General features: G+C 42.8%; 1 protein-coding gene across 2 annotated transcripts; it reads left to right on the plus strand.

The window, feature by feature from the left end:
* The first annotated feature begins 28,451 nt into the window (after nucleotides 1–28,451).
* Nucleotides 28,452–82,491, plus strand: LOC148044609 (uncharacterized). Of its 2 annotated transcripts, none has more exons than XM_087720799.1 (3): nucleotides 28,452–28,675; nucleotides 29,008–29,807; nucleotides 81,920–82,491. In XM_087720799.1, the coding sequence occupies exons 2-3, from the start codon at nucleotides 29,417–29,419 to the stop codon at nucleotides 82,096–82,098; spliced, it is 570 nt and encodes a 189-aa protein (XP_087576925.1). In that variant the 5' UTR covers nucleotides 28,452–28,675; nucleotides 29,008–29,416; the 3' UTR covers nucleotides 82,099–82,491. The 2 variants fall into 2 exon arrangements, with proteins under 2 accessions (XP_087576925.1, XP_087576926.1); XM_087720800.1 differs by having other exon boundaries at nucleotides 28,452–28,671.
* The last annotated feature ends 61,688 nt before the right edge of the window (nucleotides 82,492–144,179 follow it).

Raw genomic sequence — 144,179 nt, forward strand, 5'->3', positions numbered from 1 at the left:
TACATTTCAAATGGAACCATTAAATATTGTCTCTGTTGTTGACCTTATCCCATGGAGGAGAATCCTTGGAGATTCAAATGGTCCTAACCCTGATGGCCTTTTGCAAGGTGTGAAAGGTTAGGTTTAGGTTCCCCAAAAGCACGAAACCAACTCCTCATCCTGTTTTCTGAAGAGCAAACAAAACCACACTTCACATAATTGCCTTCTTTCTCCATATCCCTTCTTTGCACTGATGGGGAAAGAAGACTAAAACAGTTTCAACTGATCTGAAATATTTTCATATCTAAGACAAAGGACAAGATAGTGATTCCCATCCCACATCTATCATTCCATGTAGGGGATTTAAAAAGCCTGGAGAGCTAACCTGATTTCTATTCTGACTATGACATGATTTCCAAGACCAGCGGAGTGGCATAGAGAGCAATGGCTAGAACATATAGCAAACACAGCCTAGTTCACCAACATCTTGCTGCTATTCCTAAGTGATTTCTGATGGCAGCTTCAGTCTGCCAAACATTAGGGCTTGACTTGCTAATCTTTTTAGATAGATACAATGCCTGAGATGTGCCTGTATTGAAGACAGAAGATTTTGGGATTAATTCTCTCCTTCAGTCTCATTCCCTGATCCTCTTCATTCATTAGTCGTAGACGCTCTACAGAAGAGTCAGAGTGGGAAAATAATGCAAAATTTGTACATCTATGCCTCACTTGTTTATACTCTTATTCATTATGAGTACAAGGAAATGAATGTTTGTTTTCTATTTGTTTGACTTTTGACTAAATGCCTAACATGTTATTAATTTGGCTGGTTTCTTGACTCACTAAATAGCTTTTGGAAAAGGCACTATATTGTGGCAACTAATTTCCTTGAAAAAAAGTGACTTTCCTTTGACATTGGCCTCTCCCGTACACAGTCAACAGCAAACTGGTTCAACAGATTCTGACTTGCTTTTCATGAAAGTCACCTATTTTCTCACTCTGAGCTGATCTTTGATGTGCAAATATGCACAATAATATAAGCTCTTACATTAGTGGAGTCACCTCAAGCTATGAGCAAGTGAAGGAGATCATAGCACAATTTATTTCAAAATATTTCTAATCTTGCTCTACAGCCAAGAAACACTCCTAAGGCAGATGACAAAGGCCTAAAGTTGTTCCTGTTGCCAGTTGACTTTGCGTCCAACTGAAACTCTGTTTTTTTTTTTAAAAAAAACTCTCAGCAAAGGATAGGTCAGAAAATGTTTTTTTACCCTTCTCTGAGTTTTGACCGTTCTTTTCAGTAGTTAGTCCATATGGCACTATTATCACCATCCATTTTCTTAATGTAAGCCTTCAAGAATTCTGTCATACTCCTTTAAAAAAATACACCCTGGAGACATATGTTATTTATGACACAATCAAGGTCAGTTTCGGCACATCCCAAAGCTGATAAAAAAGTAGAAAACAATATGGTTTTTAGGTTTAACATTTATTTATTTAAACAGCGTCAGCATCCAATCATTGCTGGGTATAGTGAAATTCACTTTATCATAATATAACCCTGATTCAATCTTCTATAAATAAGATGTTTAAGCAAATGTGTCAAATTCCTTGTACTTTTAAATATTCAAATAGAGTTGCAGATTTTAATGCTAAACACACACAATAGGTCCCATGAAACATCATTATGTTTAGGTAATCATGCTCTGGTAAATATCAACCTTAAAGTTGGTTAACATATATTTTATATTTGTATACAGGATAATAATTGTGTCAGAATATCTGTTCATGCTGATTACATTTACACTCTTGGCACTCTTGGGAGGAGGTTCAGTTTTGTTTGTAGCATTTTACATCATGCCTCTGAAATTGTCCTTGTTTTATTATGTGAAGTTATACCATTATTTTACTGTTTTGTATTTCAGGTATATTGCTCTAAAACCTTGGATTGTTAGGCTAAAAGATGGCTGGATGGCTGGATGAATGAGCTGTGAAATAACCCACACAACCATTTAGTGCAATGCCCATATCTTGGTACATAGGAATGGACCTATGTAAATTAAACTGAAACATGAGAATTAGTGGATCAGAACTCAATGGCTCATTAAGCTTTAGCTTACGCCCATCTTTGCTATGGTGAAAGTTAAATGAGCTTGAAAGTAACACTAAAATTAACAAGCCTCCTGAGATTCAGATCAAATTTGAAATGGTAAATTCAAATAATTCAACTTAATCATGTATTTTGCAGGTTAGACTCAAATGTTGTAAGATATAATGAATTCATACAGATGAGTCAGACCAGGAATGTGAGCCTGAATGAGGCCTTCTATCTTAGAATTTTGTAACAATTCCCCAACACCAGACATGTTATTCCTCCAGAGATCAGAGTAACACAATCCCCATTAGGATTTTTAGGGTTTTTTAAAAACAGAAATAGCATATGTGGGATATAGTATATTATATTTTGATAATTCTGAGTTTTAACCCAACTACTGTATACAGACATAAGCAGCTCTGAATCACTTGTGATTAGATTGGCATGTAAACCTTAGTCTATACAAGACAGCCCACACTTAGCAACCTAATTGGGACCTGCAACTCTGCTACTAAGGGCCACAGAAGCTAAGCAGAAGATCATGTGACTACAATGGGCATACAACCTCACTTCCCTTTCAGTTTTTAAGTGAAACCCTACAGTTGCTAAGCCAACCACACAACCATGACTTAAGATTTGAGTTCCTTTTTCACTATTAACTCTGCTTGTTGCAAGCATCTTACAAATAACTGCAGGATGCTGCAACAGTCATAAATGTGAGGACTGGTCACAAAGTTTTTTTATATCTCATCATATCTTCCAAGGACTACCTGTAGGTAAAATAAATAAATAATATAAGAACAAAAGCAAAAGGTCTGAAAGTATTTGCCGAAGATGATTGTTAAAGTGTTCTTTATCACTTAACGATCTGCCACCTAAGACTATTATTATAGGAATTCTGGATACCACTCTGTGTACTTTAACATAATTATGATATCCTATACTTCAAAAGGTAAATGTGCTGTTGTACTTTTACATGTGATTTTACTCATCCCCCAGATGGCCTTTGGTAAAACCACATTGTTTCTTTTAGCACTTGGCTCCATAAACTCACATTTATGCAGTAATCAAAATGTGTCCTTCCTGCACTAAGAGTTCTCTCTGATTAGCCTTGATTAGCTGTTAGGTGTCTTACAATTTCGGCAAAGCCTGATTGAGAAATATTGTTTGTTCCTTTTGTTCTTCAGCATTTTCTTCCTTTTATCTGGACTGAAAAGTGAAGCTGATGTTCACTGTTGAAGAATTGAACTACAGCTTAGGGATGTGTGTGTGTGTGTGTGTATGTATGTATGTATGTATGTATGTATGTATGTATGTATGTATGTATATGTATAGATATAGATATCTCAAAGGGACTGTGTGAGACTGTGCTACACTGAAATTTGATTTAGCTTCTTCTCCAGAACTTCCATCAGTCTGCTTCTATTGGTTTCTTTGATACATTCTGTTTACCCATCTAATGTTATAACTGATATAACAGAATAACAGAGTTGGAAGGGACCTTGGAAGTCTTCTTGTCCCTCCTCAAGCAGGAAACTCTATATCATTTCAGACAAATGGTTGTCCAATCTCTTCTTTAAAACTTCCAGTGTTGGAACTTTCACAACTTCTGGAGGCAAGTTGTTGCATTGATTAATTGTTCTACCTGTCAGGAAATTTCTCCTTAGTTCTAAGTTGCTTCTCTCCTTGATTAGTTTCCACACATTGCTTCTTGTCCTACGCTCAGGTGCTTTGGAGAATAGTTTGACTCCCTCTTCTTTGTGGCAGCCCCTGATATATTGGAACACTGCTATCATGTCTCCCCTAGTCCTTCTGTTCATTAAACTAAACATACCCAATTCTGGTAAAACCATTTTTCATGTTTTTTAGCCTTCAGACCCCTAATCATCTCTGTTGCTCTTTTCTGCTCTCTTTCAAGAGTCTCAACATCCTGTGACCAAAACTTTATCAATATTAGGCTGTTGGTTTGAGCTCCCAGCTTGGCAGATATCGTCAGTGTGTTTTGAGTTGTGGGTTGAGTTGTATCATTATTTTATTTGTGTGGTTATCTAGAAACTTCCCTGTTAGATCCAGGGCTATCTTCTCCCTAATATAATAGTATTGGACTAAGCATTGAAGATACAGAACTTTTTTTCTCCCTAATCCAGTAGTATCTTCTTGCACTAAGCATTAATACACCTGACGTATCACAACCCATCTGCATTTGCAGGCTTCCTTTTCACCATATTTTTCCAGTGCCTGTTTCTTTTAATAATGGTGCACATGGAAGTGTAAAACTGAATGTTTCTAAATTTTATACACACACACACACACTCAGGATGATTTATAAAGGCAACAAACTGAATAGTGAACAATCTGACAGGAAGAAAATGAAGTCAAATGTCATCATCAAGCAATCTTTCATTTCAGATTAATTTTCTTTCAAATGAAAATAACAAATATCTTTAGGGTTTATGGAAATGAAGTCATCAGTGATGCAGATTGTTTTTAATTAACTGGAACACCAATAAAGCCCAGAGGGGTGCAGTTAATCTTTGCAGTAATGATGTTCTGTTGTATGGATGGTCAACTGCAAAAATTTAGAATTTCTTTAAATGTTGTGGAGGGGGAGGGAGGATTTCAACACATACAGTGTCTGTTGGATCAATTCTAACAGTTCTGTATAACTGCATAATTCTACCTAAATGCAGTTGACTGAATGCGTTTCTGACTGTATTTGAGCCCTGAAATAATTATATTGTAATTATAATACAATATCCTTTGTATTCTTACAAAGATAAAAAGGAGGAAATCATTTGCACTTGAAATCACATAACTGTTTTAAAAAAGACATTTAAATAGGCTTTCATCAACTGATGGAATCAGTTGGATTATTGTGATGTATATGGGGCTGTTTTTGAAAATAGCCCAAAAATTTCATTAGGTTCAAAACAGAGTAGCTATTGCTCATAGGAACCTGCCAGTACAAACACATTATGTCAGTACTTCACCATCTTCCTGGCTGCCAGTCCATTTCTGAGCCCAATTTAAAGAGCTGGTTTTAAGGCATCTAATGGCTTGAAGCTAAGTTATGTGGAAAAGCACTTTCTACCATACATTACATACCTCGCCAGATCACAGGATCTGCTATTCAGGCCCTCCTTCAAGTTCCCTAGTCAAAGAAGGTGAGGGCCTTTTTTTGTGGCAATACATTTATAAAATATCTTTTCCAAAGGAGATCACCTGGGACTCACATTATCATAATTTTGGCACTAGATGAAGACTTTTAATATTAAATCTTCTTGATAAGAAGATTTATTTAGATGTTCCATATTTTAATCATATTTATATTGTGTGTGTGTGTGTGTGTGTGTGTGTGTATGCCTAATTTATGTGGTGGTTTTATTTTCTATTTTATTTAATTAATTGTATTATATTAGTAATACAATATTAATTATTGTGAATGCTTTAACCTGGGAATATTTTACTCCAAACCTAGAGACTTTTTGCAATTTGGGCAGTTTCATTTCAAAAAAACTAATTAAAAAAACCAATAAATTAGTGTAGAGCAAATCTGTGTTTAAAGTACTATATGCAATTCTCAGGAAAGTTTGTCTTAAGGTAAAAGCTTATTAAAATCTAAAAGGGGAATAGTTTAACCGATTTATTTTTAAAAAATCAAAATGTTAAAGTGCTAATAATCAACAAGCTTATTTTTCTTGCAATTCTAAATGTACAATTTAATATTGCTTCATTACTATTTTTTCCACATAATTTATGAAGCGAAGATTAAGCTATGACCATTGCCTGTTTCAATTATCCCTCACAATGATTCCTCAAATGTACACCAAGACAACTTTATTACAAAATCTAGATTAATATTCCTGAGGGAAGGCTACTGAATCATACTAGAGTGTTCCATACTTCTTTCAGTTTTGTTATGTCAATTATACAGTTAACACAGTCATCTTTCTGCTACTGCATTGTAGTTAAGCTGTATATCCACTGATCCTGTACTGCCTTCACAAAGAGAGAGGGATAATCGTGTCCTTTCCTCTGAAGATAAAAAAACTCATTCTGTGTCACTTCCAGCGGGGAAATTGTTTTGAAACCTATAGTTCGGTTCCAGCTCAGCAGATAAAGAAGTTTTGAATTATGTATCATATTTTATACAGAACTCATTCCTTTCAACAACCCTCTTATCTTTTCGTAAGGCTAAAGATGTGACTGTGCCAGTTGGCTTGGGGCTCTAGTGCTGGATCAGGACAATGGAGTTGGTTGATTATGTAATAACAGACCCCACTTCCCCCCCTCTCCCTCCCTCCATATGTATCTTTGGTTGTAAGGTTTGATTTTAATATTTTATGTTTTAATTAAGATGTAACTGTAATTACATTATGGAATTACCTTATGGAAAGATGGGTGGCCAATAAATTTTATTTATGAACAAACAAATAAATCTATGTGCAGTGTAAAAAGCACTACTTTCCTACACCACTTTCTGCATCTGACTATTTTATGCAGCCCCTAGATCAGTGTTTCTCAACCTTGGTAATCTTTAAGATGTGTAGACTTCAACTCCCAGAATGCTGGCTGGGGAATTCTGAGAGTTGAAGTCCACACATCTTAAAGCTGTCAAGGTAGAGAAACATGGCCCTGGCTTGAATTCTCCCTTTAAAAGCAGAGCATTATTCCATGGCTGAAATAATGAAATATCAAGGAGGTAGGAGGGAGCACTCATTATAGACAATAGGAAATTCAAGACAACGTGGGAATGCATCAACAGTAAATAAGCAGCAGATGAAGAGATTTATAGTTGGCATCATTCTCCTATGTCCTATACTTTATTTATTCTCCTATAAAGATTTATTCTCCTATAAAGTTCCCAGACATAGAAAGTGTCTTGCAGCAGTTCAGTTTTTGATCTGGTCATCAGATCAGACTCTTTACTCTCAATGTAAAGAGGGATGGTAGAAGATTTTAAGCTGGCGTGAATGACTAGTCATTATACACCAAATCCAACACATCTGCAAAATCCTTGAGTAAGGCATCTTAAAGGATGATTATTAGATTATCACTGTCCTATCCTACCCTAACTTTGCCCTCCAAATGTGATAGGGCCATAAGTATCTTTTCAAAGGAGAGGCTTCACCCATATCTAGTTTTAATAATCCTAATAGGGAAATGATGAAGGATGACATTTTTTTCTAGCCACTGGCGGTAGAAGAATTCAAGCAGATAGGATGTGAAAGAAGGAAGGTGAGACTACAGAAGAAACTCAGACATTGTGGAGAACAACTAAAAATATGAAAAAAGTGAAAAATTAATGGTGAGTATAAAAATAAATCCCAACTATCTGGGGTTAGTGTAAAATTGGATTTTTGAAGATGCACTGTAAACATTTTTTACAAAATCGCTGCCAGTGGGAACACAGTTTCCTGTTTGCAAAAGACTTCCTATTATAGATGTGGCAAGTCACATAGCATCTGTAGTTTGGGGATGTTATTACTATTCAGAAAACATTAGGTAACAGTGAGAAAAAGAGAACTTTCCTGTATAGATCCCCAGTTCATCTGAATGCTTACTATCAATATGGCCACCATGTCCTCCTGTGTATGTGTGGGTTGTTTTTTTTTTTTGCTGATAACTCAATTCAAATACCTTGATGCTAGTAACCATAGACTAATTCTGCACCTGCTAAAGAAAAATTGGAAGGAGGCTGGGTTAGTCACAATTTTCGATTTAGGTTTTTCTTAGTCTTGATGGATTCTTAACTTATCCTCACCAGAATGCAGGAGTATCCATGTTATTTCATTTATAACAAAAAAAACACCAAACAAATAAAGTTTGGGGCATGAATTTACGTTAGAGTACACATGCATTTTCTACTGATGTATTTAAAATGCCTAATTATTTCCTTTTTCTTATCTTCCTTTATTAATTCTAGTGAGAAGCTGAAGTACTGGTGTGCACTCCAGAAGTTACTGTATCTGATGTTTCAAATAAATCCCATTCCACTCATTAACACAGGTGGAGCTTCTGATGAATACAGAGTTGATTAGTATATAATTTATGGCATTCATCAGCATATGATTTTTATTTTTTTAAACAAAAAAGTGTGTGAATTTAGATTGCATATAAGCATGGAAGGTTGTCTGTGTCTGTTATGTATCTCCATTTCACATGCATAATTGCCCCATAATTTCTATTCTGTCCATAGAAGGGAAAGAATACTTCAAGTTATTTTTTTTAATTGACTAGAATTACAATACTGAATGTTTTGCTAATGCTTTCGAAGTTGCTGTTAACACATGTGAGATAAACACAAATATATGCACTATTACATTGTATAGTTTTTTTCCCCACTGAATAAGAGTATTAAAAATATTGACTGAATCAGACAATGATACTATTATGAAATCATCACAATTTTAAATCTAAACTGGTCTCTCTATTTTTTTAAAAAAAGAAACCCAAATGTTTACTCATTGGAGTCTCGGCATTAAAAATCAAGATTACATTTCTTAGGTTCAAGAAATAAACCACTGGATAGAGAGAGCTCTATTAAGTTCTAGTACAAACAAAAATCTCTGAACTAAGATTGCCCACCAAAAAATCTAATATTTATTTAAATAATAGGCATATTGATTTGTTAAAAGAAATTTAAGAGAAACTTTTTAACCTGTTCCATATCAGCCATGGTGGTTAAAGTGCAGTACTGCAGGCTACTTCTGATGACTGCCAGCTGCCTGCAATTTGGCAGTTCAAATCTCACCAGGCTTAAGGTTGACTCAACCTTCCTTCCTTCTGTGGTGGGTAAAATGAGGACCCGGATTGTTGGGGGCAATATATTGACTCTGTAAACTGCTTAGAGAGAGCTGTAAAGCACCCTGAAGTCCAAGCGCTATTACTATAACAGAGCTAATTTATGGGATATTGAGGAGCAGCTTACTTGGTAAAAGTCTCAAGAAGAGGTTGGTAAATCAACTCTTATAGGGATTATGAATCTCCTGAGATGAGAATTGGCCAATATCCCTTCAAGCCTTATAAAAAAGTAATTTGTATCGTTGGGCATTGAAATATTCAGGGATTCTTCTTAACTTAAATTTAAAAAGTAAGAATATGTAGTAAGTCTGAAGCCTATCATTCTACAATTACTAAAAATCTTTACTAATCTGTAGTTTTTTGTTGTCCCTACATCAAAATTAAGTCACTAAGCTAACAGATGTCAGTAGAAGAAGAATGTCAAAACTGCAAGAGCATAGTCTTTTTGAATATGGTGAATGAGCACCTCATAACCTGTGTGAACCTGTAGCCAAACCTTTCCGACCTGGCTACTTTGATCTTCCTTACAGCCCCTTCCCATTCTCTTTGGTAGCATCTCCAGCATCGTTTGGCTGGGACTATGTTTGTACATATGGAGGTCACATCTAAATTTGTCTTCATTAACCTATGATGCTACTTTCTTTCATACATTCATAGCATTCAGTATTTTTTCAAAGGATCTATTTTTCAAAGCATTAATTTTTACATATGCGATGTGGCCCGGCAGGAGCCGTTGGAGCTGCCACCAGACTCCGACAGCGAGGGGCCTTATGTGTCGGCACTGGAGGATGTGGAGGACCCTGGACAGGGTTCCGACTCCGAGCAGGGCGCAGAGACACTGGTTGGCCACCAGATGGCACCTGAGCCTTGGATCAGTGGGGAGGAGACAAGAGAGAGTGATCAAGAAAACAACTGTGAGTTGTTCCGGGATGCACGCCGTCTTGATCTACTCAACATCCTGGAAGGGTCATCAACGTCATTTGCGTCTGGTCTTGCAGCGACTCCGAGAACATCTGTCAGGTGTGACTTCATTTAATAATCAGGAAAGAAACCACTCAACTCCATTTGTTTGAAATCAAGTGTACTTTTACTAATTATAAACGAACAGTAGCAAAGCTAAGCTGAATCTGGTTAATTAGGCGCGAAAGCAAAGAATATCATGTATAATTCAATCCCCTCCCCTTGGCACCCCAGTACATAGTCCAATTATAATGCACCCAACTGTCAGGTGGGAGATATCTTCAAAAACCATCACCAGGATGGAATGCCGGACAGTTAACGTTGGCGGGAAACTCCCTTCCTCAACATGGGCAGCAAGATGGTCAGGTCAGCGTCTAGAATCTTCCTCCAGCACATCATGATTCCCCTCCCAAATACCATGCCCCCCCTCCCTGTTGCAATGGCAGCCAAAGCAGCAGCAAAGCAGAGGCTGACATCTGGCCCTCCTCCAGAAAAGGGCGGTCAGACCTGCAGAAATGAAAAGAACACAAACAAATGGACACACAACAAGACACAAAAGAGAGAAAGGGTAAGGGAGAGAAAAAAACAAAAGAAAGGAAAAAATAGGAGATTGTCTGACAATCAGGGCTTGTCAGGATAGGCAGAGTAGAACTTGCGGAGCAGACGAGGCACTCGAACATGGGACCCGTCCACCCATTCAGTGTGAGATGGGGGAAAATGCTTCCAAGCCACCAGGTACTGAACACGGTTTCGCCGTTTACGAGAGTCCAGAATCTCACGGATCTCGAAATGTTGCTCACCCTCAACCAAAAGCGGAGCGGGTGGAGGAGGGAGAGGTGTTCTCAAAGAAGAAGTGCAGAGAGGCTTCAGGAGATTAACATGAAAAACAGGGTAAACTCGGTTGAGATGCTTAGGCAACTGGAGTCGGACAGAAACAGGGTTGATGATCTTAACAATGGGAAACGGGCCAACATATTTGGGGCCCAATTTCTTTGACTTCTGGGGTGTTTGAAGAAATCTAGTGGATAAATAAACTTGATCACCAACCTTGTACTCATAGGGCTTACCGTATTTTCACCCATATAACCCGCGGGTTATATGCATTTTTTTACATGCACAGCACACACACACCCCGCAGGGTATAAAAGTGGGCGGGGTATACGGAAAATATTTTACGCAGATTAACTACGGTAAAGGGAGAGCTTGGGAGTTCGAGGAATTGGGAGGCAGCTTTACTTCGGCTCCCCTTTCTCCATTGGGGGCACGTGCAACCAGACTGGAAAGGGCTGGGGAGACTTGGCTTGGTGGGTTGGGCTGGGGAAGGGTTGGAGGAATGGAGGAGAAGGAAACTGCTGAGATCGGGGGAAGAAACGGAGGAGGAAGCCTGCGCAAGCTGGGGAAGGGGGAAGGAACGGAGGAGAAGGAAACTGCTGAGATCGGGGGAAGAAACGGAGGAGGAAGCCTGCGCAAGCTGGGGAAGGGTTGGAGGAAGGGGAATATCTTCCCGATTCCCCCATCTCCTCGCCCGTAGAACTGAAACGAGAGCTGCCCAAATATCTCCCGGCCCTTCAGGGCTGCCGTAGCATGGAAGAATATACTCCTTCACTTCAGAGCGGGGCTAGGAGAGCTTTTCCTCCCACGGAGTTCAATAAAGTAGATGGAAGGGAGGGAGGAAGGGTCCCTCCCTCTTACTTTCCGCCCATTGAGATGAACCAGAGCCCTTCTCCCCGTAAAATCCCCCTTTTCTCCCACGATCCTTGCAGGCAAAGCGTTGAATTCCCTGGCAAAGAACAAACGGCAGGAAGGGAGAATCCGGCTCATTTATCGTAGGAAACATTTCTGAGGTTTATGGAGCTTAAAGGTTCAAGTGCAAGAAAACGGGAAAGAAAAAATGAAAGAGAGAGGGGGTGTGCCGTTCTTGACTTCCGCAGGACTTCTTCTTGTCGTCCTCCCCCCCAGCTGTAATACACATGCTCGTTCAAACACACACACACACACAAGCACGCGCACACACACACACACAAAACACACAGGCGTGCGCGCTGCCCGTCTGCCTTGCTAGCGAAGGGCAACGCCGCGGAGCGCTCTCGTTTAGCAGGCGTGGGCAGGGGGTTTTTGGGGGCGAGAGAGGGGTGGTTGAGAGGTGAAGAAGCGGAGGGTGAGGCGTTGGGCTCCGGTTGGTATGGAGAAGGGTGAGCAATTGTCTTTTGGGGTCTTTTTTGGGGGGGGGAGATTGGCACGGTTGGGCTCTCCTTCTTCCTTCTGATCTGGAAATGTGTAAAGGGGCCTGATGGGGAGGAGGGGGAAAGGTCCAGCATATAATTTTTCCCTTTTGAGCTGCCAACCTGAGCAGCTAAGGAGTTTTACTTCTCCGTGGGAAGTAGGAAGAATGAGGCAAAAAGCTTGACAATTGGAAAGGGCCAGGAATGAAAACGAAGGGAGAAGAAAAACCAACCAACCCCCCAAAACAGAAACCTACGCTTCCAAAGGGGCAACGTCTCTTCCCCTCGCTCTTTGCCCAACCTTGTTGAGGAGCCCGCTCCTCAACAATTTGCCCGCTCTTCCCTTATACCTGGCGACACGCTTTAAGAAGCAGGTGGCTTGCGGAGACCCCCACTCCCTTATTTACATTTTCTCTGACCTCACGACCTCCCCGGCCCCCGGAGACTGACTGGATCGTCTCCAGGGCAATGCGCGGGGTCGCTAGTGGGAGCCGCTTCTGTGTGACTCGCAGCGACTCACTCGTCGCTCCTGCGTGAGACAAAGCGCTGAGCGGGGACGCGGGTCGAGTGCCTCAAGATATCCCCACCTAGCAGCCTTTTCAGGGGAGGGAGTGGGGGGGATCGGGACGGGAAATACCAAGTGGGACAGTTAAGGAGTTTTCATTCCTGGCCCTTTCCAATTGTCAAGCTTTTTGCCTCATTCTTCCTACTTCCCACGGAGAAGTAAAACTCCTTAACTGCTCAGGTTGGCAGCTCAAAAGGGAAAAATTATATGCTGGACCTTTCCCCTTCCTCCCCATCAGGCCCCTTTACACATTTCCCCTTCTGTTTATGGAGCTATTGCCAGCTTAGGGACCTTGAAGCTTCCCCAGAAAAAATCTGCTTTCTATATTAGAGTACTTCAATGTTATAATGTGTTTCTATATCCGCCAAATAGGTCACTATCTCAGCAGTCTTGTTGAGAGAGCAATAACCCGAAAGATCTGAGGGATATTACAAAGGATTCCCATTCCTTTTGGTAATTACCTTATGGTTTCGATTTCTAGGGTATACAAAAAAAAGCTATTGTTTCAACAAGCTCTTGTTACATCATAAAACTTTGTGTGCATGCATGTGTACCGTATATTTTTTCTCCCCAAAGAACGTTTTTAAAAATTTCTAAAAGTATTCGGTGTGGGTTAAACATATATCAATTCATTTTCAATCCTTCTGTTTAATCACATGAAGTGATTAATGACTTCTGCATATATTTTTTGACAAATTGCTCTGAAAATATCAAACAAAAATGATGATGGCGAGAGTGTGCGGGAGGAGGCAAAAGGGGATCCCTCTCGGTCCCTCCCGCTCTGCGTTCTGCTGGGCGGATTTTGCACCGGTGCGTTTTTACGCATACAGCAATTTCTCTCCAGCTTTTGGCAAATGGAATAGATTGAGGGGTGGGAAGGCATAAGGAAAGGGTGCTTGTCAGGATCGGCTTCAGAAGAAGAGGAGGAAGAAGAGGAGGAGGAGGAGGAAGAATCCAGCAGCGAAGAGTCTGAGGAAGAAGAAGAGGAAGAGGAGGAAGAAGAAGAGGAGACAGGAAGCAATTTGGAGGAAATATCCAAACAGTCAGCTGAAGAGGTGCCCTGTTAACTCTAGTTATTGAATATTTTGACCAATAAAGAATGCTTTAGAATTGTCGAGGGTGTCCCGCTTTGCCTTCCTTTCCCCCCCGCCCCCAAACGTGTCTGCTGCTTCAGCTTCACATGCCTCAACTCTGTTCCAGCTGCATAATTTTGGTTTAGGACCCAGGGCTTCTTCTTCTTTTTTTTTTAAGGAGAGGTGATGTGTGTGTGTGTGTATGAGGGAGGGGAGGAGTTGAAGAGGGCGGGGGCACCTTAAAAGCCTACCCCGGTTGTCTTCAGAAGCACAAACAGATGCAAATGTCTCTGCAAACTGCAAACATCCCTCAATGAGCCGGAGGGAGACTCGAGCCTTTCAGACGGGCTGAATAGGTCTTCAAAGCCAGCCTAATTAGAGATACGTAGAAGTAATAGGTCCCACTTGGTATTTCCCGTCCCGATCCCCCCCACTCCCTCCCCTGAAAAGGCTGCTAGGTGGGGATATCTTGAGGCACTCGACCCGCGTCCCCGCTCAGCGCTTTGTCTCGCGCAGGAGCGACGAGCGAGTCGCTGCGAGTCACACAGAAGCGGCTCCCACTAGCGACCCCACGCATTGCCCCGGAGACGATCCAGTCAGTCTCCGGGGGTCGGGGAGGTCGTGAGGTCGGAGAAAATGTAAATAAGGGAGGGGGGGTCTCCGCAAGCCACCTGCTTCTTAAAGCGTGTCGCCAGGTATAAGGGAAGAGCGGGCAAATTGTTGAGGAGCGGGCTCCTCAACAAGGTTGGGCAAAGAGCGAGGGGAAGAGACGTTGCCCCTTTGGAAGCATAGGTTTCTGTTTTGGGGGGTTGGTTGGTTTTTCTTCTCCGTTCGTTTTCATTCCTGGCCCTTTCCAATTGTCAAGCTTTTTGCCTCATTCTTCCTACTTCCCACGGAGAAGTAAAACTCCTTAACTGCTCAGGTTGGCAGCTCAAAAGGGAAAAATTATATGCTGGACCTTTCCCCCTCCTCCCCATCAGGCCCCTTTACACATTTCCAGATCAGAAGGAAGAAGGAGAGCCCAACCGTGCCAATCTCCCCCCCGCAAAAAAAAGACCCCAAAAGACAATTGCTCACCCTTCTCCATACCAACCGGAGCCCAACGCCTCACCCTCCGCTTCTTCACCTCTCGACCACCCCTCTCTCGCCCCGAAAAACCCCCTGCCCGTGCCTGCTAAACGAGAGCGCTCCGCGGCGTTCGCCCTTCGCTAGCAAGGCAGACGGGCAGCGCGCGCGCCTGTGTGTTTTGTGTGTGTGTGTGCGTGCTTGTGTGTGTGTGTGTGTTTGAACGAGCATGTGTATTACAGCTGGGGGGAGGACGACAAGAAGAAGTCCTGCGGAAGTCAAGAACAGCACCCCCCCCTCTCTTTCATTTTTTCTTTCCCATTTTCTTGCACTTGAACCTTTAAGCTCCATAAACCTCAGAAATGTTTCCTACGATAAAGGAGCCGGATTCTCCCTTCCTGCCATTTGTTCTTTGCCAGGGAATTCAACGCTTTGCCTGCAAGGATCGTGGGAGAAAAGGGAGATTTTACGGGGAGAAGGGCTCTGGTTCATCTCAATGGGCGGAAAGTAAGAGGGAGGGACCCTTCCTCCCTCCCTTCCATCTACTTTATTGAACTCCGTGGGAGGAAAAGCTCTCCTAGCCCCGCTCTGAAGTGAAGGAGTATATTCTTCCACGCTACGGCAGCCCTGAAGGGCCGGGAGATATTTGGGCAGCTCTCGTTTCAGTTCTACGGGCGAGGAGATGGGGGAATCGGGAAGATATTCCCCTTCCTCCAACCCTTCCCCAGCTTGCGCAGGCTTCCTCCTCCGTTTCTTCCCCCGATCTCAGCAGTTTCCTTCTCCTCCGTTCCTTCCCCCTTCCCCAGCTTGCGCAGGCTTCCTCCTCCGTTTCTTCCCCCGATCTCAGCAGTTTCCTTCTCCTCCGTTCCTTCCCCCTTCCCCAGCTTGCGCAGGCTTCCTCCTCCGTTTCTTCCCCCGATCTCAGCAGTTTCCTTCTCCTCCGTTCCTTCCCCCTTCCCCAGCTTGCGCAGGCTTCCTCCTCCGTTTCTTCCCCCGATCTCAGCAGTTTCCTTCTCCTCCGTTCCTTCCCCCTTCCCCAGCTTGCGCAGGCTTCCTCCTCCGTTTCTTCCCCCGATCTCAGCAGTTTCCTTCTCCTCCGTTCCTTCCCCCTTCCCCATCTTGCGCAGGCTTCCTCCTCCGTTTCTTCCGCCGATCTCAGCAGTTTCCTTCTCCTCCGTTCCTTCCCCCTTCCCCAGCTTGCGCAGGCTTCCTCCTCCGTTTCTTCCCCCGATCTCAGCAGTTTCCTTCTCCTCCGTTCCTTCCCCCTTCCCCAGCTTGTGCAGGCTTCCTCCTCTGTTTCTTCCCCCGATCTCAGCAGTTTCCTTCTCCTCCGTTCCATCCCCCTTCCCCAGCTTGCGCAGGCTTCCTCCTCTGTTTTTTCCCCCGATCTCAGCAGTTTCCCTTCTCCCTTACTCATCGCGGGTTATATAAGTGGGCGGGGTATACGGAAAATATTTTACACAATCTTGAAAACCTGCGGGTTATTCGCGTGGGCGGGTTATTTGCGTGGGCGGGTTATATGGGTGAAAATATGGTAATCCGTTTCTTATCATCCTGTTTTTTATGAGTGCGGTGCGCAGCATCCAGAGTCTGGAGAGCCAAAGACCAAATGTCCCAAAGGCAATCACTCCACTCAGACAGCGACAACTTGCGGTTGCTCACGAGGAATTTCAGGAATGGGTACAAAATCCTGGCCGAACACCACATGAAAAGGGGTAAAGCCAGTGCTGCTGTGCACGGAATTATTGTAAGCCACCTCAGCATGAGGCAACAAATCCACCCAATCATCCTGCTGGTAGTTGATGAAATAACGTAAATATTGTTTGAGTACAGAATTAGTCCTTTCACAAGCCCCATTAGTCTGAGGGTGGTGGGAGGAGCTTAGTCCCTGGGCAGAGCCAATCCGCTTCAGAAACTCTTTCCAGAAGAGGGAGGTGAACTGAACACCCCTCTCCGAAATGATGCGGTCGGGCATCCCATGCAAGCGATAAATATGAGAGATGAACATCTTAGCGAGGGATTTAGCAGAGGGGATCTTGGAGCAAAGGATGAAATGGACTTGTTTGGAGAATAAGTCCGTAACAACCCATATAACAGTGTGGCCCTGACTCTCAAGAAGTTCGACAATGAAATCCATGGAGATTTCCTTCCACGGGGCCACTGGGCGAGCCACCGCCTGGAGTAACCCTTGGGGCTTACCCGGAGGGCGTTTAGCAGTGGCACAAATGGGACAACTGGCAACATATGTCTCAATGTCCTTTTTTAAAGAGGGCCACCAAAATTGTCGTTTGACGAGGTGTAAAGTCTTGACGAATCCAAAGTACCCAGCCATCCGGGAGTCATGAGCCCGTTGAAGAACAATGGGTCTAATGGACACAAGAATGTATAATTTCGCCCCAATCCAAGGCAATTCATCCTTTGTAGTGCATTCATTCATGTGCTGTTGGAACCAGTCATCTCCAGTAAGGGCCTTTTTTAGGTTAGAAAGAAAGTCCTGAGTGACCTCCACCTTAGAAGTTGCTTGACTTCTAGTAACAACAGGAGCAGCGAGGCTCTTCGTGGGAATGACAGGCTGGACCACACTGAGCTTAGAACAGTTGTACTGAGGGAGTCTGGACAAAGCATCAGCCATAAAGTTTTTCCCTCCTGGAATGTATTTCAAGGTAAAATTAAATCAATTGAAATGCTGAGCCCAGCGCATCTGCTTAGGAGAAAGTTTTCTGGGGGTTCTCACAGCTTCCAAGTGTTTATGGTCAGTCCACACCTCGAAAGGGTGTTTGGTGCCCTCCAGAAAATGGCGCCATGTGGACAAAGCCCAGCGAACAGTAAAAGCTTCTTTCTCCCAAATGGCCCAACGTCTCTCTGTGTTGGTTAGTTTGCGAGAGGTGTAAGCGCAGGGTTGTAATTTACCTTGGCTATTAGTTTGAAGCAGTACAGCTCCCACTGCCACATCACTGGCGTCAGCTTGGACCACAAAAGGTGCGTCCATGTCCGGGTGTTTGAGGACTGGTTCCTTTGCAAAAAGGCACTTCAACTTCTCGAAAGCAGCTTGACAGTCCATAGTCCAATCCAGCGGCTTGCTAGATTTGGGTTTGACCCCTCCTTTAGACTTAAGGAGATTAGTTATTGGGAGAGCTATCCTAGCAAAGGAGGGAATAAATTGACGATAGAAATTAGCAAAACCCAAAAACTTCTGCAATTGCTTACGTGTACGAGGGGCCTCCCACTCGGCGACCACTTTGACCTTAGCAGGGTCCATTTCAATGCTATTGTGGGAGATGTGATAGCCCAGGTAATCAACCTTCTCCTGATTGAATTCGCACTTGGATAATTTGGCATAGAGTTCAGCCGCCCGGAGTTTTTACAGTACTGTGCGAACAAGCCTCACGTGTTCTTCACGTGTCTCCGTGTAAATAAGGATATCATCTAAATAGACGATAACTCCTTTGTAAAGATGGTCATGTAAAACCTCATTAATTAGCTGCATGAAAACCGCTGGCGCCCCCTGGAGGCCAAATGGCATTACTCGAAATTGGAAACAACCAAGGGGGCAGTTGAAAGCAGTTTTCCAGTCATCCCCCTCTTTAATTCTGACTCTATAGTACGCTTCTCTTAGGTCCAATTTAGTGAAAATACGGCCCTTTCCCAGTTGGGCGAGCATGTCCTTCATCAGTGGTAATGGGTACAGGTTCTGAGCTGAGATGCAGTTCAAGTTTTTGAAATTCACACATAATCTGAGGGAGCCATCTTTCTTTTCTCTGAACAATACTGGCGCTGATACCTTGGGTCTCGCTGGCTCAATGAAACCCTTTTCCAAGTTCTTATCAATGAATTTCCTCATTTCCTCCATCTCTCTAGGGGACATTGAATATATTTGGGGCTTTGGAAACTTTACTCCAGGTAAAATATCAATGGTGCAATCTGTGGGCCTGTGAGGGGGCAATTTATCAGAAGATTTCTCACTAAAAACATCCTTGAGGTCCCAATATTCCTTTGGAATTCTCTCCTCCCCCTCAATTTTCTCCTGCCCCCTGGCTGCCAGTATGGGGGTAGTAGTATCAGAGTTTGGAGCTTCAACTTTCCCCTTAGGGGGTGTGGTTGTTCGAATGCGTAACCAACCTCTCTCCAGTTAATGTGTGAGTTCCATCTACGGAGCCAGGGGAGTCCCAAAATAAGGGGTCGGTCCATCCCTGGCGCCACAATAAAAGTTATTAATTCTTGGTGGGTACCCATCCACATCTCGATGGGTTCAGTGGAAAAATGAGCAGGGCCGCCTCCCGCAATAGAACCATCAATTTGGCAAAAAGCAATAGGGATTTTTAAAGTCTTTAATTTCAAGCCCAGCTTCTCCACCATCTCAGGGCTTATCATACAGCAGGAACACCCAGAATCTAATAGTGCTAGAAGTTTTTCTATTGTGCCAGAAGAGGGCACTCTAAGCTCAATTTGGATAAGCATAGGGCCAGATCGGGAACTTACCCAGCGATGAGAATTCTCATCATCAGATTCGTCAGATGAGCTGGGGCTTCCGTCTCCCTCCTCCTCTGGCTTGAAGTGTCGAGAAATATTCTCAGCAGCGAAGGGAGCCTCCTTCCTCTTGCTTGAAGTCTTCTCGGGTTTCCCCTCCCTCCAGGGGGGTGGAGCGGGTTGAGTCAGTTTGACGCGGCAATTCATAGCCCGATGCCCCTCCTTTCCACAGCGGAAACAAGTGAAAGGCTTGGCTTTGCCTGCAAAACCTCCCCTGCCTTCACTCCTTGGGCGGGGGGGGGGGGTTTAGGAGGTGCTGTGGGGGATTTCTCAACTTCTCCCTCTCTCATGCAACGAAGTCTGACTAAATCCAATTCCACGTCTGCCGCGTTTTCATACCAAACTTCTAAACGACGGGGAAGGCGTCTGTTTATGCATTGCTGGTAAACATCTTTATCCAAGCCATCAGCGAATTGATCCAGCAAGGCCTCTTCCAACCACCCCCTCATATAGGCTGACAATTCCTGAAATTCCTGCACATAGTCAGGCACAGTTTTCTTTCCCTGATTAAGGGCCGTAAATTTCAGCCTAGCGCAACGCTCGGTCAAAGGGTCGTCAAACCTTCTTCTCATGGCTGCCATAAATTCATCAAAATTCCTCAGGAGAGGGGAATTGCATTTATGTAGCCCGACCATCCAGTCGGCTGCTTTCTTCTCCAAGGCCATTAACACCATTCTCACTTTAGTTTCATCTTTCTCTAAATCAGGCCCATATATTTCCATATAATTCCAGACCTGAATAATAAACAACCCGAGACCTCTGGGTTCCCCATCATATTTTACGCTTAAGGGTGGGACCTTAGCCATCAGGCGTCGCCTGGCCCCCCCTGCTCTTGGAATGTCTCTAGCCGCAGGGGGGAGGCTGGTTTTGGGTTTTCTTGCGCATAATCCCCTTCGGCCCCTCCAGTTTCCCTTAAACTATGCATTGAATACCTTTTCTCCAGCTCCTCTGTTGGCTCCTTTTCCACAGCTCTCTCTCAAATTTGACGTTCACTCCATGCCTCTTCGAGGAGCCTCATGGCGTGGGAGATTTTGTAGTCTTCTTCTCCAGTGCCACTCCAGTCAGCCACTGTTTTTATTCTTTGGCCTCCTTCTCGTGACCCTAGCTTGTAATTCCTCAGGTTCCTCTTTCTGTCCCACACCTCAAGTCCATCTGGGACGGACGGCAGGTTCTTCCACTCTCAGTTCAGCTAGTCTTTCTTTTAGAGATGATCCCGCCGCTGCCCCCACTTCTTCCTCCTGGTTGCTTTCATGCAAAGACATTTTCTTTTCTTCTTGTGAGGGCACCCCCCTCGGTAGTTGTTCGCTCCAGGTTGGGTGCGAGGTCGGATTCAGCTTATTGTCAGGTGCGACTTCATTTAATAATCAGGAAAGAAACCACTCAACTCCATTTGTTTGAAATCAAGTGTACTTTTACTAATTATAAACGAACAGTAGCAAAGCTAAGCTGAATCTGGTTGATTAGGCGCGAAAGCAAAGAATATCATGTATAATTCAATCCCCTCCCCTTGGCAGCCCATAGTCCAATTATAATGCACCCAACTGTCAGTTGGGAGATATCTTCAAAAGACATCACCAGGATGGAATGCCAGACAGTTAACCTTGGCGAGAAACTCCCTTCCTCCACATGCGCAGTAAGATGGTCAGGTCAGCGTCTAGAATCTTCCTCCAGCACATCATGATTTTCCTCCCAAATACCATGCCCCCCCTCCCTGTTGCAATGGCAGCCAAAGCAGCAGCAAAGCAGAGGCTGACAACATCGTTTGTTCACAAAGCTGGAGAAGTGTCAGTTTTGGCAGACTACCATCGAGTTCCTGGGGCACCGAATCTCCCCTGAAGGAATTGCGATGGAGCCAGGCAAAGTGGAGGTGATGCGTAGTTTGCAACGTCCTCGACATATGAAGGATGTGCAGAGACTTCTCGGGTTTGCCAACTACTACTGGACCTTCATCCCCAGCTTTGCTTTCTTGACCGTGCCCCTCACTTGGCTCCTGCAAAAGAAAGTGCTGTTTCGCTGGGGTCCCACGGAGCAGCGAGTGTTCGTGGCCCTGAAGCAGGCTTTTATGAAAGAGCCGATCTTGAAGCACCCTGATCGTCAATTTGTTGTGGGTACGGTGTTACTGCAGGCTCACACCCCTGATGGTACCCTTTTCCCTTGCGCTTACTACTCTCGGAAACACAATCCTTCCGAGCCCAATTACACCATATGGGAGAAGGCATTGTTGGCTATCAAGGTGGCGTTCGAGATTGGAGGCATCACCTGGAGAGTGGCAGGCATCAGGTCGAGGTCTGAACGGACCATCAGAATTTGGAGTTTTTGACCACAGCATGTAAGCTGAACCAACGCCAGATCCGGTGGTCTATGTTCTTTGCCCAGTTCAGTTTTAAGGTGATGTACATCCCTAGTGCGTTGAATCAAAGGGCGGATGCCCTGTCTAGGAAACCGGATCCCTCTGACCCTGCGGACTCGCTTCCACCCCGGACTGTTATACCTGTCAAATCCTTCGCTGCAGTTCATGAACCCGTGGACGTACGGTCTCTGATACGGGATGCGCAACGGGGTGACGAGTGGGTGGAGCAACGAAAGGTGGAAGTAGGGTCGGCTTCCCCATGGACCTTTGATGAGGACCTTTTGAGGTATCAGGACCAGCTCTATGTGCCCACAGGGCCCCTCCGTGCACTGGTTCTCTCCCAGTGTCATGATACTCCAGCAGTGGGACATTTTGGTCTTTTCAAGATATTGCACCTGGTCTCCTGTACATTCTGGTGGCCCCGCTTATGAGACGACATGCAGAAGTACGTGACGTCGTGCGTCCGGTGCCGACAGGCCAAGTCAGTGACAGGAGCTCCTCCAGGTTTATTGCAGCCCTTGCCGACCCCGGACAGACCCTGGGGAGCCGTGTCCATGGATTTCTTTCAAGATTAATCTTTTATTACATTTTCATTTTCCTTTATACAATCACTTAAATACTGTGCAGTTAAAAAAAAGAAGCAATAAACAACTCATAACACTTCTATCCTACATACACCCTTCCTTCTACCCCTCCAACTTTCATTTCTCCCTTCCAACAATCCCCTCTTCTACTTCCCCTCCCCCTCAGCCATTCCTTTCTCCCCTTCCCACCATCTCACCCTCCTTACATTCCCTTCTCACTCCCTCTTAATTCCCCCCTCTTCTTTCCCTCTACACCTCGCTTCGGTGTATTTCTAGTATTCATTGGTCTATTTGTTTTGTACTAAAACAAAAGAAAAATAAAAGGAGAAGAAAGAAGAAAAGAAAAAAAAAGAAAAAAAGAAAAAGCAACAGTATCCAAGTGCATTCATTGTTCTGAAAATTGAGTCTATATTTCCACCCTCCCCCCCACCCACCCCCTGAACCCCCCTCCCTGACCCCCTTCCGACTTCCCAGATCCCATTCCCGGCATCGTTCTTTATCAAGCAAAGTCTGGAGTATATTGAAACCAAATAGATTAGAAGTTACAAAATAATAGTAATAAAAAAAATAAAGAACAAAAAAGAAAAGAATAATAAAAAGAAAGAAAAAAAGGGGGGAACCCCCCCCAAGAAAGAGAAGTCAATAAACTCTCTAACATTAAACTCAGCTTCTCATTATTTTTAAAATCTTAAACAATGTCTTTACCCGCTTCCGCATATAAATTTTATACCTCCCATCCTGCCTTTACCCGTGTCCACATATATATTTTATCCTCATCCATTGCTCCTCTCATATTTACTCCACCCTCGTGTAGACTCTCCAGATAATCTTTCTTAACCTTGTATTCAAATAACAATTTATACAAAAATCAGCTTACATTCTGGATCAAGGTAATCTAATTGAACTTTCACTACCCTTCCATCTACCCCACGCCACCCGACTCCATTCATCCCAAACCACAATCCAAGAAAACTACGATCTCCGGTCTCCTCGCCCCAAAGAATAGATCATGCGCAGTTTAAATTAAGATTCAAACAAGTCTTATATAAGTCCCATACAATATATGTCCAAATTCAGCACCGCTTCTTTCAGTCTCAATATCTCTTCATCGGTATACAGCTTTGTCATTTTATACCAGATAGGAGTCCTGAAATTTTATTCAGATTAAAAATTTAACATAGCTGGATCTTTATTCTTTACTCTTCTGCCCTTCCGGAAGGGGAAAACAACACCCTCCGCCTTGTAGCCACGTGTCCCGCTGCTTATCTTCTCCTTCTCCTTGTCTTTCTCCAAGTCCGGGTGAATCAGGAAGTCCCGCCTTCAGAGTTTTGTAGTAAAAATCTCGGGCTTCGCAAACAGAATTGAGACGATATTTTTGGTTCTCAAATGTGACTGTGATACCAGATGGCACTTCCCATTTATATTGTATCTGAGAATCTCTGAGTTTTTCAGTTAAGAAAGTGTAGTCTCTCCTTGCTCTTAATATTTGAGATGGTATTTCTTTAAAAACAATCAAGTCCTGTCCATCGATTCGCAGCCTGTTATTGTAGAACTTCTGTATTATCGCATTTCTGGATTCTCTTGTGGTGAAATATATAATTATGTCCCTCGGAAGCTGTCATTGTTTTGCTACACACGAGTTCTGGCGATAAATTTTTTGAATCTGCCAATCAAAGTTAAATCCCGGACTTCCCACCGAACGTCTGAAAGCCTCAAAAAAGGTCTGTTTCAAATTCTCCTGTTCCTTTTCACGCAATCCTCTGACTCTTATTGCAAACGCAGTCTTATTGTAATTTATCATAACGAGTTGTTTTTGAGCATTTTCAACTTCCTGTTGTAACGTTTGAATTTTAGATGTCATATTAGAATTAGCTTTTTCCAAAAGTTCCAATTTGTCCTCCATTTCAGAAACATAGTCTGTCATAACAGTCATAACTCCGATCATATCTTCCCTTGTTTGAGCAATCTTGGCATCCAGTTTATCATATAAGTCCGATAAAAGTTGTTTAATTTCCTGTCTGAACTCTTTAAGGGTTTCAAAAAGAAATTCTTGCGTTAAGAGATCTCCAGTAGAGGGCGTGGGAGGCAAGGGCAGCGATTTTGTAACAATTTCTTGAGATGTATTATTAAGGAAACGCTTAGACTGCTTCGATTTGGGAGCCATTATAAAAAACGCACAAACAAACAAGCAAACAAACAAAGTCTCTGCTCCCCTCGGTTTTAAATGGGATACTATTTATAGACTTTTAACAGTTAATAAGGAGAAGTCTTCAGGAGAATAGAGCTGATTGAGTGTGTCATATATCAAACGCAGAAGCTATAAAATCGCCATCTTGTAACGCAGCTGGATAAGAAAGCCTTTTACAAAATTGAAGCTGGTATTTTGAATAGTAATAAGAAAAAAATTTATGACTTCAAGTTAATATTTGGTTTTGAAGCCATTTCAAAATTTATCTGCCTGCAGTTAATAAAACTCTATTGCCTGAATATGCAGCTTTAAGTAAAGAGGCTGAGTTCCCCTTTTATTTTGAAGTTTAAGGCTTGGCAAAACTTTCAGTGAGTAAACATTGTAACAAGACCGTTCAGCAGATTCATCACCATTTAACTTCCAGATAAGCAAAGTTAATGAAGGAGTAAAATTCTTGTAGAAATGAAACTAATTAAAAAGCTTCTGCTGGCCTATTGTGAAACCAAAACATATGATAAGCAATCTCTTTTGTTTTGAATTCTTGTGAGAATTAACAAAAAGTGTTCATTATTACCAGAGAAACCAGCCTGCTCGGCGCCATTTTAAAAGCCTCTAAGTAAATAATTTTTTGGAGGAGAAAAAGAAAAGAAGCTAAAATGTTGATAAACAATTATTGTCCACGGAAACGGATTCAGCTCGTGATAAGATTAAATCAAACAAAACTTTGAACTGAGTGGGGGAGACCTACTTTGTCCTGCACAAGGCAGTTTGAAATTCCCAGCACGGACAGCCGTTCTGCCTTGGGCTAGCCCCCCTTTCCCTGCAAGCACAAAAGCTGCAAAAATCGAAGAGCATTTGCCAGCAAAACAATTTCTTCTTTCCTTCTTGCCTGAAGGATAAGAAAACCTGATAAGATGTCAGATGGAAGATCCTCTAAACAGGTACGTAGCCAGGAATTCGGAGGCAGCTGATTTTTTTGCTGCCACCACCAGCAGGCTCCTCCCAGGAAGTCTGTGTCCATGGATTTCTTGACCGAACTGCCTCCATCATCAGGGTTTACCACGGTCCTCGTTGTGGTGGACATGCTCACCAAGATGGCGCATTTCATCCCCTGTCGGAGATTGATGACAGCCCGCGCCATGGCCCACATATTCATCCAACATGTGCCCCTGCCCTGGTGCGAGCCTATCATGCGGACAACCCCTCCTGACCACATCCCAAGCGTCAGACCCGGGGGAAGGGCCCTGCGGTGAGGGATAGTGTTGTGGCCCGGCAGGAGCCGTTGGAGCTGCCACCAGACTCCAACAGTGAGGGGCCTTATAAGTCGGCCCTGGAGGATGTGGAGGACCCTGGACAGGGTTTCGACTCCGAGCAGGGTGCAGAGAGACTGGTTGGCCACCAGGTGGCACCTGAGCCTTGGATCAGTGGGGAGGAGACAAGAGAGAGTGATCCAGAAACCACCTATGAGTTGTTTCGGGATGCACGCCGTCGAAGGGCTACTCGGCGTCAAGAACAACTACGTAATTACAGGAGGTAATTACACTCAGATGATGCTCATTAAGCTCCTCTCCAGATTATAAAAGAGACTGCTTGTGCCATGCCCTTCTGTGATTGTATTAGCTTTTAGAACTTCTTGAATAAAAGTAGAATGGAGGAGAAGACCAAGTTCTGAGGCATCTCATACTGCCTTTTTGAAGGCTTGTCCTCTCCTTCCCATAATCATTGAATAGAATCTCCTGCTTAAGAAGGAATAGAATCACAGTAATACAGTGCTCCTTATTCTCAGACAACAGATGATCAGAATAATAGAATAATAAAGAGAATAACAAATGCTCACGCTGGAAACAGTATATCATTCTGAACAAATATGTTCAATCTCTTCTTAAAAACATCCAGTGATGTAACATACACCATTTCTGAAGTCAAGCTGTCCACTGATAAATTGTTCTCACTGTCAGGAACCTTCTTAGTTGTAGATTGGATCTCTCATTGATAAGTTTCCATCCGTTACTTCTTGTCTTACTTTCAGGTGCTCTGGAGAATAGGTTATCCCCATCTTCTTTGTGTGTCTTCCAATATTGGAAAAGTGCTATTATGTCACCCCTAGTTATCTCTTGGTTAAACTAGTCACTAGACAGACCTAATGTCTAGTACTTATATGTTTTAGCCTCCAGCCCCCCAATCATCTTTGTTGCTCTTCTCTGTACTCTTCTAGAGTCTAAACATATTTTTTTAATCGTGGTGATCAAATCTGGATGCAATATTCCAATAAATCTATAAATGTAATTTGATAAACAGTATTGAGGGATCCAAACAGATTGGTTGTTTTTCCTTCATCTAAGTCCCACTATATGCTATTTGTGTGGGCAACCATTTTATATACACAGGGTGGTAGTTGTAGAACAGTGTGGGGTCCAAACAACACCTTTTGAGTAAGTGATGAACAAACAATGTTTTTCAAACAATAATCATGCTCTTTGCCCTGTTCATGACAACCTGCACCAACAAAGTGGTGAAGCACATATCTGGCATCACAGAGACCCCAATGCATTTCCTCAAATTCTCACATGAGATTACTCCATCAACTCATAAGTTGAAATAGTTTATTGAAAATAGTCTGTCTTTTGAAAAGAAGGAGAAAAAGTCATAACTAATAATAATTCAAATTAAGGTGTGGGAATTATCAGATTACCCACACTGGGAACAGGAGAAAAGGTTTTTTTTTCCATATCAGATTTACTAGTGTCTCAGTTTCTCCCTGTCCACCATAGTGTCTTTTAGGGCCATACAATTTTCTGAGCAAATATTTCTTATGCATTGTCTCCACTCTATTGTTAAAAGTGAGATCCACCACAGGAGGCAGGCAACTTGTTGGGAGGCCTCTCAATAAAACCTCACTATTTTATTGACAGTGAGAGAGAAGCCTCATCCAGATTATAGAAGGTGAAAACAAATAGAAAATAGAATTGACAGGCTCTTTATAGATTACATTCACCTTTATTTTCCTGATTACATGCGTTATTTACCATATTATGGAATATATTTTATGCCCATAACCTTATTGTGATGACCCCAAGTGCCAAATTGCCTTTCTTTTAACCCCTCAATGAAATACAAAATCTGCTGCATAAACTGAGGGCTCAGCCTGATTTTCTAGTACTACTTATTTATTCAGATGTATATAAGGCAAACCACTGATCTATTTCTGATTTAGAAATGATTTGATTTCTGATCAATAAAGTATAGATTTAATTGAGTATTTAGCTCAGAAAAATCAGAGGTAAAATAAAGACTTTATGGATTTCCATTGAATTTCTAATAGGAACGGATGGATTGGAAGTATTGAGCAAGAAGTGTGGATTATTAACCCAAAAGTCATTAGTTCAAGCAACATTGCATCATGAATTTGTTTAATAGACTAGACCATTTTTAAGTCCACTTAATTGGAAGACTAAGAGACATCTGTTTATAGTAAAGAATAATTTAAATTATTGCAAACATTCTTAAGCTAAATTGCTAATAAAAGTGTCTGTGATCATTTGAACTTTTATCTGGGGACAAAAGTGAAGATGTCAGTAGATTTTCTCTCCTAAGTATTTGTAGTTGCAGCCCTATTCCTCCTCCCTGGAACTTAATCTTCCTAGAGGATTGTTTCCTTCTTCTTCTCCCAATAAGAAGGTGGTCTTTCTCCTGTTAGGAGGAAGGAAATCATTTCCATTTTTTCATCTAGGCAATTTGCATTGGCCACCCAAAGACTTCTTTGCTCTCTGCTATCCTATGATCTCTAAGGTAAGTAGTAGGCTCCAACTTCTACCCTGCATTTAGATATACCATGTTGGCATAGAAAGAGTTTATGCAGGATGGAATAGTGAAAAAAGAGAAGAGAAAGAGGAGGCAACTAATCATATGTCGTAGTGTGATTTTTTTTTTAAAAAAAATCCTCGATTTAGTACAATGGCGAGTTTAAATCTGTCGACATCATCAAAGCTCCCTGGGCGGCTAGGTTAACGCGGCGGGGTGAGGGTGAATTCAGCACTCTGGCCAGCTCCTCCACTGTTGAATGCCTGCCGGCTCGAGAAGACACAGAAAGGAAAACCGCTAGTAGAGAGACAACGCCGCTAAACGGATCGATGTTGAGGCGATCTGGGAGGGCAACTACATCAAGGCAGCAGGAACGTGCTTTCTCCGTTCCGAGGAGACCTCGGGATAAAGAAGCTCTGTGGGAAGAGTCTTTTTTCCCTCTCCTTTTCGATCATACCGTAGGTTCGTTGGTTTCTTGTACTGCTGTTCGATCCAAAGAAAGAGAAAGAAAGGAGGGGGAGAGTGGGCAGAGGGGATTCCCCGCTTTCAAGTACTTTATTGAAAAGCTTTCCCTTTCAATAAAGCGAGATGGAAAGGACATATTGGTGCCGATTTCACGAACGGTGCTTTGTCATTTAGTCTTTTTCCTTTTTAAAAACATTTTCATTTAGTAGAGTGTCTCGGATCCTTCTAATTTTTTTTTACCTCAAGCAGGCTAAATTAACCATAAGACAATTGAAAAGGGTGCCAGGTTTGATAGCTCGGTTTATTTGTGCTTGTATATTCTTTTGAAGGTGTGTCCTCAGAAACTGGAGAAAGAGGGATGACATTCTGCATCCAGACGATCACAGCCGTCAACCAACTTTTGTCTCTTTATCTTTTCTTACTTGGCATCATGAAAGGAGACCTGGAGAATACCAGCACCAAATGGGAAAGACGCATCTAATTCCTTTCCTGGAATAGTTCCCTATTGTAGAATTTGGCTGTATTCTCCCTTTGCATCTGGGAACTGAAGTGGGACTCCCCAGGATCAACATCCATCATTATGTAAAAGCAGAATGGCAAATTGCCCTCAGACAGAGTCTTTACGGTTTAAGGTAATGCTGTCCATGCAGATGATTTGTGAAGAACGAAAGTATATACATATTTTATATTTTTAAAATCCCTCAGACCGGTGGAGGGATCCTTTTCCTTCTTTGCACTATGCTCATTTGCAACATCAGTGCAATTAAAGATTGGAGCACTTTTCTCTCCCAGATTTTGCCCAGTGTCAACAAGACTCTCAACCTAGTCCAGCAAGTTGAAGCCACCACCAACTCTGTGGTGAGTGTCCTGCACGATCCCGAGCAAGACAGTTACTTGTCCAATAGCCAATCCATGAATTCCAGTAACTTTACTACTGGCCTGGACCAGCTTTTCCAATATTCAGATTCAGACAACGATCAGCTTTATAAGGAATACAAACCGCCACCTCGGGATGTCATCCCTTTACCCAAGGCAGTGCTTTACCTTCTGATGGCAGCACTTGTGGTGGTGGCTGTGGCTTATGCCATTGTTGGTCATCTCATCAAGGATCTTGTCCATGATTTGATAGGTGAGTGTTAAAAGTACACTATTCTTTTGCACTATGTGCAGAGTTCATACCATCTGTTATTTTTTGCATACTTTAATAGTTTCTGCACTTTTCCAATCCATAATTCCAACATCTTATATTTTTAATTTACCTGGGAGCAAGCCTTATAGGGTTCCGTGATAGTGAGTCTAGTAAAGGTCTAGTAAATATGCATGAGATTCCACTACAAAAATCTGTTGAATGTAGTTGCTCTTGTTGATTATACTACAAACATGAAAGAACCGCAATGTACATCCCCAACATTATGTGAGAAGAGAAAGCAATCTGTCTCAGAGCAAGATCATCCTGCTTCAAGTTTCTTAATTGGTTCTGTTTTGATTTGGACCTTATATGTGCCCTGTTATAAGAAAGTACCAGAGCTTTATTTATCTTAATGGTTTGCTGCTGCTGTTGTTGCTTTTTAAAATGTTATGCCTCACTATCTAATTCAAATAAATTTATAAATTATATCAACATTGTATCTACCTTGAAGAGTTTATATGTACACCTTAAATAATAAGGGAGGCTAAATTACTAAAAAAACATTTGGAAAAGCAAAATGTATTCTTATTTGTAGTGACACAAATGGGGTACCTACCAGTTCTAATCAATGCAAAATTGAATAAAAAGCATTCTGAAATCTTCTTATGTAGCTGATTAAATAAGGTTATTATACTACTATTTATTATGTTAAGGCCAGTGTAATCTTAGACTACAGGCTCTTCGGAATATGTTTTTTAAGTAATTCCAAATATAGGATTATGATCTTCCTAACTCATCTATTAAAGATACATGTAACTACATTCAACATTAAATGGGTGAAATCTATTTGCAGATGGTATTTTCAATCCCTCTTTCTTTTCCAACCCTTTCCTTAAGGGCAGGAGTTAAACGATACCCATTTGCACAATTTAGCACAGCAGTGTATTTCCTGATAGCTAATATGTCAAATATTAATTAACATTAAAAAAATACTGCCCAATATTCTGCTACTGAAAAACACTGAAAACTACAACAATCTTAAACATATGTCCAAAGAAAAATGTTCTATGCCTAACAGAGTTTACTCCATTCAGTAAGTATAGGATTAACACTTAAATAAATAAATAATTTTAAATAACCTTGAGGCAAGCTTTTCTGATCTGAATCCCATTAAATTACTTTCACTCTTGTCTAATAAATAACTTGGCAATGTTGATAAGAAATCCAAATAAAAATTGGATGTTTTTACTTTTTTTAAATGAGGAATTGACCACCTTGTCTTTGTCCCACCAATTTGAGGTACAATCAGAGCACTATATGATGCCTAGAGCAGCTACCCCATTAACTACATCTTCTTTCTCTTCCACTACTCCTTAAGATTCAGTTCATCCAGACCTCCTAAAGGACACATCAACTTTTTCTTCATCTCCTCCTCTTTGTGCTGTTTTTGTATAGTATCAGGTTTGTCCACAATTACATGTACTTTTAACTTGTTCCAAAGTTTAAACTTTAACTTAATCAGGAAGGTAAATAATCAATGGTGTGTGTGTGTGTGTGTGTGTCTGTCTGTCTGTCTGTCTGTCTGTCTGTCTGTCTGTCTGTGTCTGTGTGTGTCTGTGTGTGTTTCTCTCTGTGTGTGTATTCTCTAATATTCTTAGATGTTAGGTAGAACAATAAAATTAAAGAAATCAGCAGTGTGATTGAAGATTGTTTACTCAGAAGCGTGTTTTATTGGAATTAGTAGTCTTTCCCTCAAGTGAGTATGTGAAGATTTCAACTTAAGGATCAAATAGCATGTTATACCCAATCTATGATGTTCTATTATGATTAATTTCTGTATGTATTTAAACCAATTCAGCAGAGAATCCTAATAAGCAGTCAAACTAACCCTTTAGGAAATCTCATTGCTTTACTGCACAGTATGACCTTGGGCAGGTATCTTGGGTTAAATCCATATCTCCTTTCAATTAATTGGAAATATCCTAAATGTTTTGGCACAAAACTATAATAGTGATATTATTAACATAATGCATAAATATAATTTTAATGAAACATTATATTATATGTACACTAAATCCAATGTCCCCATCAATTTCAGTTCATCATTAATGACCATTTTCTGTACTATCCCCTGCCAGAGGCAATTATTTCTATGCTTGGTCTATTTTTCTCTCAATTCCTGGAGATGACAGGCTATCCTTCAAACCTGATTCATTTCACAGCTCTTACAGATATCCTTCATCTTGTCAGAAAGAATAGTTCTGATAAAGAGCAAATGTTGGAACTGATGATCTTTTATTTATATTCAGAACAAAAAACAATGTGTTTTCACCTCATGCAAATGGAAAATGGAAATGAGGGTACCTCAAGATTGCTAGAGTGAAATGAGATCTCCAACTGACATCTTCTTAGCAGGTCATACATGCATACATTCCAAATTATTGAATTCTCATAGGAGAGAAGATGATACTAAGTTTCTTAACTCTTCCAGGTGAGTCATCTTGATAATTTGTTTATAAGCATAAAGCCATTCGACTCCATAATGACTCTAGTTTACATAAAAATTAGATAAAAAAGGAAATAAGAAGCAAAGTCACACTTCCATACAGCCTTTTCCTGCCATATTCTTAATGCTCTAATTGTAAGGAGGAAATAGGGGACTCATTGTGAAATCGAAAAACACCAATTCTGGACTCAGCCTCACTTTAGCCAAGCCATATCTAAGTAGGAAGAAAGGTGCAACAGAATAGCATGCCTGTCAATCAGGGTTAACCTGTGGAGTTCTTGGTGCTCTCTGAGCTTGGATGATGCTAGTTGTATAATGAAACACCTGCAAGAAAACAATCAAACTCAGGGAGCACCAAGAACTCTACAAGAAGCTGCCCTTTCTGGGTTAGGCCATTGGTCAGTCTAATCTAACCCTAGTCTGTAAAGGGTCACCTATTGCCCCCCAAAAGCCATGTTCTTGAAAGCATTCTCTCCAATATTTCATTATGAGTTGAAATTTTCAATCTGACAGAATAGGGAAATTACTCAATATATAGGGAACAGGATTGTGTATCATCTCAGATTCAAAGACCAAAAGGAGCTTCAGGGTGTGAGAGGGATGTAGATAGGACCTGTGTACAACTCTTTGAGCCAAACTTGTTTCTTCCCAGAATTACAGAGCAATTTTGGAGAGCAGCCTCAAAACCCCAGGACAAGAGGTAACTAATTTAAGGAGTTGCAGGCAGATGCTACATGAACATCCCTCACAATGCAGCTTGAAATACCTTTCAATCTTTGAAGCTGAAGTGTTGCTCTTAAATGTAGCATTTCTAGAAAAGAGTATTAGCTTGGGAAAGGTCAGTGATTAAGCTTTGCATATAGGGAGAACTGTGGGGAGAACAAGGATTACAGTTTAAAAATGAATACAAGATAAAAACAATGCCCAATTACAAATTATAAAGCCTCTTGTAAAAAAAAGTATAACAAATGTTTGTTCAATTCAGTTCCCACACAAATCAAATGAAATGCACATGAACAGAATATCTACAAATTCTTAACCCCAGTATTTTTTTACATAAATCTCCTCTATGATTTAGTGCTAAGATTTATATGCTGTTCAGAGGTAGTCAAGAATTGGGATAATCAAAATCTTAGTAACAAATAAACCACACGTGATTCCCCTAGGCCTTTTTTGGAAGGACTATGGATTGAGCCCTGCATTGCACTGGGATCTAATATCAGGCTATTTTTTATTATCAAGATAATCCTGTAAATACTTGCCTTTATATGAATCACACTGTTCAGTAGAGCTCACTCTCTACTTAAATACCACCTTCTATTGCTCTGGTTACATAATGGAATGATATGGCCCCCTGATCAGAGCAGGATTCCTATCTTGGTGTCCTATCCTTGCCAGGGCTCTCAGGAATAATAAGAGAAGAATATTTGTAACTCAGGGTTGACATGAAGGATCCTTGGTGCTCTCTGATCTTGGTTGTTTTCTTGCAGATGTTTCCTTACCCAAATTAGGCAACATCATCAGTGCTAATGATGTTACCTGATTTGGGTAATGGAATGTCTACAAGAAAACAACCAAACTCAGAGAGCACCAAGGACCCCTCATCTCTGGAATACACTTGCTTGTTGCATTATAAAATGACTACATGTTGTGGGGAAAACTATCGCTTTCTAGATTGTTTGTTCTATTTTACCTATGAATGACAGGAATGATGGCGGCCAAATTTAAAACACCAAAAGAAATAAATATTTGAAGCAAGCAAAATGGTGCATAGCAAAGTTGCCCGTTATAGAGATCAGCCTAATAGTCTTTCCAAGCCTATTGCCAAGATGTATTTGACTACATCTCTGATAATTGTCCAGGTCCTTTGATTGATGTAGTCAACACCTCTGAAAGACACCAGCTTCCAGAGCAATATCCTCAGGCTAAACTGCATAGTCCTTTGATAACTATTCACATTTTGAATTATAATTTTCTTCAGTACTTTCAAGGTTTTTTTTTCAGATTTAATGCCTTGGGTTTTCATAGTTTCAAGCTCTCCACAAACTCAGATACACCATTTCCCAAACTTGTACATCTGCCATCTATCTGGTTTGATATGGACTGAAGTTTCACCATTAATTCAAAGCTTATAACATCTTTTCACTGACATAATCATATAGGATTAATATTGCTCTATCTAATCCAGCAATCAGGTGAGGCAGCCATAGGCCCCTCCTCTCCATCTAGGAATTCATCTAAGTTTACCTCCCTTTCTATTATCTGGAGTGAAATTCTTCCCCCATAATGACTGAGGGAGAGCAATCTTCTTCATTTTATGAGTTATATTGTTGAAAAATTATAAAATTGTTAATGTTCATTGCATTGATGGCACTATCTAACCATCTGATCCTCTGCTTTCCCTCCCTCCCTCCCTTCGTTCCTTCCATGGCCTTGGTCAATGATAGCGATCATTGATGTAGACACCAATGAGATCATTTATTTTATTCAGGGAGAGTTGCACAAATTCATTTAATTTTTTAGGCGGTTGTAATATCACACAATTTAAGAACATGTTATATCATGTGTTGTACACACTTAACTACAGCACATCTAATTCCATCACTTATGAATGGGAGCTATGTTGCAATCAAAGTTAAAAAGCAAGCTTATAACAATTTAAAACAGATTATTGTGGCATTCTATTAAATGGGTTAGATGTTACTGTTTTCTTTGTTATTTCACTCATTTGCAAATTCTTCAAATCTGATCCCAGCAACCCTTCCTTATAAAAATCTTCCTTCTCCTTAGCCTTGTGGCCTGTTTGCTAGATTGTTCTTCTTCTGCCTTATCTCCAAATTCCACATTTCAGTCTATTATTTCCATTAAAACAATCCCTTTAAGTAAGAAAAATCTGAGAATGAATGACTTGTGAAAGCTTCTGATACCTTGACACTTAAGAGAAGTGTGAGTCAATGACCTATTGCTGAAAACCTTAGAGTCTGGATTTCCTTGATCCATGAGTACCAGTGGCACTGGATTATACTAAGGGATTCAATATTCTTTTGGAAAACACACTGGACACTTACCTTACCTTTAATTAAAATACAAAATGCTTGAACAAACTGAAACTGGAGGCAACTGTTTCCAAAATATTCCTGTGATAGGAACTTTCTCAGTTAGGATCAAATATATCCATTTTACAGTTAAACTTTTCTTCTGAAGTCCATCAGCTCTGCAAATGTAGAGAATCTACATTTTTTAAAAATGCTCTCTCTATTCAAAAGAAAGCAAAACTCCTCTTGATTACATTCACCTTTAGATGTGAAGATTTTTTTTGTTCTGACCCCAGTTTCATGCAGTTTCTGCCTTTAAACTTGGCTATCCATCTGAAGTTACACTGTGGACCCACCAATGTTAGCTTGTAATCCAAGTTCACACTTTCTCTCAGTGGGTCATTGTTTCCAACCACTGAACAGCACTAAGACTTATATACGGCTTCACAGTGCTTTACAACCCTCTCTAAGTGGTTTACAGAGTCACCTATTGCCCCCAACAATATAGGTCCTCATTTTAACAATCATGGAAGGATGAAAGGCTGAGTCAACCTTGAACCGGTGAGACTTGAACTGCTGAACTGCAGGCAGCCAGCAGTCAGAAGAATTAGCCTGCAGTACTGCATTCTAACCACTTTGCCATCACAGTTTATATGACTAATCTGCCCCTCAGTTCCACTTTATATTATCCTTTTGGACATTTTTTGGACACAGTCATTTATACATCTTTTAATATAGCTATTTATCCTCTAAGCAAGCAGAAAGGTCTGTCATGTTTATTTGCAACTGAGACTGCTAAAGCATTTTCTATCAGAAGCTTCGAGACTGGGGTGTATTTTTAATCTATGTCTCCTGCTGTAATTGTTCTATAAAGAAATTTGAAGTTCACACATGTTGCAAATATGTTATATGTTATATGTTGCAAATATAAATGCATAATGAATCATTCTGAAAGTGACCACTACACACACACAGACACACACACACACACACACACACAAACAAACAACGCAGCAGCATCTATCACTGGCCTATATTTTAGAGTTTGTTGTTATTAATTTCTATTCTAATTTTTTTTTCAAGGAACTTAGCAAGCAAGCACATATGCAGTCTGATCTGCTATCATTTTATCCTCATAAGAACTAATCTGTAAATTGAGCTGACAGATGGTAACTGGCCTAAAGTCACCTAGTGAGCTCTATGATGAAGTGGGACTCAAATCTGGGCATTTCTAATCCCAGCCCAATGTTTTAATTGTATCGTACTAGTTCATGAACAAGTCTAAAAACATTGCAATGTTATTTTAATATCAGTTTAGGAGTCCAACGTGGGATGTAATTGGTAGCATATTTTGCAAATGAATGCCAATTACTTTCAACAATGAAAATGGATATTCAAAATTAGGCACTGAGAGAACGATAAAAATGGGTGGCTAGGAAAAACAATCAGTTTTGGAGCCCTTTGGAGAAGTTTGAGAAATTACCTTAGATTGTCTGTACTTTCCAAGTGTATGGTGATTCTGAGATTCTTTTGCATTGCTATTCTTACTCCCAGAGCCAGCTGTAGATACGAAGAGGCCCAGTCGTGGGATTCAATTTTTTTTTACTATCGGTTCTGTGGATGTGACTTGGTGGACATGGCATGACCTGGTGGGCGTGGCTTTGTGGGCATGGCAGGGGAAGGATACTGTGAAACAGTGACGTGCAGTGAGCTTCATGGCCGGTGAGGCAAGCGTGAAAGCCCCGCTGACTTCAACTCCCAGAATTCCTCCTCCAGTCATGTTGCAATGATGTCATCTGCATGGATCTGCTCCACTTCGCTTTATTCACCGGGGGGGAGGGCTGCCGCTGAAGATGCCAACGAGCCCCAGAATAACTGCTGCTGCCTCCTCCTCCTCCTCCTCCTCCTCCTCCTCCTCCTCCTCCAACAGCACCACCACATTTGCTGTCCGGTGCTGCGGTCTTTTTTCCTGCTCCCGCTTCCTCTCGCGGACGCATGGCTCCTTAAAAGCACGGCGGAGGAGGAGGGGGCAGGGGTAATGCAGAGCCCAGCTCAGGTGCTCCAAGTGAAGCGGGAGACACCACTGCCACGGGCGGGGGCACCGGTGGGACCTTTGCCGGCTTCACCTCAGCTGCAGAGTCGGGGGCAGATCCGGCAGTGCTGTTGGAGGAGGAGGAGATGGCAGCAGATATTCTTGTGGCAGCGGGGGCTTTGGGGCTTCACTTCAGCAGCAGTGCTGGGTGCAAGCGGCTAAGACTGGCCGCCCACAAAGGACATCCCCGGGCTTGCTTTGCTGAACACGGGGCGACTGAGGCTAGTTTGAGTGGGCGCAGCCGGCGCAAACTCATCAAAACAAGTCTGGGGAGGTCCTTTGCGGGTGGCCAGTCTTAGCCACTTGCACCCGGCACTGCAGCTGAAGTGAAGCCCCAAAGCCCCCACTGCCACCGGAATATCTGTTTCCACGTCCTCCTCCTCCAACAGCACTGCCGGATCTGCCACCCGACGCTGCAGCTGAAGTGAAGCCCCAAAGCCCCCTCTGCCACCAGAATATCTGCTGCCACCTCCTCCTCCTCCAACAGCACTGCCGGATTTGCCTCCCGATGCTGCGGCTGAGGTGAACCTGGCAAAGGTCCCACCAGCACCCCCGCACATGGCATCGGAGCACATCAAGCATGTCCCGCTGAATGGCCAGCCCGGAAGGCATGCCGGCACTTTAAAGTGCATGCTGCCTCGGTCCGCCATACAGTGAAACATGTCCTGGTTTGTAGCCGGGAGGCACGCTGGCACTTTAAAGTGCATGCCGTCGCCCCAGCCATACAGCCACAAACCAGGACATGTTTCGCTCTATGGCGGGCTGAAAAATGAAAAATAAAAATAAATGTGCCAGCCCGCGTGCCAGCAGAGGCGGGTAAAACACACACACACACAATAAAAACAAATTGCAATTACTTACATTACAAATAATTTTGAATTCCTCCCCCCTGCCCCCCTCCCTCTGACCTACATACCTTCCAGCTGCGTCAAAAATGCAAGATTTGGTCTAGCCAGGGCCAGGCAGGTTAGGATAGTTGCTGCTAGAGTCACCACGTGGATGACTCTGCTTAAATGTTTTTTAAAAGCCTCTAAGCAAAGTGCCCTCTGCAGGAGGAGGCAAGAGAATCACGTGCCTCATTTGCATAAGGAATTTTTTGCTTTTTAACCCTTGCTTAACTCTTAAAATGCGAAAAAGTCCTTATGCAAAGGAGGCCCATAGTTCTCTCGCCTCCCCCTACAGTTAGCACTAAGCAGACTCAGAGTCACTGTGACTTGGAGTCTGGCAGCAACTACCTTGGCCTTTTTAATTATTTTAAAAATTCTTTCCTTTTCCTCATGAGACAGGTGAGGCCACGCCTCCCCTGCCTCCAGTGACTGCACGTCCCTGCTGTGAAATCTCCATTCTCTTCCTACTCCAGGGAACATTACTGCCATTTCCTTCCAATCAGCTGGGACTCTGGAAGCAGAGAATAGTTAGGGGCAGGGCCAGTCAGAGGTTGTATTTACTGGTTCTCCGAACTATTCAAATTTTCCGCTATCGGTTCTCCAAAACTGGTCAGAACCTGTTGAATACCATCTCTGAAGAGACCCTTCTAAAAAAGACATCAATGGAAACATTCAGTTGGGACCATGATCCAAATTTCATCCAATGTCAGCAGTGTGGATGCATTAGAGATACTGGGGCAAATGTCAGTAGCAAACCTGCGTGGTTGAATTTAATGAGGCAGTTACAAACAAGATCTGACTGGGATATCAGGTTCAATTCCTGTTCATTCCTGCCCTTTTGGATTAAATCCAGAGCAGTATGGAAAATTTAAAGTATTAAACTGAGAAGATCCAGCTTCAAATTCATTCTCAGCCACAGAAATTTATTTTGAAAATTAATCATACCCTCACAGACCAACTTACCTCACATAATTGTTGTGGGTTAAAACTGAAGGAGACAGAACTGTAGGCTACCTTGTTTCCTGGAATTAAAAAGAGATATAAATCTAAATGAACATTTTTAAAAGAAATTCCCTGTTTCTATATTGCTGTTAAAAATGCAGGCACCCTTCTCTTTTTTTCACACAGGACACCCACCAATGAATGTCCTAAATTGGCATTGATTTTCATTTAATCTTTCATGCTAATGTTAAACAGAACAGAAACTGTTCACCATAAATTCTTTAAGCTAATGCCTTTCCTCATCTCCTCCAAGCTTCCAGCAAGACCATTTTCTTAATTTGGCTTTGACAGCCCTTGTAAAAGAAATGGATTATCTTTTTGCCTGTCACTTTGGTACGGTCATTTGTTCAACAGTTATAAGTCTCCTTGCATTACTTCTCTGCAGGACATTTCCCATAATAACTGTCACAGTTAATTTAAAAGGTTTCCTGGCCAAGAGGATAGAGGGCAGCTGCCTTTAGCTTCAAGTCAATAAAAGGAAGACAAATATTGCAACCTGTTACTCCCTTACGGAATTTAAGGAATAATTACAACCAGATTTGACCATTATTGACGTAATCTGAACCTCAGAGGTTTGCAAATGTATAACCAGGAATCTATAAGAATGAATGCAAAAATAAGTGTGAAGATATTTTCCTTGTTTAAAACCCTGTGCATTTAAGCATCTGCAGATTGCCACTCCTTTATGCCACTACGCTCTATAAGCAGCTGGGCATTAGGCAGAACCTCCCCTTCCAAATGGGCTCCAGCCACTAGACTCTAGTGATGAACTGGATTGAGAGATAATGGTGCACTTCAAAGTAGGTTTGGTAGGGGCAGAGAAATCTTACCGTACACATTTTACCGCTTGCACTTAACTATTATAAAGGCTTGCCCTGGTGACATTTTTTTTCTTCTTTCTGAATTCCAATGACTTTGCCTTCATCTCTCCCGCAATCCATAAATGAAATAAAGTTCAGTCATCCTTAGCTATATTAGCATTAGGGTTTTCCTCCTTAATCCGGTAAGATCCAACAAGATGTTTAAAATATGTTAGAGCTTGCTGCCCATCAAGTCAAGGTGAACATCCAAGGTGAGTGTCCAAGATGAGCGCCCATTGGAATATGAACAATGTTAGCCTCATAAGTTCACATTGCTCAGCCTTCTGGACCATTTTCTGCTCTCTACCAAAATAGTGCATGGAACATTGTATATTAGCTGGGATAGGCGATCTTCCTGGATATGGTCAGGGCAGAAATAGAGTAATGGTGTAAGAGTGAAATAGCATTATGTTGTAGGCTGAAACGATATAAAATTGAAATTATAGGACCACCCTCCATCATCACCTCTAGAAAAGAACATGATAGCAAGCTGCCTGCAAGGAAAAAGAAGAGGACTCCTAACAAAAAATGAGACCCAGCTTCATCCTTGGTGAATTAAGCAATGCTTAATTAATTAAAGAGATTTTACTGTCTTTGGAACTGGATGAGGTGGCACTGCCCCCAAAAGACCCACTGCACAATCTGCAGGTCCTTTTGCACTCACAACTCCTGCTCAAGTAGCATGTGGCAGTCATGACAAGGAGAGTCTTTGTGCAATCTCATGTGGTGCACCAGTTTTGCCTGTTCCTGGACTGTAATGATCTGTTTACAGGTACTCATATCCTGGTCACTTTCCAAAAGGACAACTGTAAGTAACACATTCTTCACTGGACTACCCTAGAAGAGTATCCATTCAGCTAGTGTAGAATGCAGCAATACATGCAGTTATGTGTGTCCTTAAAAGGACACATGTTACAATTCTGCTCATGAACTGCATTGGTTAACAGACTGCTATCAGATTCGATTCAAGGTGCTGTTTTTGACCTTTAAAGACCTACATGCATGTGGGAAGGGGGTCTGAGGGACTACTAATTTCATCTACCCATCCCATCAAATCCAGCAGGAGAGAAATATTTCGGGTCCCATTTCCCAAGAAGCTCCATCTAAAGCATGGGTGTCACCACATCACATTGCCGGCACATGATGTTTCACGACATTTTTCCCCTTCACGGAGCTGGGTGTGACCTGCACGTGATACACCCAGCCCGCAGGCCATCAGTTTGACACCCCTGATCTAAAGAGACTTGGAGACAAGCCTTTTCTGCTATTGTAATCACTCTCTGGAACATCATTCCCCTTCCCATGCGAAGTGAACTTTGAAATTTTTTAGTGTAATTGTAAGAATCCATACATTTTGCACTGCATTTCTGAACTCCAACCACCCCTTTGAATCTCACAAATACACAACTGTAAATACACTTAAATACTACTTTATGCATGATTTAAGAATCATAAATACTTAAAAATGCACTGTGTAATATCATTTAAATAAATGAAGTTGGAATCTACTTCAATCACATTTTTCATGATTAAATAATTTGACAAAGCAAGTAATAAAGCTCTTAACAACTTATGGAGCAGCTTTCTTCCTTTTCCTCTCCATTGTGCAAAAAATGTGTCACAAAAGAATTATATAGTTTCATATGCTGACATTCAAGAGTTGTTTGGTTTTCTGGAGATTTGACTGTATGTACTGCAGAAATACATCCACTTCTCTTGCCATCCTTAATCCATCCTTAATCGTCTGAATTTCTCCAGATTTTTGTAGTCACGTTCCTTAATTGGTTTAACTGTATTGATCACACCCCAATTCTAAACTCGATGCAGCCTTTAATTGGCTGCCTTGACAGCCATCACATTGCTCTTGCTCAAGTCTAACAATCAATAGTGTTTCTTGGTCACACTCAATTTCCCTTCAAGCTTCCTGTCATCCCTAGGTATGCATTTATGACTGATAGAACACCTGTGACACTCAAAGTCTCCCACATCACGGTTCATTCTTGCCACTTCCTTTGTGTATTGGAATGATTCAATTTGCAGTTGTACTTCACAGATGACATTGGATGTCACCAAATACTGTACTAGCTGGAAAAATAAGGAGAGGGTTAAAGTAACTTGTCTAAAATTTGGTAGAACTGTCATTGCTACCTCTTTTCTGAACATATCAATGGATGCTTATAACTCTTCTGCCTTCAACTGGTGTCATAATTCACAGCTTTAAGCAACTTAGACTATCCTATCCCCAACCTGATGTTCTCCAGATATGTTGAAATTTTAATTCCCAAATAAATGCAATTTTACTCCATTGACTACTCTGTTGATTCACTTTAATGAGAAAGAAGTAAGTAGGATTCCAAGGCCCACAATACATTCTTCAGCTTACTTCTCAGCCCATCTTCTATCACCCAGCTCCCATCCACCCATAGGTCACATAGGCAGATGCTTCCAATTTCAGCTTCAAAATTCTGCTTTTATAATTGACCAGAGAACTGAAGAGCAATTGCCTTCCCAATACATTTCTTTCTAGGCAATTTCTCCCAACCTGTTTTAGCAGGGAAAGGTAAGGGGAAATAGAGAAGGACAGTATAAAATCTAAGGCATAATGACTGAAATTAATGAAGAACTAGTGAGTCCCAGGCTAGAGAGAACTGTTATGTCAACATATATCAGAAGTTATTTCCCAGGGCCATCAGGAGAAAAACCAATTATTTGTTAATCTGGAAAAATGGGAAAGGCCTACAACATAAATATATATGAGCTCTGACTTTCATGTAATGAAATGAGCAAGGGACAGTTGTGTAAAATGTTTAATTGGGTTCTTTGAATTTCTACTAATCTAGTCAAAAGCTGAATTAAGGGTTCAGTATCTGTAGATCTATGGTTTACTGATGAGCCCTAATCTGAAGATAGCTAATAGGTGGAATGTATCATTGGAGGTTAATCTATTCGCCCAAAAACTGATTTCATAAATTTTGGAACAGTAATTGACTGTTCCATAACTGTACAATTAACTACCAAAGAAGCATGAACACACACACAAATGCCATCCGTAGGGAGCCTATAGTTGAGTTCTTTGCTCCACCCTTCTATAGAACAGTTTGCCCATTCAAATCCAGATATTTCACTCCTTCGTGATGTTCTGAAGAACAGTGAGGGCATGGGTCCTCAGGAAAGCATTTTGGAACAACAAGGATCAATCTCCTTTGTTGGAGAGCAATCATCCTTATCAGGAGGAGGGCTCAAACAGGAAATTAGTCTAGAATTATTATGTAAACACAAGCGAGTTAAGTCTGAATGTCTTTGAGCCTTAGGTTTCTGTGAAACAGGCATAAAACAATAAAGTAGCAATTTAAACTTTACATTCATGACAACCCTAACACCAGGCAGGATGTGCCAATTGAGCAACATATAAAGAGCATTGTAAGTAAATAAATCCCTTATAGATTTAGTTTCTCTTCCCAGCACTTCCACTATCTCATTCCGCATTTCCCCTCCAAAAAGCTATTTTCCAATATACAGGGCGGGGCATAACCTTTTCCTAGGGGGTCACAGCAAGATCGACAGCAGTTTACAACTTCCGCGACACCTCATTTTAAAGCCCATAAAAAACTGAATTGAATGAGCTATTAAATGTTAAATTTGCTTTAAGAATGGCTGGAAAATTCGATTCGGAAGAACAAAGCTCCTTGCATGCGTGCAAATGCGACTCAGCAATTGTTAAAGGAAAACAATGTCGAATTTTGGGGCAATGACGTCTGGCCGGGAAATTCGCCAGATCTCAATCCGGCAGAGAACATTGGGGCCATAATTAAGGATGAAGTGGAAGCTCTGATGATTCAGGAGCAAGGTCAAAATCGATATTCGGTTGAAACTTTGAGAATGAATTTGGAAACTGTGTTGAAAAATCTGGAAAATCGAACGGAACTGTTTGAAGATTTGTTGTGTTCTTATCCACCTCGTTTGAATGCTGTTCGAAGGGCTAATGGTGGTCATACTGACTATTAAATCGTGTCAATAAACTCAGTTTTTGATGGGCTTTCGAATGGTGTATGAATTATTTGTGTTGTTATTACAAGTGTTGCTGTGACCCCCTAGGAAAAGGTTATGCCCCGCCCTGTATTTAAAACTCAGCAAATGTAAAAGGCGAAAAATGGATGTTTAAGTGAATATAAACAACTGTTTACTAGATCTTCATTGTGGAATTCCAGAATTTGGTGGGCCACAATTGGTAGCAAAATGTTTAATTAAATTGACCTATGGTCAGTTTTAATGGGATTCTTTCATTTCATTTTCATTTCATTTATTGAATTTCTATGCCGACCAATCCCGAGGGACTCCGGGCGGCTTACAGAAATGAAAAAATTTAAAAAGAATTTTTAAAAACAATGGGACACAACAAAGTTAAAAAAAAGGAACACAAGAAACACCCAATCGAAAGGGGGCTGGACCTCAATCAATGGGTCAATAGCCCCAGGCCTGCCAGAAAAGCCAGGTTTTAATGGCTTTGCGAAAGGCCATGAGAGTGGGCAGGGCCCGGATCTCTGGGGACAGCTCATTCCATAGGGCCAGAGCGGCAACAGAGAAGGCCCAACTCCTAGGCATCGCCAGCTGGCATTGTCCCGCTGAAGGCACCCGGAGAAGGTCCATCCTGTGCGATCTTATTGGTCTATGGGAGGTATGTGGCAGAAGACGGTCTCGCCATGTAGGGCTTTAAAGGTGATAACCAACACCTTGAATCGTGCTCGGAGACCAATGGGCAGCCAGTGCAGCTCGCGGAGGATAGGTGTGATATGGGTATACCTTGGCACACCCAGTATCATTCACACGGCTGCATTCTGGACTAATTGCAGTCTCCGAACACTTTTCAGGGGCAGCCCCAAGTAGAGCGCATTACAGTAATCCAGTCTTGAGATGATGAGGGCATGAGTGACTGGCTGAAGTGCCTCCCGGTCCAAATAGGGATGCAACTGGTGCACCAGGCAAACCTGGGCAAAGATCCCCCTGGTCACAGCCGACAGGTGGTGTTCCAAAGTCTGCTGCGGGTCCAGGAGGACCCCCAAGTTGCGAACCCTCTCTGAGGGGGGCAATTTTTCTCCCCTCATGGTTAAGGACGGACTGGATGGACTGTCCTTAGGGGACAACATCCACAGCTATTCGGTCTTGTCAGGATTGAGTGTGAGTTTGTTCACTCCCATCCAGACCCTAACAGCTTCCAGGCACTGGCACATCACTTCCACCGCTTCACTGAGTTGGCACGGGGCGGACAGATATAACTGAGTATTGTCCGCATACTGGTGGTATTTAATCCCGTGCCGGCGGATGATCTCGCCCAGTGGCTTCATGTAGATGTTAAATAGGAGGGGGGACAGGACCGACCCCTGCAGCACCCCATAATTGAGGGGCCTAGGAGTCAACCTCTGTCCTCCGACCAACACCGACTGCGACCTGTTGGAGAGGTAAGAGGAAAACCACCATAAAATGGTGCCTCCCACTCCCACCTCTTCCAGCCGTCGCAGAAGGATACCATGGTCGATGGTATCAAAGGCCGCTGAGAGGTCAAGGAGTACAAGGATAGAGGAATGCCCTATGTCCCTGGCCCGTCAGAGATCATTGGTCAGTGCGACCAAAGCGGTTTCGGTGCAGTAACCAGGCCTGAAACCAGACTGAAAAGGGTCTAGATAATCTGCTTCATCCAAGGTCCATCAGAGTTGGAGGGCCACCACCTTCTCAACAACCTTCCCTAAGAAAGGGGGGTTGGAGACTGGACAATAGTTTTTAAAAATAGCTGGGTCCAGAGAAGGCTTCTTGAAGAGGGGTCTCACCACCGCCTCCTTAAGAGGCCGTGGAAAGGATCCCTCCAACAAGGAGGCGTCTGTGATTCTCTGGAGCCAGCCTCGTGTTACCTCCCTGCTGGTCAAAACCAGCCAGGAGGGGCACAGATCCAGTAAACAGGTGGAGGCACTCATCGCTCCCATGGCCTTGTCCACTTCATCAGGGGTGTCAAGCTGGAACTCATTCCAGAAAGTCTGAGCAAGACCCTCCCTCGGCATCTCCGCTGGTTCTGTCCAAATGGAGTCCAGGTCTGTCCGAATCTGAGCGATTTTGTCCGACAGAAACTGAGCAAACTCCTCAGCTCAACCCTGCAAGGCATCCCCCATTTCCCCCCCATTCAGGAGGGAGTGGGTTATCCTAAACAGGGCGGCTGGGGAGATTCTGTGGACGCAATGAGAGGGGGAAAATGTGCACATTTTGCCGCCCATATTGCCACTAGATAAGTCCTAATAAAGGCTCTTAGCAGTGTTTGGTCAGATTTGGAGTTACTAGTCCTCCAGCGTCGCTCTAGGCGTCTCTTTTGGCGCTTCATCTCCCGGAGTTCCTCAGTAAATCAAAGAGCCCTCCTGGATCCACTGCCGTGGAGAGGCCGCAAAGGCGCAATCCGATCCAGGGCCCCAGTCGCTGCCATATTCCAAGCAGCGACCAGGGACTCTGCCAGATTGTGGGCAAGAGAGTCAGGTATCTCCCCAAGCTCCTTCTGAAATCCCAATGGGTCCATCAGGTGTCTGGGGTGGAACCACTTAATCTGTTCCACCTCCCTGCGGTGGGGGAGTAGCTTCAACAGGAAGCTACTCAAGCCTCAACAGGAAGTGATCTGACCATGACAAGGGCAAGATGTCTATTTCCCTTAACTCAAGATCACGTCTCCACTGCCCCGAGAGAAACACTAGGTCGAGCGTGTGTCCCTCTCTGTGAGTAGGACCCTGAATTACTTGGGTCAGGTCCATGGCTGTCATGGAAGCCATGAACTCCTGGGCCCCATCAGAGCGTTCGCCTAAGGATGGTAGATTAAAGTCCCCCAGTATTAACAGTCTGGGGAACTCAATCGCCAACCCGGCTACTGACTCCAGGAGCACAGGCAGGGCTGTTGTGACGCAGCTAGGAGGTAGGTACGCCAACAACAAGCCCACTTGAATCCCTAGGTCCAACTTCAGAAGAAGGGACTCACACCCAACAATCTCCGGAGCAGGGCTCCTGCAAGGCGCTAAAGATTCCCGGATAATAATCGCCACTCCCTCACCCCTTCACTGGTGTCGTGGTTGATGGAGCACCTGAAACCCTTCTGGGCACATTTCAGAGAGGGGGACTCCTCCCTCATGGCCCAGCCAGGTCTTAGTAATACCTGCCAGGTCTGCCCCCTCGTCAAGTATTAAGTCCCGGACGAGGGGAGCTTTCTGGATCACAGACCTGGCATTTAGCAACAGCAACCTGAGACCAGGGCCCTGGCTTCTCCTGCCATCTGGTCCTTGAGTTGAGCTTACAGGACTGGAATGAGGGATCGCTGTGACGTAGCGAGCCCTCCTTCCCCGGTAATGGCTAGCCCTGTAGCCCCCGTCGTACCTGCCCCTCCTCAACATGACCAGAATGCTCCGGCCTGCCCCCATCCCAGAAGGCCCTTCCCCCCTCCCACAGCCCACGCTCCGCCCAGCAGGACACATCTATCACACATTCTAGGATGAGGGGTAGTCCTGGGCCCCCCTACCACTTCTGCTTGAGCACTCAGTGGGGGAGGCACCAGGCCACGCCCTCAATCCTCTTAGATGCACTCTCAATCACTCTCTCATGCATACCTCACTGAAATCCATTAAAACATATAAAAATACAATAGTATAATAAAAATAGTTAAAATTAGGTGGATTCATTCATCCAGCAATCACCCCATACACTCTCCATACACAAAAATTGCGCAGATCTTAACAAAAAGTACCACTCAAGTGGAATAGTGCAGAGATCGCGGTCGGAAACCAATGATAATAAAAAGGAGGGAGAGTTCCACAGTCCTTCTCCCTCTTGTAGGTCGGGAGATGCAAGGAAGGGGGGGGGCAAAGGCCCAGACTCCGAAATGGCTGGAGTGGTTGTAGGGGGGGGTAGACGCCCGTTGAAATCGATGATAAGTTCGCAGTCTCGTTCTCCTCCCCCCATCTTACGATGATGACCCAGCTGACCCGGCCCGGGATGCGGTCGCAAAAGATCTTCTTGAGGAGCAGCAGCTTCTTGAGGAGCAGCAGATGGCGGATAGTAAATAAAAAGAGGGGGAGGAGGGGAGGGGGGAGGCCTAGAAGGGCTGTTGCAACAGCAAAAGCCAGCCGTCCAGTCCTGGCAAACATGATTAGTCCACTCACCGCTCCTCCTCGGGGCGCCACTCCAGAACACCAGATACAAAGGTCTAACAATCTGAGTCTGGAGGTCCAATAGGCCCAGATCAATAAGCTCACTTCCTTCTGACCATGCCACCCAAGCGCTGTCGCCACCGCCACCACCACTCGCAAAACGCCGCCGTCTGGGAGCCGCCCAAGAGCGACACTCTCCAGCAAGCCAGCACACCTAGAAGGTCTAGGAAGCCCAGCGCAAATGGAGGCTTCAATCCCGCACTCAGTGCCCAGCGCAAATGAAGGCTTCAATCCAGCATTCACTCCAGCATTCCCTCCAACAACGTGGTCGGGAGCCACTCACCGTCCCAGCGCTGCCGCCGCCGCCATTCTCAAAACGCCGCCGCCATTATCGCAAGCCAGCATGGGGGTGAAGAAAATTATAGGAGCGTTCAAAGCGCTGTCCAGGGGCTGCGAAAGTGACCCTCTCCCGCCAAATGCTCCCCCAGCCTGCCCGATAGATATCCTCTCACAGGGGACTCCTCCCTACCAAAGCCTGGGAGCTCCATCCCTCGAAATTTCCGTTTTCACTCCTCGCAAGAGCCAGAGCGTTCAGCTCGAGCAGCCATCTTCCATTCCTGCACATTCTTTGTACTCTTAATTTCATTATTTCCTTTTAGTGATCCTTTTGTAACAAAACTCTCAACATGGACACAACTGTATGATTCAGAGGTTCTGTTTTTTGTTTCAGTTGGCTGCATTTTGCAATTATTCCACTGAAGCATTAATGGTTTGGTAAAAAAGGAAAAAGAAGACCAAAACTACAAATAGCAGTAGTTACCAAAGATGAATATAACAGAACAGAACATTCACCACTTTCATTATTACTACTTTTTGTTAGAAGATAAACTTTCTCAAAATCCCATAATAAATACTATGCACAGGGTCTTGGAGCATGGAAAAATCTTAACAGTATATTTGTCATTTTCCTTGGCTAAATAATCTAAATCACATCTCTATATATATTAAGTAGCAACATGCTAATTACAACTTCCTTCAGATAACTACTTTAATAAATCCAAATCTCAAAATAATCTTTATGGAAAACAGTTTGTGGATTAGCCTAGAAAGATATAAGCCATTCTGTTATTTACTTTGGAATTAGATGAAGCTTCGGTTATATAACTTCTCTCTGTGCCATTATGATGCAGCAATTTCTCAAACCAGACACCATTTCAGCTGCAGCTACAAAATTTGCCCAGCTACAAAAGCTTTAAATAATGTCTCTGTTAATGATTAAAGGGGAACAGTGTATGTGTGAAGTTCTTGATAGTAACCCAGAACTGATCAGCATACATATCTATAGAAATGAGACAAAAAAATTCTGCTGAAGGCGATCATAATAAAAACAATTTATATTCAGTTTTTACAATCAGTTGCCAATCATCATTCTGGGCAGATTACATTTGACATATTTAATAGCTGCTGTACAGCATATTATTTCAGAAGAGTCCAGTCTGAATCTTAGAAATGTGATCATTTTCAATTATGCAAGGATTTGTTTTTGTTTTTTGTTTGTAGTAGGTGTGGTTGTGATCATTTTGGGTCTGGTGGCTTTGGCTACAGATAATTTAGCTCAACTATATCCTTAATTTGAAAGTCACCCCAAATGCTGTCACTTTTTAGCCCTTTTTTCAAATACTTTAATATCATACCATTTGAGATCACACTTTTCTATTATATTGACTTAAAGAAATTATTCAGTGTGCATTTGTGACCTCAGATTGCTTTACAAGAGACTAAATTTCAATGTGATTCAAATTCAAGGATGGTTCAAAAATGTTCAGGTCCAAATTTACATCTTGAAAAAGATTTCAATTCTCTCATGACTCAGACTTTCCTGCTGCTGACAATTATTATCTTAAAAATTAAACCTAGAGAATTTAATGCAGGTAGTCCTCGACATACAACCACAATTGAGCTCAGAATTTAAGTTGCTAAGCAACCTAAACTAAGCAAGAAAGTTAAGTAAATTTTGCCCCTTTTTATGACCTTCCTTGCCACAGTTGTTAAGTGAATTACTGAAGTCGTCAAGTTAATCATACGGTTGTTAGCCAAATCTGGCTTCCCCATTGATTTTGCTTGTCGGAAGGTCACAAAAGGTGATCATATGACCCCGGGACACTGCAACTGTCATAAATACATGCCTGTTGTTAAGTGTCCAAATTCTCATCACATGACCATGGGGATGTTGCAATGGTCATGTGTGAAAAAGTGTGAAAATGGTCATAAATCACTTTTTTCAGTCCCATCGTCACTTTGAAAGATCACTAAATGAATGGTTATGTTGGAGACTAACTGTATTATACTGATTCCCATCAGCTCCATCCATGTTTCAGAATCAATGAGAATCATAGCTGTAGTTCTTTGGAAGTCTCAGTGCTACTTAAGTATTTCTGAGTGAATTGTAACTGCTGTTTAGTTAACAGGCTAACTCTGCTTCCAAGGTTTTGGGTACCCATAACCATGTAATCTCCCTCTTGAAATTCCTGACTTTTGCTTTCATGGCAACATAAACTGATGTTTTTGTTTAATACATATTTTTGTTCATGTTATGTAAGAGGGGACCAATGGAAGTGGTCAGAAATCTAAGAAGATGGGATGCACCATTTGGCATTATATTTACATTTGATAAGCAAAGATATCGCCTCAACTCTGTATGGAAAGCCCAAGATTTTTATTATAATATATTGAAGGCCGGATACCCTGCACCATCTGGACCTGGAGAAAGACCACAAGAAGGGCAGGATAGACAGCAAACTACACAACCACCAGACAAGATGGAGCATCTCTCTCTTCTAGAAGTGCAAGGTGTTATGGAACAAAGACCTAGCCGCATGACTACTAGACGAATGGAGAAACAAGCTAAAAAGCAACAGCATCAACAATCACCGGCCATCGATCAAGGAACTACAATAACAAGTCTGGAAGCAGTGGGAGGAGCTAGACCTAAGGTTAAACAGGCCATGCAGGAAGCTCTAAAAATGCTTCAGCCAACCAAAGATGACAACTAAGATTTTAACATGGAATGTCAATGGACTGAATTCTCCACAGAAGAGGAAGAAAATATTTCATTATCTCAAACAGTTTAAGAATGATGTAATTTGTTTGCAAGAAACTCATATCAAGTAACTGATCAAAAATATTTGATCAACTCAAAACTTGGTCAACATTTTGCAGCTTCCGCTATGGAAAAGAAGAATGGTATAGTTGTATACTTAAGAAAAGATATGAAAGCTGAATTAATAGAAGCAGATCCCTTCGGAAGATATATTGCTTTAGACTTAATCCTAGAAGGGAAAAAGACATTACTTTGGGGAATTTATGCTCCCAATCAACAGCAAGATAGATTCTATAGAAATCTTCATGCTAAATTAGTACAGTGGGACTATAGTTCCGGTATACTATTGGGTGACTGGAATGGAGTGATAGACACTAAGAGAGATAAGAAGACTTCCCGCCTAAATACTAAGATGCGAGCAAAGTTACCCAAACCTTTCTTTGACATCATGGATGACTTTGAATTGAGAGATATTTGGCGAGAAAGAAATGCAGAGGAATATGACTTCACTTTCTTCTCGGACAGGCATCAATCCCTTTCAAGGATTGATTTTATACTAACCACTAATGATTTGCTTTCTAGGGTCAAGAAGACAAAGATTGCGGCTAGGGTCCTTTCGGACCATAACCCAGTTTGGATGGAGTTGGGAAGGGTAGTGCAGGCAAGAAGGTCTTGGAGATTGAATGAAAACTTATTTAGATATGAAAAGTATATTAATGATTGTAAAAAATTACTATCTGAATATTTTGTTTTGAATATGAATAAGGGTACATCTATGGAATTCGTATGGGATGCAAGCAAAGCGTATATGAGAGGAGTGCTGATGAATATAAATAAAACACATAGAAATAAACAAGGGTTAAAACGAACAGAACTGGAAGAGGAAATTAAGAGAAAAGAGTTGGAGTTAACAATGAATCCAGACGATACAAAGGTTAAGGAAGCTATTAACATATTAAAATCTCAATTTGACATGTTGATCTCTGACCAGGTAGCCACTAATTTATTATATGCAAAACACAATACTTTTTGTAATGCAAACAAACCTGGCAGATGGTTAGCTTATCAGATTAGGAAAAAAAGGAAAACTCGAAATATATCTAAACTGATTTACAGAGGGAAGGAGGTGTTTCAACAGGAAGAGATTCAAAAGGCCTTTCGGGAATTTTTTACAGAACTGTATAAAGGGGATAAAATTAATGGTTTAGATATAGACAAATATTTAGATAAAGAGAAAATACCTTCAGTTAGAGAAGAGCACAGGCAAAAATTGAATCAACCAATAACCTCGGGGGAAATCTTGCAGGTAATTAAGCAATTAAAGTCAGGGAAAGCACCAGGTACAGATGGCTTGACAGTGGTTTACTATAAAAACTTACTGGCATGTATTACTGAAACATGGCTGGGCATGGAGGGAGGAGTCCCCCTCGTTGAGATGTGCCCAGCCGGATTTCAGGTGCTGCATCAGCCGAGAGCCCAGGGAAGGGGTGGCGGTGTGGCTATTGTAGTCCGGGAGTCTTTAGTACCTCGTAGGATCCCTGCTCCGGAGCTTGTCGGGTGTGAGTCCCTGCTGGTGAAGCTGGACCTCAAGGGTCAAGTGGGTCTGCTGCTTACGTACCTGCCTCCCAACTGCGTTGCAGCAGCCCTCCCCTAGCTCCTCGAGTCAGTAGCCGAGCTAGCAGTTGAGTTCCCTAGACTTATGGTTCTGGTGGACTTCAACTTGCCTTCGCTCGGTGAACACTCTGATGGAGTGCAGGAGTTCATGGCTTCCATGACAGCCATGGGCTTGATTCAAGTAATCCGAGGACCAACTCACTCAGCGGGTCACACGCTTGACCTCGTATTCCTCTCGGAGCAGTGGAGTTACGACCTTGGTCTGAGGGGTAATGAGACCATACCCCTGTCGTGGTCAGACCACTACCTACTGAGGCTAGACTTCCGGAGGCCAAACCCCCACCGTAGGGAGGAGGAACCCACCAGCTGGTTCCGCCCCAAGCGACTGATGGATCCTGTTAGGTTCCAGACGGAGCTTGGGGTTATTCCTGATACCCTCGCCCACAGTTCGGTGGAGACCCTCGTCGCTGCCTGGCACTCGGCAGCTTCGGAGTCTCTAGACCGGATTGCGCCACTACGGCCCCTCCGGGTCAGCGGCCCCCGGAGGCCTCCTTGGTTTACTGAGGAGCTCCGGGAGATAAAGCGCCAGAGGAGACGCCTAGAGCACTCGTGGAGGTCCGATAGGTCCGAGTCGAAACGGGCACTTTTAACAGCATGCACCAAGGAGTATATTCGGACTCTAAGAACAGCAAAAAGAACATACATTGCCTCCTTGGTAGCGTCCGCCGAGTCCCGCCCAGCCGCCCTGTTTAGGATAACCCGCTCCCTCCTAAATAGGAGGGAGACAGGGGACCCCTTACAGGGTAAGGCTGAGGAGTATGTCCAGTTCTTGGCGGACAAAGTTGCCCGGTTTCGAGCGGACCTGGACTCCACCCCAGTAGATCCAGCCGGGACACAAGGGGAAGACTTGGCAAACCATCTCTGGGTTGAGTTTCAGGAAGTTGCCTCTGGGGATGTGGACAAGGCTATGCGAGCTGTGAGTGCCTCCACCTGCATACTGGACCCGTGTCCCTCCTGGCTGGTTGCCAACAGCAGTGAGGTGACACGAGGCTGGATCCAGGCGGTTGTTACCGCCTCTCTTCGGGAGGGGTACTTCCCCACCGCGCTTAAGACAGCGGTGGTGAGACCCCTCCTGAAGAAACCGTCTTTGGATCCAGCTGTCCTTAATAACTATCGTCCAGTCTCCAACCTCCCCTTTGTGGGGAAGGTTGTTGAGAAGGTGGTGGCTCTCCAGCTTCAGCGTACCTTGGAGGAAGCTAACTATCTTGACCCCTTCCAGTCTGGCTTCAGACCCGGCTACAGCACAGAAACCGCTTTGGTCGCATTGACCAATGATCTCTGGAGAGCTAGGGATGGAGGCCATGCTTCCATCCTAGTTCTCCTGGACCTCTCAGCGGCTTTCGATACCATCGACCATGGTATCCTTCTGCGACGACTGCGGGAGATAGGGGTGGGCGGCACTGTTTTACAGTGGTTCTCCTCCTATCTCTCGGACAGGTCGCAGTCGGTGTTGGTGGGGGGGCAGAGATTGTCCCTAAGGCCCCTAACATATGGGGTGCCGCAGGGGTCGGTCCTATCCCCCCTACTATTTAACATTTACATGAAACCGCTGGGCGAGATCATTCGGAGGCACGGGATAAAATACCACCAATATGCGGACGATACACAGCTGTATCTGTCCGCCCCGTGCCAACTCAATGAAGCGGTGGACGTGATGAACCGGGGTCTTGAGGCCGTTAAAGACTGGATGAGAGCAAACAAGCTGATACTCAACCCAGACAAGACCGAGTGGCTGTTGTGTTTTCCTCCCAAAAGTTTGACCAACATACCATCACTCAGGCTGGGGGGACAAAATTTATACCCCTCAGAAAGGGCCCGCAACTTGGGAGTCCTCCTGGACCCACAGCTGACTTTTGACCACCATCTTTCAGCTGTGACCAGGGGGGCATTTGCCCAGGTTCACCTGGTGCGCCAGTTGCGGCCCTACCTGAATCGGGAGGCCCTCACAACAGTCACTCGAGCCCTTGTGATCTCCAGGCTGGAATACTGCAATGTGCTCTACATGGGGCTGCCCTTGAAGAGCATCCGGAGACTTCAGCTAGTCCAGAATGCGGCCGCGCGAGTGATCGTGGGCGCACCTCGGTTCGCCCACATAACACCGATCCTCCGTGAGCTGCACTGGCTACCTGTTGATCTCCGGGTGCACTTCAAGGTCCTACTCACCACCTTTAAAGCGCTCCATGGTAGTGGATCTGGCTATTTGAGAGACCGCCTTCTGCCAATTACCTCCCTGCGTCCCATCAGATCGCATAGAGTGGGCCTCCTCCGTATTCCATCCGCCAGTCAGTGCCGACTGGCGACTACTCGGAGGAGAGCCTTCTCTGTTGCGGCTCCGACACTATGGAACAATCTCCCCGTGGAGATTCGTACCCTCACCACCGTCCAGGCCTTCCGCACAGCCCTCAAGAACTGGCTAGCCCGTCAGGCCTGGGGATAAGTTTACTTTCGCCCCTCCCGAATGCCGAGTGAATGTTGAGTTTTACTGTTTAATTTACTTTTGTTCACATCTCTTTTTGTATTGCCCTACACCCCCTTTCCCTTTGATTGTAAGCCGCCCTGAGTCCCCTCAGGGAAAAGGGCGGCCTATAAATGTGCAATAAATACCAAAAAAAAAAAAAATACCAGTTAGAAATGGTAGAACCTCTTAGAGAATTATTTAATATGATTCAAATGGAAGGTAAAGTGCCTCCATCTTGGAAGACAGCGTTTATATCTTTGATACCCAAAGAAGATCAAGATACTACTCAACCCAAAAATTATAGACCTATTTCATTACTGAATGTAGATTATAAATTTTTTACTAAAATATTAGCAAATAGGTTAATGTTGGTTATTCAACAATTGATACACACGGACCAAACAGGGGAGACAGATGAAAACTAATGTCCGATTAATTATTAATGCATTAGAATATTTGGGAAAGAACAACCAGATCCCTGCTGCATTTATATTTTTGGATGCTGAGAAGGCCTTTGATCGAGTTAACTGGCAATTTCTGCTGAAGATATTGCAAAAAATGCAGATAGGAGATAATTTTTTACAGTCAATTAAAGCAATATATCAACAGCAAACAGCACAAATCATAGTCAATGGAAGTTTAATAGACTCTTTTCAAATTGGAAAAGGTACAAGACAGGGTTGTCCTTTGTCCCCATTATTGTTTATTATAACTTTGGAAGTATTGTTGAATAAAATACGGGGCTTGGATGGTTTAAAAGGGATCAAGATTAGGCAGCAAGAATATAGAGTCCGCGCTTTTGCGGATGATTTGGTCATAATATTGGAACAACCGCAGGAATCCAGTATGGTTTTAATGAATACGATTAATCAATATGGTCAAGTGTCTGGCTTTAAAATAAATTTAGGAAAAACCAAAATATTAGCTATAAATATGAATATTAAACAAAAGGAAGAATTAGGAGTGATGCTAGGATGTGAGGTAGTTAAAAAAGTCAAATATCTTGGAGTTAACATTTTAACTTCAAATGGGAAATTATATAAGCATAATTATGAACCACTTTGGCATAGTATACAGACGGAGATGAAAAAATGGGAGAAATTGCACTTATCTTTGCTGGGTAGGATAGCGGCAGTGAAAACGAACATTTTACCAAAAATTTTATTTCTTTTCCAAATGTTACCTATACTTAAAAAAGATGCGAATCTTTTAGAATGGCAGAAGGGTATCAACAAATTTGTATGGGCAGGAAAGAAGCCGAGGGTAAAGATGAAAATAATGCAAGATGTACGTGAGAGAGGAGGATTGAAACTACCTAATTTAAAACTATATTATGATGCAGTGGTATTATCTGTAATTAGCGATTGGACTCATTTAACCAATGATAGAATATTGAATATTGAGGGACACGATCTGGTATATGGTTGGCATGCTTACCTGTTATTCAACAAAAAATTGGATAAGAATTTTAAAAGTCATATTTTAAGAAATGCTTTACTGCGGATCTGGAAAAAATACCAATATAAATTAAATGACAAGATACCCATGTGGGCAATTCCTAGACACGCAATTGAAAATATGAATATAGCACAAAAACAGGACAGAATTACTTACAGACAGCTTCTTACCTCGGAAAGGGGGGTATTACAATTAAAATCTTTAGAGGTATTAAAAGAGGAGAAGGTAGTTCAAACATGGTTCCAGTATGGGCAATTACAGGCTAGGTGGAAAATAGATCAAAAAATTGGTTTTATCCAAGTTGAGGATAATTTGTTTAAACAAATAAGAGATCAAAGCTTAATGCATATAAAGAGGATATATAATGTATTAATACAGATGGATTCGGAAACAGAATTAGTTAAAGATTGTATGATAAAATGGGTTCAAAATATTGAAGAACCAATAATGTTGGATACATGGGAAAGAATCTGGGTAAGAAATGTGAAATTTACACAAGCTCAAAATCTGAGAGAAAATTTTTACAAGATGTTCTATAGATGGCATTTAGATCCTAAAAAGTTAGCTTCTATGTATCCGAATGTACAGCCTAAATGTTGGAGGTGTGGTTCTCTCGATGCTACATATTATCATATATGGTGGACCTGCCAAAAGGTTAAGGCATTCTGGATAAAAATATGGTGGGTTATGCAAAATATTTTTAAAAGAAGGATAAAGTTTACTCCTCAGTTATTTTTACTAGGTATATGTACTGACTTTACAGTGGTAGAGACTAACTTGATTCTGCACCTAATAACGGCAGCAAGACTGTTGGTGGCGCAATACTGGAAGAAGGAAGACTTGCCTACAATCCAAGAATGGACATTGAAAGTCACAAACTTAGCCGAGATGGCTAAAATATCGGCATATCTTAAAGATCACTCAAATGAGAGATATAAACGAGACTGGAAAAAATGGATTGACTATATACAAAATAAATACGGGACCAAGAAACTCCAGTTAGCCTATGCTTAAGATCAGAAATGATTTAAATTGTTTAAAGTTAGTTCAGCAAGAAGAAGCTAAGGTCAATGTAGAATGTCATTAATTTCTTCATTTCTTTTTTCTCAATAGATTTTAGACTGTGTTAGTTAAAAATCCATACCGTGTACGGGTTCTGGGAAGTCGGGGGGGGAGGAGGAGGGGGGTTGGGGGGGTGGAGGGAGGGAGGGGCATACAAAAAAATTGTACTTCAATGTTTTAATGATTGACGAATGATGAAATATTTGTGTTTTTTTAAAAGAAATAAAACCTTTGGAATAGAAATCTAAGAAGAGAAAGCTTTTAAAAGATCTTTTTCCAAGGTCATAAAGATAGATTAGGCTGCAAGACAGAGATTTACTTGTATTCCACAAATACTTTGGTTGGACTTTGAAGTATCTTTGTGGCAGGTGTTAGACTTTCCATATTAAGACCTTTCCATTTATATGCATAAAGTCAAGATTCTTTTGAGAGTTTTTCATTTTTTTGTCCTGTCTTCCCGGGTCATGAATCGTTTGCTCTCACTGTACGCACTACCTTTTTCCCAGTGGTGTTTAACCACTGACATCAATGACCATTAATAGTATTTGTGATGACTGTCAACTTCCCACATTGCTTCTGGTTCCTACTGGGACAGGGAAGCCAAAGATTAAAATGAAGGCAATATGTTTCAAACTGTAACAAAGAAAGAGAGAGACATATAAACCAATAAGTTAATTGATCAGAGTCAGCTAAAGGTATATCACTACTTTTGACACAGGTTGATAAGAAAAACTGTAACAAAAAAAGACTGAGAATTCAGTAAACAGACCACAAATGTGTGTTCTGTAGACAAACTATCTTGGTCTGATTATCGGTTTGGAGGAGATGAGAAAGGCTTAAAGTATTTATGGTGAGGAATTTATCTTCTGTTTAACCAGGCACTGAGATACTGTGATTTCAATGGATTAAGAATAGTGACTTTGCACTTTAATCCTAAGCCTTTGGACAGTTGCACAGTACTTGCACAGTACAGTCACATCTTATTTATTCATGTGTAATGTCCACCCTATTATTGACTAATAGAGAAGATACATCTGACAAAGTTTATATTCATAGATAACCCTCAGAGTTCGATATATTTCAAATTCTCCAGCTCGTAGTCTATAATTAATTTTAAATCAAAATAGTCCAAATCAGGGGTGTCCAACCCCAGCATGGCTAGCTGGGGAATTCTGGGAGTTGAAGTCCACAAGTCTTAAAGTTGCCAAGGATAGACACCCTTGCCTTAAATCTTAAAGGTCTTCTCAGTTACATATGAATACAAACCAAATGGAGCAGCCAAAACATAAGTCCAGGTCATATGTTAATTCTTCTTCAAATTCATTATGTCTTCAACATAAAGAAATAATCAGAAAAGCTTTCTTAAACATCAGCTGAAGTATTATTAGAAAATATTATTTTGATGAATTACTCTTCCCAACAAGCTAGCCAAGTGAACTAGGTGCGATGGATATATAATTGGCTTGAAAATCTTACTCAAAGATTGTTCATCATTTTTTTCTTCATCAAACTGAAATAAAGTGCCATAGTGTTCAGTCTTAGGTCCTGCATTCTTCAATATTTTTATTAATTACTTGGATGAAAAGAGAATATTTATCAAATGTATAGCTGACACAAAATTTTAGGAATAGCTGATATTAAAGACAGAAATTTACTCAAAGCAACCTTGATATGTTAGAAAAATGGGGTGAAAGAATGAAATGTAGCAGAATCAAGCTCGGTCTACAAAAGTATACTTTTGAAAACATAGAACAAAATAGTTTTCCTTCATTCTGAATTGATCAGATCCCAGTCCAAGTACTACTATCTCCAGTTCTATTTATCAAACTTTAATTATGGATTCAGACAAACTTTAACAGGTACAACAAAAGGCAGGGAGAACAATCAGGGGATTAAATCTAAATGCTATGAAAATAGATGGAAAGTATTGGGAATGTATAGATACCACATACAACAAGATCTCTTATTTATCAGCCACAAAGGCAATTCATGGAATATACCAAGGCAGATTCTATTTGGACTCTGAGGCAAAGAAAGTCCCTGAAAAAAATAGTCATCCAGAGAGGTGGTGAGTTCTGTAAAACCTTATATTTTAGTTTTGACTTAGCAGAGGCTTTTGATTCACAAATAGCCAGTGCTAAAATTGTCTTTTAGAGAAGCAGAGAAGCCATGTCCCAAACATAAATTTGGAGAGAGAGCGTAGCCCCAGGTTCTGGCGAGCATTTCTGAACTTGTTAGATATTTGAATACCAAAAAGAAAAAAAAAACAAAGATAAAAGCTAATATGTACAGTATGTGATTCTCTTCTTAAATATGTTGGAAAGGGGTTGCCGGGGGGGGGGGTCTGTCAAGATGTTTGTGGGATGCACTGAATCCCAAATATGTATGTATTTTCATATTTTTGGAAAGTGAATGTTAAACTATTATTACTGAACACATTGCTGGAGATCCCACTGTTAAAATTTAAAAAAGAGAGCAAGAGCAAGCTTTATGGAGGCCAGTTGTTCCCATTCCAGGGCATACAAAGTCTTGATTTTTATTGAATTCATTGTTTGCCAGAGAGTCACATTGCATTAGGAGAAGCAAGCCTTTTTTTTTTAGTGGAACATCATGTGATTTCTATACACCTATACCTGTTGTGACTCAGCAGAAGAAGTCTCCTGTGAGTCTTTTCGGGATGCAAGATTAACAATGCAGCTGGGGCTCGTTAGTGGCGTCTTCTGGTGATAAAAGGACGCATGGTGCCACGTCCTGGTTGCAGGAGTCAACGTTCATTCATTCGTTCAGCATTCATCGGTCCTGGTTTGTTTGTGAGAGACACTTGGAGAAGTGATTTGCTTTCTGTAACCCTGATTCAAGGAGACACTTGGAGAAGTGAATTGTTTTGTAAGAGTTTAGTTTTGTATTCTGTTATCTCCTCGTCAGAGACTTTATTTATGTTTATTTTTGGGCTTGCAGCCAGTCTGAGCCAAGAACTGATAAAGTTCTTTCCTTTTAAGTTTGTCTGCCTGTCGTCTGTTAACAAGCAGAGGGGGGGGGGACAGAACAGATTGACTCCTCCCCGACAAGCCTCCATTTGATGAATTATGGAGCAATTAATTGCTGAAAATAGGCAAATGGCGCAACAAATCGCGGTGTTGTCGGACCAAATTACGCAGTTGCAGAGAGCTGCAAAAAACCCCAGCCAAGGAGGAAGTGCCCAGTAGCCATGCCAGATAAATATGATGGGAGTCTGACCATGTTTGCCGCGTTTCTGGGACAATGCCAGCTGTTCCTGAGTTTGAGAGAGGAGGACTTTCCCACTGACCAGACGAAGGTGGGATTCATTATCAATTTGCTCTCAGGACAGCTGCCTGTTGGGCTACCCCCTTGTTAATTCAGCAGAGCCCTTTGTTAGATGACTTCCAGGGTTTTTGTCAGTATTTCAAACGGATGTTTGAAGATCCTATCAAGGGGGAAACATCAGCTAGAAGTCTGAAGTCACTGCAGCAGGGGAGTGGTTCATTGCAAGACTATGTTAGTGAATTCAGGCTGCGTAGCCAGGATTCCACGTGGAATGAACCAGCTCTAATGGACATGTTCCAGGATGGATTGTCTGAGGCCTTGCAGGATGAACTGGCGAGGGTGGACAGGCCACCGACATTCGATGCATTGGTCCACCTGTGCCTCCGGATAGATGCCCGGCTGCAGAGGCGAAGGCCTCGCTGTGTATTCCAGGAGACTACCAGCATGCCGGTTCAGCAAGGGACTGCAGTGGACTGGGAGGAGCCCATGGAGTTGGGTGCTGTCAGACCTCGAGTGTCATGGACAGAGATGGACAGATGACATGCTGAGGGATTGTGCTTCTACTGTGGGGATCTTGGACACCTGGCAGGGAGTTGCCCCAAGAAGAACAGAAAGGTTGCATGGATTGCAGCTGTCCCTCAGCAACGCACTATCATGTCGGACAACCAGCATGTTTGTGCGGTCGTGATACCCCATTCGCACAAGGTAGCGTGCATTCGGGGGGTGTGGAGTCCCAGGGCGGATGCCCTGCCGAGTAAAGTAGAGAACTCTGACCCTGCGAACTCGCTTCCACCTCGGACTGTTCTACCTGTTGCATCCTGCGCTGCCGTTTGTCATCCCGTGAGCAAGCAGTCTCTGATGCGGGATTCGCAGCAGGGTGACAACTGGGTGGAGCGACGAAAGGCAGAAGTGGGGCCGGCGTCCCCATGGACTTTGGAAGGGGATCTTGTGAAGTGTTGGGGCCGGCTTTATGTTCCCGCAGGGCACATCCGTTGACGGGTGCTCTCGCAGGTTCATTGTGCGTCTGCATCAAGACATTGGTTTTTTTTTCGGACGTTGCGCCTGGCCTCCCGTCAATTTTCGTGGCCCCATCTGAAAAATGACGTACGGAGGTGTGTGAAGTCATGTGCCCAGTGTCATTGGGCCAGGTCTACAAAGAGAACTCCGCCAAGATTCCAGCCTTTGTCAGCTCCGGTCCCCACAGCACTGGACTTTGTTTCTAGGTTCCCGGCGGGGTACCAGTGTCTTGGACCGTGTTCCATGGAGGCCGTCACCAACCCTTCTGGGCCGCACCCTGATCGTTGAAACCGGGGGAAAGGCTCTGCAGGAGGGGATTGTGTGGTGGCTCAGCAGGAGTTGGTGGAGCTGCCGCCAGACTCCGATGGTGAGGGGTCATGTGGGTTGGCCTTGGAGGAAATGGAGGACCCTGGACAGGGTGTTAGGGCTTGGACGGAGCTATTGGAGTGGCCACCAGTCGCCAACAGTACGGGGGCTGGTAGGTCGACCATGGAGAGGGTGGAGAACCCTGGACAGGGTGTTAAGGCTTGGCTGAAGCTGGTAGAGCTGCCGTCAACCTCTGACAGTACAGGGGCTGGTGGGTCAGCTTTGCAGAGGGTGGAGGACCCTGGACAGGGTGTTAAGGCTCGGCCGAAGCTGTTAGAGCTGCCGTCAACCTCCGACAGTACGGGGGCTGGTGGGTCGGCCTTGCAGAGGGTGGAGGACCCTAGACAGGGTGTTAGGGCTCGACCGAAACTGGTAGAGCTGCCATCAACCTCCGAAGGTAGGGGGGCTGGTGGGTCGACCTTGCAGAGGGTGAAGGACCCTGGACGGGGTGTCGACGCCGTGAAGGGCAGAAGGAAACATGGTGGCCACCGGATACCTAGGGAGTTCCGGCTCAAGGGGGCTATTCCTGCAGAGGCTTGGGACTCATGAAAAAGGCACCACAGGAAATGGGTGCGGGCCATCTGTTGGACAAGTCATTCCAACAGCATCCAGACCATCGGAACCCGGGGAAAGGACCCTGCGGTGGGGGATAGTGTTGTGACTCAGCAGAAGTCTCCTGTGAGTCTTTTCGGGATGCAAGATTAACAATGCAGCTGGGGCTCGTTAGTGGCATCTTCTGGTGATAAAAGGATGGATGGTGCCATGCCCTGGTTGCAGGAGTCAACGTTCATTCATTCGTTCAGCATTCATCGGTTCTGGTTTGTTTGTGAGAGACACTTGGAGAAGTGATTTGCTTTCTGTAATCCTGATTCAAGGAGACACTTGGAGAAGTGAATTGTTTTGTAAGAGTTTTGTTTTGTATTCTGTTATCTCCTCGTCAGAGACTTTATTTATGTTTAATTTTCAGCTCGCAGCCAGTCTGAGCCGAGAACTAATAAAGTTCTTTCCTTTTAAGTTTGTCTGCCTGTTGTCTGTTAACGAGCGGAGGAGGGGGGGACAGAACATATACCTACATGTTCTGCTGCTTTGCTTTAGCAAAACACATTTTGCTTTTGATGCATCAGGATTTGCCTGGAGGATGGCATTCTTCCACCCTCTTCTATTATGTAATTTTAGATTGTACTGGCATTATATCAGAGCAGAGATGCTATGGCGCTCCAGCTGTTGCAATGTTACAGCTTTGGAGATGTCCTCTGAATCCAATTATTTCATCACAAATGATAAAATAAGCAACTTGCTGTCATGATCAAAGCTGTTGTATGTGTCTGCAATATCATGGTGCATATAGCAATAGCAATAGCAGTAGACTTATATACCGCTTCATAGGCCTTTCAGGCCTCTCTAAGCGGTTTACAGAGAGTCAGCATATTGCCCCCAACAATCTGGGTCCTCATTTTACCCACCTCGGAAGGATGGAAGGCTGAGTCAACCCTGAGCCGGTGAGATTTGAACCGCTGACCTGCTGATCTAGCAGTAGCCTGCAGTGCTGCATTTAACCACTGCGCCACCTTGGCTCTATATCCAAAAGCATGTATCACAAGAACATAATGCACACTTCATTGTTTGGCTACTTTTGCAGAGTATTCGGCCTGGATTCTTGGAATTGTAGTAGAGCAACAGCTGAAGGGCCTCAGATTCATAGAAATATAGACTTGGAAGGAACAACTTGGATCATTGAGTCCAATACTCCGCTTAAATTCAAAATAATGCATTCCCAACAGACTTCCTTGAACATATATACTGCTGGGTGTATACAGAGTGTACATACTGGACAAGTGATTCCAAACCATTTTTATTGTAATGAAACGTTCTTCTGTGATTTAATTTGAATCTATTTTCCAATTATTGAAATCCATTCTTTTGCATCCTGCACTCTGGAATGAGAGAAAACAGAGACTGATTTTCTGTTTAACCTCCGTTAGATAATTTGACAATTACTATCCCTGTGCCCCCTCGGTCACAATTAATACAGTTGTATTGTATTCGCATTGTATTGTATTTCTGAAAAGAATTAGAATCTCCCATGCTGCAGAATGCCCAGTCTTTGATTTAATATTCCTTTAATTCTGATGATTGGTAACTTATTATCTGGGCAGGACATGGGGAAAATGCCTATGCAAATAGCTCAGAACAGACCTGAACATGTTTGCTTAGTTCTTTGAAATCAATAGATTTTGCTCCCAAGTTTAAGATTACAGCCCAAGAAATTTTTAGCCAGTAACTATCTGGAAATTTTTAATTGATGTTGGGAACAGCAATAGTATGCTGCTTTGATCATTTTTAAAGCTTCCTCTTTCATTGTCACTTGGAGAAAACAGTTCTGACACAGGCATTTGCTTTCATTTGTTGTGTTCTGTTTTAATTTGATCTCAGGCAGCAGAATGTAAATATTCTTGGGAATCCTGTTTATCATGGCTGTTTCTTCTTTCCAATGAGAAACTAGTGAGAAAAAGAACTGACCTTCCAGTTGCATTTTTTTTGCACACTGATCAATGGTGGGATTCACAAATTTTTACTACCAGTAGTAAAAAGTGCCCACATTATGGGTGTGGGTTTGTGGCTGTGGTGTGGCTTTGTGGGCGTAGCTTTGTGGGCATGGCAGGGGAAGGTTACTGCAAAATCCCTATTCCCTCCCCATCCCACTAACCTGCTTTCCAGCTCCGTTCTCCTGTTTAGGGCAACAAAAGAAGATCAGCTGGGAGGCAGCTGGGGTGGGGCCAGCCTATTTGCCGATTGTCCGAACCACTCAAACTTTCCGCTACCGGTTCTCCAGAACCTGCCAAAACTGGCTGAATATCACTTCTGACACTGATAGTAAAGAAAAGCTTCTGTTCTGGACTTCCAGCATCTTTACAGATTAGAGGCTCTTGCCTTTCACCTGCCCCAGCCCCATCTTCAGTGTAATTTCCCTCCCCTTTTGAAACAGTCAAGTGCATTGTTTTGCTAAGGTCATGTTCAATCTTATTTTCCTGGAAATAAAAACAGATAACTTCCCTTGTCCTTACTGATCTTACTGCTTTCTAGGTATCTCAGAAAGGCTCCTGTACTTTTTGGACATGCCGTTTTGACCATGAAGAAATGGGGCTCCATTTCTTCTCCTTTTGTTTGGAAATTTATTTTCCAGCTAGATGACCATGCATTTATAAAAATCTGAAGAGCTTTTGTCCCCACCGTATTTTATTCTCATGTACAGTAAATGTAAGCACAACAAATCTTAAAATGGAGAGATTAATATATATCCCCACTCTTAAATAATCATAGATATTCTACTAGATCACATTATCTGATTTAGTAGATTGTCTAGCTATGCCTTTCAGTATTGTTTACCAATGCCAGTACAATCCCATTTTAAAGCCAGCTTTAAGCAAAAAATAAATAAAAAATCCTGAACACTTAAAATTAATAATATGAGATGATACATGTGTAACCCTCTTTGTTTTACTTCTATAGTACTTTCAGTAGATGAGATTTTAAATCACTTCTGCTGCTCTGAGAACATCCTCGGAGTTTGTACTGGCCAATTGAAAGCTGTTCTACCAAAATATTGAAAGACTTAAAGTTTGGTTCGACAAATACCTGCTATGATTCAGGTGTAGGCATTGAGTGTCATGATTAGGTAACCTGCAGTGATAATGAGTTAGACCACAATTGGATCTAGAATTTTTCCAAGTGGACCAAGAGTTCTACTACTAAGCTGCTTCCTTTCCCAATAGTAGTAGTATAGTATAGCCTTTATTGTCATTGTACATCATGTATACAGTGAAATTGGTTTTACCCTCACTGGTGCAATCCATGACAAAAAATACAAACAACATAAATAGTATAAAGAATAATCCCTATGCAAGTAATTAGGAGGAAAAAGAAAGAGAAAGAATAACTAGTCATACGTTTCCGCATGTGACTGTAGTGATTGTGGATGTGTTTAAGAGTCTGACAGCCCAAGGATAGAAACTATTTTTAAACCTATTTGTTTGGCTGGCTATACTTCAATGCCATCTGCCCGATGATAGAAGTGCGAAGAGACACTGACCAAGGAGTGAATCATCTCTGAGTATCTTCCTTACTCTTCTAAAGCAGTGAGACCTCATGATGTCATCCAGTGGTATTAGAGGCTAACCAATGGTTTCTTGTGCCAAATTAATCACTCTCTGTAGTCCCTTCCTGTCTGCAGCAGTTAAACCAACATACCATACTGTAATGCAGTATGGGAGGACACTTTCTATCATGGACCAATAGAAAGTGGTCATCAGACGTTGTTCCACCCGATTTTTTTGCAGAACTCTTAAGGAATTGACGTCTCTGTTGGGTCTTGCCAATCACCAGGGATGTTGTTTTTCCAGGTGAGATCTTGACTAATAAGCACTCCCAAAAATTTAAATAAATTCTTAATAAATAAAGGAAAGGGTCCATTGTCTCAAGAAATGTCTACTAATTCATGACTACATGAGTTCATATTTATTTAAAGGTCAGGTGGTAAACCAGGTCAGGCCATTTGTTCACCTGACAATTACATCTAATCTGATAACCAGAATTAAATTGAATTGAATTTGAATTTATTATATTTCTATGCCGCCCTATTCCCAGAAGGGACTCAGGGCGGCTCACAAATCAAGTCAGGGGAGGGAGAGGATACAAATAGGAAAAAAAAGACATGGACAAAAACAATACCACAATTAAGAAACAATCAACAACCACACCATTCGAGCGGGGACAAGAACTCATCAGCCCCAGGCCTGTCGGAACAGCCAGGCTTTAAGGGCTTTGCGGAAAGCCTGGAGGGTGGTGAGGATTCGAATCTCCACGGGGAGCTCGTTCCAGAAGCACTCAGGGGCCTCAGAAATAGGTCTTCCAATCACCTGTTATATTATCTCCTTAGCTAAAGGTGCCAACAATTAAGTTTGAGAACTGCTGCAAGACATGCAGATCATATGTTCATCCAATTAATTGTAATCCTTATGACTTTTTGCAGATGAAAATAGGAACATTCTTGTTATTCAGACCCAATAGTATAAATAAAGACCTCACTACACAAGGGGGCCAAGGCTAGATAATATCTAATTAGGTTATTCGTGGATATGTCTTGATTTTAGGGCTCTGGATGTAACTGCACATTCATTTATTTCAAGCTGAATCCATTTAGCAGTGGCACCTCCCTATGTGGTCTCTCTTCAACAGCTCTCTCCTCTGCCTAGAGGTAAACAGACTGTGGAAAATAATTGATAAGATTTATACTGTGGGTATTTCTAGGTACAGGAAGCCACTAAGCTTCCAGGCCTTCTGAGTCTGTCATCAGCAAATGAAAATATTCTGAAGCTATATGAGCACAATAAACATTTTCGTGAAATAGGCTTTATGAAATAATTAAAAACCTGGAAAAGCTTATCCTCCCCTCCCATCTGTATGTTAATTTGTGTCTGGGTATATACTGGTTCATTTCAAACTGGGTATATTATCTATCTATCTATCTATCTATCTATCTATCTATCTATCTATCTATCTATCTATCTATCTATCATCTATCTATCTATCATCTATCTATCTATCTATCTATCTATCTATCTATCTATCTATCTATCTATCTATCTATCTATCTATCATCTACCTATCCATCCACTGTCTGTCTGTCTGTCTGTCTGTCTGTCTATCATCCATGCATCCATCCATCCATCTATCTATGTCTTAAAGAGAAGCACCAAAACTGGAATTTAGAAGCAGGTCTCATACCAATGGCCAGATTCCTTCACAATCTCTCTTAGTTGGAGCCACAGATGGCTTTTGGGTCAGAAGGTAAACTTGAAAATGAATTGATGTTTGATGCTACCAGATATTCTTGGGAGTTTCCTTGTGATGATATCCCAATGATGCCAGCATGACAGGAACTGCTCTTAAAAGTCCCAAAGAGATTAATTTTTAAAAACTTGACTATTTGTCATGTCCTTCTATGTTCCTCAGTAATCCCTCTGCAATTCTAGTTACTTTTGATCTAATTGGACTTTTTCACAAGGCAATAGCCAGCATTGATTTAATGCTCTTTGCTATCTCTCAGCAGCAGTGCCACTATCCAAGTAAATGTCATGGGCTTACATTCTGAAAGGGACACATTTAAAAAAAAAAATCCTTATATGCCGCAGAAGTCCTGTCTATGCCCTTCCCTAAGATAACCTCTGGAGAAATGAGGATGCTTGATGCAACAGTAGCACGACTCTACAGCATTTCTCATCTTGTTTAGAAATTAAAGAGTGAGAGAAAAGGTGTCAGGGCTACAGGAAAGAATGGAGACAGAAAGTACACCAGGTGAGAAGAGTGACAAATAGAGTCCCTGGAGGGGCGAAAGTAAAGGAGGGAGAGAAACAGAGGGAAATTGTGCATCCTTAATTTTGAACTCCCAGAGGGCATTTGGCTTACAGCTCACCAGTGCCATTGTTTCCCAAGGAAACTTCTCCCCATCTCTCTGAACATATTCACAAACAGCCTTGTAGCAGATAAAATGCTAACAAATGTGATAACATGATGATTTTACCATCAACTCCTGCTATTGTGTCCATGTCAGAGGCAGAAGTGAAAGGGAGTCTATTCTGTTTCAGCACCTGCCCTATGGAATGTTATCCTGCCAGAGATTCAAGTTCTTTCTGATGTTTGGGAAACTGCTAAACACCTCATTGTTGTCCCAGAACTTGGGTTGGAGTCCTTCTTTGATTATGATTAAATTATGATGAAGGGTATTGTCCTACTGATCATACAGGGCCTGACCTGAACCCTTTTTAAAGCCCAGTCATCTTACGTTTGGATAAATAAATAAAATCTAGATAACTTTAGCTGATTTGGGGCGGGGGACATAAACATTATCTTATCTGATTAATACATGGATGGAAAATAATCCAGTTTAATAGCTAACCTGGAAAACCAAAAGAACATTCAAGAAAAATGGTCTCCTAGGCCTTGGGTTAGGATATTTTGGAAGTGACCAAGACATGTCGGAGCCCTGTAATCTAGGAGAAATTTAATCTGGTTGATCATGAGGAAGTGGACAGGATCCTTGTGCTGTGAGCAAAGCCACCTGTTGCAGGATCCATTCTGAGTTGGTCACCAGGTCCAGAGGTTTAGTTTTCCAAGCTTTCAGACTCATGCTGGAATTCATCTTCAGCAAACTTCTCTCTCCAAAATGTGTGTGAGAGAGAAGTTTCCTGAGGATGGGCTTCATCTGAGTCCGAAAGCTCTGAAGACTAAACCTCTAGTTCCAGTGACCAATCCAAATTGGCTCCTGCAATATTATCCTGGGACACATATATTTGTCTTCATTTGGTACTTTGTTTGGTATCTATGTCCCTTCTGTTGGTTAAGACCTCCTGGGAGGTGGAATTTGATGGCTCTGAATAATGTGGAAGAGAGTGATACCCCCTACCTTGAAGGAAGTGATGGTGCATCCCCTTGTCAAGAGGCCACATTAGGCCAAACGGTTTTAGACAACTTTCATTTCTTTTTAGGGAAAGTTGTTGAGAAGGTGGTTGGCAGCCAGCTACAAAGGGCTCTGGATGAAGTGGATTACTGGACCCTTTTCAATCTGGATTCAGGCCAGGGAATCCTGAAATAGCATTGATCATGCAAGATTATTTGAGAACGCTTGGGATGTGAGGGTGCAATCATTCTGGTGGTCTTCCTAGATCTCTCAGTGCCTTTCAATAACATTGACCATGTTATCCTTCAGGACCAGCTTTGAGAGTTGGGAGTGGGGAGCAATGTTTTACGATGCTCCTCCTCTTTCATGGCCAATTCCAATCAGTATTAGAGAAGGAGAAGAGGTTGAGCCCTAAACCTCTGCAATGTGTCTTTCTCCAGGGTGAAAATCTTTCATTGCCCCTTTTTAATGTGCATATAAAACTTCTGGGCAAGGTCATGTATACTTCAGTAACAGAGTTATCAATGCCTGAATGCACTACCTGACACTGTGGTTTCTTCCCCAAACTCCCCAAACTTTAACCTTAGATTGTCTACTGTCAACCTCACCCCATTCCTAAGAGGTCTTTAAGAGGCGTGCATAAGTGCACCAGCGGCCTACCGTCCCTGTCCTAATATTCCCTTGTATTCGTATTCATTTCATGTATTCATGTTTATACTTATATCTGTTATCTAATTCATGCTTGATGAAATAAATAAAATAAAAAATAAATAAATACTCAGCTATCTCCACCCCTAACCAGGCAGATGATGCAGTGCTGATGAAGTGTTTGGATGCTATAAAGCAGTAGTGTCAAACTCACAGTCTGTGGGCTGGATGTGTCACGCACTGGCCACGCCCACACCCAGTTTAGCGAAGGGGGGGAAAGTCATGATACATCATGTGACAATGCCATGACGACGCAAGTTTGACACTCCTGCTATAAAGGTTTGGATGGGAAGAGCCAGTTTCAACTCAACCCTAGCAAGATGGAGTGATTTTGGCCTGGGGAAACCAAATATCCAAAATCCCTCCATCTTGCTGGGGTTGACCTATTCATAAAACAAGTGATTTCCCCCCTCACTTTCCAGGTAGTTCTTCTTTAGCAGCTGTCTTATTTAACAACATAAACAGTTATGACAGTGATAAAAAGTAACTCTTTGATCAATTCTGCAAAGGTATTTACAACCTTTGCAGGTCTGTAAAGCAAAGGGAAATTGAAGTAAGATCATATACACAGTCAGAGTTTAACTTAGTGACTACTTCACTTAATGACCAAGTTAGAAAAAGATTTTCACTTTGCTTTTGTTACAACATAACACCTGAATGTTTTGAAGTTATCCTGGTAGCTTTTCATAACTAACTAACCTATCAGAAACATTATCAAGAGAGGTGCTTTCATTGTTATTATCCTGTTTTTTTTCCAGTGCTCTACCTTTTAAAACAAAAAAATGTCCCATGGTTTTAAAAATATTTTTAGAAAATTTTCCTCGTAAGTTCTACTACTAGGATGTCTGACCCTGTGAAAAAATTTAACATCTATTATTATACCCATTAAATTTGGCTTTTCCTCCAAAACTCTGCCATTGCAGATGTCTGTCTTGGAAAGAGGAGATCTGGCACTGCCATCAAAGGTGAAGGTTTGTCATCATATTTTCTATGTATACTTTCCCTGAAAGAAATGGTATTTGGTTTGCTAATAATTTGTGTAATTAGTCAGCTGCCAGAGCAATTAAAGATGTATAATGAGGATGTGAATTCCTGAGAGCACATAGTAATTTGAAAAAAAGTATCTCTAAGGGCCACGTTTCTTCAGATCCAGCTGTTTCCTTTGTGTCCTCATTTATATCCTGTTCATCATTGATTTTCAGTGCTGAAGATCATGTAATTAATGCTCTGCTCCTAAATATATCATCACCCAATGCAAAGTGGTTTCAATGAGGCTTATCCATAACACTCTGCATTGTATATCTTGTCACCAGTGGTGGGATTCAAATTTTTTTACTACCAGTTCTGTGGGCGTATCTTGGTGGGTGTGGCATGGTTTAGTGGGTGTGGCAGGGGAAGGTTACTGCAAAATCCCCATTTTGTCCTCATCAGCTGGGTCTCGGGAAGCAGAGAATAGATGGGGCGGGGTCAGTCAGAAGTGGTATTTACAGGTTCTCAAAATTACTACTCAAAATTTCCGGTACTGGTTCTCCAGAATTAGTCAGAACCTGCTGAATACCACCTCTGCTTGTCACCCTTCACTATACAGTAGCCCCTACTAATGAATGATTTCGACATGATTCAGAACTGCATTGCCTGGAATCGCCTAAGAGAGCAAAGTTAGGCTTCATGGTGTATTGAGTCTATTCTGCTATCAGCGTTTGATTGATGGCCTGTGCTTGCTTCTCATATGCATTATCGTGAAAGGTCTTGCTTGTTCATTAGCAAAATCTAGTAGACATATGTCCTCTATAATTTTGCTCCAAGCCACATAAAATTCAGTTCACCAGAGGAAACATCTTTTGGGCACTGGTACATTTCAGCTAAAACCCTTCGATTTTGGCACAGGTTCTTCAGACCTGAGTTCCAAACTATTGCAGTATCTGCCTACTGGTGGTTAAACCTATAATGTTCACCAACAACAACTGTGTCTAAGCCAGGACAATTGATGGAGAGGAGAAGAATTTCTTTATTAGTCTCTTTATTGCAGTAATAGACCAGCATTTAAGTGCAATCAAATCAAATCAAGCATAGGAGGGATGAGAAGAATCTCATTTGTGTCCACTAGGAACAGAGAAAATGTCATTTGACGAATGAATCAATCACCAAGCCAACTCCATAGTGCACCTTCAAACATGCACCAGTTACTAGGTAAACATGCATCCTGCAACATATAAGTTTGTAAAGTTTGTTTAGTTCAAGTCTGTTTAACAATAAGCAACCATAACAATTGATTTAAAAAGCTTTTGAACTTGCCTTTCAAGGCTCTGAATAACAGGCTCGGCAAGGCATATAAATGACCTGAGCAAAGCCCAAAATATGGAGAAATGTATTTATTTAGTCATCACATTTATATGGCTGACTATCTCATGCAAAACCATTCTGGACAGAATGCATTAGATGTATTATATGTCTACTGTATATCTACAAAGTAGATATACAAGGGAAAGTGTATCTTTAGCTTCCGTAGCGGGGACAACTCCATAGACAGCAGTAGCAGGCCAATTAAACAGAATTAAAGTTGATGTATGTTATTGGACACACATTTTCAGTCTGCAATTGGTTTCAGATACAACAAGACATTGCATTCCAGCACTATCAATATTCTCATGCCACCTACCAGCAAAGACTAGCTAGAATGACAAATACCTAGTCATAGGCTTAATTTGGTTTATATTTAAGGTGACCAGATTTTCAGATTGGAAAAGAGGGACACCTTTGACCGGGGGGGGGGGGGGGCTTGATTAAAAATTTTATACGGAGCAACAAAAATTTTCATACATCACAAAAATAGTATTGTAATTTTTTTTTATTTCAACATAACTACAATTTACAAATATAATACGTTTATTTACATTTATATTTATTAAATATATTGACAAAAATTATGTACAGAATAATTTTACTCTTTGGCATATTTCTCACTTGAGTGAATTTTTTTTAGTAGATTGCTGTCATTGTTTAAAAGGTCATGAAATTTTTCACATGAATTTGTTAAATTATATTTGACACATAAAATGGCTTTCAAAGTCTCAACACTTAATTGTGATTTTTCTGATGTCCACACTTGATTTACTGTAGAAAAAACACGTTCAGTCGCAGCATTAGTTCCTGGTAAGGACAGCGCGTATTCCACAATTTTTAATACATTATTGTATGAAATATGGTTTGTTTGAAAATGATGAAATATTTCTAGCCATTTGTTCTCTATTGTCATTTTTGCTGATGCCCAAGATTCAACCTTTTCCTTATTCATATATTGTTTTAAATATGATACCTCAGTAAAAAGATTAGTTTCAGAAATATCACTATTTGGGAAATTTTGATTAATATGCTCGAATGATTTTTGCACATCATGCCATCAAGTTCTTTTTTTAATGCAACCCAATTAAAATGTTCAATATCATTATAATCTACCGTCCACTCTTCTAAATAATCTACGCAGTTACTATAGAACTTTTTAACATGATTCATGGTGTCTGCACGATTTATTGCACCTTGTTCTTCTAGCTGCCTTTTACTATTACGGATAGTTATGGGAATAAAAATATTTTCTAACCGCTCTTGACACTGAAATTTTAAATTATTAAGTTCATTTGCTACTTCGATTACCAAAATTTTGTCACCTTCAATAAGTTTTATACTATTTTGAAAAAGAGCTGCTTGATTGTGTACAAACTCTAGCCAAATTTTTGAAGATTCTTTTTCAAAAAACTCTTCTAAAATTCTAGGACATTTATCCTGTGATAGAAAGTAGGACTTCAAAGGATCGTATATTTGCAAAATTCTTTCGACAGCTGGCAAAAGAGCTAACCAGCGCGTTTTACTGTATCCAAGTATTTTGCGATATTCGACTTCCGCATTTTCATAAAATTCTTTAAGCATTTCAACGCGCACAGTGTATATATAAAAATAAGAATATATTTTAACAATAATATTTTCCACATCTATGGGCAACAAGTCAGCAGCTGTTTGAATGGCATTATGTATTATGTGCGCTGCACAACCAACACCAATAATGTTTTGATTAAGCTTTTTGTTTAATTTATAAAAAATATTATTTGTACCTCTTCTCGCTTTTCCTCCAAAATTTGCATTCGTATTGTCTCCACAATATGCAATTATTTTGTGTTTTAAATTGTTTTGTTCCAAAATATTAACAATGGAACTGAAAATTATTTCCGAAGTTTCGCCAGGCAAAGAAACAAAATCTAACATTCTAATTTGTATTCCAGTTTCCGAATCAAAAAATCTAATAAGGGTTGGAAATAATTTGATATCCTTATGATTAGATGCATCAGAATATATGGATACAAAATTAATTTTCTCTAGATTTTTGTTTAATTCTGAAAATGCATATGGGGAAAGCACATTACGCACAATTGCCTCGGATTTTGTTCTAGCACAGGTAAATTTTTTGTTGAATAACTTTTTGACCACTTGTGATGTACAGTCCATAGATCTGAAGGAATGATTGTGATTAATAGCATGAAAAGACATAAGTCCTTCTGCTAATGCTAATTTCTTTTCTTCGTCTGCATACGTTGGTTTACGAAAATATTCCTGCATTCTGGAGGAAGATGCAACAGCATCTACATATCTTTTATGTTTCTGCGTCTCCAAGTGCTTTGTAATATCATGCCTCCCACCGTGCGAAATAGAAAATTCACCATTACATTTCTCACATCTTACTATGTGATCGCTTTTGGTTTTTTTAAGAAAAGGAAATTCACTTCTTAGATCATCGTTGAATTTGCATCCTCTTTTCTTACTCATTATGTTAATAATCTAAAAAAAAAAAATTATATGATTTTATACGATATAAAATTCAACGAGGGTGAAACACACCAAATCTGGCAAAGCTGCCTTGCACCAACCTGGCCTGCCCATAGAATAGCAGCCACTTTGAGACACATAAACCTGGTCTGAACATATTGCATCACAAAGAAAACATTTGCAAAAAGGAACATTTCTTGTAGTAAATATATTTTATAAACAATTTAAAAATAAAAATCCCCCAAAAATAATAAAAAAGGTATTCTATAAATAAAAGAAATCCTTAAAAACCATTGTTAAGTATTACACCAGCAATAATTTATACTGTCACCATTTCAAACTATTCCACACAGAATAAATTGAAGTAAAATCATTTTAAAAAAATTCTATACTCAATACTTTGAAATGGACTCAGGAGTCATGATTGACACTGAGTGAATTTGCACTTTTAATAATCAGGAAGATACAATGGCATTGAAAAAAGTGACTGATGACCATTTTTCACACTTAGCGAAATATGAATCTGTTGCCAAACATCAACATTTTGATTGCGTAACCATGAGGATGCCATAATGGTCGCTAAGTGTGAAAATGGTCGCTAAGTGTGAAAAATGGTCATCAGTCACTTTTTTCAATGCCATTGTATCTTCCTGATTATTAAAAGTGCAAATTCACTCAGTGTCAATCATGACTCCTGAGTCCATTTCAAAGTATTGTGCATAGAAATTTTAAAAATGGCTTGTTTCAATTTATTTTGGATAGAATCTTTTTTTAAATAGTCTAAGACAATTTAAAAAAAGAATCAACACAGAATACCACTATTTTAAAAAATCATATGCACAATAAATAAAATATTATTTTAAAATACATTAAAAAAATAAAAGAAAAAAACCCGGCTCACTTACCAGCAGGCAGGCAGAGTCAGCAGATCTTTGTAGCGATTAATGGAAGCACACAGGGAGCCTATATACGCAACTGCAGTAATAATGACAATGATGAAGGATTGGATTGAGTTAAAGAATAAAAGAATTCTGATCTTAGAAGGCCATGACCTGCAGGCAGGCTGGCATAATTTCTTATGGAATGACAAACATAAAACGCACAAATACTTTCAAAATCATTTAATTAGGAGAACTTTACTGCAACAATGGCTCAAAATCAAAAAAATCCACTATGTGAAAACCCCAAATTGGCTATCACCAACAGAAAGAACGACACACCCAAATTTTACAGATTGGAACAAAATTCTAAGATACAGAGATCTAATTGACAGACAGGGAAATTTAAAAACAATTGAAGAATTGGCAGATCAGAATATGAAAGGTGATTGGCTAACCTACCTCCAAATTAAAACTAAATACAATAAAGACACTAAAATATATGGTATTGAAACAGAACCACACGAATTGGATAAAATTATTCAAAGTCTGGACAGAAAGATGATAGGGAAAATATACAAATTCCTCTTGAAGTATCAAATGGAAGAGGAAATTGTAAAAGAACCAATGATAAAATGGGCACAGAACTTTGGCTATAACATTGAACTAGACAAATGGGAAAAATTTTGGGGAATAAATTTAAGAATGACACTATCAATCCCATACAAGGAAAACCAGTACAAAATTCTTTATTATAGATGGCATCTGGCACCGTCAAGGTTGGCCAAAATTTCAACAAATACCTCGCTAAATTGCTGGAAATGTGATTCAATACATGGCACATATTATCATTCATGGTGGACTTGTGAAGAGGCAAAAAAATTCTGGAAAAGGATCAAAAATTGGTTGGAAGAAATAACAAAGGTTAAGTTAGATTGGAAACCTGAACTCTTTCTATTAGGAATTATACCGACGAAATACAAAAAAGAAATACAATATCTAATATTACGTATACTTACAGCAGCAAGGATAGCTTTCGCCCAGAAGTGGAAAAATAAACTAAACCTAAATGAAGAAGAAATAATAAGAAAAATTATGGACTGTGCCGAAATGGATATATTAACGAAAGAAATACAGGGAAAAGAAGAATCAGAATTTTATTGGATATGGGATAATTGGTATATAGTTGGATGGAACAAAGGAATCACAGACAGTGGTCACATTGGTTTTGCCCCATTTTATGACCTTCCTTGCTATAGTTGTTAAGTGAATCACTGTTGTAAAGTGAATTTGGCTTCCCTATTGAATTTGTATGTTAGAAGGTTGCAAAAGGTGAGCATATGACCCTGGGACATTGCAACCATCATAAATATGAGCCAGTTGCCAAGTGTCCAAAGTTTGATCACCTGACTGAATGGATGCCGAAATGGTCAAAAGTGTGCAAAACGGTCATAAGACATTTTTTCACTCCCATAGTAACTGAATGGTCATTAAATGAAAGGTTGCAAGTCAAGCACTATTTGTATTTATTGGAGCTGAATTTGATCTTAATCTGGTTGTTGTAGTGTTGAAAGTGGGATGGGGGTATCAGTCTGCACCTTTCAAAGATTGTTTCTCAATTCTTATATTTGAATATTCAAATTTTCAATATTATTGAAATATGTCAATAAAGATTCTAAGTCATCTAGGTGTCTGAAAGCTGAGACAAATAGCAAAAAATAAAAAAAATAAAAGTCCAGTTGCCATGATTCAACTTCCAGATATTATTGAAACATACTATTCTGATTCAGATGAGAATCCTTTTTAAAAAATACTGTATTCACTTAAATTTTGCCCTTGAGGGAATATTGAAGGTACATCTCTTACAAGATATTGCAAAAATAAATAAATCGTGGAATAGAAAGTCAGCTGGTGAAGTTTGCCATTTTATCTACTTCTGTAGAACCCCTTTCTGCTAGGGCTGCCAGGATACCTAAAAATAGGAGTTGTGACTTGTCGAAGGTGGACTGGTCTGCCATGATGGCAAAGGCAAACAGCTGTGGTGTTGGAGTGTTAAACGGAAAAGGATTTTCCTCCGCGAGTTCGGATTTCCCAGCTGGGAGAACGCCGGATCACCGTGGCAGGAGAGCGAGGGGGTGGATGCCCGTTTCACCTCGCGCAGAGAACTTCCACATGGTTCAGGGGCTTCTGCCGGGCGGCGGCAGCCCCAGAAGCGAGTGGACGTTCTCTGCGCGACTGAAACTGATGCCGCAGCAGGAGAGCGAGGGGGCGGGTGCCCGTTTCACTTCGCGCAGAGAACTTCCATGCGGTTCAGGCGCTTTTGCCGGGCGGCAGCAGCCCCGGAAGCAAGTGGAAGTTCTCTGCGCGACTGAAACTGACGCCATGGCAGGAGAAAGAGGGGGTGGGCGCCCGTTTCACCTCACGCAGAGAACTTCCACACGATTCAGGGGCTTCTGCTGGGTGGCAGCAGCCCCGGAAGTGAGTGGAAGTTCTCTGCGCGACTGAAACGGACGCCGTGGCAGGAGAGCCGCAGGGGAGGGCGGCGGGACGCGACCACACCTCACGGACTCACGGCATGGTCGCTGGGAACCGCGCAGCACAGGCGCCGCCACGCCGGCAGAAGCTCTGTGAGTCCGTGACCGAGTGGAAGTTCTCTGCGCGAGCAGTGGCGGCTGTTTCACTCCTGCAGAGAACTTCCACTCGGTTCCAGAGCTTCTGCCGCCCGTGGCGGCGCAGCACAGGGGCTGGCTGTGACGCGAGGAGGTGAAATGAACTCCGCAAAGGGGGAGAAGGAGGAGAGGAGGGCTGTCTCCTCCCCCCAGCGCCTCCCAATTCCCACCGGTACCAATTCATAACATGATTACTCACCAGTGAGTAAGTGCAGCTGCAACCCCAAAAGACGAAATGAAATGGAGACTCGCGCAGGCGTGCTCAGCTAAGCGGAGTCCAGCCAATCAGTGAGCTGGTTGGGATGGAAAATTTTCAGCACGTGGCGTGCTGAAAATTTCCCATCCCAGCCAGCTCACTGATTGGCTGGAGTCCAGGCCAATCCAATCAGTGAGCGGCAGGCTGGGCCGGCTTAAATTTGTAGGATAGAACGGAACGATGAGCCAGCCCAGCGAGCTAGGGAGCTGCGAGCGCCAAAAAAAGCGTGTTTTTTAAAGAACCGTGCGGGACGCAGGAAAATTTATAAAAAGGCGTGCCTGTCCTGCCAAATGCAGGATGTCTGGTCACCCTATTTATATTTCCCTCAGGAACTAACACTCTGATTTAAATTTCATTCCACATGCTTCCCTTCCAAAGCTGATGTGTATGTTTTCATTTCCTCCAAAAACTGAGAGGTATCTCAAGGCTAACAGGCTGAATTAATATTGTGTGATGGAAAGTGCTTATGTATCTAGGGAGTCAAAATATCTAGGGATGTTTAATTAGGGAAAAGATTCTAATGCCTTGTTGCAAGGCAAGTTTAAGGAAGCTGTGGGCCTGCCTATAAAGACAAGGAAACGAATGGGTACCCAGCCACACAATTATACCAGGGTAGATTTATCTGGGCTTTTAAAAAAGATCTTCTGCAGTGCCCTTTGGAAGTTACTGTATAATAATCCCTTCAAGATGGCAGCATTCAACCAGTTTCCTTGGGACTGAGACTGATCAGAGAGTGGTATAATAAAACCAGTGTGGATTTACAAATCTTGAGAAGATAAACTCTGCTTTGCTCAGTTCACCTTAATTTGGAATTATTCAACAAAACATGGCTAAGGAATTCGAGTTCAGTTATATTCCTAGAAGTTAGAGGTGGTGGTACATATACTGTCACAATTTCTTTTTCCAAATCTATAATTTTGTGATTTTTTCTCTCTGATCAATCATGTCAAATTTTCAGAGGCTGCCTGGAAAAATCTCTGTATTTTCTTGGCAAAATTTTTCAGAAGTGGTTTGCCATTGCCTCCATCCTAGGGTTGAGAGAAAGTGAGTGGCCCAAAGCCACCCCACTGGATTTGTGCCTAAGGAAGGACTAGAAAATACAGGCTTGATTCTAGCCTAATGCCTTAACCACTACACTAAAGTGGGTCTCTTTGTGACTTATACCAAGCATTGTATTATTGTCATTTATTTTAAAAATAGACACTGCAGAATTTAAGTCTGTGTGTTGAACAAACAGGGGTTGGGACTCTAGGATCTAGAAATCACATCTTTCAAATGAAAATACAAATAAAGAGCCCTGGCTGATGTACTTTATATTCATAAAGTTTTTATATTTTATATTCATGTTATTCAGGAAAATTGGAATATGATAGATATAACTACAGTGCCTAATTTTTAAAGAAAATATCAGTACCAATACTAGGCCATCCATGGAAACCAACTTACCATAGTTATGGTCTGAAGTGTAAAAGCAAAATCAACTTTACAGCACTAACATGTAATAATCTGACTTTTGGATAATTGGAAACAATGGGTTATGAGAAATATCTTGAGATTGGAAGATAATGTGGAAGGAATGCTAGTCCTGAATGAGGGACAGATACACAGGATTAATACATCACACTGAGTCATCCTTTGCTGAAAAAGTTTGGGAACCCTTGGTTTAGTGTAATGAACTAGGCCTACAAGTCATAAGCCAATTATATACACTATCCTACAATATTATTGTAAGAATATAAGTATGAAGATGAAAAAGTCAAATCTTTTTCAAGGAAGACAAAGGGAGAAAGAGCATATTACCTTAACAGCAGAGGTGGTATTCAGCAGGTTCTGACAGGTTCTGGAAAACGGGTAATGAAAATTTTGAGTAGTTCAGAAAACCAGTAAATACCACCTCTGACTGGCCTCACACCTATCTGTTCCCGAGTCCCAGCTGATCAGGATGAAATGGGGATTTTGCAGCATCTTTCTCCTGGAATGGGGAGGGAATGGAGATTTTACAGTATCCTCCCCATGCCACGGACACCTAGCCACGCCCACCAAGCCCCGCCCACAAAAGTGGTAGTAAACTTTTTGAAACCCACCACTGCTTGACAGATAAGAGTTTCTGGGTTTTTTCTCACCTTCCAATCTCTCTGCCTCCCTGAGTACAGAAAATATGACCATCTACTGCTGAAAATCTATTTCTCCACCAATAACAAATGAATGTCCTTACAATCCCACCCTTGAGATGAATTCCCAGCTTGAGAGCAAGTCTTGAATGCTTGGGATGAAGATGTGATCATATTATCCTCCAGTTCTTGTTCTCCTGTCTTTGTAATACTAATTTATCTTGGGTTATTTTTTTGTTGTTCTGCTTGCAGACTGGATGTTTGGTCCCAACTCCGATGAGAACAGTAACAAGAGTGACATGAACTGCATCAGCCATAACATGAATGAGATGGCTGAGCTTCAAGGGTCACAGGTCAACCAGGAGTATCAGCCCCAGGATGTGGTCATTTCCATCAGTGAAACTTCTTGCCATCTTCCCCAACAGACATGAACCAGCTATTATTTGGAGAGATTTAGACCCTTCCTCCCAAACTCTGGTGCTGTGTTAGATTTCAGCTCCCATTACCCTCATCTAGGCCTGCCGATGGCTCAGAAGAACAGATGTTGTAATACGACATATCCAAGTTGGATAAAGCTGACATAGACTTCACTAAGAGGGTTTCAGAGAAGGAAAAGTCCCATTGATTATTTTTTTATTTCTTCTTCTTTCAAGTGGCTTCACTATATTTCTCAAGAACCGCTTTGCAGATTATTGACAGCCTTGGACTTACAGTTAATTTGAATGTGAACAAATGGCATATTCATATATACCAAACCCTTCAAAATATCTTGAAGCTAGCTGTGTAATTGTCTTAGTCTGCCAATCTTGAAGTTCAGAGAATAGGCAGGGATCCTCTTGAATTGAATTGAATTGAATTTATTATATTTCTATGCCGCCCTTTTCCCAGAAGGGACTCAGGGCGGCTCACAACCCAAGTCAGGGGGGGAAATAGGGGATACAAATAGGGGAAAAAAAGACATAGACAAACAATACCACAATTTTAAAAACAACTCAACAGACACACCATTCAAGCGGGGACAGGAACTCATCAGCCCCAGGCCTGTCAGAACAGCCAGGTTTTAAGGGCTTTGCGGAAAGCCTGGAGGGTGGTGAGGGTCCGAATCTCCACGGGGAGCTCGTTCCAGAGGGCCGGAGCAGCCACAGAGAAGGCCCTCCGGAGGGTCGCCAGTCAGCATTGGCCAGTGGATGGAATTCGGAGGAGGCCTAATCTGTGAGATCTAATCGGTCTATTGCAGGTAATTGGCAGCAGGCGGTCTCTCAAGTACCCAGGTCCAATACCATGAAGGGCTTTATAAGTGACGACTAGCGCCTTGAAGCATATCCGAAGACCAATAGGCAGCCAGTGCAGCTCGTGGAGGATAGGTGTAACGTGGGTGTACCGAGGTGCACCCACAATTGCTCGCGCGGCTGCATTCTGGACAAGCTGAAGTCTCCGAATGCTCTTCAAGGGCTGCCCCATGTAGAGCACATTGCAGTAGTCCAGTCTTGAGGTCACAAGGGCACGAGTGACTGTTGTGAGGGCCTCCCAGTTCAGGTAGGGACGCAACTGGTGCACCAGGCGAACCTGGGCAAATGCCCCCCTGGTCACAGCTGACAAGTGGTGTTCAAAAGTCAGCTGTGGGTCCAGGAGGACACCCAAATTGCGAACCCTGTCTGAGGGACGTACTGTTTGACCCCCCAGCCTGAGAGATGGAAAACTTGGCCAATTAGTGGAAGGGAAACACACCAGCCACTCGGTCTTATCCGGATTGAGTGCAAGCTTGTTAACCCCCATCCAGACCCTAACAGCCTCGAGGCACTGACACATCACGTCAACCGCTTCACTGAGTTGGCACGGGGCGGACAGATACAGCTGTGTACCGTCCACATACTGATGGTATTTTATCCCGTGCCATCGAATGATCTCACCCAGCGGCTTCATGTAGATATTAAACAGGAGGGGGGACAGGACCAAATCCTGCAGCACCCCATAATTCAGGGGCCTAGGGGTCGATCTCTGTCCTCCGACCAACACCGACTGCGACCTGTCCGAGAGGTAGGAGGAGAACCACCATAGAACGGTGCCTCCCACCCCCACCTCCCGCAGTCGTCGCAGAAGGATACCATGGTCGATGGTATCGAAGGCCGCTGAGAGGTCAAGGAGCACTAGGATGGAGGCATGACCCCCATCCCTGGCTCTCCAGAGATCATCGGTCAGTGCGACCAAGGCGGTTTCCGTGCTGTAGCCAGGCCTAAATCCCGACTGAAAGGGATCTAGATAATCGGTTTCCTCCAAGGACCGCCGGAGCTGAGAGGCCACCACTTTCTCAACAAACTTCCCCACAAAGGGGAGGTTGGAGACTGGACGATAGTTATTTAAAGCGGCTGGATCCAAAGATGGCTTCTTCAGGAGGGGTCTCACCACCGCTGCCTTTAAAGTGGGGGGAAAGAACCCCTCCCGAAGGGAGGCAATAACAACCGCCTGGATCCAGCCCCGTGTCACCTCCCTGCTGTTAGCAACCAGCCAGGAGGGGCACAGGTCCAGCACACATGTGGAGGCACTCACAGCTCCCATGGCCTTGTCCACTTCCTCAGGGGTAACAAGTTGAAAATCAATCCAGAGATGTCGCTCCAGATTCTCCCCTGGTGCCTCTTGAACTAATCCATGTCCCCATCAGTTGGCTGAGAGGAGAGCACAGAAACTGACAGTGAGACAGTTCTTCTTTCTACATGCAATAGCATCTCTTACAAAAATGTCCTTGCCCCCACTCTGAACAGAAAGTAAAATATTCCTTCCTCGGTGTTTTCAGTATAGACTGCTTCTCCCCTCCCCACCCGACCAGAATCTGAGCTATGAGAAAAAGGCTACCGTACCTGATCTTCTCAGATACCATTCTTTCTGCCTGAGAATTTCCATTGAAAGCTGTGAGGATAGCTTGGTACAGGCTTTCCCTGAGTGGCAACTGTAATTGTGGGTTGCAGTACAGAATTCCCACGTGCCTGGAATGGGGAGAAGGAAATCTTGCTTCACCTGAGCCTAGGAGATAGGTTAAGGTGACCAGATTTTCAGATTGGAAAAGAGGGACACCCTTGACCGGGGGGGGGGGGGCTTGATTAAAAAAAAATTTTTTTGTCAAAAGGTCACCCCAGGACACTGAAACCAGCATAAATACGAATCTGTTGCCAAATAAAATTTTGATCACGTGACCATGGTGATGCTGCAACGGTCGCTAAGTGTGAAAAATGGTCTCAACGGTCGCTAAGTGTGAAAAATGGTCTCAACGGTCGCTAAGTGTGAAAAATGGTCATCAGTCACTTTTTTCAATGCCATTGTAACTTTGGTCACTAAATGTTTTCCCCCTCCTCGAGACTCCTCACTTCTTCCTTCATTCCTCTTGCTTATCTACCTTCACCTTATCTGTCTTCTGCTCTTTCCCTCTCTTCCTTCCTTCCTCCCTCCTTCCATCCTCTTCTTTCCTCACTCACTCCCTTCCTCCTTTTTTCTCTTCCTTCCTCCTTCCATTCTTTATACAATATAAAATTCAATGAGGGTGAAACACACCAAATCTGGCAAAGCTGCCTTGCACCAACCTGGCCTGCCCATAGAATAGCAGCCACTTTGAGACACATAAACCTGGTCTGAACATATTGCATCACAAAGATTTGCAAAGATCACATTTGCAAAAAGGAACATTTCTTGTAGTAAATACATTTTATAAACAATTTAAAAGTAAAAATCCCCCCAAAATAATAAAAAAGGTATTCTATAAATAAAAGAAATCCTTAAAAACCATTGTTAAGTATTACACCAGCAATAATTTATACTGTCACCATTTCAAACTATCATCAGAAATACGAATCCGTTGCCAAACATCAACATTTTGATCGCGTAACCATGAGGATGCCACAATGGTCGCTAAGTGTGAAAATGGTCGCTAAGTGTGAAAAATGGTCATCAGTCACTTTTTTCAATGCCATTGTATCTTCCTGATTATTAAAAGTGCAAATTCACTCAGTGTCAATCATGACTCCTGAGTCCATTTCAAAGTATTGTGCATAGAAATTTTAAAAATGGCTTGTTTCAATTTATTTTGGATAGAATCTTTTTTTAAATAGTCTAAGACAATTTAAAAAAAGAATCAACACAGAATACCACTATTTTAAAAAATCATATGCACAATAAATAAAATATTATTTTAAAATACATTGAGCCTATACTCCTTACAGTAAATGACTCATCTGGAAACAAGCCAATAGCATTTTTTGTGCTTTCAAATTTACAGATGTTCCAAAATCAGCTTAAAGTCCAAATATTTAAAGACCACCCCCCTCAAAGCTATCTTACCAGAGCTTTAAATATCTTCTGGGGAGGCCCTGTAATCCCATTCATGACAAAGGTAGGGCTTTCTCAGGAGGAAGGTCTCAGCTGGTGCCCATCCTTTGGAAACCTCCTCCAGAGCAGGGAGCCCTAACCTGCTGTCCATTCAGGAAGGCTGTACAAATTATTCTGTCTTCTAGAGCCATTGGGATTTAATATGGTTTTATCACTGGATTTTCTTTTTATTGTTTTTGTGGAATTGTTACAATGATTTTATAATAATATAATTTTATTTGGCATTTTTGTTGCTGTAAACTGCTGAAAGCCCCTGATAGAATACAAATTATTTAATAATAAATTTAAAAAGCTGGGTGCAAGATATGAAAACACTGCAAACTATTGTTCAAGATAATTTGAGAAAAGGGAATCATTCACCAAGAGTGCTAATAACTACTGCTAAGTTATATAGCAAATCAGATACTAAGGCCTAATGCCACAGAGGGGAGAGAAATTCATAAGTTTTCAAGATTTCCTGCACTGCTTCAAACATATACACTTAATACCAATGAATCCACAGCTATTATTTGATACAAGAAGATGGGTATGGAGAACGGAAAGAAATTTAAATTAATAAAAAAGATGCCACTGAAATCATCTGTTTTAAATTATAATCCCTCTTCCTGACAGTGGATCAATAAAAAAAGATTATGCCCAATTCAAACTGGAAAAATACATTTAGCTCAAAAAAATAAGATCGTCATGGTGATGAAAGAACATGGCAAGTATCCCTAGGAATTATTTGTCTCCAGGCAAATAAGGAAATACCTGTTGCTCTGGTCTTTAATGCAATTCTTGCTTAAGGCAGAGCCCTCCCCCGAAAAAATGCTTCTGCCGGGCTGCGAGAGCCACGTGGAAGTTGTCTGCACAGCTGAAAAAAGGACTGTTTGCTGGGCTGGGAGGAGGAGACAGCCCCCTGCCTTCTCCCCCTTTGGCTTTGCGGAGTTCACAGCCAGCACGGGCGGCAAGTCTGGATGGAACCACGTGGAAGTTCTCTGCGCGACCGGCAGCCGCTTTTTACTCCCGAGTAAAATTTTTACTCGGGAGTAAGTAAAATTTACTCCCGAGTAAAATTTTTTACAAAACATGATTTATTTTACTCACCACCAGTAAGCGCAGCTGCAACCCCAACAAGAAAGACAAAATAAAATGGAGACTCGCGCATGCGTCCTCAGCTAAGGAGTCCAGCCAATCAGTGAGCTGGTTGGCCAGCTCACTGATTGGCTGGAGTCCAGCCAATCAAATCAGTGAGCGGCAGGCTGGGCTGGCTTAAATTTGTAGGTAGCATAGAACAGAACGATGAGCCAGCCCAGCAGCTGATGGGCGGGAGCTGCGATCGCCAAAAAAAGCGTGCCTTTTAAAAAAGCGGGCGGGACGCGGGAAAATGCATCAAAAAGCGGGGGTGTCCCGCCAAAAGCGTTATGTCTGGTCACCTTAAGATAGGTGGAATAAGAGGCTTAGTCATGCCTTATATAAATAGTCAGGGGGGGAATCAATCAGCAAATAGTTTTAAAGGGATTGGGAAACTGACTTAGAAATTGACCAGATGTATAAAAAAAACTTGAAGCCTCTGGAACCAGATTCAGCCCAAGGGTGACAAGAATTGCCACCAATGGAAAATGGTCCATCAAAACCCAAATATCCCAAATAAAATAACTTCAGAGAAAAACATGCCATTTGAGTTGCAATGCAGCTGAGTTGAAAGAAAACTAGTTCAGCAGTGTAACAACTACTTCATGGGAATCCAGGGGCCCAATGCCATGGCTGGATTAGCCCAAATGCTAAATGCAAAGAGGGTGGGGCTTTTCTGTGGGAGCCTCCATCCAGAAGTGCATCTAACTTATCACATCATTCCTAGTTCGGACTGGTTCGGACGAATCGGATGCTAATTTTACATCTGGCTCGCCAAACCAGTAGTTGGAAGGCTGGCTGGTGCTGCCCACCCCACCCTGCCCCTCCCATGTGGCCTGTTCATCATGCCAGGTAAGTGCAGGCCAACACAGAGGCTTTGGGAGGGCAAAAAATGTGCCTCCCAGAAGTTCCAGAAGTCCAGAAACAGGCCTGTTTCCTGCCTCCAGAGGGCCTCCACACCCGGGGAGGCTGTTTTCGCCCTCCCAGAGGCTCAAAGAAAGCATCTGGAGCCTGGGAAGGGTGAAAATGCCCCTCTGGTGCAGGAGGCTGAGTAGGCCATGCCCACCCAGCAACCGGCCAGAGAACCAGTTGCTAACATGTTTCAATCCCGCCCCTGCATATTTCCTACCCCTGCAGAATATGGAGCTTACCTAAAACCAAGGAGATCTTACAGTATGGCAGCACAAAAGTCTTTTTGTAGTTCAGGGAAAGCAGAAAGAAATCAGCAGGACTTTCTGATGAATTCTGCTATTCCACAGCATTGTGTCAGATCTAATTTTTTTCCCCTGGATGGCCTTGTCTTCTGTACTGAGATAAGTGATTTTTCCTGCACTACAGGGTCAGGAGCTTCTGCTTCATCAGTTAAATTTTAGAGAACTTTCAAGGGACAGAAGGTTACTTTGGATATGGATCTGGTAATCTTACAGATGGAGCTTTGAAGAGGAAAAAGGAAGACTCCAAATTACTGACTCGGTTGCCTGGCAGAAATGGCACTTTTGGCTGTATATGTTGAAAGCACTGCCAATTTCAAACGAGGCATCACAAAGTGCAAAAGAATAATGTATGCACAACACTTCTAATTTCTCTCTGCTCCCGATTAGTTCAATGCCTGCCCTTTTCAGTAAAATTATGCATGTGTGCACATATACACATTCACACCATTTTCTCTGTGAAACAGCTTGTTTCCATTTTTCCTACTGATTTCCATTCTGTGTTCCTCCCCCCCTCTCCCTCCCTCCCTCCCCCCTCTCTCTGAGTACAAAAGTAAAACCACAATTTTAAAAGTAGCCTGGTTCTCCAGAATAATTGAGTCTTGGTCTGTTGTTTATTCATGTTTATATATTATACATTTTTCGCTCCCCTCCCAGATTTGCCTTTTTCTCTGCTGAGTTTGCCAATGCTGCTTCTCCTTGCTTTTTTTTTTTTTTTTTTAAATGTGAGGAGGGACACACTGAACCAATGGGCAAAGATTGGGCAGATAAGAAGCTGTGAAATTACAGGTGAAGAAAAAGCAAGGATTTTATTTCCTGTATTCATATAACATAGTTAAATGAACCATGTTTTTTTACAATTAAGCCCATTCTCTGGATTCACAGAACTTGGTTCACACCATACTACCCTAAATGGAAATAGTTTATTTATTTATTTAGTCAGTTAGTTTGTTTGTCAAACATATACGAGATAACAGGTCTAAGTATAAACATGACATGAACATAGGAAATAGGTATGAATAAATGGGGACAGTAGGACAGGGATGGTAAGGCACACTGGTGCGCTTATGCATGCCCCCTTACAGACCTCTTAGGAATTGAGTATAGGTCCACAGTAGACACATTAAGGTTGAAGCTATGGGGGTTTGAGGATGTAACAACAGTCAGTTAATTAACCACAAAGTTAATTTGTGGTTCAGTGAATCTTGTGAATTCAGTGTGTTCCGGCAAGGGGGTAGGATAATTAGCATTGCAAATGAATATTCAATTAGTTTTGCCTTTTCCTTACCTCCAAGGATACTTTATTATTTCCTTGAGAATATTTCCTTGAGCCCAAATGAAAAGAGGGAAATCCATATCATTCCTACCTCACAACACAGATTTACTACATAAGATAATGCAAACATTCAAGTTCCTGCCCATATATCCTGTTTTATTAATCTCCTGCCTTACCATTCATAGATTCCCTACAGTGCTACAAACTGATTTCGTGTGGTTCAAAAAGCCAATATTATCCACTTTCCAAAAATCTCTCTGCTAGGAAAATACTACCAGATAATCCCATTTATCTAAAGAACATAAACAATCTATAATCTGTTCTGGGAGAAAATTTTAAATTACAAACTACAACCCTGTTATTCTTGATCTTTGTCAGGTGTATGACACAAATATTTAGCAGGTAAACAAATGCAATGAAAAGGCACCAGGGGCAAACTGAGAGACCTCCCGCTTTGTTATGGTATTAGTGAGAAGATATTTTTGGGAAACAGAACAGACCAGCAACATACTGCTTTCATCTTCCTGCTATATGTAAAAAATTATAAAACATTTCTATCACCTACTTTACCACTTATTATCTTATACTAAATAGTGAGCCTAAATGGGCTCCGGGGAATGATAGAAGATAGGAAGGTCTGGAGCAGTGGGGGGTTGCAGGTGATACCCCCGGTACAGGTGTACCGGAGCCTGCCCGCAGCACCGGGTACCATTCCGGTATGGTGATCTGGAAGGCTCACCCGCCCACCCGAGCTCCTTACCTGTCCTTTGGCAGTTCCGTGCATGCGAATGGCATGTATGGCACCTGTGCAATGCTCTGCCGAGCAGCTGGAGCACTGTGGAGGCTTGCGAAGGCATTGCAGGCAGGTACGATGCAAACACGTGCCACACACATGTGTGCACATGCCACGCGGGTCCATGTGGGCGATGCCGGGATCCAGAACCCACCACTGGCCTGGAGGCACATAGGGTCAGACACAATTTCATGACTAACAACTATCTAACTATACTCACTTCTATGTCTATTTATTACTCCTAAACATTCTTTATTACTTGAGTTTAAGCCAAGGTCTTTAGCCACCTTCAGATTGACTTCTATTGCTGTCAACACCTGTTCTAGTTGGCTGTGGAATAATTGATTTGGCAGTTTCTCACTCTGTGATGGGGTAAGAAAAGGAAGATGCTTTACCAACTGCTCTATAGCCTCTCCGCACTGCTGTTGGAGGAGTAAAGCTGCTGGCCGCTTCTCCTTTCAGCTTGTTAACTATTGGTCTGGTGAAGTCCAAGTCTGCTCCTTCTTTACCATCAGTTGCCTCTTGAGTTGACAGCTTCAAATTCTTCCTTTCTGCCCTCCCACACATCACAATCACCCTTTATGCACACTCTCAGCATCTTCATTTCTTAATTGGAATCCAGCTGTGGTGCAATGCTCTTCCAGCTGCTTTAAAGATCCAGGGAAGAAAAAAAAGGAGGAGAAGGAAGACTTCTTGGTGGCCATTGCAAGGTTTTACTTCCACAGTATGACCAACAGCTACCAAAGCAAAGCACTGAAGAAGGAAGAATGAACACTTGACAATTGTAAATTGGCAGTGATCTCTTTCAGTAAAAGCAGACTTTCTTAGCCTGATGACCTCCAGACAATCCCATCATCCTCTGACAGGCTGAATTGGATTGTTAGCAATTGATTTTTTTTAAAGGACCTTAGTCTTGGTAAAGATTAAAATTGTCCACAGTTCATTATTTCAAGCAATATACTTCTTGGCAGTAGGATTTTCAAGACCTGATAATCTTTCCCTTTTGTGTTTTGTATAACTGAAATGTTCTAGAAACCCCAAAGTCCCTTTCATTTATTTTTGTCATTCTTTAAAATCAATAGCACTTTTTCCCCCCTTAGCACTGAGTGTCATTTTGTTCTGGCTCCGAAATAAAGTCTTGTTAGCATTAAAATGGGATCCAGCTTTTTGTCAGTTGAGCATCTATAATTGTAAAAATGATCACCCTCTCCCTCTCTTTCTTTAAAGCAGTTCTGAAGAATAAATGGATATTTGATACACAGGATGATTTCAATATGTTCCATCAATGAATGGTTTAGGAAATATGCAGTCCACTGTAAGATAATAACACTGCATTTATAAAATAAAATGCATGGCTTGGCTAGGATAAAATCAAGCAAAATGGTTCTTCCAAATTATAATCTTTTCATGTTTGGAATCTGATTACTCCAGGAAAAAAGTTGTTTAGATGAGAATTTTACAGGGGAAAATTAAATATTCCTGTTCTAGATTTTAATAATTCCTAACCATTAATTTTCAAGGTTGATATATCATTTCCATGTTAAATTGTCATTATTATATCTTCAGAGGTTTATTTTAAACATTAAAAAGCATAGGCAAAGGTTCCCCTCGTACATATGTGCTAGTCATTTCCTACTCTAGGGAGCAGTGCTCATCTCCATTACAAAGCCAAAAACCAGTGCTGTCCGAAGACGTGGTCATGTGGCCAGCATGACAAAACACCGAAGGTGCAGGGAACGTTGTTACCTTCCCACCAAAGGTGGTTCCTATTTTTCTACTTGCATTTTTACATGCTTTCGAACTGCTAGATTGGCAGAAACTGGGATAAGTAACAAGAGCTCACTCTGTCACAGGGCGCTATGGATTTGAACTGCTGAACTGCCGATGTTTCTGATTGACAAGCTCAGCGTCTTAGCCACTGAGCCACCACATCCCCTTAAAAGCATGCACTATAGTTATTTCAAATGAAGGATCAAAAAGTCTTTAAGCATCTCAGATGTCGAGGTGTTTTGATTACCATTTATACACTGGTTTAAATGCCCCCCCCCAAACAACATATACTTGCATAGCAATATACACAACATAGTGGAGTTTATTCCTTACTGTGTAGAACAAAGAATACAAGTTAAGAGATTTTTACTTTGCTTGTACAGGCAAACTTCTATTTATACAAACAGCAACTTTATCAAAGGTGGAAAAAGAAATACAATAGGAGAAAATGATACAAAAAAGAGAAAGAAATAAATTCAAGCTAGGAAATTGAAATAGAAGGTGAATCTAGGATAGGAAGAAGGGAAACAAATGAGATTGGAATTAGTAAAATATGAGAAAAAAGAGAAGAAGACAAGATGTATGAGACAGGATTTCTCCAGGTTCCATTGTTGAGGTGAGGAGAGGAGAGGTTTTAGGCAATAATTTCTTAAACAGATTACTAATCTTCCAAATAATCAATCTTCCTCAAAAAAAAATGCTGTTTCTACAATCATAAGCTTTGGTTGCATTGAACTCATGCCTTCCATATGCAGAGAAGAAATCTCTACATGTAGACATTAGATTCAATCTGTATCATGCTGCATTTCCTTCCTCCTTCGTGTTGCTTCTAAATCTACAAAAGAGGGACTAGGCAATTGTTTTCTCTTAAGTGACCTCATGGAAAGCAATCTACTACATCCGAGTTACACTAATGGAAGGTCTGTGTCAGAAAGCACCCAAATTGCTACAAATTTGATCCAGTTACCTGAGATAATTGTTCCCTTTCCATATTCCTTTAGGAGCCTATGTGGGGGCACAGATTTTAGCCTGCTAGTCATGACTGATTTTAGGGGTGATGCTCATCTCTGTTTCTTAAGCCAAGAATAACTATTTATCCACCATTACCCACACAGTCACAAACACTTTCTTTCATTAAATGTTCACCAACTTTCTGACAGTGAGAACAATCAACCAATGGAAGAAGCTTGCCTTCAGAAGTTGTGTGGGCTTCATCACTTGAGACTTTCAAGAAGAGACTGGACTGCCATTTGTCAGAAATGGTGTAGGGTCTCCTGCTTGAGCGGGGGTGGGGGTGGGAGTTGGACCAGACGACCTATAAGGTCCCTTCCAACTCTGTTAATCTGATCTGATCCTTCATTTTCCAAAACACTTGGGGGAGGGATGACAGCATAGTCACAAAATATCTGGAAGCACCAGATTGGTGATTATCCATGATTAAAATCTATTAAATTTGGTTTCCTTAAAATCCTTTTTGGCCTTTCTGCATATGCAGAAGATACGCAGCCTATCTGTGTATCTTCCAGATATTTTTTTCTCTCAAAGGTTTAGAAAAATCCAGCACTGGATCCAAACTTTTATTTCCAGTTCCAATTTTTGCCAGACTTTCACCAGCAAACATTCTGGAAATAGAGCAAGGCATCAACTCTTAATTTTATACATATCAACACCATGAAGGAACAAAATAAATGGAGAAAGAAAATTAGCTGATGGAGTAATGTTGAAGTGGAAGCGGTTTCTTAGTTGTAGCTGCTGGCAAATTATATTCACAAAATTTTAGTAGTAATTTCCAGCCCATTAAAAATGACAACTCCCTCACAATTCAGATACCAATAGATTTACATGTGCCAGGGAGGCAAAGAGCCAGCACAATCTCCATAGAGTGAGTGTTGACAAGAAGTTGGATTTGCTAGCTCCATAATGTTTTGAAAGACAAGAAAGATTGCAGAGCAACAGCATCAGAAGGAAAGGCAAAATGCAAAGAATCAGTCAAGAGCTTTTTTGCACTAGCCAACTGTCTCTCATCCAGTCCACTTTTCATCATAAATTCCCTTTCCAACTTCTTAATAACCTCAGCTGGCCATCTCATTTCTCTCTTAAGGCCACTAAGAGAATCCAAACTTAGCCAGGCTGTTATCAGCCAGACAGCAGTTTTTCTAGATAAGAAGTATTTTAAGGGTATTAACCGGAAGTGGCATGTACTGTTATTGCTGTTATTTAAAAGTAGCAGCTACATTCAAGATGTGATCACAGTATATGGAGAGAGGATCAGATATGCCTTTCATTTAGGTGGCTTCTCTTTGGTCGCATTGACCGATGATCTCTGGAGGGCCAGAGATGGAGGCTATGCATCCATCCTGGTTCTCCTTGACCTCTCAGCGGCTTTCGATACCATCGACCATGGTATCCTTCTGCGACGACTGCGGGAGGTGGGAGTGGGAGGCACTGTTTTACGGTGGTTCTCCTCCTACCTCTCGGACAGGTCGCAGTCGGTGTTGGTCGGGGGGCAGAGATCGTCCCTGAGGCCCCTAACATGTGGGGTGCCACAGGGTTCGGTCTTATCCCCCCTACTATTTAACATTTACATGAAACCGCTGGGCGAGATCATTCGGAGGCACGGGATAAAATACCACCAATATGCGGACGATACGCAACTGTATCTGTCCGCCCCGTGCCAACTCAATGAAGCGGTGGACGTGATGAACCAGGGTCTAGAGGCCGTTAGGAACTGGATGAGCGCTAACAAACTGGTACTCAACCCGGACAAGACCGAGTGGCTGTTGTGCTTCCCTCCCAATAATTTGGCGAATGTACCAACACTTAGGCTGGGGGGTCAAATTTTACACCCCTCAGATAGGGTCCGCAACTTAGGAGTCCTCCTGGACCCACAGCTGACTTTTGACCACCAGCTGTCAGCTGTGACCAGGGGGGCATTTGCCCAGGTTCGCCTGGTCCGCCAGTTGCGGCCCTACCTAGACCGGGAGGCTCTCACAACAGTCACTCGAGCCCTTGTGATCTCTAGGCTGGAATACTGCAATGGGCTCTACATGGGGTTGCCCTTGAAGTGCATCCGGCGACTACAGTTAGTCCAGAATGCAGCCGCGCGAGTGATAGTGGGCGCACCGCGGTTCGCCCACGTTACACCTGTCCTCCGCGAGCTGCACTGGCTACCTGTTGGTCTCCGGGTGCGCTTCAGGGTACTGATGACCACCTTTAAAGCACTCCATGGTAGTGGATCTGGGTACTTGAGAGACCGCCTCCTGCCGATTACCTCCCTTCGACCAATTCGATCGCACAGACTGGGCCTCCTCCGTATCCCATCTGCCAGTCAATGCCGACTGGCGACTACACGGAGGAGAGCCTTTTCTGTTGCAGCTCCGACCCTGTGGAACGATCTCCCCGCTGAGATCCGTACCCTCACCACCGTCCAGACCTTCCGCGCAGCCCTCAAGATCTGGCTCTCCCAGCAGGCCTGGGGATAGGTTCCTAATTCACCCGCCCGAGTGTTTGATTGTTGAACGAAAGTTGCGTTTTACTTTTTTTTTCTTTGTTCACATTTTGTTTTGTTTTTGATGTTGCACTTCCCTCCCTTGTGATTGTGAGCCGCCCTGAGTCCCCTCAGGGAAAAGGGCGGCCTATAAATTTTAATAAATTCAAATTCAAATTCAAATTCAAATTCTCTGGATTGCTATCACACATGTACATCCCTTGGGTGACGGCATGCTAATAGCAGCTTCAAGAAGATAATTTCAAATGGAGAAAAATGACTTGAAAGAAAACATAAAAAGCCTGTATCCTGATAGCATGATTCTGACCCAGATTGACACTCTAACAGCTTTTTAATGAAAGTAAAGTGTGAGAGATCTTTTCATACATTATTTTGCTTATTTCTGTCACATTTTTCCACTTAAAGAGCACTTGAAGAGGCTAATATGATAATTAAAAACGGAAATTAAAATAGAACTTACATTCAGAACTCTGGTTTAAAAATGCAGAGTCTACAATGAAGCCATCACTGAGTCAGCAGATTGAGAGCCAGTTTTTAGAAGTTCTGCTTGAAGATCTTTCAAGTTACTTTTAGTTTTGCCCTAATTAATTCCAGATAAAAGCAAAAACAAGCTGTCCTTGTTTTACTAGCTGAGGGAACCAAAGGATATGATGGAAATTCTACAATGTCAGAATGCAAAAATATATATCATACGATGGTGTCATGCCTGACATGGGCTGATGGAGCCGAGGTGGTGCAGTGCTTAGAGTGCAGCACTGCAGGCTACTTCAGCTGACTGCAGTTCTGCAGTTCGGCTGTTCAAATCTCACCGGCTCAGGGTTGACTCAGCCTTCCATCCTTCCGAGGTGGGTAAAATGAGGACCCGGATTGTTGTTGGGGGCAATATGCTGACTCTGTAAACTGCTTAGAGAGGGCTGAAAGCCCTATGAAGCGGTATATAAGTCTAACTGCTATTGCTATTGCTATTGAAAGTATTGTGACTGGGAGTGAACATATTGAAGAGCCGAGGTGGCGCAGTGGTTAAATGCAGCACTGCAGGCTACTGCTAGATCAGCAGTTCAGCGGTTCAAATCTCACCGGCTCAGGGTTGACTCAGCCTTCCATCCTTCCGAGGTGGGTAAAATGAGGACCCAGATTGTTGGGGGCAATATGCTGACTCTCTGTAAACCGCTTAGAGAGGGCTGAAAGCCCTATGAAGCGGTATATAAGTCTACTGCTATTGCTATTGCTATATTTCCAGAATTTGTAAAGTGCCACCTTGCATAGAATAAAAAGTAGACAAAACCAACTCTTCGTCAAAAGGAAGACTGTGTCTCTTATCCTAATGAATCTAGGATTTCTAGGAGACAGTCAGGTGGGAAACAAACATTTAAAAAGATTATCTTCTTTGCTTGGGGAAAATACATGGTGTTCTTGCATAGGTTAGAGATGCAGCACCTAAATACCAACTTGGCATGTCTAAACACAGGTGCTGCAACCATCTAGCAGCAGGATAAGATCTCCTTTATTCAGGAGGACTAAGCCAGAACCAGTAATGAACCAGGGTAGATTCTGGCAACCGTCAATCCCTCTCTGGTTCTGCCTATCTTAACATTAATGAAATTTCTGGAATGTTGGCTCTAGGGCAGTGGTGGGTTTCAAAAAAAATTAGAACTTCTTCTGTAGGTGTGGCCTGCTTTGTGCGAGTGGCATGCCAGCATGTGACCGGGTGGGAGTAGCTTGCCAGCCATGTGACTGGGTGGGCATGGCCAACTTGTAAAATGTGGTGAAACTTACTTAACAATGCTCTTGCTTAGCAACCAAAATGTTCGCTCAGAAACTCTGGCATTTGAAGCATGCAAGTCTTAAAGGTGTCAACTTGCAAGACCCTTGCACCCCTAACCCTTTAGGAAAAAAACCCAGGGGTGTTCAAACTTGACAGCTTTAAGACTTGTGGACTTCAACTCCCAGAATTCCTCCTCCAGTTATGTTGGCTCAGGAACTCTGGCATTGAAGTGTGCAAGTCTTAAAGCTGTCAAGTTACAAGACCCTTGCACCCCTAACCCTTTAGAAAAAAAACCCCCAGGGGTTTTCAAACTTGACAGCTTTAAGACTTGTGGACTTCAACTCCCAGAATTCCTCCTCTCATTCTTCATCTTGTTGATGTGCGGATGGGTGGGTAGAGGGAGCTGGAACCAGTTCTAAATGGCACTGTAGATTTGTGGAACCTCTTCTATAGAAGAGGTTAATACTGGCAGGAACCCGGCCCTGCTCTAGGGGTAATCTTTTTCTGAGATGTTGGACAATTTTGGTGATAAAAGGAAAATGTTAGCTATAGCTAAAAAGGTTTTGTAAGATTTGCTTTTATTATAATTAGAAATCTAGACTTAAGAGTATGCCCTGTTTCCCTGAAAATAAGACCTCCCCGGATAATAAGCCCAATTGGGGTCTTGATTGCATGTACTAAAATAAGCCATCCCTGAAAATATTGCAACACAGCAGTAGCCATGAGGTCACCACGCTGGCTGCCTCCTGCACCTCAACAATAATAAGACCTCCCCCAAAATAAGGCCAAGTGCTTAGTTCGGAGGTCAAAAGAAAATAAGACCCTGTCTTATTTTTGGAGAAATATGTAGTTTGGTGCAAAACAAGCTTAGCATTAAATAATATTAAGATCAGGAATTGTTTTAAGTACAAAACTCACAGTTAATCCATATAAAAATGTACTGAGGTTGATGCCAAACTTTTCTTATTTTAATTGTAGAATGGAAAATGGAGACAGGTCATTGTTGATACTGGTAAATATTCAGGCATCATAAATCATCACCAATGTAATGCAAATCAGTGGAATCCTGATCTCCCGTCTGTGCATCCATAAAAAAACATTCACAGTAGTTATGTGGCTTTTGTGATCAGTGATTTGATCCTGTGAATGCAATTATAAGGAATGGAGATAATCTGAGATTTCATTTATCCATCTATGATTGTTATTAGAGACTTAATGGCCTTTGAATTTGATCATAAAGAACAAGAACACATGTTCTATAATAACTAATTTTGCTCCATTATCCTCAGCCAACATTCTCTTTCAGATTTAGTAGCTTATTATACCAATTAAAGCTTCTTTGTCTTCTGTTGAAAGCATTCTTTGTTTGCATTCATTATTTTCAATACTCATTTCCAGATAGGTTGATTTTGCTATTTTTGGCAAGTTATCAAAGAACTGCATTTGTATGAATAGAGAACCTAACTTATAAACATAAAATTTTTCTTTTTAGGCACAGATAGGCAATAAAAGAGTTTTTTTAAAAAAATTAAAATCTGTTTTTAACATTGATTTCTAGTCTGAATTTTCCCTTGGCATTTTGCTTGACAGTTCTATATCATTAGTAAAAATTACATAATTACTGGTTCATATATGAAAATATACAGAAGATTGTATATATAACTGGATCAGCACACTTCTATTTTTAAAAAGAGGACTTCTTCTGCCTCTACCCCAAAATCTCAAAGTGTCCCCACCATTTAAGAGACTTGGGAGACATTCAAGAACTTCAAATTATTTTTATTCTGTGGATGGATTTAATCCATTTTACAATTTACCCTTGCTCCCTATTTATCATCTGCATGAATTAGGAATGCAATGCATTTTTATCTGAAAACCTTAATCATTTTTATAGGTAGAAACAACAACAAAAAACAAGAAAGAAGAATTTGAAGTGACTTTCCAAATGTTGAAATGTTGTATTATGTAGTAAGCTGCTTCCATGCTATGATGACAAATAGAGAAAGGAATGTGCCATGTAAATTAACTAATCCCAGGAATGTTCTTTGGTCATAGGAATATCATTCATTCGAACCTGCAGGGAGAACCTGCTTAGTGTACCACATGAATAAATCTCAAAGGCATTCATGAGCTACTTAATCACAGCTGCCACAAGCTTAAATGAAACAGAGAGAGTCATCACAAGAGCAGTCAGGTGGAGAATCATGACCAGACTTACGTATTAGATTGGTATAGTACTTCCTTTCCACTCTATACACTCAAAATTTGAAAGTTTCTGGAGATCTGGGAGAAAAATATTTTAATATTTGCTGCCCAGAGTCTATAAGAAGCCTTTCCACCAATAATAGGTCTCCGCATGCGCAACGATGGGAAATGGCTGCCAAGCTTCATCGCTTAGGCTTGGGAAAACGATACAAGCAAAGCTTATGGGACTAAGATTCCGGACAGTGCGAAAAAGGGGTTTCTGTAGGAGACCAACTTTCGGACGATCCAGGGAGGCAACTACCTGGGGGAGCATCGCTTTCAGGCGGCTCCCGGACGGTGCTGCCGCCCTTGGTGGTTCCTGCACTGCTCAGTGACGGCGACAGCGTTATGCGGGCGGCGATGGCGACGGCGAAGATCTCGGCCCCGCTGCTGTGGGGAGCCGTCAGACTTGTGCCGGGCTGTGCCGGCATGACGGATTGTGCCTCGTTCCATGGAGGGGGTGGTGAGTTTTACAACGATGTGTGCCGGGACTGGGCAGCTGGTTTTCTCTGCCGCTGCCCCAGCTTTCCTAGGCACCCCCCCTCCTTCCTTCTCAGCGCGGCCTTCTCCTGCCCTGCTGTCACCGCTGCGGAGCTCCTCGTTGCCTGGCACTTTGCCTGCTGTGATCTCGACTCCTGGGTCTTTGAGCCTGGCCCCTCTTGATGCGGCCGCCATCATCTGCTGCTGCCCCAGGAGTGCCACCTCAGACAGCGCCCTTTTTCGGACAATCTTATTTTCGGCGCTGCTAGTCCAGGTAGGCAGTTCCCCTGGGGTTTGGGTGAACATCTCTCTCAGCGGCCGCCATTTCTGGTCCTGGCTGGAGCCTTTTCACCTTCTTTTCCTTCGTTTTATCCGTCAAACAATTACCACCACTGCAGTGATTATGAAGACCTCTTGGCATGTTGGCAGCTCTGTGGCTTGTTTCTTGTTACACGCCCTCGACGGAAGGAGACGACGGAAACTGGTGAAGACATGGGTGGGGATTCAGCGCCCTCTCCAAGTAGCACCCCCCCCCTCTCTTTAGCCGCTTCAGCCACTCTAGACTCTGGACCTTCTGGACCCTTTATTGCATCTTTCCGGACTTGCAGGAGGGAAGAGAGAATGAGGAACTCTCCCTCCTGCACCACTATTATTAGTTTCTAGCTTTTCGAACTTGCGCGAACCACTTGGGCAGAACTAAGACCTGTGTTAACTCTGTTGATGGAGTGTGTGTTGTGTGAATGAAGATGAAAGAACCCACTTTTAAATTAACCAATTTTATATTATTGTATTATTGTATTTTGTATGTTTTAGTGATTATAGTGGGGTATGTATGAGGAGAGTGCTTGTGTGGTACGCATGAAAGGACTGAGAGCGCGACCTGAAGCCCCCTCCACTGAGTGCAGAAGCAGAAGTGGATGGGGGCCCAGACCCGCCTCTCATCCTAGAATGAATGGTATGTGCGGCCTGCCGGGAAGAATGGGGGCCATGGGAGGGGGGAGGGGTCTACGGGGATGGGGGTGGGTCGGAGCATCTCGGTTACGACTGGGAGGGGCAGGTATAATGGGAGCTGCAGGGCTAGCCATTACCGGGGAAGGAGGGCTCGCTACGTCACAGCGATCCCTTGTTCCGGCTCTGCAAGCTCAACTCAAGGACCAGGTGACAAGAGAAGTCAGAGCCCTGTTCTCAGGTTGCTGTTGCTAAATGCAGCATTTTATGTGATTCATAAAGCTCCCCTCGTCCGGGACTTAATATTAGGCGAGGGGGCAGACCTGGCATGTATTACTGAAACCTGGCTGGGCCAAGAGGGAGGAGTCCTCCTCTCAGAAATGTGCCCAGAAGGGTTCCAGGTGCTCCACCAACCATGACACCAAAGAAGGGGGGGTAGTGGCAGTTATCACCCGAGGGTCATTAGTTCCTCGCAGGATCCCTGTTCCAGAGACTGTGGGGTGTGAGTCTCTGCTCTTGGAGTTGGACCTAGGGGTTCAAGTGGGCTTGTTTTTGATGTACCTACCTCCCAGCTGCGTCACAACAGCCCTGCCTGTGCTCCTAGAGACAGTAGCCAGGTTGGCAGTTGAGTTCCCCAGACTCATAGTACTGGGGGATTTCAACCTGCCATCTCTAGGCGAACGCTCTGATGGGGCTCAGGAGTTCATGGCTTCCATGACAACCATGGACTTGACCCAGGTAATTCAGGGTCCAACTCATAGAGCAGAACACACGCTCGACCTCGTATTTCTCTCGGGGCAGTGGAGACGTGATCTTGAATTAAGGGAAATAGAGATCTCACCCTTGTCATGGGTAGATCACTCCGTGCTGAGGCTTGACTTCGGGAAGCTACTCCCCCATTGCAGGGAGGTGGAACCGATTAAATGGTTCTGCCCCAGGTGCCTGATGGATCCGTTGGGATTTCAGAAGGAGCTTGACTCCCTTGCCCACAATCCGACAGAGTCCTTGGTCGCCGCCTGGAATACAGCGGCGACTGAGGCGCTGGATCGGATTGCGCCTTTGCGGCCTCTCAGCGGCAGTGGATCCAGGAGGGCACCTTGGTTTACCGAGGAATTCCGGGAGATGAAGTGCCAAAAGAGACGCCTAGAGCGACACTGGAGGACTAGCAACTCCGAATCCGACCGAACACTATTAAGAGCCTTCATTAGGACTTATTTAGTGGCGATACAGGCGGCAAAATGTGCACATTTTTCCGCTCTTATTGCATCCACAGAATCTCGCCCAGCCGCCCTGTTTAGGATAATCCACTCCCTCTTGAAGGGGGAGGACACGGGGGAACCCTTACAGGGAAGGGCTGAAGAGTTTGCTCAGTTTCTGTCGGACGAAATCTCTCAGATTTGGGCAGACCTTGACTCTACTTGGACAGTACCAGCGGAGATGCCGAGGGAGGATCTTGATCAGATTTCTTGGAATGAGTTCCAGCTTGTCACCCCTGAGGAAGTGGACAAGGCCATGGGAGCAATGAGTGCCTCCACCTGTTTACTGGACCTGTGTCCCTCCTGGCTGGTTTCGACCAGCAGGGAGGTAACACAAGGCTGGCTCCAGATGATTACGAATGTGTCTTTGCAGAAGGAATCTTTCCTGCAACCTTTGAAGGAAGCGGTGGTGAGACCCCTCCTCAAGAAGCCTTTTCTGGACCCAGCTGTTCTTAAGAACTATCGTCCAGTCTCCAACCTCCCCTTTTTGGGGAAGGTTGTTGAGAAGGTGGTGGCCTTTTAACTCCGACAGACCTTGGATGAAGCAGATTATCTAGATTCCTTTCAGTCTGGTTTCAGGCCTGGTTACTGCACCGAAACCGCTTTGGTCGCATTGACCGATGATCTCTGGCGGGCCAGGGATAGGGGTCACCCCTCTATCCTTGTGCTCCTTGACCTCTCAGCGGCCTTCGATACCATCGACCATGGTATCCTTCTGCGATGGCTGGAAGAGGTGGGAGTGGGAGGCACCGTTTTACGATGGTTCTCCTCTTACCTCTCTGACAGGTCGCAGTCGATGTTGGTTGGAGGGCAAAGGTCAACCCCTAAGCCCCTTAAATATGGTGTGCCGCAGGGTTCGGTCTTGTCCCCCCTCCTATTTAATATCTACATGAAGCCACTGGGTGAGATCATTCGTCGGCACGGGATTAAATACCACCAATATGCGGACGATACACAATTGTATCTGTCTGCCCCATGCCAGCTCAGTGTAACGGTGGATGTGATGTGCCAGTGCCTGGAAGCTGTCAGGATCTGGATGGGAGTGAACAAACTGGCACTCAATCCTGGCAAGACCGAGTGGCTATGGATGTTGCCCCCCAAGGACAGCCCAGGTAGTCCATCCCTAATCCTGGGGGGTGAAAATTTACACCCCTCACAGAGGGTCCGCAACTTGGGGGTCCTCCTGGACCCGCAGCTGACATTAGAACATCACCTGTCGGCTGTGACCAGGGGGGCCTTTGCCCAGGTTCGCCTGGTGCACCAGTTGCGACCCTATTTGGATCGGGAAGCACTTCAAACGGTCACTCATGCCCTCGTCACCTCAAGACTTGACTACTGTAATGCGCTCTACATGGGGCTGCCCCTGAAAAGTGTCCGGAGACTACAATTAGTCCAGAATGCAGCCGCGCGAGCGATATTGGGCGTACCACGATACACCCATGTTACACCTATCCTCCGCGAGCTTCACTGGATCCCTATCGGTCTCCGAACGCGATTCAAGATGCTGGTTATTACCTTTAAAGCCCTACATGGCCTAGGACCTGGATACCTGCGGGATCGCCTACTGCCGCATACCTCCCAACAGCCGATAAGATCGCACAGGGTGGACCTTCTCCAGGTGCCGTCAGCCAGACAATGTCGGCTGGCAGCCCCCCGGGGGAGGGCCTTCTCTGTAGCTGCTCCGACCCTATGGAATCTACTACCCCCAGAGATCCGGACCCTACCCACCCTCATGGCCTTCCGAAAGGCTATCAAAACCTGGCTATTCCGGCAGGCCTGGGGCTGTTGACCTCATGACTGAGGTCCAGCCCCAACCAGATTGGGTGCATGATGTGGTTTTAATTTGTTTCCTCTTGTTTTTTTAAATTCTTTTTTAAAATTCACTTTCTGTAAGCCGCCCGGAGTCCTCCGGGATTGGGCGGCCTATAAGTCTATTAAATACAAATACAAAATACAAATATAAAGTTACAATAAGCGGGAGAACCTGCTTAGTGTACCACATGAATAAATCTCAAAGTTACAATAAATCGGGTGAACCTATCACAGCAAAAACAAGGTTCAGTCTTGGGATTACTTTGAATCCCAGCTGTGAAATTCTCCAGTTGATGCTTACCATGACACATTCATTAGAACTCTGCATAGCATTTGATTTTGCTAGATCACAGGTGTCAAACACAAAGCCTGTGGGCCGGAACTGCCGCTACTGGTTCACCCAAACCGGAGAGGACTGGCTGAATACCACCTTTGTTGCAATGTCATAAGTGTGAAAAACAGTCGTTAAGTCACTTTTTTCAGTGCTATTATAACTTCAAATGGTCTGTATATTTCATATATCCAGTAAATGTATTGGGATCTTGTGAAGCTATTGACATAAAGTATATATATATATTGGATGTACAGATTATTTGTGGATGGAGGAAGTTATATTATTTTACTATTAAGAGAAGGAAAAAAAATTCCATCTAATTTTAATGTGTTGATCACACAGCACAAAGCAGAGAGTCTCTGATACTGGCTCCAAAATCCCAAAACCTAAGAATAAAAAATCTAACCTTTAAGTATGTGAAAATAGCTTAAATATATGGGGGCAATAGTTAGTGGGATGTTAGAAGACAGAGCATAGGAAAATAAGAGACAGTGGGGTTGTATGTGTGTCCTTGAGAGCTGTTTCTATCTTCCCATCGCAAAGGGACACAACATAAATAAAACAGAATAAATTAGAGTGTTTGCAGAAAAGCCACCAGTTGCAAAACTGGAACTGAATTTGGCACACAATGTGAACATCCAGAGTATAAAAAACACGTTGCTCTCTAAGGAGTGTGTCTCTACTTCCTATGTGGGAAAGAACTTTCTTAGGAAGGACAAAAAAAATACTTTCCAGCCCTCAGGAAAAAAACCTTTCTCCCTTGTGCTGAAAGGTCTGGAATCCCATCTTCAGGAAAGGCCTGATTTCTTGCGCACTTGGAGTCGGGGATCTGGACTTTAACAAGATCTAATGAGATCTTAATTTCCTAATGGAAATTAGGAAGTCACCTGTTTTCAGGACTGGATTAAGAATAATGGCAAAATTGTTTTCAGAGAACTGCCTGACCAATATTTTGTTTTGTGGGAAGTTATCATCCAGCCCTCTCCCAGAAAAATGAAATATCCTAGGAAATATTGAAAAGGCAGAATATTTCTCTGGATGTGAAAAGAAAGAAACATGTTTTAAAAGACAGAAAGCCTGTAGCTTCCTGCCCATCCCCAGTTAATGGGCCATTGAGATGGCCAGGCTAGCCCACTTTACATAATAAAGACTTCACCAGCAGCTACAGAAAGGCATGATAATATACTCAACTGACCACAAGGGATCTGAGAACTCATCACAGCCTAGAGAGTAGCCCCCTGCATGGCACCATGGGAGTCTGACAAACAATCAGAATACATTTCTTACACAGGAACAGGAAACAGGTATTAACAATTTAGTTAGGGAGATAGAATGGGCGTAACTTCGAGCAAAAGTAAGAAAGTTAGCAGGTAATGAGGTAAAGCCTGACTGAATGGGAAGACCTAGGTAATTGGACTTGATTAATTTGATGTAATGTCTGTTAAAAAAATTCTTAGGTGTGCATCTAATAACATGTAGAATTGAATGGAATTGATGGTGATATGTTTGACCAGCTAGCTAAATAAATAAATAAGCTTGGGCTTGAATCTGTGGGGGAGGGGAGAGTAGTTAGGATTTAAACTGCTCTTGAGTTTTCCCCACTGTTTGCAGAAGGAGCCACATGTTCCCCAAGTAAAGGAAATTGAAGATTTAAAGGGACAGAACCTCCCCCAGGCCTGGAGGGAAGTTGAGATCCCTTAATAATAGAAAATGGAGCTCATTGGGTTATGTACAGCTCCCTGAAATAATTATAATAATTGCTTTGTATGAAGAAAGAATGAAATGGGATATTTTTGTATGTGAAATTAATTTACACAAGCAGTCTGATTGCAGTGCAAATGTATGTCGATGGTAAAAGTTGATATGAATGAACTTTAATTCCTTTCACATAAAGAAACAGTAAGTTGCAAGGTTGTTTAATGGTATGTGTGTGTATGCTTATGTGTTATTTCCAAACCTGAAGGGAGGGTGAGATCCTCTAATAAAATAAAATGAATCTTGGTGACTTGTGAAAAAGCTTCCTGAAATAGTTATAGTGATTGGTTGGCATGAACAAGCATGATTGCACTATGAATGTATATGTCCCCAATGCCCCAGGGAGTGCTAAGTGAAGAGATCCAGAGACCTGTGATTGCCTGCGTGAATCCCCACCCCCCTTCTTCCTCCTGGGTCATTCTTTGGAGGGAAGCAGGAAAGGTGGGGAGAGTGAGTGTCTACTTATTTTACAATGAGCGTGTGTATGAAATGCCCCCAGAGTGACACCCTTGACCGGGGGGGGGGGCTTTTTTTTTAAAAAAAAAATTTGGCAAAAGGTCACCCCAGGGCACTGAAACCAGCATAAATACGAATCTGTTGCCAAACAAAATTTTGATCACGTGACCATGAGGATGCTGCAACGGTCGCTAAGTGTGAAAAATGGTCGCAACGGTCGCTAAGTGTGAAAAATGGTCGCAACGGTCGCTAAGTGTGAAAAATGGTCGCAACGGTCGCTAAGTATGAAAAATGGTCATCAGTCACTTTTTTCAATGCCATTGTAACTTTGGTCACTAAATGTTTTCCCCCTCCTCGAGACTCCTCACTTCTTCCTTCATTCCTCTTGCTTATCTACCTTCACCTTATCTGTCTTCTGCTCTTTCCCTCTCTTCCTTCCTTCCTCCCTCCTTCCATCCTTTTCTTTCCTCACTCACTCCCTTCCTCCTTTTTTCTCTTCCTTCCTCCTTCCATTCTTTCATCTTCATGGGAGAGGCAGCTGCCGGCCGTTTCACCTCGCGCAGAGAACTTCCACTCGGTCCCGGGGCTTCTGCCGGGTGGGGGGGCTTGATTAAAAATTTTATACGGAGCAACAAAAATTTTCATACATCACAAAAATAGTATTGTAATATTTTTTTATTTCAACATAACTACAATATAATACGTTTATTTACATTTATATTTATTAAATATATTGACAAAAATTATGTACAGTGCAAATATAATACGTTTATTTACATTTATATTTATTAAATATATTGACAAAAATTATGTACAGAATAATTTTACTCTTTGGCATATTTCTCACTTGAGTGAATTTTTTTTAGTAGATTGCTGTCATTGTTTAAAAGGTCATGAAATTTTTCACATGAATTTGTTAAATTATATTTTACACATAAAATGGCTTTCAAAGTGTCAACACTTAATTGTGATTTTTCTGATGTCCACACTTGATTTACCGTAGAAAAAACACGTTCAATCGCAGCATTAGTTCCTGGTAAGGACAGCGCGTATTCCACAATTTTTAATACATTATTATATGAAATATGGTTTCTTTGAAAATGATTAAACATTTCTATTCATTTATTCTCTATTGTCATTTTTGCTGATGCCCAAGATTCAACTTTTTCCTTATTCATATATAGTTTTAAATGTGATACCTCAGTAAAAAGATTAGTTTCGGAAATATCACTATTTGGGAAATTTTGATGAATATGCTCGAATGATTTTTGCACATCATGCCAATCAAGTTCTTTTTTTAATTCAACCCAATTAAAATGTTCGATATTGTTAAAATGTACCGTCCACTCTTCTAAATAATCTACGCAGTTACTATAGAAGTTTTTAAAATGATTCATGGTATCTGCACAATTTATTGCACCTTCTTCTTCTAGCTGCCTTATAGTATTACGGATAGTAATGGGAATAAAAATTGCATCTAACCGCTGTTGACACTGAAATTTTAAATTATTAAGTTCATTTGCTACTTCGATTGCCGAAATTTTGTCACCTTCAATAAGTTTTATACTATTTTGAAAAAGAGCTGCTTGATTGTGTACAAACTCTAGCCAAATTTTTGAAGAATCTTTTTCAAAAAGCTCTTTTAAAATTCTAGGACATTTATCCTGTGATAGAAAGTAGGACTTCAAAGGATCGTATAGTTTCAAAATTCTTTCGACAGCTGGCAAAAGAGCTAACCAGCGTGTTTTACTATATCCAAGCATTTTGTGATATTCGACTTCCGCATCTTCACAAAATTCTTTAAGACTTTCAACGCGCACAGTGTACCGTATTTTCATGACTATAAGCCGCACTGAAAATCCTAAAATTTGATCAAAAACCGGCAGTGCGGCTTATAACCCGGTGCGCTTTATGTGTGAAAAAAGATCGAAAATCTCTCCCTCCCGACGCTCAAACTTGAAGCTCGCAAGCATGCACACGTCCCTCGGGTCTCTCCCTTCAACCTCGCTACTTTCTGAGTCGGAGCAGAGAGCCACCCAGCTCCCAGCCCCTATAGACTGGGCTGTTACGTCACCCCCGCCGCCGCAAGAAGGGACGGCAGACCGGCGCAGCCCTTCAGGATTTGCCGGTGCCGAGCACCCCATCCGCCCCGGCAGTCGCCCTGCCTAACTCCGCTCCGCGCCCCAGCCGGCTCTGCGCTGCCGGTCAAGGGCGCGCAGGTGGCCGGTGCGGCGCCAGTCTTCCCAGCACACCACGCCGGCCGGGCAAGAGCCGGGAGAGCAGCGGAGCCTGAAGCCTCCTGCGCCAGAAATGTCCCGCTAGCCGACGCCTGCCACGTGCGCCCACCCGCCCGCCTCGGGGACCGCAACCCGGGCGCCCTGCCAGCCCCCATCCCCCCCCGCCTGGCTCACCGATGCGGATGACATGGGGCATGCCGCAGCAGGCGTGCAGCCAGAGGACGGCGAGCAGGGCGGGGCGGCGGCGGCAGCGGAGGTGCAGGAGTGGGCCAGTGGCGGGCGCGGGGCATGGCAGTAGGTCAGCATCCTGGGCGGGCGGGCGGCGGGCAAGGCGCGGGAGGCGGAGAGGACAGAGCGACCTGACCGCGGCGCCCCAGGCCCCCACGCTGGCGATCTCCCGGGGTGGCGTGACTGCGCGGGGCCGCTCAGCAGAGGAAGGCGGCCGCCTGGCGGGAGAGGCTCGGCCGAAAGGTGCCGGGGCTGGAGCCGCAGAGCCAGGCATGCCTTCCGCCCGGTAAGTCCTGCCCCTTCATCCCCGAAGGCCGGCGCGCGGTGAGGGGGGCCGGCGTGGAGGCGAAAGTACTTTGCACATGCTCCACGGTCGCCGCGCTCTCCGTCCCAGCCTTCGCGGAAGCCGGCGGGCTGCCTCCCGAAGAAGCCGCCGGAGCGTCCCAAGCCAGAAAATGCCCCAACTCGGGCAGACGGAGTTCCAGTTGCAACCTGCGCACGTGATTCAATGAGGAACCAAGGGGAGCCGGGTCTCTGAGCGCGGCTTATAACCTGGTGCGCTTTATATATGAAAAAAGTTTAAAAAATTAACATTAACTGATACTGCGGCTTACAATCCGGTGCGGCTTATGGTCGTGAAAATACGGTATATATGAAAATAACAATATATTTTAACAATAATATTTTCCACATCTATGGGCAACAAGTCAGCAGCTGTTTGAATGGCATTATGTATTATGTGCGCTGCACAACCAACACCAATAATGTTTTGATTAAGGTTTTGGTTTAATTTATAAAAAATATTATTGGTACCCCTTCTCACTTTTCCTCCAAAATTTGCATTTGTATTGTCTCCACAATATGCAATTATTTTGTGTTTTAAATTGTTTTGTTCCAAAATATTAACAATGGAACTGAAAATTATTTCCGAAGTTTCGCCAGGCAAAGAAACAAAATCTAACATTCTAATTTTTATTCCAGTTTCCGAATCAAAAAATCTAATAAGGGTTGGAAATAATTTGATATCCTTATGATTTGATGCATCAGAGTATATGGATACAAAATTAATTTTCTCTAGATTTTTGCTTAATTCTGTAAATGCATATGGGGAAAGCACATTACGCACAATTGCCTCAGATTTAGTTCTAGCACAGGTAAATTTTTTGTTGAATAACTTTTTGACCACTTGTGATGTACAGTCCATAGATCGGAAGGAATGATTGTGATTAATAGTATGAAAAGACATAAGTCCTTCTGCCAATGCTAATTTCTTGTCTTCGTCTGCATATGTTGGTTTATGAAAATAGTCTTGCATTCTGGAGGAAGATGCAACAGCATCTACATATCTCTTATGTTTCTGCGTCTCCAAGTGCTTTGTAATATCATGCCTCCCACCGTGCGCAATAGAAAATTCGCCATTGCATTTCTCACATCTTACTATGTGATCGCTTTTTGTTTTTTTAAGAAAAGGAAATTCATTTCTTAGATCATCGTTGAATTTGCATCCTCTTTTCTTACTCATGTTAATAATCTAAAAAAAATTAAAATTATATGATTTTATACTATATAAAATTCAATGAGGGTGAAACACACCAAATCTGGCAAAGCTGCCTTGCACCAACCTGGCCTGCCCATAGAATAGCAGCCACTTTGAGACACATAAACCTGGTCTGAACATATTGCATCACAAAGATTTGCAAAGATCACATTTGCAAAAAGGAACATTTCTTGTAGTAAATACATTTTATATACATTTTTTAAGTATTACACCAGCAATAATTTATACTGTCACCATTTCAAACTATTCCACACAGAATAAATTGAAGTAAAATCATTTTAAACCATGAGGTTCCACAACGGTCGCTAAGTGTGAAAATGGTCGCTAAGTGTGAAAAATGGTCATCAGTCACTTTTTTCAATGCCATTGTATCTTCCTGATTATTAAAGTGCAAATTCACTCAGTGTCAATCATGACTCCTGAGTCCATTTCAAAGTATTGTGCATAGAAATTTTAAAAATGGCTTGTTTCAATTTATTTTGGATAGAATCTTTTTTTAAATAGTCTAAGACAATTTAAAAAAAGAATCAACACAGAATACCACTATTTTAAAAAATCATATGCACAATAAATAAAATATTATTTTAAAATACATTAAAAAAATAAAAGAAAAAACCCGGCTCACTTACCAGCAGGCAGGCAGAGTCAGCAGATCTTCGTAGCGATGGATGGAAGCATACAGGGAGCCTAGTATATACGCAACTGCAGTAACAATGACAATGATGAAGGATTGGATTGAGTTAAAGAATAAAAGAATTCTGATCTTAGAAGGCCATGACCTGCAGGCAGGCTGGCATAATTTCTTATGGAATGACAAACATAAAACGCACAAATACTTTCAAAATCATTTAATTGGAACTTTAGTGCAACAATGGCTCAAAATAAAAAAAAACACTATGTGAAAACCCCAAATTGGCTATCACCAACAGAAAGAACGACACACCCAAATTTTACAGATTGGAACAAAATTCTAAGATACAGAGATCTAATTGATAGACAGGGAAATTTAAAAACAATTGAAGAATTGGCAGATCAGAATATGAAAGGTGATTGGCTAACCTACCTCCAAATTAAAACTAAATACAATAAAGACACTAAAATATATGGTATTGAAACAGAACCACACAAATTGAATAAAATTATTCAAAGTCTGGACAGAAAGATGATAGGGAAAATATACAAATTCCTCTTGAAGTATCAAATGGAAGAGGAAATTGGAAACTGTAAAAGAACCAATGATAAAATGGGCACAGAACTTTGGCTATAACATTGAACTAGACAAATGGGAAAAATTTTGGGGAATAAATTTAAGAATGACACTATCAATCCCATACAAGGAAAACCTTGTTCTTTCAATCCTTCCAATATTTTTTTCCTTCATTCCCTTGTCTGTTTCAATATTAAGTACATTTCTTCCTTTCTTCCTATAATTTTTTCCATTTTCTTCCTTATATTCTTTTCCATTTCAACATTGTCTTCCTTTTTTCCTTCCTTCCTTCCTATACGTCTTTCCATTTTCTTCCTTATATTATCTTTTCTGTTTCAACAGTCTTTGTTTCTTCCTTCCTTCCTTCCTTCCCTTCCTTCCTATACTTCTTCTTTCATTCATTATATTTTCTTTTCCATTTCAATATTAAGTGTAATTCTTTGTTCCTCCTTCCTTCTTTCAATCCTTCCAATACTTTTTCCTTCATTCTCTTTTCCTTCAATATTAAGTGCAATTCCTTCCTTCCTTCCTTCCTTCCTTCCTTCCTTCCTTCCTTCCTTCCTAAGTTATTTCCATTTTCTTCCTTATATAATATTTTCTGTTTCAACATAAAGTGCCTTCCTTCCTTCCCTCCCTCCCATCCCTTTCTTTATGTTTTCTTCATGCTTTCTTTTCTTTTTCCTCTGCTCTTTTTAAATCCCCCCCTTCTTCTCCTCCTCTACATTTAGGTTGGATTGGTTTGTACAACGGTCATCAAACTTCTGAAGTAAAAATAAATAAATAAATCATATTTAAGAAGAAGAAGAAAAAGGAAGACGTTTTTAGTTAAGTCAAACGTTTTAATAAAAGTTTCATCTTTTAAGATTCGTCCAACACATCCAATTGTAACCTTAACAGAATCCCATTGATTCACGAACGGACTCCACGGAAGGAAGAGAGGTCGGGACAGCAGCGGAAGCCCCAGAAGGAAGCCCCAGAAGCAAGGGGACGTTCTCTGCTGGCGTATGCTGCTGCCACGACCTCTCTTCCTTCCGCGGCGAATCCCATTGATTCACGAACGGACTCCACGGAAGGAAGAGAGGTCGGGACAGCAGCGGAAGCCCCAGAAGGAAGCCCCAGAAGCGAGGGGACGTTCTCTGCTGGCGTCTGCCGCTGCCACAACCTCTCTTCCTTCCGCGGCGAATCCCATTGATTCACGAACGGACTCCACGGAAGGAGGAGAGGTCTGGGCAGCACGCACAGAGCGGGAAAGGCAGCACCAAAGCCTGGCCGCGAGCGAGGGAGCGCGCGGCAAGCAGCGATGCCGGGCTGCTTCCTCCTCCTCCGCCGCCGCCGCCTTCACTACCCAGCAGACAAAAGCGAGGGCGGCCGGCAGGGGCTACTTTCGCCGCGGCTGTCAGTCCCGGCGAAGGCCGCGCGTTGCTTAGCCGCCGGACCCGTCCTAGCCCTTCTGGAGAGCGCGGCGCATTTGCGGGAAGGTCGGAAGGAAGCACAGGCTGTGCTGCGCTGGAACGGGCGGCAAAGGAGAGCGAGGGAGCAGCCGCCCGAGAACTTCCACGTGGTTCCAGAGCTTTTGCCGCTGGCACGGGCGGCAAAGCTCTGGATGGAACCACAGGGGCTGGCTGTGAACTCCGCAAAGCCAAAGGGAAGGGGGCTGTCTCCTTCCCCCCAGCGCCTCCCGATTCCCTCTCTCAATTTTTCTTGGCTTCCAGCTGCTCTCACCTTCCTCCCTTAACGGTTAGATATCGAGATGTCCCCTGAAGCCCCTGAACCATGTGGAAGTTCTCGGGCGGCTGCTCCCTCCGGGGCAGGAGAGCTGGGAGCAGCCGCCCGAGAACTTCCACGTGGTTCCAGAGCTTTTGCCGCCCGTGCCAGCGCAGCACAGGGGCTGGCTGCGAACTCCGCAAAGGGGGAGAAGGGGGCTGTCTCCCAGCCCAGCGCCTCCCGATTCCCACGGTACCAAATTAGACAATACAAAACATGATTTACTCACCACCAGTGAGTAAGCACAGCTGCCCAAAACAAAGACGAAATAAAATGGAGACTCGCGCATGCGTCCTCAGCTAAGGAGTCCAGCCAATCAGAGAGCTGGTTGGGATGGAAAATTTTCAGCACGTGGCGTGCTGAAAATTTTCCATCCCTGCCAGCTCACTGATTGGCTGGAGTCCAGGCCAATCAAATCAGTGAGCGGCAGACTGGGCTGGCTTAAAGTTGTAGGTAGCATAGAACGAAACGATGAGCCAGCCCAGCGAGCTAGCTAGCAGCTGATGGGCGGGGGAGGCTCCCCCGCCCAGACTGGCTCATCGTTTCGTTATGCTACCTACAAATTTAAGCCAGCCCAGCCGGGGAGTTTTTCACCTCGCCCAGAGAACTTCCACGTGGCTTCTGCCGGGTGGCGAGAGAGCCGCGGAAGCGAGTGAAAGTTGTCTGCAAGGGCAGCAAGGCTGAAAAACGGACTCTGCGGCAGGAGAGCCGCAGAGGAGGGCGGCGGGACGCGACCACGCCTCGCGGACTTGCGGCGTGGTCGCTGGGAAGGCAAGCGCACAGCACAGGCGCCACCACAAAGCTCCGTCCGTGACCGAGTGGAAGTTCTCTGCGCGACCGGCAGCGGCTTTTTACTCCCACACTAGAGAACTTCCATGTGGTTCCATCCAGAGCTTTGCCGCCCGTGCCAGCGCAGCACAGGCTGTGCTGCGCTGGCACGGGCGGCAAAGCTCTGGATGGAACCACAGGGGCTGGCTGTGAACTCCGCAAAGCCAAAGGGGGAGAAGGGGGCTGTCTCCTCCCCCCAGCGCCTCCCGATTCCCACGGTACCAAATTAGACAATACAAAACATGATTTACTCACCACCAGTGAGTAAGCGCAGCTGCCCAAAACAAAGACGAAATAAAATGGAGACTCGCGCATGCGTCCTCAGCTAAGGAGTCCAGCCAATCAGAGAGCTGGTTGGGATGGAAAATTTTCAGCACGTGGCGTGCTGAAAATTTTCCATCCCTGCCAGCTCACTGATTGGCTGGAGTCCAGGCCAATCAAATCAGTGAGCGGCAGACTGGGCTGGCTTAAATTTGTAGGTAGCATAGAACGAAACGATGAGCCAGCCCAGCGAGCTAGCTAGCAGCTGATGGGCGGGGGAGGCTCCCCCGCCCAGACTGGCTCATCGTTTCGTTATGCTACCTACAAATTTAAGCCAGCCCAGCCGGGGAGTTTTTCACCTCGCCCAGAGAACTTCCACGTGGCTTCTGCCGGGCGGCGAGAGAGCCGCGGAAGCGAGTGAAAGTTGTCTGCAAGGGCAGCAAGGCTGAAAAACGGACTCTGCGGCAGGAGAGCCGCAGGGGAGGGCGGCGGGACGCGACCACGCCTCGCGGACTTGCGGCGTGGTCGCTGGAAAGGCAAGCGCACAGCACAGGCGCCACCACAAAGCTCCGTCCGTGACCGAGTGGAAGTTCTCTGCGCGACCGGCAGCGGCTTTTTACTCCCACACTAGAGAACTTCCACGTGGTTCCATCCAGAGCTTTGCCGCCCGTGCCAGCGCAGCACAGGCTGTGCTGCGCTGGCACGGGCGGCAAAGCTCTGGATGGAACCACAGGGGCTGGCTGTGAACTCCGCAAAGCCAAAGGGGGAGAAGGGGGCTGTCTCCTCCCCCCAGCGCCTCCCGATTCCCACGGTACCAAATTAGACAATACAAAACATGATTTACTCACCACCAGTGAGTAAGCGCAGCTGCCCAAAACAAAGACGAAATAAAATGGAGACTCGCGCATGCGTCCTCAGCTAAGGAGTCCAGCCAATCAGTGAGCTGGTTGGCCAGCTCACTGATTGGCTGAAGTCCAGCCAATCAAATCAGTGAGCGGCAGGCTGGGCTGGCTTAAATTTGTAGGTGGTAGCATAGAACAGAACGATGAGCCAGCCCAGCAGCTGATGGGCGGGAGCTGCGAGTGCCAAAAAAAGTGTGCCTTTTAAAAAAGCGGGCGGGACACGGGAAAATGCATCAAAAAGCGGGGGTGTCCCGCCAAAAGTGGGACGTCTGGTCACCTTACCCCAGAGATACCTGTGAATGCCTCTGTGCATTCCCCCCCTTCTTTCCCTCCTTCCTTTTGGGTCATTGAAGGGGGGCTGAAGTTTTTCTGCTCACTTTAACCATTTTTTTCCTCTCTCTTCTGAAAAATTTGGAGTAAATGGGTGACCTGCTCCTTCACCCTTACCTTTCACTGTTATCTTTTCATCTATAAAAGTTATGCAATTACATTTCCTTTTCTGCTCTGAATACAATTTTGATTTTTTTTCTTCTGGAAATTTTGAGGTATAAAAAGAAATAATTTTGAGATATTTTGCTTACATTTGTAAATGTTTTAACATACTTAATGAGAATTTGCTTCCATCTGAATGGAATCTAATATTTTGGAGTGTTGACTCAAAGTATCTTTTTTTAATTGCATTTTTTTTAAAAAGCTGTTTTTCTTTCCTTTCTCCTTTACACTTGAGTGCATTTTTAAAAGCTTGTGAGTCAAGGTGCTCTACCCTATGATATTTTGTTTGTTTGTTTGCAACACAAGTTGTTGTCCCTTTTGAAAATTTACTCATCTTACTGCAAAAGTGTTTCAATCATAGAGGCAGTGGGAATGTCATGTTCCATGAAATTTACATCGTCTGCCTTCTGGAATAATGTTTCGATTTCCACTTGGACAGAATGGGTGATATTCTACAACATGAGACTAAAGATATGTCTGTAAAGAACTGTATACTTGGCCTCTCCTCTTTTTCTTCACTTCAGAAACAAAGGACTGCTAGCCCAAACCATAACTCTTGGATTGGCTGCTGGTGATTGCATCCTGATAAAACCTGTCATGAGGGGGGAAAAACTTAGCCAAGCCTGGGACAGACTCTACCAAGCCTGACTGACCACTCTTACCAGCAAGCTAAGCCTAATGCCATCCAGCAGATATGAAAGAATGGACCCTGAGATGGAGAAGTAAAGACCAAAAGACCCTCTTCTATCCCCAGAAGACAGCTGTAAAGACTATGGGGGAGGGTGAAAATTGATCCTAAAGTTTTCTTTCTTTGCTTCCTTCACAGAAATTCATTGTAAGGTTTCTTTCTTGTCTCATTTATATTGTAATCAGTTTAATGTATTCATGTAAGAATTGTATTTGAGAATGGCTAGCCCAGCAATTTCTGAACACCTTAGATTTCTGTCTAGTGGGAGGGAAAGTTTGTCCAAAATGTCTGTATTTTCTGTATTGTAGAAGCAGCTACACACACACACACACACACACACACACACACACACAAAGAGAGAGAGAGAGAGAGAGGGAGAGGGAGAGGGAGAGAGGGAGAGGGAGAAAGAAGAGCCTATTCAGAATTAGATTGAAACTATCTCCTCCACACAGTTTTTTTTCCTTGCTTGATTTTTGCCGTTGCACAAAAGCCTAAACAGTGATTTCTCCCTTTTACTCCAATGGGGGAGGGTCAATTCCCCTCAGGCAATTCCCCCAGTTAAAGATCTGGCAGAGAGGATCTCCAAAAACAACCCCAAGCCCTCATTGTGACCCCCCCCAAAAAAAACTCACACTGCCCAGTAAAGCAGGATATGTTGCACTGGTGGTCTCATGAGTAGGAGTCCCCAGGCTCATTCTGTGTAATTTTACAAATACTTGCACACCAGCTAAACTCAATTTGGCCTCACTAAAATAAGAGCCAGGGTGGGTTCAAGAACCATCCCTTTTAAAATAGGTAGCCTGTAACTTAAAGGGAAAGCATGGCTGTGAATAATTTTGGGATTTCTGATTGTTTAAAACCTGTCTGAAAGCTCACAGAAAGTGATATCTGATACTAATTGGCATGGAAAATTGGATACTGTAAATTTCTTTCCAGAAATTTGTGCCCTGGTTGCTAGACCTTCATGGCTGAAAGCTATCTGGGAGCCACTGAAGAGATCCTTCTGCTGTCTCTCTCAATGCTTTTTCATCAGAAGAATTAAGTCTCCCTGATCTGACCAATTGTCAAAACATGTGTGTTCCACTCACATGTTTTGAAAAAAAAAGGAGGGATTGTGGGAAGTTATCATCCAGCCCTCTCCCAGAAAAATGAAATATCCTAGGAAATATTGAAAAGGCAGAATATTTCTCTGGATGTGAAAAGAAAGAAACATGTTTTAAAAGACAGAAAGCCTGTAGCTTCCTGCCCATCCCCAGTTAATGGGCCATTGAGATGGCCAGGCTAGCCCACTTTACATAATAAAGACTTCACCAGCAGCTACAGAAAGGCATGATAATATACTCAACTGACCACAAGGGATCTGAGAACTCATCACAGCCTAGAGAGTAGCCCCCTGCATGGCACCATGGGAGTCTGACAACCAATCAGAATACATTTCTTACACAGGAACAGGAAACAGAGAGGTGGGACTAAACAGGGTATAAAAAGCCTAGCAAGCCCCTTCCTCAGCCCTTCTCTTCTTCTCCATCAACATTGAAACTTGTAATCACCTTTTCTGGTCAGGGCTCAAGCCATGTGGCCCTGTCCAACAATAAACCATCTTTCCAAGCAGTCTCCATGTCTCCAGTGTCTTCTTCCCCACTTGGAGCTGAACCCAGAAGGACATTTCTTTCAACAGTTTGTAAAAATGTCCATGTAAGACATGGGAAAAGATTGTCCCCCTGCTGAATTGCTTAACATTTTCCAGAAGAGGGCAGAGCTGTGTTAGAAAGAGTGGTTTTCTAGGAAACCTTCTGTATTTAATTAAACATAATTGTAAAGTGTTGCAATTAAATGGAGCTGAGAAACTGCAGAGCTTCCCTACAAATATACATATCGGTTAAGACTTTCTTCTCTCCAGCTACATACAGGCAAACCCTAATTTACTGAGCTCAGGGAAGTTTCGATCCTCTTTCTGTATTCATCTAAGAATTTTTTAAAAGCATGAATGCAGATTTCCAGAAATAATTGTTTTTTCTTAATACATTTTGCTAGGCAAATTTTCTCTTAAAGATACATCATAATGTGGATTTAGAAGATGCAGATGGGATGCGTTTGTACTGGAATTTACAAACACCAGATCCCTTCAAATTTAATACAATAAATAATTAAACAATGGAATTTTATGCAGTAGGAATTTGTGGTGGCTGCAGGCACGAGCATCTGATGAAGGATAATTCTGCTGATGGGTACCAATCATTAGGTTTAATAGTACATTTAGGAACAGAGGCAGCATAACTTACTTGAAAAGGCACCGCAATAATAACAAAGCAATAGTCTTTATCTCTTCCATTTAATCTGTCTATGGACATTAGTTAGTCATGTGAGAAACAAAATGCTGGGTAGACTGTGGCTTGAGCCATGTGGAGTCTTATTGCTTCATATGTTTTTCGTAGGACATACCTGATCTACAGTATACGCATCATTTCTGGGATGGCTTGCTTATTTTGCTGACAAATGTAATACTGGCTAATTCCTTATCTGGCATCCATTTAAGCAAAGTTGACTGTTCCAAGAGGACAATTCTAGGAGGTGATTTTGCTTTAAAGGAGACTCAGGAAGTAGTAGATTAGGGTGACCAGACGTCCCGCATTTGGCGGGACAGGCACGACTTTTCATCATTTTTCCCGCGTCCCGCCCGCTTCTCAAAAAAACCCGCTTTATTTTGGCGCTCGCTGGCTCCGCCGCCCATCATCAGCTGCCGCTAGCTCACTCGTTCCGTTCCCCCATCTATTCTATCTACATTAGAAATCTAAGCCAGCCCAGCCTGACGCTCACTGATTGGCCTGGACTCCAGCCAATCAGTGAGCTGGCTGGGATGGAAAACGCGGCATGCTTAAAATTTTCCATCCCAGCCAGCTCACTGATTGGCTGGAGTCCGCTTAGCATGCTGCATGAGTCTCCATTTCATTTCGCCTTTGCGGCCGTTTGCTTTGTTTTGCTGCTTCACTGGTGAGTAAACCGGGAATTAGTAACCTGCGCGGGGTTAGTGAAACAGCTGCCGCTGCTCTCCTCCCCTTCCCTGTGTGCGAGAGCCCATTAGCCAAGCGCCACCGTGCTGGTTCCTTCGCGCCCCTCCCACCCCTTTGCCTCCTCAGAAGAATGGCAGTAGACCTCCACGCAAGAGCGGCGGAGCGAACGAGCGGCCACGGCCGTCGTTTTAAACGAGGCTCCGCTCGCTGCTCATCCTGCTCCGAGCTGGGAAAGGGGCGCTTTGGCAGGGCTTCTGCAGCGCCCCCAAGGACCGTCGCGCGAGGTCGGCGGCGGCGGCTGCTGCTGCTGCTGCTGCTGCTGCTGCTGAGGGCCTTTAGTAACCTGCGCGGGGTTAGTGAAACAGCCGCCGCCGCCCTCCTCCCCTTCCCTGTGTGCGAGAAAGGCGCCCGCTCGCCAGCCCGTGCCAGCCCACTCACCCTTGGGCTCCGGGGGCAGCACCTTCCCAGCTCTGCCGCTGCCACGCTGCTTCCTTCGCGCCCTGTGGAGTTTTCCCTGTGTCTCCCAGGTCGCGCCTGTCCTGTGTGCAAGAAACTCCGCAAGGTGCGAAGGAAGGCGCTGGGGAGGTGCTGCCCCGGGAGCCCAAGGGTGGGCAGGAGGACTGGCGAGCGGGCGCCTTTCCCTGTGTCCCCCAGGTGTGGTTGGGAGGGAAAAGCGCTTGGCGCAAAGAAGGACTTTCTTCCAACCAGCGGAACCCCCAATCGCCAGGGGCATCGGACTCCAAACCCCATCGCAGGAATCCCCACTCGCCAAGATCGTAGGACTCCAAGTCCCATCCCCTCCACCCGTCCCCGCCAGCGCAGCCCCTGGCGCAATCGGGCTGTGATCGGCGGGCGTCCCTGCTGCAATCCGCGCCACCCGCTGCATCAGCCGGAATCTAATTCAAGAGATCTTAATCTTGACAGCGTTGTTGGGATCTGCAGGTGAAATTACTTTAATCAGTGGGGTAAAGTTCTTTCTCCCCCCCCCCAGCTCTGATGCGGGTGTAAGGAAAGTCCTCTCTTTCCCCCTCATCAGAGCTCGGGCGAGCAAAAGAAAGAACTTTACCCCGCTGATTAAAGTAATTTCTTCACCACAGATCCCAACAACGCTGTCAAGATTAAGATCTCTTGAATTAGATTCCGCTGATGAGGTGGGCGGTGCAGGGATGACCACCGATTGCAGCCCGGCTGTGCTGGCGGGGATGGGCGGGGTGGGATGGGACTCCCCACTCACCAAGATTGTAGGACTCCAAGTCCCATGCCCTCCGCCTGTCCCCGCCAGCGCAGCCCCTGCCACATCAGCCGGAATCTAATTCAAGAGATCTTAATCTTGACAGCGTTGTTGGGATCTGCGGTGAAGAAATTACTTTAATCAGTGGGGTAAAGTTCTTTCTTACACTCGCCCGAGCTCTGATGAGGGGGAAAGAGAGGACTTTCCTTACGCCTGCATCAGAGCTGGGGGGGGAGAGAAAGGACTTTACCCCATTGATTAAAGTAATTTCACCCGCAGATCCCAACAACGCTGTCAAGATTAAGATCTCTTGAATTAGATTCCGCTGATGAGGCGGGCGGCGCGGATTGTAGCAGGGATGACCTCCGATTGCAGCCCGGCTGCGCTGGCAGGGACAGGCGGGGTGGGATGGGACTCCCCACTTGCCAAGATTGTAGGACTCCAAGTCCCATCCCCTCCGCCCGTCCCCGCCAGCGCAGCCCCTGCCGCATCAGCCGGAATCTAATTCAAGAGATCTTAATCTTGACAGCGTTGTTGGGATCTGCGGGTAAAATTACTTTAATCAATGGGGTAAAGTCCTTTCTCCCCCGCCCCAGCTCTGATGCGGGCGTAAGAAAAGTCCTCTCTTTCCCCCTCATCAGAGCTCGGGCGAGCGAAAGAAAGAACTTTACCACACTGATTAAAGTAATTTCTTCACCGCAGATCCCAACAACACTGTCAAGATTAAGATCTCTTGAATTAGATTCCGCTGATGTGGCAGGCGGCGCGGATTGTAGCAAGGACGGCCACCGATTGCAGCCCAATTGCGCCAGGGGGTTCCGCTGGTTGGAAGAAAGTCCTTCTTTGTGCCAAGCGCTTTTCCCTCCCAACCGCACCCCTCTCGCGTTCTTTGGCCCGCTGGACCAATGGGGGCCCGGGGTAGGCGGAGTCTGGCGCGCCTCCCGGGCCGAAAAATTGGAAGGAGCGAAGTTGCGAACGCTCCGAGGAGTGAGTAAAGCGCCGCGCTCGGAGGAAGTAGCGGCACATGATTGGAGTGGGAAGAGGGGCTGAGTTGGGGCATCCTCGGCATCCCCCGGGTGATCTCCGGGCCCCTGCCTTCCCCATCTCCTCTGCTATGGGGAGACGTGCATCATAATGTTGTAAGCCGCCCGGAGTTACCTGTGTGTGAGGTGGGCTGCCCTATGCATTTGCATGTGTGTGCTGGAGAGAGAGTGAAAAAGAGAGGGAGAAATAATTATATTAATTAGATAGATCAGTGTTTCTCCACCTTGGAGACTTGAAAGTGTGTGGACTTCAACTCCCAGAATTCTGGGAGTTGAAGTCCACATACTTTCAAGTCTTCAAGGTGGAGAAACACTGAGATAGATGATAATGAGATGAGGGAGGGAGAGGGAGGGAGGGAGGGAGGGAGAGAGAGAGAGAGAGAGAGAGAGAGAGAGACCATAACTAGATAGACAGATAGGCAGGCAGATAGACGGATGGATAGAGAGAAAGAGAGAGAGATAGGTAGGCAGGCAGATAGATGGATGGAGAAAGAGAGGGGGAAAGAGGGAGAGGGATACCATAACTAGATAGACAGATAGGCAGGCAGATAGACAGACGGATGGATGGATGGATGGATGGATGGATGGATGGATGGATAGAGAGAGAGAGAGGATGTGTGACCAGACGTCCCTAGCGAGGCCGCGGGCTGGGAGTAACCGCCGTGGCCAGCTCCCCCCCCCCCCCGGTCAAAGGTGTCCCTCTTTACCAATCTGAAAATCTGGTCACCTTATAGTAGATCCATATAAATAATGATGCCTAAGTTAATGATGCTACTGCAGGTATATTTTTAAGTGCAAAAGTAACTACAAGCAATTATTCATTTTGTTATTTATCTTCATGCAGACAAATGATGAACTGAGAGTTTTCTGATCGACTGTCATTTCAAAGTAATGATAGAAGAATACGGTTAGACTGCGGTAAACTGTATCACAAGCACCCAGGAATTCTGGGAGTTGAAGTCCATGCATCTTTCAGTGGCTGAAGTTGAGAAACACTGCCCTAGCATGATCTCATGTGAAATTAACTTATAAGCCTCTTCACATTGCCTGTCTCATGCCCTTGTAACATCTTTTCCACCATCTAACGGAGGTCAGAAACTGCAAGAAGCAAGAGTCACAAAGATTCATGAGAACCAAGGTCAGGAGGGAATATGGCTGGCCCAGTTCCCAGCTACAAATCATCTGTTGGTACTTCCTCCTCCTCCTCCTCCTGCTCCAGGCAGTGACTGTTAAACAGAAGAACTGGTTTCTACGGCTGACTTTACAATCCTAGGCATCTTAAAGGAATGTGGGGAAAAGTGTTGCAAGGTTATTTTTACAGCGTAATCCGGATTCACTGCTTGCTTTCAAATTCCATTGGGGTTGAGTTCCTGCGATAGGAAAAACAGGGAGATTTTCACTGAGGTGGGAGAGGGAGCAAAAGTTATTTCCTTTCTCAAGTTCATGTTTGGGAACTTTGGATTTATTTCAGCAGTTTCTATTCCCCCTACTAGAAAGCCTCAGATAAATGCACAAAAGCATGATTGTGACAACTTCATTTGCATAGATGTGCCCATTATTTGGTTTTGTTCTTTTGTCTTCTCTTTTTCTATACCTTGTCTTCATGCAGAACTCATTGACTAGGGTGGGAGAATGGGGATATTGCCAATAGATGGGGTTGTTAAATTAACTTATTATTATATAGTATATTATATATACTATTATTATCCAGCAAATCTAGTAATGTAATCATAACAGGTTTTTCACTTCCAGATCTGAGATCTAGGCTGATGGGAAAGAGGATACAGATGACAATTTCTCTGCCAAATTAGCCATTTAAGACTGTTTCCAGCATGTTTAAGCACATTAATATTTGAAAATCTCTTAAAATGATGATATATTCCCTGTTCTGATGGACAGACAGGTGGATGACAGGTTATATATTTTCTTTTTTAAAAGCACCATGAAAATTCTTTAAAGAGCTTTGAAGATCATGCCATATATAATTTCTGCTTTCTACTGGTCTTGGCTGCCAACAAAAGTGTAATATAGGGTATACCCTGACTTGTAATTGGTTTTTTTTTAATGACTGTTGGCCTCAGAAATGGTGCTTTATAAGCCATAAAGGACTTCTGGCCATTGTAAAACATTGCCATGTCACATGACCATATTGTGGGTGCTTTAGCAACCTGTTTGCATTTACAACCAGTTTCCACATGCCCTGTGATCACGTGAGTGCCATTTGCAATTTTCTCTGATGGCTTCCCTAAGGTCAGGCTAAGCTCAAGAATGGGGATGGTATGATGGTCATAACATTGAGAATGGCTTATAAGTCATTTTTCAAGGCTGTTATAACTTCAAACAATTGTTAAACTTCATAAATCATAAGTCAAGGACTTGTTCTCCTGGACCTTGAGGTTGAGTGAATGAACTCTCTGAGTTATGTGTGTATTCTAATGTGTTCTATATTGCTACTTTATATTGAGTTACTTTTCTTACTTTATACTTTTATTTAGATTATTCTGTTTGCAGTTTGTTTTATATTTAAGAGCAAGGTTCTACATTTAGGCAACAAAAACAAAATGCACAGGAACAGTATAGGTGGTACCTTGCTCAACAGTAGTAACTGTGAAAGAGATCTTGGACTTCTACTGGACAACCATTTAAATATGAGCCAGCAGTGTGCAGCAGCTGCCAAAAAAACAAACACAGTTCCAGGTTGCACAAACAGAGGGATAGAATCAAGATCACATGAAGTGCTAATACCACTTTATAATGCCTTGGTAAGGCCACACTTGGAATACTGCATTCAGTTTTGGTTGCCATGATGTAGAAAAGATGTGGAGACTCTAGAAAGAGTGCAGAGAAGAGCAACAAACATGATTAGGGGACTGGAGACTAAAACATATGAAGAACGGTTGCAGGAACTGAGTATGTCTAGTTTGATAGAAAGGACTAGGGGAGACATGATAGCAGTGTTCCAATATCTCAGGGTTGTGGGTTGCCACAAAGAAGAGGGAGTCAAACTATTCTCCAAGGCACCTGAGGGTAGAACAAGAAGCAATGGGTGGAAACTAATTAAGGAGAGAAGCAACTTAGAACTGAGGAGAAATTTCCTGACAGTTAGAACAATTAATCAGTGGAACAGCTTGCCTCCAGAAGTTGTGAATGCCCCAACACTGGAAGTCTTTAAGAAGATGTTGGATAGCCATTTGTCTGAAGTGGTGTAGGGTTTCCTGCCTAGGCAGGTGGTTGGACTAGAAGATCTCCAAGGTCCCTTCCAACTCTGCTATTGTATTGTATTGTATTGTATATTATGAGCCACTCAGCATCTCTCTGGAGCTGGGTGGTGCCTAACTAACTAAATAAGTAGCTGGAATACCATTCTTGGCCATCTGAAGAAAAATTGTTTGATTGGGATGAAAAGTTTATACTTTAAATAGTCCATCATAGATTTTAGGAGGTATAGGTTGCATGATAAATTACACCTATTTGCTTATTTACGCAGCTATCCTATAATTCTGAACATATGTTGACACAGCTACAGTAAAACATGATACACATCTCCTTTGTTTCATGAATTATCAAACCTTTATCCAATCATAATGTCTATTTTTTTTAAAAAAAACACAATGATCAGCAAATTTTAGAATGCCAAATGTTTCCAACATTGCTCATCACTGGCTGTTTGTGCTAGCCTAATAGGATCCAGAGTGTAGAGGTGAGAATCTGTTGTCCACCCCTGTTTAAAGATAAAGGTGTCAGTTCCGGGTGAGGACACCTCTTGTAAACAAGCCATTTTTTTCATGTAGAGAGAGAGAGGTAGCAATAAAAAGATTTTGAGAACCTTTGCATTTCAAAGCTAGGCCATCTGGCAAAGATGGAAATGGCTTCCATATGAGCTAAGTATCTTCTACAATATCAGTCTGGAAAGATGCCATAGGAGTCAGGCTCCCTGCTGGAGGCAATTTATTAATATAAACATTTCCTGCTTCTAGCTGTAACCAGCCACATTTTATTCAGAGAAGCACAGAGAAGAGACAATTGCATGAGACTTTCATTGAAACATTCCAAGTTCTCAAACTGATGTTTCCAAAAATCTGGAATCAGTTGTTCTTTTCATATAATCCTTCTCCCACAACTGGCTATGTGCACACATGCAGGCAAACAATCTCATGTGAGGACACACATCATCCCTCCCTCCAGATTCTGCCATCCATCCAGACAGATAGACTGCACTATCCTGACAGTTATCTTCTGCATTACCAGTCTCCTAACTCTATTCAAAGGCACCAAGCATTAGCTCATATGACCTTAGAGAAATGGCTTTGACATGTGAAGAGGATAGATTTGCAGCGCTAAGAAAATCCATCAATAATTTCAAAAACAAGAAGGCACTAAAAGACAATGTTGTTTTCCTCTTGCTATCTTGTGGTCAAATGACCAATTTTCTTTTCTGCCTGCATGAAAATGCCCAAATAATTTAGAAATTGAAAGTTTCAGAAAGATTTGAAATCTCTGAGCACTTGAAAACAATTGATTGTCGATCATCATCTTCAATGAAATTTCCAAATTGCAATGTATCACAAAACCACCACCTAATAGGATTCTTCACTGTACAATCTGAACCAAGGAAAATGAGCTGAAAAGAACTGAAGCTGCCTCACTATACTCCTTTTGATTGGTCTGGGACAGAGGGGAAATGAGGAGAGATCCATTGCCAAACAAACAAACAATCCTAAATTAGCACTTTCATTTCCTGCCTGTGCCATATGACTAGACTTTTACCCTGATCCTTTCTCATAGATGTAGTATGAAGTATGTAGGTTACATACCTATCAACTTGTTTTCCACGGTTTCTGATTAGATCCTAAGTTTGTTTTGTTTCGGAGGGACATGGTGGCTCAGTGGCTAAGACACTGAGCTTGTCGATCAGAAAGGTCAGCAGTTCAGCAGTTCAAATTCCTAGTGCTGCATAATGGAGTGAGCTCCCGTTACTTGTCCCAGCTTCTGCCAACCTAGCAGTTTGAAAGCATGTAAAAATGCAAGTAGAAAAATAGGAACCACCTTTGGTGGGAAGGTAATAGCATTCAGTGCTATTTAGTCATGCTGGCCACATGACCATGGAGAGGTCTTTGGACAGCACTGAAACAGAGATGAGTATGCGCATCCCATTGTGTGCTGCGCCGGAGGGACATGCCCAGGCAGGTCCGAGTGGAACGGCACAGCAGGCAATGGGATGCGTGTGTGTTACTGGCACGAAGAACAGGACAGTGACGGCAGCAGCTTTTTCAGCATGTTTGAGACTTCTGGAAAGCAGCTGGCAAAGAGGTGGCGGCTGGGAGGAGGCATCTTGCAGTCACACCAAAAAAGAGAGCTTGCCTTCCAGAGCCTGGACCAGCTAGCACGTGAGGAAGGTAAGCCCAAAGAAAGAGGCAGTTGTGGGAGAAGAAGCGGCACTAAGGCTGGGGCCTCTGAAGGAGCGGAAACGGGACTGGTGAAGTGAGAGCGGGTGGCATGCAGGAGGAGGCCTTTGACAGATTAGGCCAGGCCTGGGCAGAAAATGGATAGATAGGTAGAAATTCACTTTTTTTCTTACTGGGTTCTGTGGGCATGATTTGGTGGGGGGAGTCATGTGACTGAGTGGGCATGAGTGACATTAAGTTGGCCACACATATTCAGTCACCTGAACCACCACCCCATCAAGCCACGCCCACAGAACCAGTAGGAAAAAAATCAAATACCGCCACTGTCTTAACCCTTATCTATTACCTTCTGCTGGATTATTTGACTGGGGTCTTTAGTGGTATTGTTTTGCACTGGATCAAATCTTCCCAGTCTAGTCTTTTCCATAGAATAAGATCTAAGTCTTTGATCTCCTAGGCTATTCACTATCTGCATAAAACGACTCACATGATGATTTGGAGCTTTTGGGGGAAAGGATCATTATTATGCTGAGAAAACCCAGCCCCACTCCACCGTAACTTTTAATTCCAAGGAATGTCTCCTTAGTCTTAGTCTTCAAAAATCAAGATGGCTTCTTGTGATAAAACATACAAAATGTAATCTAAAATAACACTTAAAACCAGAATTAAAGGGGTTCAAGAAAAATGTTCCACTCTTGATGTTGTCATGTAATCTTTGTCTTGAACCCTAAAATATTTAGTTGCATCTCAAATATGGACTCAAATGCTGTCTCAACTGATTCTTAAGGAGTTCAAGGGGTGGGGAGATCAAAAGTTTAAAATACATAATTTCCCATGTGAACGGATATCACTTGGTATGTAAATTTCTAAAAGCTGCTTGAGTTTGAAATACTTTTATTTTGTAGAGTTGGTTGCCAAATGGGGGAACTGGTACACAGTTAAGCTTTGCTTCTTTGCCCAATTCATTTCTCAGAAACTCAGCTATGGCTGACCTTGTATCAGAATGTAAGTTTAAGAGAAAGAGATGGGCACTGAAAGAAGGAACGGCATAAGCTCAGATATATAAGAACAAAGCAACAGCTCTAGTGAAACCCAAAGGTGCTTTTTTCAAAAGGAAACTGGACTTTGTTTTTTGCTTAAAGATGTTTAGCTTCTCACCCAAGGAGCTTCTTCAGGACGTCTTGGATGAAAAGTGAAATGTCTTCAAGCAAAAAACAAAAAGATGCTTTTCAAAACAAATAAAAGCACCTTTTGAACAACCATGACCTGGATGACTGAGCATCTCCATGGACATTCAGCTCTAGTGAAAAGTAGCCCGTGTGAAAAATCTTGAGTTTTTCCCTTATGGAGTGTCTTTTCAGTAACATCCTTCCTTTTTGCTTTTGTTTTTTTAAAATCAAACTTCCTTTTCTATACAAATCCCCCATACAAACCCCTGTACAAATTCTGACAAAGCAAGCTTCAAAGCATTTAAAAGGTCAGGAAATGTTATAAACAAAAGCAAACTCATAATTAGGTGATTTTGAACCAACTCTGCTGTCTCATTCATTAGCTGCTTGTTGTGTTGCCAAAGGTTTGGGTGACTGTGCCAGAGGGGGCATATGGCCACTTTGCCAATAATGGAATAAAAAAGAAATGAAATGAAAGAGAAAATCCAACAGATTAACCCGGAGATCACATCTATTTCTATTTCCCACACTGATGTGTTTGTTTTTTCCTAGTGACCTAGCACAGCTCAAAATGAAGTTCAGGATCTACTGATAAATACAAAGAAATACTATCTGACATAATGGCAAATCCTTGCTCTTGATTATTCTAGGAGAATATCAGCTCTGGAAAAAAAAACTTCCAGAAAGCTAATTTAGATAATGTGTTACAGAGATAATAACAGAATCTTGAACAACTTATTAGCGCAGTGTTTCTCAACCCTGGCAATTTGAAGTCCTGTGGACTGGGGAATTCTGGGAGTTGAAGTCCACAGGACTTAAAGTCACCAAGATTGAGAACATGATGTGGAGATTTCAGTATAAAAGACCAGGAACACATATTCCAAAACACAGATGTACTGTAAATGCCAAATTGCTACAAAACTCCTTGCTTTTATCAATAAATCTGAAGAATGTATATATGTGTATTTGTTTGTATGTACCAGAGAACCAAAGATAAACCAAACCAGTGTCACTCTGTATGGAAAAGGCAGAAAAATGAATCACATTATAGACAGAGGAAAATTTATCAATGTTATTCTCCTTATCATGTTGCTTCACCTATAGAATCTAGATGACAATTCCTTTCTCTTCCCACCCTTTTTAATAAAAGAAATTATATGCAGCATCAGCAGAAGAAAAGAGAAAAGGGATAGCGATATATGTTAAAGATGGGATAAAGACAAATTTAATTTATGCAGACCCAAAGGAAAGAATATTAATGATAGGGATAAATCAAAAATCAGTACTACTGGTAGCAATATATGCCCCAAACGAAAATCAGAAGAACTTTTATAAAAAAAACTACATGAAAATAATTAGAGAAATTGGATTGAGGAATATTTGTATAATAGGAGATTATAATGCCATAGTGGACAGTAAAAAAGATTACGTAAGTGACAAAAAAACTAAAAATAAAAAAAGTATTACCAACAACTTGCTTTGAGATTATGGAGGAGTTAAATTTAATAGATATTTGGAGAAAATGGAACCAGAAAAAAAAAACCAATTTACCTTTTACTCCAATGCATATCAATCCTGCTCACAGATTGATATGGCATGGATGAATGGGGAAATTGGACCAGAAATACATACAACTGAAATATTACCAAATACATGGATGGATCACAACCCCATTAAAATAATTTGGGAAGGAAAAAAAAACTAGACGAAGATGGATGTTAAATTTGCAAATATTAAAAGAAAAAGAATTTATTCAAAAATGTAGAAACGAATTGGAGTTATTCCTTAAGGAAAACACAAAAGAACAGACATCTATACAAAATCTATGGGATACCATGAAAATCTATTCCCACGGAATTATTATAGCATATTCAGCAAAAAGAAACAAAGAGAAATGGGCACAACAGACGATATTAGAGGAGGAAATTAAAATTTAGAAATAGAATTACAAAATAAGGCACAGACTGACAAAATTAGAAAGGATTGGATGTTAGCAAAACATAAATTAAATATATCAGACCAGGAAGAAATGGTAAAGGGCCTAAAACTAACAAAACAAAACTTCTTTGAGCAAGCAAATAAACCGGGGAGGTGGTTGTCATACAGATTGAAAAAAGAGAGAGGAAAAAGATTAATATATCAACTTCAAGAGAAAACTGGTGAATTACAACATACAATGGAAGGGAAGAAAAAGATTGCATACAAGTACTTTGAGAATCTGTATAAAGGGGAACAAGTAGATGAAAAACAAATAAAAGAATATCTGAACGGAGAAAAAACACCATCAATAACAGGAGACATGAAAGAAATATTGTCAAAAAAATAACGAAACTAGAATTGAAACAGGCGATCCAAAAACAGAAAATTAATAAAAAGCCAGGCCCAGATAGATTTCCAGAAGAATGGTATAAAATAATAGATGAATTGAATGAATTGATAGAACCCTTGATGTTGGAGATGTATAATGAGGCACTGATGAAAGCAAAAATACTGGATTCATGGATAGGGTGACCAGACGTCCCGCTTTTGGCGGGACAGCCACGCCTTTTCATAAATTTTCCCGCGTCCCCCACGGTTCTTAAAAACATACACTTTTTTTGGCACTCGCAGCTCCCTCGCTCCCCCGCCCATCAGCTGCTAGCTCGCTGGGCTGGCTCATCATTCCGTTCTATCCTACAAATTTAAGCCAGCCCAGCCTGCCGCTCACTGATTGGATTGGCCTGGACTCCAGCCAATCAGTGAGCTGGCTGGGATGGAAAATTTTCAGCACGCCACGTGCTGAAAATTTTCCATCCCAACCAGCTCACTGATTGGCTGGACTCCACTTAGCTGAGCACGCCTGCGTGAGTCTCCATTTCATTTCATCTTTTGGGGTTGCAGCTGCGCTTACTCACTGGTGAGTAATCATGTTATGAATTGGTACCGGTGGGAATCGGGAGGCACTTGGGGGAGGAGACAGCCCTCCTCTCCTCCTTCTCCCCCTTTGCGGAGTTCATTTCACCTCCTCGCATCACAGCCAGCCCCTGTGCTGCGCTGCCATGGGCGGCAGAAGCTCCGGAACCGAATGGAATTTCTCTGCGTGAGTGAAACAGCCCCCGCCGCTCGCACAGAGAACTTCCACTCAGTCACGGACTCACAGAGCTTCTGCCGGTGTGGCGGCGCCTGTGCTGCACGGTTCCCAGCGACCACACCATGAGTCTGCGAGGCGTGGTAGCGTCCTGCCGCCCTCCCCTGCGGCTCTCCTGCGGCGGCGGCCATTTCAGTCGCGCAGAGAACTTCCACTCAGTCCCGGGGTTGTGCCGCCCGGCACAACCCCCAGGAACGAGTGGAAGTTCTCTGCTCGAGGTGAAACGGCCGGCAGCCGCCTCGCTCTCCTGCCGCCGGCGTCCGTTTCAGTTGCGCAGAGAACTTCCACTCGTTCCCGGGCAGCACAAGCCCCGGGAATGAGTGGAAGTTCTCTGCGCGAAGTGAAACGGCCGGCAGCCGCCTTGCTCTCCTGCCGCCGGCGTCCGTTTCAGTCGCGCAGAGAACTTCCACTCATTCCCGGGCAGCACAAGCCCCAGGAACGAGTGGAAGTTCTCTGCATGAGGTGAAACGGCCGGCAGTCGCCTCACTCTCCTGCCTCTCAGTTCCCAAGCAGCCCCGTCCTCTCCTCCTCCCTCAGTCCTTACCGTGGCCGCCTCACCAAAATCTCGCTCTCCCTCCCCCTGCTTCGGCCGCTGCTGGCCATCGCCCAGCCGCCGCAGCCGTCTCCCCTTCCTCCCTCCCTCCCCCTCAGACTCCTCTTCCCGCCCCCTCTGCCTCGGCTTGGAAGGGCTGGGAGAGAGAGAGAGAGAGAGAGAGAGAGAGAGAGAACGGGGGAATCTCTCGGGGCTCGCCAGAGCGCTGCTCCTTTCCCAGAGCAGAGAGAGAGAAGGAAAGAAGGGGGGAGAGAAAACTGGGTGCCCGAGCTCTTTCCCCACATCCCTATGCAGCGGGGAAAGAGAGGTCACTCCCAGTGAAGTGTCGCCCCCACGCTCGCTGCTTCTGCTGCAGCCACCCAAGGCTGAGACGGGATTCGGGGTTTTGACAGATGCCCGTTTCCCCCTCCCCGCGCCCGAGCCCTTCCCCCACATCCCTATGCAGCGGGGAAAGCTCGCTGCTTCTGCCGCAGCCACCCGAGGCTGAGACGGGATTCCCCTCTGCCAGCGCTGGGCAGCAAAGCTGAGATGTTAAGCTCACTCCCTCTTCCTGCAGCACGCCCCGATGCGAAAAACGCCGAGATCCCACGCACTTGGGGCTGCTGCGATGTCCAGGGAGGCTCAGCTGGTCTGAGTAGGCATGGCAGGGGTAACGCAGTGCCTAACTCAGGTGCTCCAAGCAGAGGGGGAGCCGCCCCCTCTGCCAGCACTGGGCAGCAAAGCTGAGATGTTAAGCTCACTCCCTCTTCTTGCAGCATGCCCCGATGCGAAAAACGCCGAGATCCCGCGCACTTGGGGCTGCTGCAATGTCCAGGGAGCTCCAGGATGACTGAGAATCCCCCGTGTTATTCCAGATAGGATAGAATATTGCCTTTTCCACTTTCTCCACTCCCCACAATGGCGGTTAAGAATCGGCAAAAATTTGGGGCGTGTGTCTGCGGGAGAAAGAAAAGAAAAGAAAGGAAAAGGAAAGAAAGGAAAAGAAAGGAAAAAAAGAGAAGAAAAGGTCTTTTTCTCTCCCACGGTTGTTTCTGCGGGGCCGCTTGGAGGCGTTTTCCCCACGGCGCGTGCGCGTGTGCTCCTTTAAAGTTGCGGGGAGAAAGTGAGATGTGAACCCCACTTCTCTCCAACGTGTCTGAAGCATGTAGGGGAATCGCTGCCCCGCTCAGGTTTCAACTTCGGGGGAGTGACCGAGCGAAGGAGGGGAGAAGAGGGGAGAAAAAGGGGTTTGTTGTAGAGTTGATAAAGCTTTAAGAGTTTGGCGGCGAGAGGATTCTGAATGGATCCCGAATGATCGGGACTCGAAACAGCTCTATTACGTCCTGCTTTTTGTGGGGGGAAAGAGAGAGAAAGAGGGAGAGGGAAAAATTTTTGGGAACGGCCGTAGCCTTCCTCATCTGGATCCTGGAGCGAAGCGCGGAGAACAACACAAAAAAAGTGTTGGGTTGGGTTTTTTTTTTGGATACTCTGATTTTTGTCTCTCTCGTTACTGTTTTCAATTCAATTCTTTTTTTCCCCAGTCTTTTTTAAAAACTGAACGCTTCTACCTCCACCCCTCCTTCGCCGTCTGCCCCAAGGAGTTTTGGAGTGGAGGGGAGGAAGAGGGTTTGAGGCGCGGGGATGGAGGTGGTTGCCGCTGAGTCCCCCCACCCGGGTTCCAGCGGAGAAAAGAGGACGGGGGTGGGGTGGGTGGGTGGGGGGATTGGCTGGCCAAGACGGCGTAATCCCCCGCTTTCCAAGCTCGCAAACAGCAGGGATCTCTCCAACTCTTTCTTGCTCTAAGTATTTTACACTGAGGTTTTTAGCTCCAGCATCCCTGTTTTTAAAATGCTGAAGACCCATCCTGATCCCTCCAATGACGTTCCAGATAATGAAATATGCACAGCATGTTGTAGTAAAAAAAAATTGCCAATTATCATGGTTGAAACAGGATCTGAATTGTAGAATTCCAATTTGCTTGGCATAATGTTTAAAGGACTTTGATTTGAAGAGAAGAGATTTCAGAGGAAGAAATGGCTGTGGCTTCAGAGGAGCAAGTGGCAGCCTCAAGTTACATGAGCTCCCCATATGTCATACCTACATGCTTGCAAATTCTTTTACTTATTGGACCAAAGACCCAGCTAGGAAAAATGATAACACATGGAATCCTTTAGTGAATGCTATGCAGCAGTATGTGTATCAAAAGCATAGATTTACAGGAGCTTAGTAGAAATGTGCTGTAGTACTAATGCAAATCAAAAGCAGAAGAATTTATCCTTGAGGATCTTTACTATTTTCAGCCTCTTCCCTCTTCAGGCTTCAGAATTTAAGGAAAGAGAGAGGGAGAGGGAGAGGGAGGGAGAGACAGGGAGAGAGAGAGAAAGAGGGAGTGTGTGCACAGGAGTGGGGATTTTCTAAAAGTCCCATTGAATCCAGAGAAGGGGAGAGAGAGAGAGAGAGAGAGAGAGAGAGAGAGAGAGGGAGGGAGAGGGAGAGGGAGAGGGAGAGGGAGAGAGAGAGAGAGAGAGAGAGAGAGAGGGAGAGGGAGAGAGAGAGAGAGAGAGAGCACAGGAGTAGGGATTTTCTAAAAGTCCCATTGAATCCAGAGAAGGGGAGAGAGAGGGGGGGGAGTGTGTGCACAGGAGTAGGGATTTTCTAAAAGTCCCATTGAATCCAGAAGAGGGGAGAGAGAGAGAGAGAGAGAGAGAGAGAGAAAGAGGGAGTGTGTGCACAGGAGTGGGGATTTTCTAAAAATCCCATTGAATCCAGAGGAGGGGAGAGAGAAGGAAAGAGGGAGCGTGTGAGGTGGGGGGATTTCCTAAACCCCATTGAATCCAGAGGAGGGAAGAGAGAAAGAAAGAGGGAGTGTGTGAGGATGGGAGATTTCCTAAACCCCATTGAATCCAGAGGAGGGAAGAGAGAAAGAAAGAGGGAGTGTGTGAGGTGGGGGGATTTCCTAAACCCCATTGAATCCAGAGGAGGAGTGTGTGTTTATTTGTGTGTTTGTGTGTGTGTGTGTGTGTGTGTGTGTGTGTGTGTGTGTGTGAGAGAGAGAGAGAGAGAGAGAGAGAGAGAGAGAGAGAGAGAGAGAGAGAGAGACTATCACTGTGTTGTAGCTTATGATTCTTGATGAATGTATTGTATTTTATTTTATTTATGTACACCGAAGACAAATTCCTTGTGTGTCCAATCACACTTGGGTAATAAACTATTCTACTCTACTCTACTCTACTCTACTCATTTCTATTTCAATTCTAATAAGGAGTTTAGCTTCTCTCTCTTGAAAATGTAAGCTAGGCATAATGCAAGCTAGCTTTAGCTTTCAAACAGTTCATTTAGTGACCAAAGTTACAACGGCATTGAAAAAAGTGACTGATGACCATTTTTCACACTTAGCGACCATTTTTCACACTTAGCGACAGTTGAAGCATCCTCATGGTCACGTGATCAAAATTTTGATGTTTGGCAACAGATTCATATTTATGATGCTTTCAGTGTCCTGCAGTCATATAATTGCCTTGTGTGACCTTTTGACAAAATATAAAATTTTTAATCAAGCCCCCCCCCTCCCCCGTCAATGGTGTCCCTCTTTACCAATCTGAAAATCTGGTCACCTTATTCATGGAGGGAAGCACATATTACATTAATATTTAAAGAAGGTGCAGATTAAAACAGATTCAAAACTATAGGCCAATCTCATTGTTAAATGCCGACTATAAAATATTCACAACAATAATAGCGGAGAGATTGAAAAAACTATTAAATGACTATATACATCCAGACCAAAATGGATTTCTCCCAACAAGACAAATTAGGAATAATACCAGATTTTCAGATTGGTAAAGAGAGACACCTTTGACTGGGGGGGGGGGGGGACTTGATTAAAAATTTTATACAGAGCAACAAAAATTTTCATACAACGCAAAAATAGTATTGTAATATTTTTTTATTTCAACATAACTACAATTTACAAATATAATACATTTATTTACATTTATATTTATTAAATATATTTACAAAAATTATGTACAGTATAATTTTATTCTTTGGCATATTGGTAAAACCATTTTTAAAAATTCTATACTCAATACTTTGAAATGTATTGTGCATAGAATTTCTAAAAATAGTTTACTTCAATTTATTCTGTGTGGAATAGTTTGAAATGTTTTACTTCAATTTATTCTGTGGATTCTTTTTTTAAATTGTCTTAGACTATTTAAAAAAGATTCTATCCAAAATAAATTGAAATAAACCATTTTTAAAAATTCTATGCACAATCCTTTGACACACTTCCCTCCTTGCTAGGTTTTTTTCAAAATGGTCCCCATTACTCTTCATTGTAAGGCAAGAAGAATGTTACTATCTAACTATGATTTAGAGACTCAATCTCTGCTTTTATCTAGTTATTTTACTGTTAACATTAAGTAGCTTTTAGGATTCTTTCCATCAACTTTTCTCTCCATCTAAAGCAGTGTTTCTCAACCTTGGTCCACCTGAAGATGCGTTGACTTCAACTCCCAGAATCCACCAAGCCAGCTGGCTGGGGAATTCTGGGAGTTGAAGTCCACACATCTTCATGTGGACCAAGGTTGAGAAGCACTGGCCTAAAGGAATCAGATTCTATCCCTGGCTGCTCATCCAAGGAGACGTGATGTTAATCCACAGGTGTAGGAACCAAAACCTTTTTGCTTCCCTGGAACCCCCCCCCCATTTGAAGCAGTGAGAATGACCATGCTGTCCATGCTGTCTCCAGAGAAAGCATGGTTAATGTACAGGTAGTCCTTGACTTACTACCACAGCTGAGCCCAAAACTTTTGTTCCTAAGTGAGACATTAGTGAATAACTGCAGCTGATAAGTTAGTAACATAAGTGAATCTAGTTTCCCCATTTGACTTTGTCAAAAGGTCACACAAGGCGATTACATGACCCCAGGACACTGAAACCATCATAAATACGAATCTGTTGCCAAACATCAAAATTTTGATCACGTGACCATGAGGATGCTGCAACGGTCGCTAAGTGTGAAAAGGGTCGCTAAGTGTGAAAAATGGTCATCAGTCACTTTTTTCAATGCCATTGTAACTTTGGTCACTAAACCCATTATACCACCTTTCTTGCCACAGTTCTTAAGTGAATAACTGCAGCTGATAAGTTAGTAACATAAGTGAATCTGGTTTCCCCATTTGACTTTGTCAAAAGGTCACACAAGGCGATTACATGACCCCAGGACACTGAAACCATCATAAATACGAATCTGTTGCCAAACATCAAAATTTTGATCATGTGACCATGAGGATGCTGCAACGGTTGCAGTGTGAAAATGGTCGCTAAGTATGAAAAATGGTCATCAGTCACTTTTTTTCAATGCCATTGTAACTTTGGTCACTAAATGAACTGTTTGAAAGCTAAGGCTAGCTTGCATTATAATGCCTTATGCTAGCTTACATTTTCAAAGAGAGAAGCTAAACTCCTTATTAGAATTGAAATAGAAATGAGTAGAGTAGAGTAGAGTAGAGTAGAGTAGAGTAGAGTAGAGTAGAGTAGAGTAGAGTAGAGTAGAGTAGAGTAGAGTAGAGTAGAGTAGTTTATTAGCCAAGTGTGATTGGACACACAAGGAATTTGTCTTTGGTGAATATGCTCTCAGTGTACATAAAGAAAAATAAAATAGAATACATTCATCAAGAATCATAAGAAGCACTCCAAGTCAATCCAGAATGATGTAGATGTTAATACAAAGAACTGAGCAAATTAAAATGGTGAAATTAGTCCCAGGGAAATATTTTTCAAAGAAACCTTGAGCTCCTCGCCCGCCACCATTTTTCCCACACGAGCCGACCTCCAACCTCTGCACCCCTCCCATCCGGTAAACCCAGGAAGGAACAGTCGCTACTTCTCTAGCCAAAGTATTTCCTGGAGCTCTATGGTACTGGGTCATCTTTTCTTATAAAAGGAAGTAAAAGGGGCGGGGGGGGTCCTTTTTCTTGCTTTAACATTTTAATATCTTCAATGAAAGTACTGAGACATAGAGAAGGGTTAGACAGAGTGTCTTTTGTCTTGCCCCGGTTAGGATTTCTTAAGCAAATCCACTGCGCTTTCAACATGAAGCCAAAATCAGGACTTTTTAAAAACGCCACGGGACGTGGGACAAAGTGTTAGAAATTGTGACTGTCCCGCCGAAAGCGGGACGTCTGGTCACCTTATCTTAGAGTACTATGAGGTGCATCCAGAGAAACAAGTAGCACTTGTTTTTCTGGATGCATGGAAGGCATTTGACAATTTAAATTGGGAATTCATTATGCAGCAAATTAAGAATATGTAATTAGGGGACCAATTTGAAAGATAAATTGAAATGATATACTCTACCCAAAGGGCAAATATATTATTAAATGGGGAAAGTACATAGACCTTTAAAATAATGAAAGGAGTAAGGCAGGGTTGCCCACTATCACCTATTGGGTAGAGTATATCGTTTCGATTTATCTTTCAAATTGGTCCCCTAATTTCATCTGAGGAGGCTGTTCAGCTCCATCATCTCCTCATCCGCTGGAGCACTTGAATGACAAGGCCTGAGCTCCAAACCAGAGGTGGGTTGTTCCCTGTTCGGCCAAGTTTGGAAGTGTTGCGCATGAGCATGAGCAAACTGGTAGTAAAAAAATTGGAAACCCACCACTGCCCAAACCCCAGGTCTTTATGCAAGCAGAAGTGAGCAAAGTAATACCATTCAATGAGGTTCCTTATGAGGTGAAGACTGAGGCCTAAGTAACTGCAACCCACTGCCTGCAGACAGGTTGATATAACTGTGTTGCCTTTAGCCTTTGTTGGAAACAACCATTTGGAATGACTTGTTTCTCTGTTTCTCTGTTCCTGAACTCTTACTATCAGACTGTTGATCACATGTCTAGGCTCTTTTGAGTCCTGAAACAATTTTGGACCATTGTATAGCTGTTTTAATTAACATATTCAAGCAAGCTCTCTTTGCATAGAGCTTGATTTATGATCTTGTCTATTGTGATCTGCTTAATTGCAGTAAATAACTCAGCTCCTTAGCAACTGTGTTTGCATATGTGTGTGTTCAACCTGAGATAGAACATTTTCATCCTGATCAGTTTTTGTTGTCCTTGCAATCTCTTATCCTTTTACTTTTATCTATTTTTGTATTTTTCCTCTTGTTTTAAATGTTTTCCCTTGTGAAAATTTTTGGGAGTCAAGAAGCATAAACATTTTAATAGTAATCTGAATACCTTCATCATTAACAAAAAAAAAACACACTAACAGTCAATTGCAAAAAGCAATTTACTTGGAACAACTTGCATTCTGTCTGATACTTTTATTGTTAAATAGCATCTGCTTATACAAGTTATTTTGGAAAGATTCAATAGGTGAACAAAAATGTCATATCCATTCTACATATCTGGCTAATTGTGCAACCAACCATAATAATGGCTCATGCAGGGGAAAAATATGCTTTTCCTGGAACCGGCTGTATAAAATTCAGCTTCTTTCAAGATAAGATTTCCACCTAGATAAAGTTCTTATTAGTCTGAAACATTTCAGTGGCAGTAGAAAGTATAGTTTCTGCAATTGGTCTATTTATTTTGAATCATACGCAAAAACAATCAGGGAAGAGAAAATACTCCAGAGATATTATATGGTTAGGACTTCCTATATTGGCCTGGCTATCACAGGGCATTTGTTGTTCAAGCCAAAATTTTGTTTGTCCGTTTATAAATCCTGCCAGGGATTGATAAGCAATTCCATGCCATAAGTGCAAGAGAAGCAGGCCCAGTCTTAATACCAGAGAAATTATGCTGGAAAAAGGTGTACTTTTGTGAGGCTGATGCAATTGAAATCCTGATTTTGGAAGAAAATTAGCATTGCTCACTCAGATGTTTATTTTACTGCTTTTAGATGAAAGAATGGATTCCTACACTAATAATAGGAAATTCATCAGAGGTGGTATTCAGTAGATTCTGATCAATTCTGGAGAACTGGTAGCAGAATTTTTGAGTCGTTTGTAGAATCAGTAAATGCCACCTCTGACTGGCTTTGCCCCCATCTATTTTCTGCCTCCCGAGTCCCAGCTGATCTGGAGGAAATGGAGATTTTGCAGTAACCTTCCCCTAGAGTGGGGAGGGAATGGAGATTTTATAGTATCCTTCCCCTGCCATGCCCACCAAGCCACACCCACCAAGCCATGCCACATCCTCCATGCCGCCCCCACAGAATTGATAGCAAAACGTTTTGAATCCCACCACTGAAATTCGCCCATTAAAAATTAAAGACACCATTCTTAATTCATCTTGTAAGGAACATTGTTGGTGAAGATGGATCAGTTCATCATGAATTCTGGATCAAGAAATTGTACCAAAGTGAATTGTACATTAGCACCAGCACAACTGTAAAATTATGTATGTTAAACATCAGCTGCTTTACTCTCTTGATTTGCTTCTAAGCTATTCCCCTGGCAATCTCTAATTGTTTAGTATCTATTTATTTTGCGATATGTTTTATGTTGCAAAATGCTTTGCAATCATATCCAATCAAGCAGCATGCCAACCTTGCATAATAATTATAACCCCCAAGTGATCTCACAATTAAACAAATGAAGGGGAGAGTCAATGCACTTTTCCATAGTTTTATACTGATTGGAATTACACATTACATTAACCAATGTTCTAACCATAGCTTATTTAATAAACTATAAAGTCATTTCATGTATCACATAAAACCATAAAGCATGGTTTAAATAATTATTGGTGTATTTTTAGCATGCTGGGCAAAATGATTGTATTATCTTTAATATTCACAGGAAATGCCACATGGGGGTGGTGTGTGTGTGTGTGGATGTACTGAAGGCTGTCACTCTAGTCTATATCTTCACTATCTTACTAAAAAAAATCATATGAATCTTGTAATTAATCAAAGCCATGATTGGTGGAGAAAATCAATATCAATGGGCTTATCAGATGATGACAATGACAATGACAATAGTGAGGGTTGTGACTTGAAATGTAAAAAAAAAGTAGTAAAAAGCACAAATTAATGAATTCAATGAAAAATGAGAATAATTATGTATATATAATGTTTCTGTGAAACTAAGAAAAAGAGGAAAGATGGAAGAACCAGGAATAATTGGGGAAGCAGGAATTGTGCAACATTATGAATCAATCTGCACCCCCCTCCCTTATTGTTCTGCACCCCCCTCCCTTATTATTGTAAGCCGCCCTGAGTCCCCTCAGGGAAAAGGGCGGCCTATAAATGTTTAATAAAACTAAAAAAAAAAACTAATCTGATCCAAATTATTCCATGAGGTGACATAAATTGATCAATGGGAACAAGATGAGAGAGAGAATATAAAAATGCTTTCACCATTTGGAGAAAGAATGAATGTGAATATAACTAGTGAATATTTGCTCAGATGAAAGATCTATTTTGTTCCAAATATGTGGTTTAAGCATAAATCTGCTGAAGGAAAAATGTGATTAAAAATATAATTGATTTCATTGTTTATAATTCCTTTTAATTCTAACAATCTTGAGAGAATTAATGAAGAAAACAAAGTAAGAAATTACTTTGTAAGAAATTCTGAATGTGGGATAGACTATTTTTTCATTATGCTAAGAGTAAATCTTGAGGAAAAAGCAGCCATGGAAGAAAAGGGGGTGGGGAAAGTGAAAGAAACTTGAGAGAAAACAGATTCACTACAGGAAGAGAAAATATGACTTCTTTAGGAAAAATCACTAGAAAGATTAATCTCTCAAAAGGATGAATGGAAATAAAGTGTAAGGAAAGAGAATATGTAAAGAATAATTCTAAGAAGTGTCAAAACCTATAAGATGGCAGACAGAGGAGATCCAAGTCCGGAGTTGGGCTAGTAATTCTACTTCAGGCACTTACTGTAGTTAAAAATGTTTAATGAAAAGTAATAATGATGCTTTATGAAATTCTTCATTAAAAGAACTGAAATTGCATTGAAAATACTGTAATGTTTGGTTTGTTTTTTCTTGTCTTTCAACAAAATCTCAGTTTCAGTGCTCATCAGTGGGAAATGTTCATTTGACCCATGTTTAATGGGGACTTGACATATTTGAACATTGCTGATTCCTCTCCCATCACTTCTAGCTGGCTTTGTCAGTCAGGACAGAGACTGTTATAATTCTATAGCATCCAGAAAGCTAGACTGTTCCCAGTGATAACAGAGAACATAGATATGAGAAATATCCATGTAAGGATGAATTCTCTGGAAATAGAATTCCAGAAGTCATGTGAATTGCCAAAATATATATTTCTTAGTTTTGTGTGAATAATTTTCTGTGGATTTTTAATTCCTTCATTATCATCTACAGTCTGATTCATTCCATGTAAAAACCCAAAACTAGAAGGGATTCTCTCTATCTGGGTCAGAGATTAAATGGAGCAGACAGTTGTAAACCCACTGACAGCAAATTCAGCTCTTATGTTTAAAAAACATATCCTTTCCTTTCTGCTGACAAAATTCAAATGCAGATTCATAGCACAAGTGAATGATACAGCAAACAAATGATATGGCTGGTTAATTATTCAGAAATGCTAAAAGAATTATCTACCTAATAATACTTAGCATTTCCACAGATAATCCTTCTAAACATAAGTAATATATGTGGTGATCCTGGTATAGTAATTTATCAATAAGCTTGTTGCTGAGATGAGTTTGGAATGTGGGTGCGGGTCAGGGGTGGGTTCCTGCCAGTTCTAACCTCTTCTATAGAAGAGATTCCACAAATCTACAGTGCTGCTTAGAACCAGTTCCAGCTCCCTCCCCCTGCCCATCCACACATCATCAAGATGAAGAGGAGGAATTCTGGGAGTTGAAGTCCACAAGTCTTAAAGTTGTCAAGTTTGAACACCCCTGGGGTTTTTTTTCTAAAGGGTTAGTGGTGCAGAGGTCTTGTAATTTGACAGCATGCTTCAAATGCCAGAGTTTCTGAGCCAACATTTTGGTTGCTAAGCAAGAATGTGGTTAACTGAGTTTCACCACATTTTACAAGTTGGCCATGCCCACCCAGTCACATGGCCGGTAAGCCACTCCCACCCAGTCACATGACCGGCAAGCCACTCCCACAAAGCAGGCCACATCTACAGAAGAGGTTCTAAAAACTTTTGAAACCCACCATTGGTGTGGATGTATCCTGATTCATACCTTAAACCCATGTCTCTGGAGGTTCTCAGTCATCCAGGTCATAGTTGTTCCAAAAGGTGCTTTTTTTTTCAAATGGCAACTAGACTTTTTATTTTTCTTGAATATGTTTCATCCAAATATAAATCAATTTCCCAGCCATGACACTGTACTCGCCAAATATATAAACTTCAAATCCCAGAATTCTCTAGCTAACATGGGGTTTTAAATCAGTAGACTGAGACTGAGTTAATTCAGATATCATCTACTAAGCTATCGGAGTTCATGTAGGATCATGCTCCCAATGTCTACTAATGATAATAGGTGCTCATGAGGTTTACTATCTCCTGAATCATAGGCAGTATGCCTTAAATACTGATTGCTGGGAATTGAGAGCAAATAGATTGTATTGTGTCTTGTCCAGACTTGTGACCAGTGGCCTTCCCAAATGATCTTATCAACCACCGAATGCTACATAGTCCTTAGCATGCTCCATACGCCCCTTCTTATAGTTTTACGCTCTTACATAACCCTCTAAATGGTAGTTTGAGACAGATTGTTTTTATTATTGCAGCCAAA

This window comes from Thamnophis sirtalis, unplaced genomic scaffold (assembly GCF_051295495.1).
Source record: "Thamnophis sirtalis isolate CommonGarterSnake01/CBP01778 unplaced genomic scaffold, rThaSir2_p1.2 scaffold_7, whole genome shotgun sequence".
Lineage (NCBI taxonomy): Eukaryota > Metazoa > Chordata > Lepidosauria > Squamata > Natricidae > Thamnophis > Thamnophis sirtalis.

Coding starts and splice junctions, on each gene's coding strand:
- LOC148044609 (XM_087720799.1), top strand. CDS start 29,417: ATGCTCATTTGCAACATCAGTGCAATTAAAGATTGGAGCACTTTTCTC. Junction 29,808..81,919: donor TCTTGTCCATGATTTGATAG/GTGAGTGTTAAA, acceptor TTCTGCTTGCAG/ACTGGATGTTTGGTCCCAAC.